The following is a 144,179-nucleotide window of genomic DNA, read 5'->3' on the forward strand; positions in this document are numbered from 1 at the left end:
CAAACAAGATGAAATTGCATTTTATAGCACATATTCAACCGTTTTCTGTCAAGTTCCCCATACTACTCTTGAGAGATCAGTGATCCTGACCCCTTCTGCTCTCTGCACCTGCCTGATCATCCTGATGCCCTACTACTGATTGGAGTTCTTATCATTTGGAGGTCATTGCTGCTGAGCATGGCCCCACAAGAACAGCCAAACGATACAGAGGATTGCTGTGGTTCCACTTAAAAACAATAGAGACTTTGGATTGCAATTGCCCCAAAACAGTGTTGCACTGAAATCTCCTTCAGATCCCAGTTGCTAATTTCAACAAGATCAGGTTAATGAATGAATTTCCTTGTTACACAATTGCTCTATTTGACCATATAGCACACAGTTATTGAAAGAAGTTATTTATCACACTATCCAGTGTCACCTAGATGATAATAGGATGCCTTTTCAGTCAAGGTTTCCTCCTACTATCACACCAGGGAGTTTTTCCTTGCAAAGGTTGCATCTGATTTGCTCATTAGGAATGCATTTATATTTAAAATTTATCATTTATATCCTTAATTTATATACAGTATATATGAAGTGCTTTATGGACAAGATGCATTGCTAAAAGTGCTATACAAACAAAAATGTATTGAAATTCATTGAATTTCAGCTGCAGATCTTGAAGCTTACTCATTCAGAGATTCATTTAGCAGCCGGGTTAAGAATAATAGTTGGGGTTTATTTTCTATCTCTTAATTTGATTGGCAAGTTCATTAGATTAACATCCATCTGCCACAAAGAAACTAGTGAGCAGCCATTTTAATATAGAGCACATATTCAGCACATGGGTTGATTTGAAGCTTCGTAATGTCAATGCGTAATTAAAATAATGATATGGTTTTCTTTAATTAATTAGATACTTGAACACTAATCAGTGGTGACTTGCCCATAGGGGCAGGTAGGGTCCCACCATATACATCAGCCATTCAACAAAATATCATCTTCATAAAGTTTTCGTTCATAATTAAATCTTTTAAGTTCTAACAAAATACTAATCACCTCCTTTAAGTGACCAATCACTGCGTCTGTTAATATTGCTGCTACGTATCAAAAACAAGAACTGCAACAAGTAATACTAAGTCCATTGGGACAGTGATCATGCTCAGGGGAGGAGCAAGGGACAGGTAGGTTCATAACAATGTGGGGTTCATTTAAAAAGTGGCAGGCAAGATCTTGTTTAGTACTGTAGCAAAAAAGCAGGCTAATTACATTTGCAAACACCGTATCTATGATGTACAGAATCATTGTTGGAAGATATAGCATATGTAGTGAAAACTGGGGAAAGGGAACAAATTCAACTAGGTAGTAGCTTCCTAATTCACTATATGTAATACATTCCTCTCAATGTAAATAAGCAACACAGACACTTCTACCGCCACAGGACTTTGAATATATGTCTTTATGTTACGTCGCACACCATGCACTTTATACAGACAATACTTTATGTCAGTACTTTGTCATTCTAAATTGGTAATTCACACTTTGTATATTGTTTCGACCTTAACTTATGTGTTAGGATTCACAGAGTAAGAATTTCATTGTAGCGAAATAACATTGACCTATATCTGACAACTTTTTTTCTTCTCTGTGACTTAAAAACATCAGAATGTGCTTGATGTGTACTTAAAGAATAAGAAAGGTCAAAAATCCAAAAACATTTCTATTGTTTTGCTAGTCCACCTGTCACATCCTTAATAGTTCCACTTTGGAGTTCATTCGTGATTATTCATCTCAACTGTTTCCCATCACATTCACTGGACATATACCTGTATACATTCATCTATGTATATACCTCTGCAGACTATACAGTATCCACCTTACCTTTGTTTAGAATCCTGCTGTAGCGACTGATTCAGCTTTTTTTAATAAAACTGTTTGCAAATGCATCCAACCATCTCTGCTTCCTTTTCTCGCTGACACAAATTTTAATTATATGCCACTCATTACATTACATGGTCAAATTCGAAGGATTTATAGCTAGGTTGCGTAGTTTGGAGCATAGATAACTATAAAAAGCCTGACTTAATGTGACAGGAAATGCATATGAACTGAATATTTCGAAGAATTCTAATTGGATAATGCCGTTGCTAATTCTTTGGCAAGCAAGGACATGAAAAAAGTAGGAAGATGAAAATCCTTGAATACTAGCTAAGGCTGGCTCTCCAGTTTATCTATATAAGGAAAGCTCCTGCTGTGTCTGTTCCTCTTATTTTTTCCTATTATGAGCCTTTGGACTATAATGCAGCTTACTCCTCCTTCTCCCTCCTTCTATCATGTATATCTATCTATCTGTCTAGATTCTTTTTCAATTTATTCAATGTATATAACAATATAAATATTATCAACAATATCTTAAGTGCAGTGTAGAGTCATGAAGAAATATTTTCATGAATTTCAGAGTTTCTTAATGTTTAGTATTAGTATTAGTATTAGTTTTGCTTCACCAGAAGGGCTAAGATTTGTGAGAACTCTGTACAGAGGAGTTAACATCCTCTCACAAGTCTCACAAGTCTTAGCCCTTCTGTTCAATATATATATATATATATATATATATATACACACACACATATATTTTCTTTCTACAAAATATTTTGTTACGTACATTGGAAGCAGTTATGAAATGGAGACATCCTTGATTACACTGGTTTGTCGTGTGTGTGTGTGTGTGTGTGTGTGTTCAAAGGAGGCGGATTGGCTCTGCTGACTGCACCACTCTCCCCTGTGACTCAGTAGCAGAATGCGTCACATTTTTCAGCCATTTCTCCATCACCTCCCTCTGGCATGAGCAGAAACACAGCAGCATTAAGCTAGCCTGGAGCTCACACACTGCTCTGGACTTTAACCTTTAATACACACACATCCCATAAAAATGCTGTCTTATTTTATAACTTGTAAGACTGACGTTATTATCTTTTCTGCACCATTATCCAATGTTCACAACATATTCTCTGTCATTCACTTGTTATCTCGAGATATGCACGTTCTAAAGATAAATCAAATGAGGCTTCAGAATGCCAAGGGTGCAGATCAACACATTTAATTCAGTTCCTTTTGAAACCCTGGCATATCATTTGGAACGCTAACCGAAAGAGGGCTTAAAGTAATGGCTTGATAATCGAGATCAGAGACATAAAGAATTGCTGCTGAAGAATCGTTTGTTGTTGCCATAGATAAATAAAATACCCCCAAAAAAATATTAGTCAGTAGTTGTCAATAGCACTTTAAGGCTTATACATCTACTCTGAATGCAATGGAGAGTTGTGATAATGAGATGCAATGAGGATAATAGGACAGATATAACAACTATATGATGATTCATGGCCCCTCTGCTCTGTACCATGTAGCAATTATATACTGGTGAAAGAAAAACACTAGCTAAAAATACATTGTGTGTGTGTGTGTGCTAAAACTTCTTTCTTAAACTGCAATAATTTTCAGGTATAATGTACCTATATTATACTTGCAAGAAAACTAGAATTCACCTACCATTACACAATGTCTTTCTGCAGGGTTATAAACTTATTACATAGACTTTTCGTGCTTTTCCATTAGTTAAAACCTTTGCATTTCCCGTGTTAATATAACCCTTATATAGCATGAATATTGCTTCCTATAAGGGCTCAGAGTTAGATGAAGTACACAGACTCAATATTGTTTAAGAAAGATTTTTATAAGATGATAAACATATTATAAGGGTTTGGCCAAAAATACAGACAGTGATGGAGCGGCACTTCTTAATGAATTAAAGATAAAGACAGCCATCCACATTCATTTGATCAGAGGTGGGATAAGAAAAGCAAAGATATAAACACGCAGAGCTCATCAAAACCGAGAAGAAGGCCACTTTCATCAATAATCATTAAATCCTTAAAAGCAATCGTGACTGTGGACAGCAGCCTGTGAAATCAAATGTGATTACTATTGTGTGAAAGATATAGGAGCTGACAGAGGCATAAGGTCTGTTGGTTTGGTTACACAGCACTGGGAGAATACTAAAACTCACCTTTGCCTGCATGCGATAACGCTCAATATCTCTATCTCTCTTTCTCTCTCTCTATCTCTTCCCATGTGATTTTCTAGTCACGGGAACAGCCTTGGTCAAGCAGAGGCAAAAGGTTCAGCAAGCTGTCTGTTCAATTTAGCACTAGACACCTCCTCCCTTCCTCCCTCCCTTACTCCATCTCTCCCTCCATTCCTCCCTCCCTCTATGGAGGCAATTGTTTTCCCATCTGTGAGCCTGTTCTAGTTGGTGCATCTGAATAAGTATAATCAAATGTGCTCTTTTAGCTTGAAGAGCTATTATAAATAGATGACTTTAATTATTTTCATATTTGGCAGTAAAGGGCTTTTACGGGTTGTTGGCGTATGTGCGTCTGACAGAAACTGGTGACACACTCATTATTGGCCACTGTCAGCTACAGCCTGGCTGTCACCTGGCAGCTAATGAACTCAGGGTCTGGAAATAGGGCACTTGTAAAGGTGGCCCAAGGAGCCTGAGATGAGTAACAATTCTAATACACTGCCGCAGATTCCTCTGGACTTGCTTTCATATTAAATGAGCCATCTCCTTTACTGAGAGAAAGGCAGAAAAAATTAAGCAAGGCTAGAATCTGGAAGCTCATGCTGATATATCAGTCAAGAATGAAATGTATAAAATTTTCCATTACCAAAAGTGTAAAACTGAATTCCTTCATTCCTTCATTCATTCATTCCTTCATTCATTCCTTCATTCATTCATTCCTTCATTCCTTCATTCATTCATTCATTCATTCATTCATCTAGAGAATGCAAGTTATCCGGTACACTCTTTCAGGGGATCCATTGTTTTGCACATTTTTGGTCAGAAAAACGATTGAGTACAGTAAAAGTGTAGAGGCATGTAATATGATACAATGCACAGTGCATTTTCACGCTGTGATTCAGTATTGTGCAGCCACTGCAGAAATTTTTGAGGAATGGACGATATACAGCTCTCACTCCAACATGCAGTCAGAAGAAAAAGGGCATGCCTGCATCACCAGGACAGAGACAGTGAAGCCACACCTCCTTCACTGGTATAGACACAGAAAACACACCTCCTTCAGTGGGAGGTCACACCTTCTTCACTGGGATAGACACAGAAACTACACCTCCTTCCCCGGGATAAATACAAAAACCACACCTTCTTCACTGAGAGGCCACACCTCCTTGACTGGGAGGTCACACCTCCTTCACTATAATAGACACAGAAAATAAACCTCCTTCACTGGGATAAACACAGAAGCCAAACCTCCTTCACTGGGATAGACAGAGAAGCCACACCTTCTTTATTGGGATAGACACAGAAACCACACCTCCTTCACTGGGATAGACACAGAAACCAAACCTCCTTCACTGGGATAGACACAGAAGCCACACCTCCTTCCCTGGGATCGACACAGAAACCACACCTCCTTCACTGGGATAGACACAGAAACCAAATCTCCTTCACTGGGATAGACACAGAAACCAAATCTCCTTCACTGGGATAGACACAGAAGCCACACCTCCTTTATTGGGATAGACACAGAAACCACACCTCCTTCCCTGGGATCGACACAGAAACCACACCTCCTTCCCTGGGATAGACACAGAAACCAAACCTCTTTCACTGGGATAGACACAGAAGCCACACCTCCTTCCCTGGGATCGACACAGAAACCACACCTCCTTCACTGGGATAGACACAGAAACCAAATCTCCTTCACTGGGATAGACACAGAAGCCACACCTCCTTTATTGGGATAGACACAAAAACCACACTTCCTTCACTGGGATCGACACAGAAACCACACCTCCTTCCCTGGGATCGAAACAGAAACCACACCTCCTTCCCTGGGATCGAAACAGAAACCACACCTCCTTCACTGGGATCAACACAGAAACCAAATCTCCTTCACTGGGATAGACACAGAAGCCATACCTCTTTTATTGGGATAGACACAGAAGCCACACCTCCTTCACTGGGATAGACACCGAATCCACATCTACTTGACTGGAATAGACAGAGAAGCCACACTTCCTTAACTGGGAAAGACACAGAAGCCACACCCCCTACTGGGAAAGACACAGAAGCTACACCTCCTTCACTGGGATAGACAAACATGCCACCTCTCCTTCAATAATAAAAAAAAAAGAGACAGAAAGTCCATACTTCTTACAATGGAACAGAGACAGAGAGGAGACATCTACTTCACTAGGACAGAGACAGAAGACGCTATGCCTTCCTCAATGGGAAAGTGACAGTGAGGATACACATACTTCACTACAATAGGAGGATAGGAGGCTACACCTCCTTCACTGGCACAGAGATAGATAGAGAAGCTATACCTCCTCCACTGGGACAGACACACCTTCTCCAGAGAGAGAGAGAGAGAGAGAGAGAGAAAGGTCACGCCTCCTGCACTTGGACAGACACTGATCAATTTAGCTACTCTCTCCTTCTAGGTTTTACCTGACACTTATTGCTTTGATTTATTGGAGCCATATCAAATATTGATTCAAATAAATCCATTCTTCCTATTTTTCAAAACAATTTGTGCTCCCAAATGATCTTTTCAAATTGTATATTAGAAATGATATTTCTATCTCGAGTTGTTTTGTTTTTTTTAATGTAGAAGTGTGAAGCATCTGGAGAAAATTTAATCTGATACTTTTTTTTTTTGAACACAGCACATTAGGAGAAACAGTAAGGTAGTGCATATCTGAATTTTTAATAGCTCTGCCCATAGCACATTCTTTGCATTACTTTTGCTGAGGAGTAATTGTTGGAGGCATGAATAATTGACAGTGCAGGGGCGAAGTGTCAATGTGCGGTGGTGAGAAATGGATGGAAAAAGGCTGAGAGAGCAGGCTAAACAGGATGTAGAATGTGACTGCTGAAATGGGTTTTCCATTTGAGTCATAATGCTATGAAGTGCTTCCTACTTTCTTATGAGCAAACAAACTTGAAGCGAGGATTGAGGGAGAAAAACACAGGGCTATATAAGTTAAAGATGAAATTACCATAGCGGTCTGAAATTATATAAACTGTAATAAAGCGGAGAGCATTTTATCTGGCATTACATACAAAAATAAACGCATACACTCCTTGTCCTTAGTCTCGGTTCTCTCACATTGAGATTCAGCTTTCTATCCCCCTGGGATATACAAAGATCTGCATACATAGAAATAGATATGCATAGAAATAGATATAGAGGTGGCAAAAGGGTGTAAAAGAGATTGGCCAGGTTGTGTGTGTGTGTGTGTGTGTGTGTGTGTTGATAGCTGTACAAGTTTGTTATATAATAATCTTATGTGTTATGTCTAAGATAATGTACTATATAGTATCCACATATGTACAATGGCTTGTTTGTGCATTTGTCACATAAGTAGTTTACCATCAGTTTAGCATCGTGGTCATGCTATCAATGCATAAATAAATCTAACATACTTTCACTGCCTGTTTATATATATTGTATGTATAAACACAGTTGCAGCTACGTCTGCACCGTCCTCAATTTTCTTTTTAAAAATACCCTCAAACGCATCTTTTCAAGTGCTGTGACTCAAGTGTTAAGTGAAGTGCTATATTTTTGTACCAAGGCTCAAGTGATATTAGAGGAATAACAAAGCGGTGTAATATCAGATGTTTGAGGTCATGCATTGTCTAATAAAGAAACTGAGCGGCCACAAGTCTCACAGCCTTTACCCATCCTCTGTATCCAATGAGGAAATTGTATTATTGCTGTGTTCCTTCTGGTGACATGTACTGTGTATCAAATATGGCCTCGGATCCACTGCCTCCCCTGCAGAGCAAATCCATTTCCTTCCATGATTAATTTCATTGTTGCTGTGGATATTATTATTCCCCTATTCTGCACAGCATGTTGCTCCGGTCCTGTTTGTAATTCTGGTGAGGTTGAGCTGTTAGGAAGCATTCAGCGGGCCAGCGCTGTAATAAGATTCAGGGAAGTCGCTTCTCTAGTCAGCAACCAGAACACATTTCTAGAGTTGGCTTGTTCGGTCCTGCTGTACAATGCATGAGAGTGAATCATTTTCATAATAATTACTATGAAATATATCAGAATCAGGGCCATTACTGCCCAATGCTCAGGTGTAACAATCATTCAAGCTAATGATTACACCTGGTCATGCTGAATAACTCTTTCCGAAAAAAAAGGTGTTAAGTTAATTTCCTTCACTCATCTGTGAACAAGTAGGAAATGTACATCGATTTTATACCACACAGCCAAATCAGTCAGGTACCACCATTGACATTCAAAATTAGTGTGGGTGAGTGAGAGACGGTGTGGGAGTGAGACGGTGAGAATGACTGCGTCAGTAAGAGAAACAATGAGTGGAAATGAATATGAGTCAAAGTGAGACAGTGAGTGAGCAGGAACGTGAAGCTACATGATTTTATTGCTGCAAGTCACCATTCGCTGTACTATGAAGTCATCTCTGGGTGTTTTTAACTAAAGGTTGCCACAACAATAACATCATAACTAGCAGTGCAATTCTGGAGGATATTATATTCACCAGTGTACATATGCATCATATCATCAAGATGATGGAGAAGCAGTGTGTGCTCTTTGCCAATGATCACATGTGCTCTGCTGTCTTCACTCTCATTGGTAGTTTCTGTACCAAGTAACTCCATCTTGGCATAAAGTTAAACTTTTTTTCAACTTTGATGGGTTACTGGTACTGCAAGCTGCTGTATGTGTGAACACTGTAATAGAGAAATAACTGAAGTGAGGAGAGACAGTGATTGAGAGACAGCATGTGGAGGGAGGGAGTTAGTGAGAGACAGCAAGTGGAGGGAGGGAGGGAGGTAGAGGTGGATTGAGAGGGACAAGGTGAGTGAAGACAGTGAGTGAGAAGAGAGTGAGGGAGACTGTAAGATATTGTGTGAGTGAAAGAGGGAGTGTGGAAGAGGGAGACAGTGAGTGAGAGAGAAAGGAGAGACACAGCAACTGAGACAATGAGCGTGAGGGAGACAGTAAGAGAGTGAAAGAGAACGGGACTGATTGAGAACAAGAGTGTGAGTAAGACAAGACCGGGAATGAGAGACTGTGAGTGAGTAAGTGAGACAGTGTGTAAGAGTGAGACAGTTAGTGAGATACTGAGTGAGAGAGAGAGAGACCCTAAATTAGAAGGAGAAGGAGATGATTAGTGAGTGATATTTCAGTTTTTTGACCTTGCTCCTGCTAAGAGTGCCAAGCAAATTTTCATTTAGTCCACTGTTTGCAGCACTAATGTTTGCCGTTGGGAAAGGAGAAGGTAACCAACACCACCAATTCTGAAGTCTAAATCAATAAATACAGAGGTTTCTTTCGGTCATCCCTAAAGCAGGCTTGTTAGTGCTCAGATCGAAGAAGCTTGAAGAGATCCTGTTTTCAATTTCCTGCTCCAGTAACCCTTCTGCCTTCCCCAGTAGCCCCAGCTCTTACCTCTAAGGGGTTTTGCTTTAACTGAGTGCACTACCATTTAGCACGGCATACATGTATGCCAGGGTGAATCTTAAAAAGAAAAAAAAAAACATGAACTATTTCAGTGAATATGAGGGGTAGCACTAGCCTGATAGTGGATCATCTCAATAATAGCTACATGTATAAACAAACCTTTAACCTTCAGAGTCTCATTTTGTGTGGATGATTGTTTCGCCATCCATCATCTAGAGTCTCTAAAGGAATGCTGCTTTATTACATGAAGGAATCTGGGGCTAGGTTTTATCTATGGGAGTCTAATATTTAGTTTGGTGTCTGTAGCTGTGCGAAGCTCTTGTACCTATGTGTTGCATCAGAGCCACCAGACAAAAGCTGACTTCCTTATAGCTGAATTTGTTATAACTTACAGAACTGTTACAGAGGTTTACATCACTGGCTGCTTGTTGCAATTCACACACTACTAACAACTGAGTTGAAAAGTGTGAAGAAGTAATATTTTGACCGGGGCGATTTTGCATGTGTGGGTTGCCTGTAAGTGCAAAACACAGTACCAAACCAAAAAATGCAACAGCTGGTGCTTTTTTCGTGACTATTTTTACGTGATGCTCTTTTTTTTTAGATATTTAGACATCAGTCAACTTTGCATGGTATTAATGTTTGTAGGCAAACCTGTCTAAAGAAATCCTGTTTATTCAAAGGAAAGTATTACTCCTTACTATATTAACATATATAACTTTGCATTTGATCTCTTTCACTAAGTTAAATAGATCACAGACTGAAAAAGTGCTATTCTTTCCCTGTTATCGTCATACATGGTGTCCATTGAGCAACAAACATGTGACATTAAATAACGAAACACACTTTTTTTTCCTTTTCAGTTAACATTGATGTGTTTGCCAGTTTGCTGATGTCTTTTCTGATCAGCTCAATTGTGTATTTGTATTTATGCATTCATAAAGGTCTAGTTTCTAATGTAACAAATGGTAAAAAGAATATATTTGCTAAACATAAATAAAATAGTTTAATAGGGATAAAATAAAATAAAATTGTTTAATAATTTAATTTAATAATTTATTCTTATTTCTAGGTATTTAGTTATTTTATATTTTTGTTATTTTTATATATATATATATATATATATTTAATTTTCATTTTTTCTCCTCCCCTTTCTCCGTTTCTCTTCTTTTGTAAAGCTGCTTTGAGACAATATTCATTGTAAAAGGCACTATACAAAATAAATTGAATTGAATTGAATTGAATTGAAAACAGAGTGAAATCATGGTCCTCAGGCTGTCCCATCATGCACCACAGAATAGAAGGGACGAGGCTCATAGCAGATAATGCAGACAATCAGCATGGGGGTACCAATGTTGGCATTGGACTCATCTGTGGTGGCATTTCTATCTCGCTCACTGTTAATGAAGTGACAATTAAAATGAAAATCAGACAAGGCCAGCCAATGTGAGGAAGCACTAATTGCATTATTGCATGACTGTTTACAATACATACTGTATATTTTAAACTTAATTTCTTTAGCATTTACAGTAAAATGTGTAGTATTTGAATTGAAAAACCCAAAAGGCGTCAGTCCTCTACAATAGTACATAAATAATACCCTCGTAAAAAATGTGATCTCAAATACAGCAACTGTGAAGTCTATGTTGTTGAAGACAGCATTCAGAAGGTCTCCAAATGAAGCAAATCTTAGGAAGACTATGAATTTGGTAACAAACAATATGTTTTGTCCTTGTGAGGGCAGAAAAATGGAAGTTATCATCTGTATTCATTTCTATTACTCTAAAGGTCAAAAATGAAAAGTCATTGAAGTCTAATCCTGGTCATGGCACCAATGTGAAAGATTTGGAATTCAAACTCGGTATTTATTGGATGCATCGTCATATCTAGCATCACTAGTCATATTAGCTTTATTAATATAATCAGCAATGTACTGTAATTCCCTTAATGCTGATTATGTACTCAGTAGCTCTAATGTAATGGAACAGTAATGGAGCAGAAGACCATGCGACTCCCTTATGACATAAATCAGCCTCACTATAACACAGAGCCTTAGGTGAATGTGTGCTTTTCTCAGGTGCTGGTTTTACAGGCTTGCTCACACTTTATATACTAACAAAGCTGAACCACCTGAGACCTGGCAGTCTGATCAGATTATTTACATATACATATATATGCCTATCATCTATAAAATATTTGTGTAAAATAAACACCTCTGTTGTGATTGTCAGACGACGTCACATCCACATCCAGATGAGGTCCACACCTACACATGTTCACTATGATATATTGCTTTAATCTGTTCCCCCATGTTACCACCTCAAACAGGTGCTGCCTGAAATCCATAAAAACCTCATGCTAGTTAACTAACACATCCATACACGTCAAATGGAAAAGAAAAATGAACAGTCAGGAACATTATCTGTCAACTCAACTCTACGCAATTTACTTTCTCTATAAAAAGGTTTGTTATTACTGTGTTTACCTGTGAGTGGTCCGAGGCCTTGAGAGAAATGGGAGATGTGAACTAAAGATAACAATGCCTGCTTCAGATGGAGAGGGCTGAACTCACTTTATAAATGTGTCTTCTCCTCTAAGGAAACAGAAATAGTTTGCTGGGGTTCCCTTACTGAATAATGTCAAGATATCATGTCAGGATGATATATACCTCGGTGTGTTTGAGGCTACGGCCTCACTGCGTGGATATTCCAAGGGCAAGTGAAGCTTCCGCATCCAAACTCTGCTGAACAGGGAAGCCCAGTTGGCGGCCTGCATGCTGCCACCCGACTCTCCACGGACCCGCAAGTTTGCCCTGCAGATGCCGACAGGCTGGGAGACAAAGATGAATTCTGCCATGCTGTAATCATCCGCTCAGCATGGCTCCCAGGCAAAATCCTCCCACACACTTACTCTTTCAATTCCTCACTCTTTTCCCTAGGGTGCCACAGTTGCTCCTCAGACAGCATGAATGGGGCCGTGGCAGGTCCGCTGGGGCTCTGGAGAGCAAGGACACTTTACCCCAAAATGGAAGTGGGTCAGTGCTCCAGGTCTACATGGTCCATCCTCCACATAGGAAGTGACATACAGAGTACTCCTTAATACTCGTCAATATTGGAATTATAAATCAGGCCTAGTTGTTTCAGCCTTGGAACAGACCCTGATCCACCGAAGCCTGATTCAAGGTGAGGCATTGGAAAGGTGTTTAGGGATGAGCTAGCGGGGGAATAACTAATGTGGTACACCTGAGCCCTGTTGGCCCACATATATTTATTTGATCTAGATCTCTCTCTCTCTCTGTCTGTCTGTCTGTGCATCTGAAATCACATACCGTGACAGTACTTACTGCTTGGCCATTAATAGAGTACATACTCATCAGTATATGTGTGTACAATCCGGACATACTACATTCATGTTGGCATTTTCATTTGTCCTTGTCACCTACAGTTTTATGAATTCTGAGAATCCAGACATACTATTGCTGTGGTGTACTGCCTATTACCTACTGTATAGTAGGGTAGTAGTGACAGTCAGATGAAGATTCTCTCTTTCTCTGTCTCTCTCTCTCTAATAAAAACATGTTACTGTTTACATACCAAGCCAAGCACACAAATACAGCTAGAAAAGTTTCATTTCACTTTTGCACTTCTATATATTTATATTTCACTCTGTTCTTGAAATTGGTAGTCCAGTAGTCCTGATAAATTCAAGCATTTCCATAGAAAAAAATGTGTATATATACAGTATATATATATTGTGTTGTTCCCCCTTCTGTTGCCAAAACAGCCCTGACCCATCATGCACTGTGTATTCTGACATCTTTCTATCAGAACCAGCATTAACGTCTTCAGCAATTTGAGCAACAGTAGCTCATCTGTTGGATCGGATCTCACGGGCCAGCCTCCACTCCCTATATCCATCATGAGCCTTGGCCGCCCATGACCCTGTCGCTGGTTCACCACTGTTCCTTGCCTGGACCACTTTTGATAGATACTGACCACTGCAGACCGGGAACACCCCACAAGATCTGCAGTTTTGGAGATGCTCTGATCCAGTCGTCTAGCCATCACAATTTGGCCCTTGTCAAACTCACTCAAATCCTTACACTTGCCCATTTTTCCTGCTTCTAACACGTCAACTTTGAGGACAAAATGTTCACTTGCTGCCTGATATATCCCACCCACTAACAGGTGCCATGATGAGGAGATAATCAGTCTTATTCACTTCACCTCTCACTGCTCATAATGTTATGCCTAATATATATAGATAGATAGATAGATAGATAGATAGATAGATAGATAGATAGATAGATAGATAGATAGATAGATAGATAGATAGATAGATAGATAGATAGAGCAAACTTACTATATATTTAACTACTTTGTAGAGATTTGTAGGAACATCAGTTTATCTAATAGACATAATGGGCACTCCCACACAAAGCATCATGTTTCACACATCCACATTGCTCTGTTTCAAAAGGGCAATCAACAGACTTTTCCCTGAGAAGGTTGCATTCTAAGATATGCAAACTGATGCTAAGCTTGTGCGGGCGGAGAAACGCTTTTCACATCAGTAAGAGTTCAGTTGTCACATCCGTAACACTGAAATGGCCCTACTGTATTGACTTACTGTATTGACTACAGTCTGGGAAAGTGAGATTATCTAGCAGTGTTTCAGTTTCTGATCCATTCACCACTGTCAGATACACAGCTCGCCAAAGCAGTGCAATGTTTGTGCTCTTTAATGTACATCCATAGTTCTTTCATTCCCAATTGCACCTGAAATCACCCCAGTACTAAATGTTAAAATGTTTTTAACGTAGGCCTCATTGTAACTGTCAATAGGTTTTCTTTATGATGAGTTCACTGAAAGGCTGGTGAGGGAGTGCAACTGATACCAGGATCTGAACTTTGGTCTTGTGGTCGTATGCTAAAAAAAAGCATGACATGTCATTCATTACTGCTGAGGTCTAAGAGCTACTGAATGTAACTTGGAAATTATTCCACTTCATGGTGGTAACAGTAACTGTTTCACACTGGGTCCCTTCAACTCACCATAGTATTGATTATTTTCCTTAATACCACAGTGCGGTTGATTTCTTAACTCAGAATAGATGAATTAATTTACAATAACATCATGGCTGAGAGTTGTTCCGGCTGTAACATACTTGATTACTTAATTAATACAATAGAACATCAGGATAAGGAGTCAGTGCGTTCTGGTTTCTCAGTCTCGTGACAAGCCATGCTTGTCCTGTTAATTCCAATAAAAGAGGAGAGGCTGGTGAGTGAATGATTGGTTAATATATCTACTATACAGTAGTTTAAGTGAACCAACCTGCCTCATGGACATTCTATAACATTAAATGTAACCATAAAAAGTTGAAAAGTGATAAGACGTTCATCATTAAGGTTTAACTAGTCCTAATCATTGGCAAGTATAAGCTGTAGTGTAATTATAATCATTGCTGTAATATAAGCAGAGCAACAAAATAATACACTCTTTTTTGTGTCTTTCTATAACGCACCAGCCTGCATGTATTATTTTCTTATAGCACTGTCTGTTGTGTTACAAATAACAGCAAGCCTTATCATGTTTGATTATTACATAAGTCAGATAAGAAACTCCAGGATCCCAAACAGCTCTCTAAACAAATACATGAGATAATCAATATCACAGTACTTAGGTTTATTGACATGCACAGTGCATTATGCCTTATCATGACAGCGTTGTCTTCGTCATTATCACTGCAGTGATCTCGAATACAAGCTTAATGCGACATTTTCCACTTTATCAGACTTTTCTCTTTTTTAAAAAAACAACAACATTTTATTTATTTCATTTATTTATTTTTCTGTTATTTCCATACTGCACTAAGGTTTGGCTCGTAGTGTCCCGCCTCCTGCGCTGTGATTGGCTACGTCACCATTTGGAGTTTGCCGATTGGACAAGCGAACTCAGTCGTTATACTGAGGCAAGCAAAACTGAAACGAAGTGAATTAATCGTTTCCCGTCACTCGCCCATTTTATTTAATTGTTTATTTACTTTGCCAGCATAATAAAATAATATAAATATATATATATATATATATAATAACCATGCGTTCACAGTGAGACTGCATAATTCAGTCTTAGCCTGCTAGCTGGCACCGGGAGACAGCTGGTTATGCAGACTAGCATGCTAACTCAGTAGGTTAATGATTCACAAGTTCCTAATCATTCCCTTTAAAAGTTAGTTTAGATACAGGCTCGATAGCGCAAACAGCCAGGCAGACCAGAGAGCATGGCGTCGCTTAGATTCTGCGCCAATATCTCCTGGCTGTTCACGGAGCTGCCCGAGTTCAGCGAGAGACTGCGAGCAGCTGCGCGTGCAGGTTTCCAGGCTGTGGAGGCGGCGTGGCTGTACGGCTCTGAGCCGAGAGAGCTGCAGAAGGTCCGAGAGGAGATTGGACTCCAGGTGGCTCTTATTAACACTCCCCCGGGTAAGAGCACACAAACATGTCAGACACCAGCTCAACTCAACTAAACTCACTGACCTTCAGAGCACACCGTCATGGCGGAGGTCTTAACGGGGTGTCATAGCATTGCTGCTTATGTGCGAGACAGATTTTCAGCTTCCCTCAATAATACTGACCTTTTATATTAAGTGTCATCAGGATCCACAAGGCTGGTTGCCCTGATGTTTAATCTTTTACTGTGTCACTTACACCAAGGTGCCAAGACGCTTCAATCACTGAGCTGTCACTTCACTTGTTGCTTAATGGACATGCTCTCAGAGTCAGAGCTTTTCACCCTTAGAGATGTACTATATTGCCAGTGTTTGGGACACCCCTACAAATCATTGAATTCAGGGGTTGGACTTGGTCCCTTAGTTCCAGTGAAAGGAACTCTTAATGCTTCAGCATACCAAGACATTTTGGACAATTTCATGCTCCCAACTTTGTGGGAACAGTTTGGGGATGACCCCTTCCTGTTCCAACATGACTGCGCACCAGTGCACAAAGCAAGGGCCATAAAGACATGGATGAGAGAGTTTAACTTGACTGGCCTGAACAGAGTCCTGACCTCAACCCAATAGAACACCTTTGGGATGAATTAGAGCGGAGACTGCGAGCCAGGCCAAAACTGAGACGTCTGCCTTTACATGCACATGAATGAAATATGGAGTTGGCCCAGCTATAACAGCTTCAACTTTTCTGGGAAGGCTTTCCACAAGGTTTAGGAGTGTGTTTATGGGAATTCTTGACCTCTAGAAGTGTATTTGTGAGGTCAGGCACTGATGCTGTACGAGAAGTGTTCACTCAAATTCATCTCAAAGGTGTTCTATCAGGTTGAGGTCAGGACCAGTCAAGTTCCTCCACACCAAACTCGCTTAGCATTAAGAGTTCCTTTCACTGGAACTAAGGGGCCAAGCCTGAACTGAAGTCAGTGATTTGCAGGGGTGCCCCAATACTTTTGGCAAGTCTCTCTCCAGGCCTTTTCTGTCCAGACAGAGCTTTCTGACACTGTGGAATGGGTTTGTTAGAGCAGGGAAATCTTGAACCATTGCCTTTTATAAAATGCCCCATCCTGAACCAGATTCTTAGACCATTGTGGGAATGCCACAGAGAGCCTTGATTATACTGGTTATGCTGGATTAAGTTTAGAATTAAATCTTGGGCAGCTGATCTGCATGAAATGGAATTGGTCTGCTATTATACTATGATGGAACAAAAAAATAAAAATCACGGTGTCTTGCTGTCTGCTGATTGGGAATGATAAAGCAGTCACGCTGGCTCTTTTTGCAATAAGCTCCTGACTCCTCTGGATCCTGCGTCTGTCATCACGAGACACATAAACTCCTGCTCCATTCCTGCATCCTATTCCTTCCTGTACCACTCTATAGTTTCCTTCACTAGAATATAAATATTCGTTAAAACTAATCCTGTTTAGACCAACAACAAAAAAAAAGAAGAAAAAACCCTTGAGGATAGTGCACTGACTCTGCTGAGTCTTCGGTTTCCTCCTAAGGTTTCTTCTTCCTTGGTGCTATTCCAGAGTATTGTCTTTGTCTCTGCTGTTATTGGCTTGCTCACTGGGAATTTAGCCCTAGTCTATACTTGGAAGAAAAAGCTGCACTATGAGATCAGACATTCTGTTGCGATCTTAAAGAGGTGATGATTGAAGTGACAGAAAAATGCTTACTGTGCCGTGCAGGCAGCTTAATTACACGCATGATCTAATTCTAACTTATAGTCGCTTTAAAAATCAGACACAACAGCAATAAAGTGTGTGTGTGTGTGTGTTTTCAGGTGATGTAAAGAATGGGGAGCTGGGTCTGGGTGCTGTGCCAGGGAGGGAGCAGGATTTCAGAGAGGGTTTGGCTCAGGCTGTACAGTATGCTAAAGCACTGGACTGCAAGAGGTATTGTTGATTTGTTAGTCAGATGTTTTGTCACATATTTACTGAACTGTATTACTCTCTTCTTTAGCAGATGCTGAGAGAACACACAGTTTTCATATTACCGAATAATTCTTGTATTACCCTACTTATGCCACTTTTCCTGTTTACTAAATAAAAGCATATATTAAATGAATTGAAAGCGAAACGTTTGGACACAGAAGAATATATTTTTCGTAGTCTTAAAGACTTAAATAAATAAATAGTTGCATATATAATTTGAGTCAAATGTAAGTAGTGTAGTTATTGGCCATGTAAACATTTATCTCTGGATTACAATGTCTTTTTCTAAAATAATTAGTATGTTAGTATTTACTTAGGACGTGTAGATTTTACTTAAAATTAGTTTCCACAAACACGTAGATTTCATTTAGAGCTTAGGGAGAAGCCGTGAGAGGCTTATTTGGGAATTGTAAAAAGCCTCCCGAGTGACGTTCCGTCATGTGCAAATGAATACTGTTAAGAATTTAAACATATAGTTTTGATTAGTTTTACACGTTTCTTAGTCGCTGCATAAATTCCTAAAGTGCTATTTTATAGTGTTAATGCACTCTACACTCTACAGACAAATTCACACTGCGTGTTTCCAAAAACATCTCCCTGGTGTGCAGCATTTACACTTCCTTATTAACAAGTATTTCAATCCACATCTGCACTGTAGATAAAACCTGAGTACACGCATCGCACTGCTCGTGTTTTATCTACATTAATCCGCTTTTGTTTTCTCACTTGCGTAAGTGAAACGTTAACTGCAAAAGTTAATTGAGATCATGCAGTTACACATTCTATACACAGTGAACTTGTAAAATCCTAATGATATGAAAATATGTAAAATTCTAATGAGCAGATTAGGTGACACTTTAAGACAGGGGTCCACAACTTTTCGTGTACCATGGACCATTTTACCGTGGCCCGTGGTTGGGGGGGATAGGGGGTGACATTTGCTTTTAGGTCATTTTAGCGTGGGTTAGCATGCGGATTTACTGATGTATGGAAAAACCCGCGAGTCAAATGTGGAAGTGTTGGAAGTGGCAATAAATGCATATACTTTTAAGTTATAGTTTTTATATATATATATATATATATATATATATATATATATATATATATATATATATATATATATATATATATATATAATATATATATTACTATAAGTTTATTGTTTCTTTGCAGCCCGGTACCAAATGATCAACGGCCCGGTACTGGTCCGCGGCCCAGTGGTTCTGCTTTATTGGATAAACAGAACAAAAAGATGCATATGCTTCCTATTTACTGCCCCACACATTTTTACAGAGCTGTGCTGTAATTGCAGCAGTCCCAACTTCATCAGTAATTAACACGTTTGTACATTTGGGCGATGGACTTCTTTGATTAAAATGGAGCATGTGTGCTGGGAATGTCAGCGATACACGGCTGTGGTGAGATAGTCCTAGTGGGAATTTTGGGATTACAGTTACAGGACCTTAAAATTTGTTGAGCTGTCCTGTAACTAGTAAAATCACTAAGCCTTAGACTAGCTGAATTACCTTATACTCTTTGAGTGAAATTGAAGTTGATGTTTCTCTGCAGGATCCATGTAATGGCAGGGCGGGTACCTGCAGGGGCGAAGCTGTCTGAGGTTGGTGTGGAAATGGAAGCCACTTTTGTGCAGAACCTGAAACATGCTGCTGATGTTCTATCAAAGGTAAAACAACCCTTATAGTCTGCATCTACCAAGGCTTAGAGTATTTTTAGAAAAAGTATATTGAGTTTTTAGTGGCAGGTGCTAAATATCTGTGTTGTGTCTAATGTCAGGACTCCATAATATCCTTTAGTAAGCAAAGCTGCATTATAGGGCTTGAAAATCCTAAAGATATCTGTTACACACTAAACCTGATCTCAAGGGTAATTTTGTCTATTGTTATGAGTCCAAAATGGAGGCAGACTCTGAAACCAAAAAGCAGCAGAACATGACTTGGACAGCTTGTACACAAGATTGGGGAAAAAACGTAGAGTAGAAAATTGTGAATAACAATGAATACAGAAAAAAATACTGGGGCTAGAGTCAGCTCTATCTTTCCTTTAGTAGTTCAGGGTTAAAGACCTTGCTCAAGTGCCCAACAGTGGCAGTGCTGGAACTGTAATGCTGAATCTACTGATCAGTAGTCATTAACCTTAACCATGGAGTCCACTCTGGAAAGGGCAGTGGTAATCAGGAAGAACACAAGAAACATCTGTGGCAGTTATTTATTTATTTTAATGAAGGATTAATGCAGTTGCTCTGATAAATGGAGGCTTTTTATTGTACTGGCACTTTTCAGTGTTTGCATTGCTTGTTTTATTTTCAGGAGGGCATTATGGGATTGATTGAGCCCATCAACACAAGGATAACTGACCCTCAATACTTCCTGAACTCGCCACATCAGGGTAACTCTGAATTTCATCTCGAGTCACTGTGGCAAGCTTATTTAAAATGTCTGAAAGCCATAGCAAACCTTAGGTAGTACATATTTTAATTGTGAAATGCTGTTTTGCTTCTCTGATGCTTGATGCGTCTTACAGCGGCTGCAATCCTTGAGAAAGTTGACCATCCAAACATCAAACTGCAGATGGTGAGTGCTCTAAAAATGTTTCATGTGAAATGTTTTGTGTTAATAATAAAAAGAAATGTGTAAACTCATCGACTACAAGTATTTCAGTGTACGGCTGTTTGTATATTCATCAAAACTGTGTTTTGTATACACTCTGTAATCAGGAATTCAAAATAAATGACTGAACCATTTCAGTAGAAAGGGTGTACCGGAATCCCACTCTATACTACACCAATCAGGCATTACATTATGACCACCTGCCTAATATCGTGCAGACCGGGAACACCCCATAAGAGCTGCAGTTTTGGAGATGCTCTGATCCAGTGGTCCAGCCATCACAATTTGGCCCTTGTCAAACTCGCTCAAATCCTTACGCTTGTCCATTTCTCCTGCATCTAACACATCAACTTCGAGGACAAAATGTTCACTTGCTGCTTAATATATCCCACCCACTAACAGGTGCCACGATGAGGAGATCATCAGTGATTTTCCCGGCACCTGTCAGTGTTCATAATGTTATGCCTGATCGGTGTATACTCAATATTTATCCACAAATGACACAATTTGCAGGTGAGGCACATTTCTCATATTCTGCAAGAAGGAAAATTGTATTTCCTGCATTAATAATCTAATTAACAATAAAAATATATATATATTCTAACCACATGTGGAAAAGTACTCCGTCTGCATTGCACTGTTGTTATTGCATATGTCATCCCACAATTATCAATACTATCCCAAAATAAATTGGTGAACATGACTGATGCTCCCAGACGTACAATTACAGTGATTACAGTGTACAGACCTGCCTAATCCATCAGGATACTGAACAGAAGAGTGCCTCAGATATATAGAGCATGTTCTTGATTATAGCCATACCTTTTTTTGGTCCTTTAGAAAAGCAACTGTCAAAGTCAAGGCCGTCTGTCTCGTTTCCTACAGCCAGTATTACCTTGTAAAATAATATTGAATGGCCCATAGTGTTTAACCCTTTTTAACAATTCACAGCAGAGCTGTAGTGTAGCAACCATTCACACTCCTATAGATTATCACATCTGTGTTAATCTATATACAGGTAAGGAGGTTAAAAATGGATAGACCTGCAATTATGGCTTTTCAAATGATCACAAAATTGCATATGTGGCACAGGCAAGAATTTCAGTCCCTGAATATGAATCGAGTTCGACTCCTTTGCTCTAAACAGTTTCAACTTTTGACTATTGTATGGTAGCATTATATAAAGTTGATAATGGCAAAGTATGCTCAGTCAGGATAGACCAGGTTATATGATTAGCCTAATATAGATGCAAGTGAACTTTTCTGAATGCAAAGAAACCACATCCCAGTATTTCTTCACCTAAATAAATCATATCCGGTGACACTGTTGTGTAGCCTGAAGGCACACATTTAGGCAGCAGACAAGTGGCTTTAATGCTTCTCAGTTCACTCTCTATTGTCAGCTTTTACTCCGAAGAGACATTAGAGCGAGAGGGATACAGCCAGATGTGATTAAGGACAGTGGAGATAAAATACCGGTTGAGAAGCATGAGCATTCCTCTGAATCACAGCACTCTCTTGAGGTTTCTGCATGCTCTCGACATCAACCATCATGTTTCTCCTTTCCTGCAGGACATTTTCCACTGGCAGATAATGGACGGGAACCTGACGCAGAATATCCGGAGATACTTTCCCTTAATAGGCAAGCACTTAACATCTAGGTTTGAAATTGCCAGGGGAAATGTATTTGTTGTAAAGTAAAGCAAAAGACACATTTGTAAGAAGGTGAACTGTAAAAGCAACACCATGTGTCGCTGTATGTGTTGTCAGTTTTGACCACACCTTTGAAGCCTTCGGAAGGTTGGGAAATCACGATCTGAACCAGAAACCTCTAAATGCATCACGAATCTGTGCAGTGATTGGTCCAGGAGTGAGAGATGAAGTGGAGGGGAAATGGTAGGAGCTTTGATGAAAAGTGCAGAGATTCTACATAGCATTGTTCAGGTTATATATTACCCAAACACAGATGCAGTAAAATATTAGCGAAGGTTAGACTCATCACTGTATCATTCCCGATTTGATTAGGAAGTGATTCATTTAATATCGTTAATTATATCTAGAAATTTTACACCGTCAGTGGCAAGATAATAGGACAGATGTTTATTTTTATTATAAAGGGGCAGTGTTATGAAAATTAGTATTTCCACCCTGTATTTTTGAGCAGTTGAAACGATGAAGAGTTGACCATAACAGACAAAACAGGAAATTAGTGCAAGATTATTCCATGAATCATTGACAGGAACACTGCTTATTTTTTACATCACTGCCCTGAAGCACAGTCTGTCATTTGCATGTTTTGGCTAAGAATCAGTAATGGACCACAAAAACAACAACAACAACAACAAAAATAAATGCTGTCCTTCAGTATGCATTAAAAATGTTCCTCTTCTGTATCAAGTCCAGTTGAGTAATGTACGTTGTTTCAGGATTATTTCATTTTGAGTGTTTTCCTACTTGATCGTCTCATTAATTTATTACCACGTGTAATTTGTTCTTTTATGAAAAGCACTTAACTTGACTGGAAATTTAATGCTCTATGTCTCTGTGCTATAAATCTGTTTAAATAATCATAGTCTCATTAGATTACAAATCAAGTTTATTACTATAATAGCTGCTGTGTTTGTGTCATGCAGGTCACATCCAGGTTGCTCAAGTTCCTGATCGCCACGAACCTGATAGTCCAGGAGAGATCGACTTCCCTTACATCTTTAAGCTGTTGGAGGAACTGGGCTACCAGGGATATGTAGGCTGTGAATACAAACCTCAGAGTGAGTGCTTGACTGGCTCTGATTAAAGAGGTGTGTGTGTGTGTGTGTCTGGCAAAATGCTTTATATTGCCACACACACAAACGTATAATATTTCAACAACAATAAAAAAAACCCCACTTCATCTGTTGCTTAAGTAATCTAATGCCTCAGGTAATCCTACTATAGCAAGTAAGACACAAGACTCTGCAGTGCACCGGTATCCTCAGGCTGTTAGCCATGAATTCACACAAGGAAGCACATTTTCACATTTTTATGTAATTTATATAATTTGTATTAGGTATGATGTAGCGAAGAATCTGTCGAAATTATTTGGCACAAGTAGATTTCTTGAGGCTAGTAATACTATCTGAATTGTCAGGCTTCCTCCGGTTCTAATGCATAGTTCCTATAAAGCTCACTTTCATCCAATATTACAGAAAAAAAACATTTGTCTATGAATGCAGTCCCAAATTAATCGATTTAAAACATACAGTTGGCCGTAATAACTCCGATTTATTGGTGAAAACTGATAGAGCATATTTATTCCAGACAGCCAACTTGGCATAAAAAGAACTGTAAGAAAATTGTAATCTAACATCAAGGATGCGAAGATCGAAGGTAGTAATGTGGTTTTTGCACGTCATAAGGTAACCCTCACCTCATAGTGTTTGTGTGTGATTACTTCTGACAGGTCATTGTAGTCTAGCCAGCCTCTCCGCTCTGATCGAAACACGCATATCTGCTGCTTAGCTAGTTCTAGCTCGCTGTGTGATTTTAAAGCAAGGGCACAGAGCCAAATAATCGAGCACGAGTATTATTTATATTGAATTGAAGTATGCAGAAATCAAAAGAAATACAAAACTAATATCTGAGATGTGTATAAAGTATTGACTAGCCTAAATACAGTATGTTCTACCATTTTATTATTGAAACTATTCAAAAACCTGCACGATACATGAACACGAGACAGCCGGAGGAGAGACGAATGATTTTTTAAAGATTAAACAAGAATCGCGAGACAAATGGTGAAGTATGTAGATTAAAGTGGATAATTATATACAATTAGTCACAAAGTCTGTAATGAATTTCAAAAGGCATTGTGGAAATGGTTGAAATGGTTCTCTACTCTTTGCAGGTTCCACAGAAGAAGGCCTGGCTTGGGTGAAGAAATACTGGGAGAGTAAACACTGCCAAGTCTAAAACCACATTGTATTTGGGTTTAACCTGCGTGATTTTTGTACATTTCTGTAAGCACCACAACTGGATCACACGCTTTTATCTGACACATCCATACTGTGGATATTCTGACGACAGCAGCTATATAGATACGGGTCCATTAATAATAACGGTGTGCATTCGGACACCTCCACGATGGTCTTTGAAGATACGGTGACACTAGAGCTCCAGACAGAATTATATATGATTGACCTGCTTTAATAAAAAAATCATAGTCACTGCACACCATTAAGGAGTCGTCTCGCATCAACTTCCTGACATGCTGACGCTACAGCAAGCACTGTGCTAAATTAGAACTCCAGTTTTGTAGTCCACCGTGTGGCCTATATAGTTTATAGAGAGTGTGGTTTGGGACCAGTCCCAGGTTTCAGTGTTATTAGAATCTAATGGAGCTGTTTCTGTCAGCTGCCTGCTGTCAGCAACATTTAATCTAGGAGGAAATCTCTTACTCATGTACACGCGGAGATTTAGTACGTCTCGCATGCTTTGCAGAGACTTAAGGATAGAAAAAGTAGGCACATTTTCTAAAATTGGGGGGCAGTAATTATGCATAGATTTACTGATAGGACCGTTTAGAAGGGAGCCTTTAGAGTGCTTTGTCGAGGACTTGCCTGAACGTCAATCCATACTCCAGAGTAATTCAGGGAAATTGCTATGATGCTGTGAATTTCACCGTGTAATATTTTACGTTAGAAAAAGGACAATAAGGTTTTTTTTTGGTGTAGCGCTGGTATGATTAAATCAGTGTTGTGGATTTAAAAAAAAACATCATGTGCACTTTATTAAACCCACTTGCTTTCTTTGTGTATAAACCCTACTCAAACCATTCATTCGTGTGATTTTCCAACCATAGGATGCTGCGGAGTTGAAACTCTCTTACTCATATATATATATATATATATATATACACTACTCACAAAAAGTTAAGGATATTCGGCTTTCGGGTAGAGGCTCGTAACCCTGCTCCCCAGAACCTCAATGACCTGAGGGCCGCCCTTCAAGCGGAGTGGAATGCCACGCCTCAGCAGACAATAAGTCGACTCATGAACAGCATGAGACGTCGTCGTCAAGCTGTAATCGATGGTCGAGGGCACATGACAAATTATTGAGACACTGACATTTTTTGTTGTGGTAAACCCACCACTGTTGTTGGCTTTTGTTTCAGTAAATTGTTTGAGATGAGGAAATCACCATTGCATGCTTCTACTTAAATGCCCTGCTTTCATGATATAATATCACTGTAGTGTGAACTTTTTACATTTTCCATAAATTTCACTCAAAAGCCAAATATCCTTAACTTTTTGTGAGCAGTGTATATATTAACAGGAGGTCAACGTATCAGTAGGTAATGTAGTATTTGAATTAGGAATAAAATTTGGAGAGTATGATTTAGCATCTTGTAATTGCAAATGATGTTTTGAGATTTGATTCTGGTATCTTTCAGTTCTCTCTGTTTTTACACACCTAATGCTGGGTTCACTTAACATTTGCGTAACTTTGAATAAGGAGCCGTTTTTTAATCTGCTGCAGCGAGGCCGTCGTCGTCACTACATTGGAGAGAATCCTCCACCACCCTCTCTTTCTGCTGAGACAATAAACTACAGTAACTGACCACCGGCAAACAGATAGCCCAAATAGCTAACTCAGTGTAATTTTCATCCAGGACCAACAACTCGGGTATCAACTTCTCTTTTATTGTTACATTGCATACTTACAAATGATTTAGTATGTACAATATGTACAAGTCATTTCACTCTGATTATAATATTGCCTAAATGAGTCAGTGTCCAGTGTCCTTCATTTAAAAGAACGAATTAAAAGAATGCATGAACATAGTAACACAGTCTTATCCAACAGAGTTCAGTCACTGTTAATCAGAAGCACTTGAAAATGCTCCCTAATATTTGGCTTACACACACACACACACACCACATGGCCATCACTGAGCTCTAAGGTACAGTAGATGTGGAATGTGTGTGTTGCTAGACATCTCCCTGCTGCTTTGTCTGTAAACTGAGACACAGAACTCTTCATCACACAACAATAACTGAATTAAGCCACGACCAAAATTTCATTTCCATGGATCCTCCTCGCTACGGTGAGACGGTGTAGCAATTTCCTCATGAAAGAAAAACTAGGCACTTTTTGGGTCGACAGTAACGGCAGTAAGGGAATTTTGCGCATTTCGATGGAAGAAAAAGTGACCACTTAGCACCGCTAACAATAACTTTAGCTAGCATGCGCACAGGAGTCATCGGGTGGTCAAACGTAACATGCTTCCACGTTCAGTCATTAATGTGCACGTGTGTCATACACACTGGACCTGAATGACCAAATAAATGGCAATGTTAAGTCTAAGGTGCTCAATCATTGTCTCACCAGTCAACCATCTTACTCTTATGCTCTCACTCTTTTTTTTTTTAGTGGGACCAGTAAAGAAAAAAATTACCCATTATCAACTATCAGGGAACTACAGAGTGCAAAACAAAAGCAGCCTAATGAAGAAAAAAGAAGAAGAAGATGATTATGACTTTGGCAAACCATCATAATGCCATTGGACTGTTCTACTCACCAGTGGCATTTGATGACCAGTAAAGTCCTGAAGGCTAAACGCCTTGATAAACAAGGAACACTTCACATTTAGGCGTTAGTCTGAGTCTTCCAGTGTGAGGTAGTTCTCCTCTCATTTCAGCAGCACTGGATCCAATCACAGCTCATCCCTCACCCATTCACACGCGTTCATCTGCGTTGTTTTTCAGTAGTTTTCTGAAAGCCAGATGCTAAGATTAAAATGGTTATGTTCTGGTAGGTTCTTTTATCTCCAACCCACAGCTAAACACTCGTCTTCAGATTATAGCGCGTTTGTGAAACATAACACACACACAGACAGACAGACAGACAGACAGCAGGCTTGTGCATACATCCTCGGTAAAAGTTCACAGTGCTTTCTCCTTGGTAAAGTGTGCACACCTTCATCAGCAGCCTACAGCAGGCCTGTCCACAGGTTGTAGCAGGCCGTGTTGATCACAGACTCGAGGTGATGGTACATGGAGACGAGTTGCGGTGGAGGACTGCTGCTCGGCTGCGCCTGGGATGGCAACGGCTCCCTGAAAACCACCTTCAAGCTCTGTAGGATGCAGGGGCAGGAGGAAGGAGAATGTGAATTCATATGTCAATTCTGCTCACAAAATGGACAGTGATTGAATAGCTCACCGTTTTTCCTGCCTGGGAATCCAGGAAGACGAGCACAAAGCAATCGGTGAACTTCTGGTTAAGCACAGCCTGGAAAAATCAACATTCAAAACAGTAATGTTCAAAATTTCCCATGACTTCCTGCTTTCTATTCAGTTAAATTTGCACTCTGATGTGCCTGACCCATTTAGTGTCCACTCACATAATGCACTGCTTTAGCGCACACACACACACACACACACACACACACTAACAGCAGCAATCTTTGTTTTGGAAAGTATGAGAGAGAAAAAAAATTCCCAGCGTTTCCAGAAGTCGCTCCTTTTGATCCGGAGTCTCTCATTTAGGGAATTATGCAGAAACCAACCTCCTGACAGTCCAGAGACGCCGACAATTATTCCATGTTAAATTCACTTAATCCCTTCTGAGACTTTAATTTAACGTTTTAAAGGCACGCAAGTGTCACTGCAAACCACAAAGGTCTGAAAATGTGAAACGGATGAACCTCCGTCTCCCAGAAAGTAAGCGTAACAAGCTCAGTTTAATTTCGAAAACTTCAAGGTGACAAGGCTTCATGCTGATGAATGATTTCATGCTAATTTGTTGCATAAATTTAAAATAAAATAAAAAATATCAGACGAAGAGAAAATCCCAGGATATAATTAAAACACAAAAGGTAATCAGGGAATATAATGTGGATATGTAATTGAAGAGACGTGGATATAATAAGAGTTTCTGTGGCCTAAATGCTCAAATCCAAAGCTATTTGAATGGAAATGGTGCTTTTTGAAGAGCAAGGGCACCAGACTTCTGGCAGGTGACACAGACAGCTGGAGTTTATAATTGGAGGATTAAAAAAAAAAAAAAAATTATGATGCATTTTTAAAAGTTATGTGTACTTTGGTACTGTGTTTGTAGAAAGATTTCCTCAGATGTGCTTTTCATACACGATATTGCCAAAAGTTTTGGGACACCCCTCCAAATCACCGAATTCAGGTGTTGTTATTCAGGGGTTGGACTCGGCCCCTTAGTTCCAGTGAAAGGAACTCTTAATGCTTCAGCTTCATACCAAGACATTTTGGACAATTTCATGCTCCCAACTTTGTGGGAACAGTTTGGGGATGACCCCTTCCTGTTCCAACATGACTGCACACCAGTGCACAAAGCAAGGTCCATAAAGACATGGATGAGCGAGTTTGGTGTGGAGGAACTTGAGTCCTGATCTCAACCTTTGGGATGAATTAGAGTGGAGACTGTGAGGCAGACCTTCTCGTCCAACATCAGGGCCTGACCTCACAAACGCGCTTCTAGTGGACTGGTGAAAAATTCCCATAAACACACAAATAAACCTTGTGGAAAGCCTTCCCAAAAGAGTTGAAGCTGTTATAGCTGCAAAGGGCGAGGCAACTCCATATTACATTCATGTGCATGTAAAGGCAGACGTCCTGAAACCTTTTGGCAATATAGTGTATCTTAGGCAGTTTTTTAAAAATATTTAAGCTCAAATTTAATGTTTCTCTGAAGCCGAGGGAGTGAGGAAAATGTCATTTTTGTATTTATTTATTACTTTTCCATTTATAATAATAATAATAATAATAATAGAAGAAAAAAGGCAAACTAAATAAATAAAATATAGCCATAAACTAGTTATTAAAAAGAGAAAGAAGACTAGCCCATGTTCAAATGCTGCTTAAAATAGGCAAAATTGTATTTCCAGTAGCTTTCCAATGTGCCTTAACATCATCCATATTACAGAACTGGCTGCACAGCTGTATGCTAGCTAGCTAAATGGTGAGCTTCATTGCCAGGAAAATAACTGGGTGAAGTATTTCAGCATTCCTAATGACCTGCTGCTTAGCAGTATATTTCTTAAACCACTTAAATGACAGGCATATTATTCGAAGGCATGAAACTGCCAGTTCCATTTGAACCCAGCATTAAACTGCTGAACTCTTACCAGGTACTGAATGCCGCAGTCATCCACAAAGTGCCTGCAGCTCTGTGGGAAACGTGAGAGCAGCACCTTGATCAGACTCTGATACCAGGCAGGATTCATTGTCAGAAAACATTCCTGTCAACACACAGAGAGTCACATCAGCAATCAGAACAAGTACTGTCAGAAAAATAAAGGAATAGAACTGATCTGGATTCTGTATAACAAGTGAATATTAGATACACCGATCTATCTATCTATCTGTCTGTCTGTCTGTCTGTCTGTCTGTCTGTCTGTCTGTGTATAAAAAATTTATAATTTTTTATATAAGTAAGACTTGTTTTTAAGGCAAATCTTACCCATTGCAAGGTCAGAACAAAAACACTGGCGAAAAATATATACTTAAATTAAATACACCAGAGGAAAAATATGCATGTGATGTGAAATATAATTTAAAATCATACATAAAAAATGAACATTCAAAGACTTTATAAGGTTCCGAGGTTCATACAAGCTAGACAGCACAATGGTGGAGTGGTTACTAGGGAAGATTTGTAGAACAAGCATTCTTTCATTGCCTTTATCTGAACTGTTCTCAATTATCTGGCAGTTAAAAGTTATTCACATCGTGTTTTTGGGACCAACTTTCCTAAAGATAAAGGTGAAATCAACGCACTGAATCTTTAATGTATCTACAAGCCTCATTGTTTAGTGTGTTATCTTAACATAAGTTGGTTCTGCTCCTAACATCAGAGCACAGAATGAAAATGATGATGTATTTCCTCTCTAGACTTCTGCGTAATCCACACAGGAAAAAAAAAAAATTCACTTCAGCAAGAAACGGGACCATCGGGAAGTTTTGCACACTTTAACCGCAACCCGAATTTCATTTTTAAAGGAAATCTAATTCTTGGCATCGTTCCTCTCAATGCCTTATCAGCGTGTGCAGAAACACCTCCTCAGGCTCCATCCATCCTGCCATTGTGAGCCTGCCCACGCCTGACAGCCGCGTACATCATCCAAACCAACGTATTAGAGACGGCGTATCTGAGCAACATCGACTTCTCGCTTAATTTTGTGAGGGGGAAAAAACAGCAGCGGAGATGACGTGTGCTTGGTAGTGCAGGCTGCTGGGGGAATAATCAAGAGGGATTTTTACTCGGGTGCTGAGAGACGACAGAGAGGGGAATCAAAGCCGGGTAATAATAATCTGCTGAGTAACCTTTCAATCAAAATACCTGTTTATAACCTGCAATGTAAAGCACCTTAGACAAATGTGGTACTTACACAACCAGTCAGAAGTTTGGACACACCTTTTAATTCAATGTTTTTTGTTTAGGGATTTATTTTCTACATTCTAGAACAATACTGGAGATTTCAAAACTATGAAATAACACACATGGACTTAAGTAATCCATATGTAATGACAACAAACAACAGTCAGTTGTTATTTTAAGACATGAAGGTCAGGTGTTCTGGAATAGTTCTTGCAAGAACAGTATTGTCAAGTGCATTTGCAAAACCCATCAAGCACCATGATGAAACTGGCTCACATGAAGACCATCCCAGTAAAGCAAGACCAAAACTGACCTCTGCTGCAGAGGAGAAGTTCATTTAGAGTGACCAGCCTCAGAAATCACCAATTAACAGCACCTCAGATTAGAGCCGTTATGAAGGCTTTACAGAGCATCAGTAGCAGACATATCTCAATATCAACTGTTCAAAGGACATTATTGTGTATTTCGGCCGCCTTCAGCATTGTTTTACAATGTAGAAAGAAATAAACATCAGGAAAGACCATGGAATTAGAAGATGTGTCCGAACTTTTGACTGGTAGTGTATGCCACCTTCTGACAGCGACAGTGTCCAAACATGCTACCTACCTAGGCTGCTTTCTTCTAGTGATGTGACTGTATTTGTTTTCTTTTATATGAATGTGCTATGTTCTGAATATTACAATAGATCATGATGGCAGAGATCAACACATGCCTTTACTTTGAGTGTCTCCACATGTGTTGGCAGGCAGGGCTGGGGGTTCATATATACAGCTCTGGAAAAAAATAAGAGACCACTGCCCAATCTCCAGATTTGAACCCTATTGAAAACCTCTGGAATGTCATCAAGAGGAAGATGGATGGTCACAAACCATCAAGCAAAGCTGAGCTGTTTGCTTTTTTGCAAAAAGAGTGGTATAAAGTTCCCCAACAGCAATGTGAAACACTGGTGGAGAGCATGGAGCCAAAACACATGAAAATCAGGGTTATTCCACCAAATACTGATTTCTTAATGTTATTTAGCCAAAGCATTAACACAATTTGTTTACAAACTATTTGCATTTTGTTTTATTTGAGTTATTAAAGCTCTGCATGATCTTGGGTTATTTTGATGTGTTGTCATTTCCTTTAAATTTACACTCGAAATAACAATAGTGATGATATGAATTTAGGAGAAATATTGTCAGCAGTTCACAAAAAATGAACCAAAACTGTTCAACTCACCAATACATGCACCTGGAAGGAAAAAACATAAGAAACTGATTATTTTGCAGTGGGCTCTTATTTTTTCCCCAGAGCTGTATACACACTTCCACACACTCTCATGGACGTATACATGCTCTCACACTTGCAAACTGACACACACCAGACAGGCCAAATCTGTGTGTAAGTGGGAATAAATCAGCCAGTTGGCATAGCAATCTGAGCTCACACACAGTTCATGGGAAGTGCCACTATGATGCACTAGATTCTGCCAACATGGCTAGGAGATTTTTCTGTATTATGTTGTTGCCAAGTTAATGTTAGTAATGTTAATTTGGCATGGCACTCTTCTGGAGTAACACACTTGCTGTAAAACTAACCAAAAAAAAAAATAAATTAAATAAAAAACAGGTTATGTAGAGTGGGGGTGTTTGCCGTGTAAGCATGAGCTGTGTGACGATAAACAAGGGACCTGCTGTGAGATTATAGGAATATTAAAGGTTCGTGCTGCTGACTCTAGTTAGCCGTTCGTGCGCTGCTGTGTGCTACTGCGGCTGTCAGCTACCCATCAAAACCTGCTGAGCCGCCCCTAACACATCAACATGTAGTGCGAGAGCCGTGTAATGTTCTAGCGGTTTCTAAAGACCGACTACCTCAAACACATCAGATGCATTGTGCGTGTAGGTAGGAGAGAGGGAGTTCAGTGAGAAGGAGGAAATAAAAACGGGAAGGTTGGGTTGAACAATGAATCGAGGAAAATGAAAGAGTGTGCATGTGTCTGAATGTTTTCAGTCGTCCGTGTCATTTTAAATACACACTCGCCCTCCACTTTAATAGCAACACCTGCTCATTTATGCACTTATCCAATCAGCCAATCATGTGGCAGCAGCACCATGCATGAAATCATGCAGATTCAGGTCAAGAGCTTCAGATGATGTCTGTGACTTTAACTCTGCCATGGCAGTTTGTTGGCTGGTTCTGTTGATCTCGTGGAGTTTTTATTTTATTTTTCACACACAATAGTCTCTTGAGTTTCCACAGAATGGTGTGAAAAACAAACAAACAAAAAAAAAAAACATTAAGTGAGCAGCAGTTCTGCGGATGAAAATGCCTCGTTGTTGAACGTTCAGAGGAAAATGACCAGATTGGTTCGAGCCGCTAGGAAAGAAAAATGGTCGCTCTTTACAACCGTGGTGAGCAGAAAAGCATCTCGGCATACATCGAACCTTGAGGTGGATGAAGAACAGCAGAAGACCACATTAGGTTCCACTCCTAGTTGTTCAGTTTAGGTGAGTCTGTACCCTTGATCGTCTCAGATTCCTGTTCTTAGGTGACAGAAGTGGAACATGATCTTCTGCTGTTCTACCTCATTTCATCCACCTCAAGGTTTAATAATGTGTTGTTTGACCTGAGATGCTTTTTTTTTTAGTTTCTATAGACTTCCTGTCAGCTCAGACTAGTCTGGTTTTTCTCCACTGATCTCTCTCATCAGCAAGGTGATTCAGCCTGCAGACCCTCCACACACAGGATGTTTTATTTTTCACACCATTCTGTGCTGTGTGTGAAAATCCCAGATGATCAGCAATTTCTGAAATACTCAAACCAGTCCATCAGCCACCAACAATCATGACAGGGTTAAACTTGCACAGATCACACGGTTTCCCCGTTCTGGTGTTTGATGTGGACAGATTTTATGAATTGTTCTGCTGCCACATGATTGATTAGATCATTTCATGAAGTTAAGTAGCCTTAATTTGTCACATATACATTACTGCACAGTGAAATTCTTTCTTCACATATCCCATCCTTGGGGAGTTGGGGTCAGAGTGCAGGAAGGGGGGTGTGTGTTTGAGGGCTTCGCTCAAGGGCACAAACGGTAACAGCTTGGCGGTGCAGGGGCTTGAACACCCGAGCTTCTGATCAACAACCCAGAGCCTTAACCACTTGAGATACCGCCTCCCCGTGTGTAGGTGTTCCTATAAAAGTAGACGAGTGTGTATGCTCTTCCGTTATCTCCTGTCCTTCACATCACATTATGCTTTTTTTTTTTGCTTTAGCTTAACATATGCCGTTTTTGACGTGCTAAATATACTCGACTGCTCTGAGGATAAATGCAATCACAATGACATCTTTATATTTATTCTGGCATTTTTATGACAGATCATTAAAAGGCATTATTATGTATCAAGAGATACACAGCACCTCATTGTCTCTCTCTATTTAAGAAGCTTTTTGGACGTCAATGTTAAAAGAGAAGAAAGTGCACAACCGCGCACCAGCGTGATCCGACGGTAAAACAATATATAAAGAGACTCATTAAGGTGATCCGCTTTTGAAAGGCTTCGAACTGACGAACAAGCACGAGTTACTGCGAGGACCGATTACGCTGTCAATTTTAAATGGCATATTGATTTTAATTACAAAATGATTTAATGACAATTTTGTAAAACTCAGAAGGAGCAATAAAAAAAATCTATATACCAAGACAAATAAGACTAGCTTCAATTAGGACAAGCAGTAGCAGACCGGCTATAGTGGCTGAGCTGCGTTACTGAATGATTTAGGACATGCCATGTTTTAGGAGGCACACTTATACTATTCAGGTGTCATCGTGCCATTTTTTTTTTTTTTTTTTACAGCGCTCAGAAAGTGTTGCCCTTTATAAAGTTTTATGATTAATGTAAATCTGCTGTGCCGTGAACACGAATAGGTAATTTCCGGGTGACTGGCATTCATCAGTATGCGCACCAGTGAGAATCATCAGTGCCAAAACATTTGTGAATCTGGCAGGACTTTCTGTTTGATGTAGCTGATCAAAAACATTTACGCACAATTTTACTAAAATACTGATAAGCGAGGTCCACTCTGCATATATGTGTGTATATATATATGAGGATGATGCTTACATATGGTCTGAAAAAAACGTATTAAACACCACATGTTTTCTGTGATGCAAGTGACATTAATTTAATTTAATGTACTGTGCTGTCAAATTCACTGTCCTCACTAACTAAAGACATGCAGCGAGGACGGTTTCTCACATTACAGCTAATGAGAGACAGTCAAACAGCTGTGTATAGAAATATATAACAGCATCTACTGCTTCACTTTCATTATAACTTTACCAAACAACTTCCACATATGAATGAGGACACGGTTCAATAAGCTTGCCTAAAATATTCAGGTCAGCTACCTCAGCATTCAGACCAGACTTGCAGACTTCAGCTGGTTTGTGGAGAGGAGCAGTGGCCCCAGGGTTCTGCTTAACATCAATATCTCTGTGTGTCCTTGTGTATTAAGTAATATTATATAATTTGACTTGTCTGTCCACCAGGGAAAGGTTTAGAAAATGATTTCAGTGTGTGTGTGCACATTTACCAGCTGAGGGTCGATCTCTCCGATAGATTGGCTCTGCACTGAGTCCAGCAGCTCCTCCAGCTCAGCGAAGGCCAGCTTGCTGAGTTTGAGTTTGTCGTGGGCGGCGTGCTCCCCGTGGAAGAGTCTTCTCCACAAGTTATCCCTCCGGCAGTGAGCCATGGCTTCTGTCACACTGCTCTGGATCTGCTTCCGTGCTGAAATCACCTCGCTGTTCAGGAGTGGGAAGAGAGGGGACGATGAGTCAGGGAAGTCTGAAGAATCCTCCTCGCTCTCAGGTCCTGATGGGTGTTCTCCTGGTTCAGGGTCAAGCTCAAGCTCAGGCTCAGAGGTCAAGGCTGAGGCTGTTTCCTCCCAGAGGTCATGTTCGGTTTCCCTGCCCCCCATGTTGCCTGGATCTGTTCTCTCGATATGACCACGTGTACTGAGGTCACTGGGGTCTCGGTAGATCTGAGGGAGCTTCTTAAAACGGCGCATGTCGGCTGTGAGCCGAGGGAACAGCTCTCTCTGACTGGTCATGATCACATAGTAGCGTAACCTGGAACACACACACGAAAAGAGACCCATTCAACATAAAGAGAGAGAGAGAGAGAGAGAGAGAGAGACAACACAAACTGCAACAAGTCGTGATATAACAGATATACTGCAGATATAGAAAGTGATTGATATATATATATATATATATATATATATATATATATATATATATATATATATATATATATATATATATATATGCATATATATAAAATGGATGTAAATGGGCTAAATAAATATATATACACTACCAGTCAAAAGTTTGGACACATCTTCTAATTCCATGGTCTTTCCTGATGTTTATTTCTTACTACATTGTAAAACAATGCTGAAGGCGGCCGAAATACACAATAATGTCCTTTGAACAGTTGATATTGAGAAATGTCTGCTACTGATGCTCTGTAAAGCCTTCATAACGCCTCTAATCTGAGGTGCTGTTAATTGGTGATTTCTGAGGCTGGTCACTCTAAATGAACTTCTCCTCTGCAGCAGAGGTCAGTTTTGGTCTTGCTTTACTGGGATGGTCTTCATGTGAGCCAGTTTCATCATGGTGCTTGATGGGTTTTGCAAATGCACTTGACAATACTGTTCTTGCAAGAACTATTCCAGAACACCTGACCTTCATGTCTTAAAATAACAACTGACTATTTTTTGTTGTCATTACATATGGATTACTTAAGTCCATGTGTGTTATTTCATAGTTTTGAAATCTCCAGTATTGTTCTAGAATGTAGAAAATAAATCCCTAAACAAAAAACACTGAATTAAAAGGTGGTAGTGTATATATATATATATATATATGTATATGAAATAATGTTCAATATGTGTGTGTGTGTGTATAAATACACAAAAACAAAACTGCTTTCATTTGCTACATATACACAAAATCTATAATCTCGTCTGCTATACAGAATAATACTTGTCCCTCCCTTCTGTTCAGTTTTCTCAGCTCCCTCTCTCCGCTGTGTTTACCTCAGCAGGTGTCTTTCCCCCTCGGACTGTTCCTCGAATGGAGCGGCGTCGTGACACACGAGCAGAGAAACATCAAAGTCGTCGTGGTGTCGCAGCCCCTCCAGGTCCTTATAGGTGCCAGAGCTGAAACAAGAGAGAACAAACATACAGCTGTTATTCAATTACACAGGACACTGACAAAACACCAAACACAGGACGTTTCTACTGCGTACGCTCAGTTCCAACACCGAGATTTAACAAGTGGTTTTGATCGTGCAGACGTTGGCTTTCAAATAACCAGTGGGTTAAAAAGCGATTCTGAAAAAACAAACATTTTTATTTACTCATTTGATTCCACCAGGGCCAGTACAGGAGCCTTCTACAGAAAGCTTTAGAGACTGCTAGCTGACATTGTGGTAGATTAGTGGTTAACGCACTGGACTACTGATCAGAAGGTTGTGAGTTTGAATCCCAGGTCCACCAAGCTGCCATTGCTGAGCCTCTTTAACCCTCAGTTGTGTAAAATGAGATAAATTGTAAGTTGCTCTGGATAAGGGGGTCTGCCAAAAACCATAAATGAATACTATCTTTTGGCCACAGAGAAACCTATATTTTGGTGTAATTAATAACGTCTTTAATTTAACCCTTTTTACCAGTACCCTGGCTTTCTGTTCCACCTACAAAATGGAAATCAGCGTATCTCTTAAGAGAGCAGAAATGGGATTGATAAAACCATTTACCTTGAAGATATAAACATTTGTATGAAAAAACAATTTTGTTTTTTTTTATACCTCTTCTATGAATATATTGCCCCTAGTAAACTTGATAAAAACAGAAATGCTTATGAAAAACTACAAATTCTTCAATTCAATTCAGTGTCTACTTTTATACCAGTCATTAATCACCACTGTGGAGTGTGACATGACGAAGAAATTCAATGTTGAACATGTGCACAAGAAAACTGTCTCAAATGAAGCTCATTTCTGGCCTCTGGGAAGCAGAGCTTCGATATGAAAAGGTTTTCTGGTCCTTGCATTTTAGAAAGCCAAATTCAAGCACCTTGAATCCTGAATAAAAAACAATGACATAAAAGCCTAAACTAACTCGAGCTAGTCAAATCGGCTTTTTTTTTTTTACCGTTCACAAGCAACAGATTTTGTTTTCATATGATTCAACACTTGGCAGTTAACGAGATAAAATATACTGGCATCTGTATTAGCAGCCAATCAGCTCCAAGCCAAGCAGCTTTATCAGACCCTCACAGCTGCCTCTGGACCAGTTTAAACTGTCTGTCAGTCATCGCCACGATCCAGCCAGAATTTCAGTCCACTTTAACCTGGCTCTGACCGGAACAGAGACGCCAGACTGAAGGCAAAATTATTTTAATAGCTAATTTTTTTACTAATCTTAGGAAATGTGCACTTACTGCCCAGAGCATTACATATATTTAAAAGATGAGGAATAAGTGGACACTCAGACTGAACTCTCGTTAGCTGACATTTTTTTCAACCTTAGGATTTATTCATTCTTTTAACACTCTTTAGGTATATTGTCATTTCCATATTGTTACTCTGCCAGTTTGCATTGCTGAAGTAAGTTCTTCACTGAAATTCCACACTGTTTTTGGGCGAAACAGAGTCGTACCTGTTCCACAGAGCCACTAGTGCGTACTCGTGTAAATCTGCACTTGGCCCTCCCTTCTTGTTCTCGATGTTCGCTGCAGTCTTGGACATGCGGAGGGGCTTCATGCCGTATGTCCCGGCGTGATCAGTGATGTAATTATACAGCTGATGAGCAGTTATCATTCCCGTGGACATGGAGAAATTCCCTGCACACACAAATACCAAATCAAGCTGAACATCATGACCCGAGCCTTGATGCCCGATGACGCCTGAGTATAGATCGAATAAGCGGTACAGACGATGAAATCAACACTGCATGTTATACTAGGGAAAATGAAATGAATGCATCGGTGAAAAATGTTTCCCCTTTATTTCTGTAATAGGGATAATCAACCAAGCCATGTTTGGTTTAGTTTTCCCTCATATGACAAGGATTGTATTGTATATCTGTCTCAGGAGGTGCAAAAATGTTCATTACCTTTTTTACTCAAATTTACAAACACCAGCCATTTATTACTTCACTGTTCTACAATCACAATTAACTTTAATGTACCTTAGTGGTAATGGGACCTTTAAATATGGCTTTTCATACTCATTAGGCATTTTAAAATTTAATGAGGATTTTAATTTTTTTAATTAGGATATTTTTTAAGTCTTAAACACAGTACAAGAGAGTTACACACTCACCCTGGAAGACGTGGTTGCGACCGAACTTAGGGATGTCGGGATGATGGGAAATGAACTCCTCCAGGAAACTGTTTAGTTGATAGCCTTGCCTCAGGGTCATGTGACAGCCTAGCAGGTACTGGTGCACCACGCGCAGGTGGAAATCATAGCTGAACGAGTGCACATGCATCAGGTCCCGCACCTTATCACACTCCTCGGTGAACAGCATCGACAGCTATAAGGCACACACACACACACACACGCAAACCCATTCCATTCAGGGCTTTATAAATATGTTTATAATCAATTATTCTGCTGACTGGTGCTCTGATTATTCGATTAACCAGATTTCTTAAAAAATAAAATAAAATTAAAAATCTCTTCAGCACTGTTACCAACTTAAGCAAAGCACATTAAGGAGAACACACTGATGAATGAAAGCCTTGTTCAGCCTTCTACCAATTTGCAGTTTCTATTCAAAGTTGTACCTCTTGTCCTGCCAGCACGAGACTGCAGGCCTTTTCTATGCCCCAGAGACCAAACAGCAGAAGAAGAAATTCTACATTGGACACGCCACGCATTGCACACATGCACATGCATTATGATTGTGAAAAAACTCATAACATGGCCTTTAAAATAAAGATTCATGTATAAACAGATCTAAACATCATCATCACTATAAAATGTCACGGTACTGTCACTGATTACTCAGACTAGACTTGCTGGAGCTTTGAACATCGTCCTGGGTGGTAATTTTTAGGGCAATCTAGAAAAAGTTCCCACCTATTTATTAAATATAACATTTTTGTACTGGCAATAAATTTAGAAGTAGACATCTTTATTCCTGAGCCGGTCTGAGGGACTTGTGGGATGAGTAATTGATCAAGTGACGGAATAAATAAGCAGAGTATTTTTTCTTGTATCCAACAAACCAGAGAAAAATACTACTTCCTATATTATCTTAATAAGGGCCTTAGGCAAAACTAACTAACTACGGAGGGGATTAAAAAAAAAAAGACAGAAAATAAAACTTTCATATAATAAATATTATAAATAATTCTAAAAATCAGTCTGCATTATGTAGAAAATTTTTCCTTTTTTAAAAAAAATAAAATTCTACACCACGATAAATATGAAGAACGATCAATGTTAGTAACGACATCTTTTACCAACATCACCCGGCTGAACTGACAGGCACCTTTACTCTAAAATTATTTCCATAGGCAGTACATTGTCATTCACTAGCATGTCTATCCTACTTGCACCGTTTCTTGAACTGTCAAAAAGAAATAAATAAAACAATAAAAGAACTTTTAGCAACCCAAATATTGTTATGTTTCACATTTACCACCAGCCCTTACCTTATAACCCTATTGTTTATACAATGACTCAGAAAGCCTCTGACTGACTCTAAATTGCTCTCACCACACTAAAACACACAGTTTTCCTCCAATATCCAGCACGCTACATTTTGCATGCTAACAGCCTCGGCACTGCTGCCAAACCGGCCTGTGTGAAACTCTTTTGTAAGCCTTTGTGATATCAGCTCAATAATCGCGCCTTATTTAATTAAACCCACCATCAAAGACTGGCTTACAAAGGCATTAATCGCAAATGCAAATGACTGCAGAGAGGAAACAACCGGGAGTAGTTAAAGCACGGTGGAAAGGTATAAGGGGGGGGCTAAGCACGGTTTCTGACTCCTCTTTCATCTTGACCGTTAGCTGGGAAAAAATGCAAATAGGTCTTATCAAATCAAAAAGCCAGAGAAACAGCTATTATGTTAACACAGCTGAACCTTTCAACTCTTGTTTGTGTGTGTGTGTGTGTATGTGTGTGTGTATACTTGAAAGCGGTTTGCGCAATCCAACTGGTGGTCTTCTTACCCACTTCAAATCGAATACTAATGAAGGATAACAAATGTTCCTCATCTGCCTGTGTAGGTAAGCATTTAAAGTTAATCAGAACGCTTGAATGGCTGAGACTGTTCAACTTTCATTTAGCATTTTGGAAGCCAGTTAAACTGGATCACCCAGACACACGCTTCACGGGTGGCACTTTCATAGGAAACAGCAATAGCTTGAAGAGGTTTCTTTTTTTTTGTTGGTATTTTCACTTCCTGAACATGATTCGTCTATGGCCAGATAGAATAGTTCTTAATGTCGTGCCATTAAGCCAAAAATTACAAAATGAGAAAAGTGGTAGCTCTTAGGGTCAGTGAGCGGAAAAAAAGAGGGGAAAAAACACACACACATTCTTCTGTATCCCCAATCCGGATAAATGCTATCTTTCTTGTATTTATCCCATATCTGTAACATAAAGCTAGCCCAGTTAACAAGCTAGCAAATCTAAACTCTAGTTACTGCACTAAACTGATACTTTATTTGTTTACAGCAGAGCTGCTATAGATACAAACTGTGTTCAAACTCATTTTAAGCCATCAGTTTCAGCAGAGAAACTTCATGATGATCTGTAGTATTTGCCAAATACACAAGATCCATCCAGCTATTTTGTGTACCACTATGCAGGAAGCAGGGAGCAACAAGGCAGAGGACACTCGATGGGGTGCCAGTCCATTTCAGGGCACAGTCACATACACATTCAAATTATGGACAATTTAAAGAGGCCAATCAGACTACAACATGTTTCTGAGCTGAGGGATGGAATGTGGAGTACCTGTAGGACACCCCCATAGCACAGTGATAACATAACAGGGCAGAAATCGAACCCACATATCCTGAGGTGTTATGCTAACCACTAAACTACCATGCACTCTAATGCTCTCTCACTCCCGTCAGAGTGAAATTAGTCAATGGTGGGCATCTAAATCCAGTGGTGGGCATCTGAGCCCAATGGTGGGCCTTATGTTTCCATAAGAAAGAAGAAAGCGCTTTCCTCCAAATATGCAAACCATTACTGCACTGATGTTGCCAACACTGATGGCACACCAACAACTAAGCTACTCTCCAGTTTTCCTAAATAATGTTATGCTCAGGAAAAAAACCCCACAAACTGCATAAATAACTGATGTGATATATGCTAGCTTTTACATTAACATCCGACTGATATATATGTTAGCCTTTACATTAACATCCCACTAGTATATACATGTTAGCCTTTACATTAACATCCCACTGATATATATGTTAGCCTTTACATTAACATCCCACTAGTATATACATGTTAGCCTTTACATTAACATCCCACTGATATATGTTAGCCTTTACAGTAACATCCCACTCAACCTTGAGCCTATTTCAAGCTTTCATGCTGTGTCAGTTGCCACACTTTACGGTAAACGATTTGCTAAGATCTGTAGATATATCCTCCTCCTCATCATCGTCATCACTGTCATCATATCCCCCTCCCTACACTACAGTGTATTGCTGAGCACCTGATCATCAGAACCATATGTGATTAATGAACAGCCCATTCTTGATTTAGTTCTCCTTTGCTGTTATAAACTTGGGTCAGATCTTGGAGCTTGGCTGTGGGGTTTTGCTCATTCTGCCACAAGGACAAGCACTGATGTTAGGTGAGGAGGCCTGGGATTCATTCGGCATTCCAGTTCCTTTCATAGGTGTGCAGTGAGGTTCCAGTGAAGGGAAACCTTAATGCCACAATATACAAAGACATCATAGACAGCCAAGTTTGTGACAACATTTTGGGGAAAAACCACATATGGGTGTAATGGTCAGGTGTCTTATACTTTTGACCATAAAGCTCCAACTCCTTCACAAGGCTATAAACAGATATCATTATTAATTAGCCCTTTCTGTTTAATGAAACAACAATAGTAACATCTGAATCGAGACAAAGCAGCATTTATATATATATATATATGCAAGCTGTCATACTTAATCATTTTAGCAGGAAACAGAAGTGTTGGTTAGGACATTTCATTGGTTTGTCTGCAGAAAAAAAGCCCACTGTCCCCTAGGAGAATCCCACCCCATCTCCCACATGGCATTGATGAAGAAAATGAGCGAAGTGAAACCTGAAATGGCAAAGACGTGCAACAGACAGTCGCAGAAAATGAACAGAAGTCATCCCATTCTCTATGAAAATCGCAAATAGGGGGAAAGGGGCGAGGCTGCAGGCGCAAGGAGAATGAGGGGGGGGAAAGAACTAAAGCCTGATTGGTGTGAAGGCACAAGCCTGAGGATTCTGGGACATACCACAAAGTCTGAGTCTGAGGAGGCCTTTGGGAACGGCTTGCTACGAGGGGATGGCTCCTGATGGAGAGAGTGGATGAGATGACACACACACACACACACACATATACACTCACACACACACTCACGCACACTCACACAGATACCCTCAGTGTACAGAAACAATCAAGAGAAAGGGCACAGAGTACACAAAGACCAACAAGAAGTAATGAAACATGCGAAGAAGTTACATTTCACATTCATAGACCCACACACACACACACACACACACACACTCCACATAGATGCTGTCACAGTGTCTTCTACACTACTTTGACGGTACAAGAGCTCAGATCTTCTAACAGGAAGCATGTTGTGAAATTTGCTCACGATATACACCAGCTTTAACAGATAGAATATTTCATTAGAGCAGTAAAAATGACATCCACACTTTAAATGTGCTACAAGAAAAGCCCTTTTTTAAAGACAAGAAAATCTATGAAAAGATATTTCTATATCCAGGTCGATACTAAAGGGCAAAAGTGAGTCTCTTCGAAGGACCGTCATTAATGATATTCTCTAGCTGAATAACTGAATCCAAGACTTTTTCAGTACGTACTAAACTGAAGCAATACACAGCTTCTATTTATCAATGCACAAGATTTCCTGAACTATTTCAAATGACCTTATCACATAGAAAACTCTCGGAGAGATTTTCCTGCCATGATATTTTCAAGTCAGTGATCATTATTGCTGCTGAATCACTGAAAGGTGATAGGCCTAACAGTAAAACGTGCCAAACCTTTTTAGATTTTCGCAACTCAATCAGCTCCCAATCTTCATATTTATTCAGACTGCAACATTAAACTAATGCAAATGCTTCCCTTAATGTCACAGTACATGCCAGGATCATGTTTCAAGACCAGAAAATAAATGAAACTTAATCTCAGCCTCAATACGGAAAATACACTTTTTTGTGGTATAAAATAACGGATATCATGTGTAATTACTGCTGACACTGTCATTTGCTGAATGTGGGTTTTTTTCTTTTTGAGCACATTGATATAAATGACACAGAATTAACAAAGCATATATTCTAAATGACAGACGATCCTGGTAATTATTATTAATACTGATAATTATTGCCCCATTAACTCATTTCAGCATCTGGTTCATCGCTGCAATAACCCATTAGACCTGAATAAACTGACCCGAAACTTACAGAGGCTTTTTGCTTTTTCTTTCGTTGCTCCAGTTCTGGAGAAAAGAAAAACGCAAAACAATCACATACTGTAACGACTTAATTGTTTGCTTTGAGCAGCTGTGATTGTATGGCACCTCCCACTGAGTGACATCTGGAGACTCTCGGTAAACACGACACCCATTTACAAACACTTACACTTAATTAGTCCTCATCTAGAGTCGAGCTGGACGCACTCCAAAGCTAACACACCGTAGAAGGATGAGGGAGGTAGAGACAGAATGAGAGAGAGAGAGAGAGAGAGAGTTTGTGTGTGTGTGTGTGTGATGACTACTGACCCATAGCTAGCAGAGCTACTAAGGCCTGATCTTGAGCAATTAAAAAAGAAGGCAGGAAGAATAGATACACACACACAGACAATACATAGACACTCTGTCTCTTCCACAACAATGCAGAATTACCTGGGAATTAACTGTCTGGCCCATGGGTATCCGTGAGCACTCTAAGGCATACTGTTTCACACAGAAGTAAAATCCCTGTAAGACAGAGAGACAGATTTATGTCACACTATGCCGACACTGTTCACCACGACTCTGTAAAAAAATTCATTATTTTCTTCCATAAAACATGTTGAGGCATCAAGCTCTGTTTTATGACAACTAGGTGGAAGTGTGTGAAGAACATACCTGAAAGGCCAGTTCCATCAGCATGATGCCACCAGGTAGTGCTCTCTGCAGGTGGTATGTCGTGGTGCCTGATCCACTGCTCTGCTGAAACACACACACACACACACACACACACAATTCAATTCAATTTATTTGTATAGCGCTTTTAACAATAGACATTGTCTCAAAGCAGCTTTACAGAAGTATATAAACAGAGAAGGGGGAAAAAATGATAAAGTTTATAGTAAAGTTACTATTTTATCCCTAATGAACAAGCCAGCGGGGAAGGTGGCCTAAATATGAAATAAACATAACTAAATGTAGTCTAAAAATGAATAATATTTAAATAATACATAATATACTGTACAATAAAAGCAGAAAGACAGAATTTAGTAAGTGTAGATTATCAAGTAGAGGAAATGTTTTATAGTGCTGTCATAGTGCAAAGACCCAGCATTGTACTACAGTGAACCGACATTTCATAGACATGGACAGAACTGACTAGCGGCTAGCTGTTTTTTTTTTTTTAGACGGATTAGTCTTTAGTGGACAATCCACAAACATCTGCCACTTGGCAGTATGTTTGTAAAAGTGATTAGACAGATGTGTTTAATGCTAGAGGCCTGTGTGCTGCTACAGGTGTGTGTGTGTGTGTACCTTCGGACTTTCTTCACTCTTCTGTTTGTTGTAGGAAAAAGAAGAAAATGAGGACCTTCCCTCTGTGGACAGAGAGCTCAGCAAGGCCGCACGTGCACGAGCAATACTGCAAAGAGGGTGAGACAGAGAGAAAGACAAAGAGTGGAAGAGAGAGATGACTGTGTGTGTGTGTGTGTGTGTGTGTATATGTGTGTGTGTAGTCCCTTGCTGACCCTGTGACCAATAAAACCCTCATGCTGTTGTTCAGAGTAAATCACACAGGCACCATCTGCACTGTGGCCACCTTCACTATACTTCAGAGACAGGCACAAGCGTGCGCACACACACACACACACACACACCATTCACAGTCACATGGATACACTCATACTCACACACTTATTATACCTGTTGGAAAAGTCACTGAGCTCAGAGGGAAAACACAGGGCAAAAAAGATTTACACTGCGCTAAACCACAGCTTCATTCTAACGATTGAATCAAATTGATATTAAGAGAGAGCCTCTCTGCAGGGCGTCTGAGGGAAGAAGTCATGGCCTCAGTGCTATCAAACTAAGGGAAGGAGACATGGTCTCTGTGGTATCAGTCTGATGAAATCTCATGGTGTGTGAGATACGAGCGTCTAAACTACATGAGCCTCAGGATTTAACTTTCTGAAGGCTATGATGATCTGCTAAAAAAAAAAAGCTAAGCTATCTCTTAGGAAGCACAGCAGACTGATATATTAAGCCTTTGGGTATCATGCATTATTGTTTGCAAATAAAATCTACTTACTTGTGCTGTTGTGGAAAGGTTTGATCTAACCTCTTAACATGATTTAATCCTAATTAACAGTTTTAGCTTTTTTATGCAACCTGCTCACTCAAATTCATTCCCCTAAAATGCTATATCCATAGAAAAACACTTATAGATTAGAGTGTTTTTTAAAGCTCATTGAGTACAGGAATTAAGCTGCTAACTATCTGAGTGAGTGTGGTGTGTGAGGTGATGAACATTGGAGTGAGTTCTTGATCAGAACTAAAGTGTTCAGCTCAGCTGCTGTTTATAGTAGAAAAGTATAAAGTGTGTGATATTGAGATCATAATGAGAGTACTGTGTTTCGTTATGGTGTGTGTGTGTGTGTGTGTGTACCTGCGTGCAGGTGATGGGGGTCGGACCTGCACCAGGATGAAGCCCAGGCTCTGCAGGTACTGCACATATTGCTGCATGAAAGCGCTGCAGATTTCCTGCTCCTCTTTACAGCGGACAGGAAGCAGCTCGGCCGAGTCCGTACTGTGACTGCGGTCTCGACCTGAAGCTGCTGAGTCATTGGAGCGATGGCGCTTCTGAGAGACACAACAAAATTTATGTTATCATAAATGTTGCTAGTGATATGTATTACCACAATAATAGAAAGAAAAAAAAACACTCAGGCTATTAAAACAAAAGTTATGAGACGGACAAACGGAGGAGAGTGAGTGTGAAGGATAATGAGCATGAGAAAGGAGAGAAAGGGATCAAGGGAGCAAGTTGAGAAAGCAAGTATTGAAGAATTACAAAGAAAAAAATAAGTTTAAGAAAGGTAGCATGGTAGGATTAAAGCAAACGTAGATAAGGGGAAAAAGATAAAAATTGATAAGGGGAAAGAGGGAGAAGATGAGAGAAGAAAAGAAAAGAAAAGAAAAGAAAAGAAACAGGTCTAGCCAGAAAGATGACAGAGGTCATAAAGTAAGAGGTACAACATGACGGCAGCCAGAAGAAATCAAAACTAATTATCCGACCCTGCTGAAGTACATGGAAAAAAGTAACACAGTATGAGAAGGAGAAAATGAGAGAAAGACCTTCATTTGTGGCTGTACTCTGAGCTCATCTTGAATCTGTTTTCTGAAGATCGGGTCAAAAAGCAGAGGAGTAGCGCAGTAATGAACCAACCGAGACGACTGCTTCAGAGTATCCAGATCTGTAGCCTACACACACACACACACACACACACACACACACACACAGAGCTGGGAAAAGTATTGAGGAAGGAAAAACTCCTGTGTCTTAAATCACACATGATGCACTTATTTGTAGCGCTATAACATCCCCAATTATAAAATGAAGATTTTGAAGTGAGAAATGACAGTGTAGTGTGCCACATCCTTGACTGACATCACTATAGCCTCCACAGGAACAAACACTGATTTTACTAGAATGTCTAAATATCACAAATTAATGACACCCATTTTATATTAAAAAAGATAGAGAGCTAGGGGCGGTGGTAGCTCGAGTGGTCTTTGGGTCGTTGAACGGATGATCAAGCCCCAGCACATCCAAGCTGCCACCATTGCTCACACTGCTCCAGGGGCACTGCATCATGGCTGACCCTGCGCTCTGACCCCAACCCCCAAGGATTTCACGGTGCAGTAATGTATATGGGACAAATAAAGACAACTTAACTTAAAACAAACCAAAAACATACAGTAACATTCGCTATAACTTACCCAGCAGGATTTCTGAAAATATTTTCCAAAATGTTAGTCTACACTGCTAACAATAGCCAGCTCACTAACAAAAGCTAACCTGGCAGAATTTCTTAAAGCACTTAGTTAAAAATGCTAATATTCTCCACTGCTAATGACTAAGCTAGAGGACTATTAAAAATTAACCTTTCCAAAATAAAATACAACTTTAAAATCCTAATAAGCTTCACTGCTGATGCTAACTTCCTAATATAAGCTAATATGATAATCTGACAGAAGTTCTGAAGAGTTTTTAGATCAAATTTATAAGGTTTCTAATCTTCACTGCTAATGCTAAGGGTCTGGCTAATAAGAGCTAATCTGACAGAAGTTCTGAGGAGATTTTAAAACAAATTTCTAAATGTTTACTGCTGATGCTATCCAGCTGGTCAGCATAAGCTGATAGGATTCATGAGGAGCCTTTAAATATTTAATAATGTTAAGAGCCTTCACTGCTAATGCTAGCCAAATGGCAGTCATTTTCAAATGTTAGCTAGTTGGCTAACAATAACTTGACAGGATTTTAAAGTCATAGTAAATGGGATTCTCTACTAATGCAGCTAAAATAAGCTGAAAATAAGAAAACACTCTTTGAATTCGACCATAAAACTGCTGTTGAAGGTCAAGTGTCTGCTTAGTGTGTGTCTTTGTCCTTCATTTTGTCTGAAAAACATCTATCAGACTCCAAATACAGATGTTACTCGAAAATAGGAGAGAAGAGAGATAAACTCCGGCATTCCTACTGGGAAGTGGTGAAATATAAAGGCACAGAATTTATAAAAATGATCTAGAAATTGTGGCTCTTCGATTCCAGTCACTCTCAGAGCTGCTAGTCAGATGGATACTGGGTACATCGCTAACACACCAAGCTGAGTGCAAGAGCTTCTGAGTATCCCCTTGATATTATAATTTTGGCTATATGTTAAAATTTGATGTGGCCTGCTGAAATATGGAGCGTTATGAGTAAAACTAATGATCAAGCCTGAGACATGAGTGGTTTCTTCTCTATCAAAAGTCCCTAAGGGGTTTTGTACCTTTTCCTGTGGAGACAGGAAATGTCTGGCTGCCAACTAAAGTGAACAGGTCCAGTGTTACTTAATTACACACTACAGGGAATTAAGTATTTTGAGCCCTGCCAATTGGCTAAGCGTAAATGTGAGCCGGTGCGGACCAAATTGGCGCTGGGTTTAATTAATACATCAAGGTGCCAGTTTATTATGAGTTACTTGGGATTTGCTGAATATATTATTTAGGGGGTTTTATCCTTATAAAATTGTGATCGCTCCAAAGTGACACTGATTGATTGAGGGTGAAAATCTCCTGGGCTCCTTTTCAAAGCTTTCTAACATTTTACAGGGAGTCTTTAGAATCAGAAAAGTGCACATTTTGGGTTTTTATGCCAATCGCTTTCTGAAATCATGACGTGGAAGTAGTCCAGGTTTTAAAAAAAGAAAAACAACCTGACATAACGGACATGCCTTAGAGCTCTGGAACCATTCCACCGCGAAAGAATCAGTTTTCAGCCAGCAAACTCTTTTTGTTTTCGTGCCATGCATTATGGAACTCCCATATCTGATTGCATAATGGGTCGGCTCTTAAACCAGACAAAATGAGGGATGGCTATTAAAGAAGGCTTGCTGGTTCCCTTAAGCCACACCAGCTTGGCAAATAGTTTAAAAAAGAAAGATCTGGATCTTTTTTTTTTTTTTACAGTTAGAGAAAACACCACCTTTATCAATCTTTGCTCTAAACAGGCTCGGGCAATGTAGTGGCATCTAAATACAATGTGCTCTGAAAGAAATCAAAGTAAATCTTCTTATCATTTCCCAGAGCTGTAAGATGAGTTGCAGCAGAGGTTCTCAGTTCCAGTTCAGGAGACCCCAGACACATTTTTGTATTTTATCCGCTTGAACACCCACGACTTGACTCAAAAATTGAAAGTTGATATGCTGACTCGAGTAAAAACTAGAAAGTGGAGAGCGTGACCAGGGCGGATGAGACAGTTCCTTCCTGTGTCGATCAGATGTAGTAAAAAGCTGCTAGCCTCAGGAATAATGGACATTTTTAGTCCATCATTGGTACTGTTCCAGTATACAGCTACATGAAATAACAACACTGGGAGAAATGTCACTGTTTAGTGGCCATCTACTGCCCAGCCAAAAAAAAAAAAAACCCTCTACATGTTACATAAACAGGAAAGTCTGAGTAGGCTAAAAGGCAGTAGCTTTGGCAGTTCTGCTGAAACTTTCTACCGCCTCGCAGTGTGTGGTGTGCATGTTAATGCCTTCATTTACAGCTCAGAATTCTGATTTTATAAAAGAAAAAGACCTGGCAGTATGTCAAACACAATTCCCGTTTCCAAATGGACGAGCTGAATTCATTTCTGTGGTTTTCTTTGTCTAGGAAATGTTCAGTGGCATCATTCAGTTTTCATCTATTGCACCCCAGTCTGAGAGACACGGACAGGTGAAAATAGTATTATGTACTTTTCAAGGTTCATTCCTACACTTTGCCTTTTTTTCCCCCCTCTTAATACAGATCCTGCACTTCCACAGAAGCAAGTTTGGGCTTCGGTCTGATGCGCAATCCCAGCGTCAACCCTGGATGAAGGTGCAGACTTGTCAGTCGTGTTAATGAGACGTGGCAGAAGTGAGTGTGTGTAAGAGTCAGGTGGTGATGGATAGTGTTCCAGAGCTTGATTCCGTATGTCAGTGTCACTGCTCTGACAGAGGTATGTAATAATGCAAGATCTGTTTCCGTAACGCTACCGCTCATGACCCACGGGCACAGAAAAAGGGAACGGATAATGACTGAATGACAGGAACCCTGGGGCCAACAAGCCTAGAGTGTAGTGTGTCGAAGCCCAGCTGTCACTGCTGTACTGATCCTACAGAAAAGCACAGCACATGCGCGCACACATATACGCCATGAGAAACTCTGCCCATAATGCTGTGGCATGCCCTGACAGACTGCTGCCACCGCTGTCCCATTAAACTGTCACACAGATGACTGTGCATGTATGGCTGTTTATGTGTTACCGAACGAGCGGAGAGAAGTGTATGTGTCTGGGCACAATGAGACACTGCACAAGGATCAGTGCAAATCGCAAATGCTTCACGCATGCACAGGCATACACACACATACAGACGCTGCTCTTCCAGCTTTTCAGTCTTGTTTCTCTTGACAACGTGAAGTGTGTAAAGTGCATTTTACTACATGATGGATTGACAGGTGATGGTTTGGAGACCTGAAGTCCACAGTCAACCAAACAGAAAGAGTGAGTGATCTCAGAAGTGCACTTACAGAAATGGGCATGTTGGACTGAGCCGATCTCTGCTGCCATGTCACAAACAGGTTCTCAATCTTCATCTGCTTCTCCAGCTCTGAAATAACAATAATAATAATGATAATAATAATAATAATAATAATAATAAGAAGAAGAAGAAGAAGAAGAAGAAGAGGAAGAAGAAGTAGTGATGTGGAAGAGTAGAAGGAGGAGGATCATTTTAGATGTATGTTTCTTTACATAATGTCTTATATTTATATATATGCTGAAAGTGACTTGCATAGGCACCAAAACAGGGCAGAATAGAACCTGCATTATATAATTTTGTGGTCATCGACAATCATTTGGACTGTTGTTTCAAATTCATAAAAGAGTTGCATGAAATTATAAAATAGAAGCCTTTTTTTTAACTCCCACAGAAAATATATGTGTGTGAACATTGCTGAGCTCTGCATCAATATACATCTTATAAGAGGTAATGTATTGTTCGGTGTCACATCAGTGTGTCACCTCTGCGCTCTGCTGCCTTCACTTCGAGCAGCTGTGCCCCATAGCGTGCCACAATGTCAGCTCCATCCTGATTCGGCAAGCGGCCGGTGCTCACGTCTCTGAGAGCTTCGTCAAAGGGCACGAGCTCAGCAGGAAAGGGCAGATGAGGCAGGCCACGTCCCGAATTACTCAAACGTCCTGCATCCTTGCTGGTCACTGGCGGTACAGGACTTCGCAGCAGGGCGTCTGCCTCCATCGTGGAGCTGAGGAACGGGTTTGGCTCCTGCTGAGAGTGAGGAAAAGGAAGGGAGCAGCAAGGTATGATGTGTGAAAGCTCACTTTTCACTGTCTGTACAAATACAACGGCAGCACTCCCACTATGAGGACTTTGCCTTTTTTTTTTTCCCTTCGTCCTTACCCGAAGAAAAGATTATGCAGAATGGATTATACAGAACATTAACAAACCACAGACTTCAGCATTAATTAATGCTGCTGTTCATGCTTTGTTAAGTAAAGAATAAACACATACCCAGTCAAGTTTTATGTGTTTTTTTATTTGCCAAATATCTGTTCGTTTATTTAAGTGTGAATTATGTGGAGCATCCGCACTACATGACCATGTAAATGAGCTTTTACTGTAGAAACAATAACATAAGAATTAATAAAAAAAAAATTAATGGAACAATAATGAACACATTCTCGCCAATCAGATTAGAGGATTTCTCAGCACTTTAGTATCATGTTAAACAATGCAGTAAATATTGCTAGTTTGTGGTATCTAAGTAAGTGTGATTGTCTTAGATACATTGTTAAGTTGGGTAACCAGAACTGCAATCATAGTACAATACAGTCGTTTCGGTATAACGCTTATATTTACACTTTTCCTGCCAAGTAAACATCTAGTATTTTTAGCTACTGGTCCAAGTACAAAACACAGACATGCTGAATGAGTGCTGTTCCAGATCTGCAGATTTAATTCTTATTTGTACAGCATCATCTCTGTGCAAAGCACTATTTATTCTGTCAAACTAGCCAGCCAAGTATAGTGAGGGACGAATAAATACATTTAAATAAAGAAATCTGATCACAAGAGTCACCCAACAGAAGGAATTATATAAGAAATGCAAATTGAGCCGAGTATTTTAAAAGTGCAGCTGTCCTCTTAATGGAAAGCCCGGAGAAACCCCGAGGAATATTTGCTTCAGTCTTCCCATACTGCTTCTCCCTTTCATGTCCATGATTGAAGTCTCTCTTTCAAAGAGCATCAGTGAAACCCATGGCTTTTCTCTGTTAACCCTTCAGCAGCCGTAGTGTAGGGAAGTTTTTGATCTCCTTTGAACGTTTTGCAATTCGAGAGTGAGACAGAGAGAGACGCACAGAGAGAGAGAGAGAGAGAGAGAGAGAGAGAGAGGGTGCTTGGTTGTTGTAGGTATACATACAACTAATGTCGTCTATCAGCGTACAGGTTTTAGTTAAATAATTTGGAGAGTATATGCTAATCAGGAACAGACTGCACATCATTCACTCTTATGTACAGGAACAATATGTTGAAGGGTACACACACAAACACACACACACACAAACACACACACCTACATATACACAAACACACACACAAACACACACACATACATATACACACACAAACACACACACACACACACAAACACACACACACAAACACACACACACACAAACACACAAACAAACACATACACAAACACACACACAAACACACACACACATACATATACACACACAAACACAAACACACACATACACACAAACACACACACACACACAAACAAACACATACACACAAACACACACACACACACACACACACACAAACAAACACATACACACAAACACACACAAACACACACACACACACACACAAACACACACACACACAAAATACATACCCACCCCCCTAGGAGCAATTTACATAGATAGAACCAGGACTGACAAATCGAAAATAAATAAGTAAGTAAGTAAGTAAATAAATAAATAAATAATAAAATAATAATAAAAAAATAAAATAATAAAAAAATAATAAAATAATAAAATAAAAAAATAAGAACCATAAAATATTCAACTAAAATTTGTAAGTAACATGCTTACAATGGTCTGAATAAGTAACTAGCCTGATTTTTTTTTTAACACTTATTAATTAGCGAGACGTATCATTTGTCTTATTTGTAGCTATGAACTAACATATCTCACCACTACTGTCCAATGCCACTGGACAACACAGTGATGCGGGGGGAATAAACTGCTCTCACTCTCACTTCTATCAGTTCACTAGCTCTGGAGATAATACAGCTTTAATCTGGCACTGTATTGATATTCTGATATCTGTCATGTAGTGATCAGCCAAAAAAGATGCCACACTGCGAACTCATGTCTAGTGTTGCAGATAATGCAAAATAAGTGAAGAATTCACCATTGGTTTCCTTCAATTATTAGTCAGTGAGAGACATCACATGACTGGTGTCAAATGAAGACACAGAAGCTTTAGGAAGGAGATTACACACTTCAGGCTGAAATGAAACATGGAACACAGAGAGCTCCAAGCTCTTACTGCTAATAGGATGCCTTGCCACTTTTTTAAGAAACTTTTGGGCAATTTAGTGTTCGGGACAGTTGCTAAAGCACTGCAGGGTGACTTAAAGGCTTCCGAGGGGGTCGGGGTTTGAAGGAGAGTTGGATGGGGGCACCACAGATGCCCCAGAGTGCCCATGTGTCGATGTAATGGGCTAATTAGGGGCACTGGTGCCTAAACGCTTCCTCCTGGGAGTTTGACAGATGATTGGCGATGAGGGTAAATTTTCCGCAGCTCTGGCTCTGCCTTCTGTCGCCACTCGTTAGCGGAAGAACGATTAAACAAGTGGAACTACTGGCAAGGAAAAAAAAATCATAATTCAAAAAGTTCTGTGCTTTTCCTACTTTGCTGAAAGGTCCAACGTTCGCTCAGTTTCTCTTTTAGAGGCAGTTCACCAGAGCTGATTAGAGAAGGGTGACATACGAAAATCAATACAACAGCCTCAAGACTAAGAGCAGACATTTATTCAGTATTTATTTTTCCCGTTGAGAAAACTGGATGGTAAAGTTTAAATATACAGTCACAGTGCTGCTGTAGTGACTTCACAGACATGTAATTTAAACATGAAATACATACTGCATCTAATCCCAAATTGTATTATATATTTACACTGATCAGGCATAACATTATGACCACGTGCCTAATATTGTGTTGGTTCCCCTTTTGCTGCCATAACAACCCTGACCCATCATGCACTGTGTATTCTGACTATCAGAACCAGCATTAACTTCTTCAGCAATTTAAGCAACAGTAGTCTGTTGGATTAGATCACACGGACCAGCCTTCACTCTTCACGTGTATCAGTGAGTCTTGGCCGTCCATGACCCTGTCGCCGGTTCACCACTGTTCCTTCTTTGGGTCACTTTTGATAGATACTGACAACTGCAGACCGGGAACACCCCACAAGAGCTGCAGTTTTGGAGATGCTCTGATCCAGTGGTCTAGCCATCACAATTTGGACCTTGTCAAACTCGCTCAAATCCTTACGCTTGTCCATTTTTCCTGCTTCTAACACATCAACTTTGAGGACAAAATGTTCACTTGCTGCCTAATATAATATACATAACTCCTTTAGGCCACACCAAATTAAATGAAGAAAGTGCTGAAATACTGAAATATGTTTAACCAAGTCGTCACTAACTGAACTGAACATTATAGCATGACTTGGCTAAATACTCGATTCTGATTGGCTGGAAGGTGTGTGTTCAGTATTCACCATTCTAAATGAATACATGTATAAACAACTGTACCATAGTAGCATACAGTTACAGTAAACATTTCCCAATTAACTTACTTAGCTGAATGGATGACTTTTATGCATCATTTAACTTGTGTGGTGAATATTTAGATAAATGACATTTTTTAAAGCAGTTAAACTCACAGCTTCAATAACAGTATGCATTTCTATTTTAATCCCTGTCTGTCTCTCTCTCCCTCTCATAACTATTAATTAAAATTTATTCAAATAAACGTAATCTTATGGCACTAATTTATCTCTGTGTTTGATTTTTAGAGTGAAATTATAGATCTAACGACCCATACATCAAATGAATAATGAAAATGAACCATTATTTTTCACTCCTTCAGTCACATTTTTTTACTGGACACGTCAATGACAGTTTTAAGTGGCCGATGCTCCGTGGCTAGGTGTGCGCTATATGATTTTATTGCACTCTGCGGAGGCTTTGAGGCTTTCGGGTCATTAAAATAGTGTTATGCACACCAAGTCGTGGATTATCCCTTACATAAACCTTGTGGACAGCTACTTCAAATGCAATTTCAATTTCAATGTCCTCCTGGCATGGACACGCCCCCTGACACTGGCACAATCCCATTAAGACCCTCCACCCCGAGGCTGATGACATGTTACTGCGGTTGTCATATAATCATACAGAATAATTATAACTCTTGAATGTGTCTGAGGCAAATAATCAAAACCATGTCCACCACGTCCGGCTATAATCCAGCCATAATTACAGGGCAAGGGGTGGACCTAGGGACCACAGAGTTCACATATTTAACTGTTCTCAGTTCCTGCATTACATCAAGTGCGCACAGGATAATGAATAAACAAACGAGAAGGTACGCTGAGAACCAGATAAAGAACAGAAAGAAATTGTCGCGTGTAAGGAGGCGGTGTGATCCTATCTGAAATGCAGAGACACACAAAGGCCTAGCAAACAAAGCAGAATCAACAGGAAGCTGACTAGGACCGGTTACAAAAAGAAGGCATAAAAAGAGGAGTGAAGAACAGAAGATGCGGTACAGGAAGTGCAGTGAAGGATGACAAACAGAGATAAGAGCGCTAAACTAGGTCAGCATTCCCTATCAAAGGCCACAGAGTAGTATATCAGACGCTACACTACATCCAATTCACACGCTCCAATACACACAGCACATCAAACACATTCAAGGTGAAAAAGCTTCACCTTCTGATAGAACAGATCCAGAGTCTGGTAAAAAAAAATAGTCTCTTGGCATCCAGGTTAAGTGTGTATCTTCCATCTGACATGACTAAGCTTAACAACTTCCCCAATAAGACCTGATAGAGAGTTACAGGAATGTTTGTGGCTTTTGGTAGGTTGAGGGTTGGACTTGTCTGGGCTAGAACAAATTCAGTCCTAATCTCGCACAGGGTCACTGGGGGGACCTGGAGCCAATGCCACATGGCAGGAAACACCTTGGATGGGAAACTAGCCCATCGCATTGCACAACACCACCACACACACACCCATTCTGGACAATTTAGAGACATAATCAGCCCACATGTCTTTGGACCATGTCTTAGGAATACAGAGTACCCAGAGTAAACCCCTGTGCCCCTGCATCAGCACTGTAAAATAAAGTGTGACTCAGCATGCTGCAATCAAAGCAAGTGTTATGCCTGGATTATAATTTACTTCTGTCTTCACTATTTTTGCACATGACAAGAACGTGTTACACGAGGGGTCAGAAACTGAAACCTTAAATGAAAGGCTTACGTTTCACTGCAAAATCAATGGAGACGAGGCAAAGTAGTGGACGTAATAACCCCGCGGATCAGTACTAACTTCTGGGTTCTAAATCATTGATACGATTAGATATTAAAAGACAGGGAAACAGTTGCAGATTTTCAAATCTTCTCCAGAGAGGAAGACAAATCCGAGTCAAGCATGACGATCTCATATAATACATAAAAGAGAATATATAACCCTGTCCATACTGCAGGCCATCTCTGAAATGTATTATTTATTTATTTTTTCACCTTTCAGTTTTTAGTTCTATACACACTCCCAGAAAAAGCTTGGACACACTAGCTTGAGTATAGAATTTCCACTGTCTTAAAGACATTGGGGGGGGGGATAATACAGGCGGCTGAGTTCGCATGACTCAGAAGAAGTTAGACTTCAAGTGTTCGACTTCAGCCTTCAGCCGGATCTACAATACAGTGTTAATGTACAGTAAAAAAAAATGAACCCACTTAACCAGCTAATCATATTGTAGATTGTACACATGCACAAAAATAGCACTGATATGTTCCAGTTGCTGTAGCTGACTGCGTGTATGAGTGTGTTAGAGAGAGAGAGAGAGAGAGAGAGAGAGAGCAAGGAAGGGACTTCAGCATGAAACTCCCAGCAAAAACTTAAAACCATAACAACTATCTGGTTCCAAGCTTAAAAATACACCATGCCATCTGAAGCACAATCTTCAGAAAGACCCGACATCTCAATCGATAAAAAAATAAAATCTGAATAAAAAAAGGACACAGTGACAGATGCCACCAGGTCTATTCCTGCACAGCCTTCCTGCGTCATGTAAACAAGTTCAAGGCATATTTATAAAGAAGTAAACAACACGCCTTGGTACAACACTCCACTGGGTGAGGATGTGGTGTTAAAGGTAAGCTCCTGGTGTGTGACGCTTTTGAGTCTTGAAACTCCCGCAGAGGTGACAGCTGTCCAATACGCTCATGTCAGCTAGCCTCAGGCAGTGCCAGAGTTCAGTATCAGGACACACTAACGTTGCTTCATATGCAATGTCACACACACACAGACAGACACAGACACACACCAATATTTATGTGTATAGCTCTTCTTTGATCATCACGGTTGAAGAGCTACAGCGGACAAGATACAAGAGCAGAGATTTAATGAGTTCTAACAGAAACGCCATTAAGTCCATTCTACTTTTTTTGAAGCACAAAGAATCATTTCATGACACTTAAACAAGTTGTCAGATAAAAGGACAACTAAACCGTACAAAGATTTTAATAGTCCAAGGATTTAACATATAGTGCCCTGGTTGTGCGGTGGTGTAACCGCACATTGTTTTCAATTTTTTGATGGAGATGAAGTTCTTTTTTTTAATTAATATCATTTATCAGTGTGAAGAACACCAACCTGTTTCAGGTCCTCGTGTGTAGGTGTGTCAGCAAAGCAGTAATGGTGAAAGAGGCCCATTTTCTGGCTAAGGAGGCAGTTTATGGTGTGAGCTCGAGCGTTCTGCCACTGCACCAGTCTCACCAGGTCACGACTCAGAGATGCACCGACGTCCACTGACCAGTTATAGACGTACACGCTCAACTACAGGCAGCCACAGAGAGAGAGAGAGAGAGAGAGAGAGAGAATGAGAAAGAAAGGGAGAGAGAGAACACAGTGTATGAAGTATACAGAGTAACATATAATAGTATTAACACAAATGTAGCCCTTTTAACACAGACATGTTTGATAAAGCATGTATTACGCATTTATTACATCCATCCATCCATTCACTATGTTGGGTCAAGGTTATATTTAATTACATATTTTATATTAATATATAAGATCATCCATGAGTTCCGGTTATCATTGGTCTCACATTTATCTCACATGATACGCATGTTATCACAGCAGGGGTTAAGAGTCATTCCTTACCCGGACTTCTTTTCTGACTCTCTTAAAGACAAGTAAGACAAAAAAAAAAAAAGTAAGACACCTTGTCATGTTACTCATCAACCTGAAACAACAATGTCCCTTGTCCTGTTGACTGTTTATGTCCTTACAGTAATTATTCACATTATATAGATATTATGATTATGATTAGACTGTGAGTTAGTTGTTACCATAGAAATAACAATGGCTTTGACTTGCCTTGCAGCAGGCATTACTGTCAAGAGTTACTATAGAAAACACAATCTGAAGAGTTTCAAGAATTCAGCAGTGCTGTGGTATGATATTGCTGTTTAACATGGACTGTACAGCACCTTAAACAGTAGCTCCAGGCTACAAGTACTGAGAAAAGTGACCTCCTTTTTCACTTATCCCTCACCTTCTTATCTACTATGCACATGTGCAGGAACCTCTGGCGGGGAGCCACGCCCTTCCAGGCCTGACCGGGGTTCAGCCAATCACTGTGCTCCAATGCCTCAAACCTCTGTAGACCTTTATGAGCTAGAGAGAGAGAGAGAGAGAGAGAGAGAGAGAGAGAAGGTGAGAAAGGGACAATACATTAAAACAATCATATGCCCCGAGTGTGTGTGATTAAAAGAGCAGTGTGCTGAGGTAAAGGAAGATATGTAGAGCTTATTACTGCTGAGATTAAATCAGAAATAATCTTCAAATTGTCCACATAAAGAAGGAGCTCTGCGGTCCTGCCTAAGCCCACACACACCGCTGTTTAAAGAGTGTGTTTGAGGAAACACAGCCCTGATCTCACAGGTACACTTCAGCTCAAGAGCTTCACCTCTTACCACCTTTCCACCATTACTTTTTATAGCTAAACACTAAAGGCCAAGTCTGCACAATATACTTAAAACATCATACTGTAATTACTCTATATTTTTTTGTGCTATATCTGAGTCCACTACACACAACTGGTTAACTCGGGGAAACCCTGATTATTCTTTTTAAAGATTCATCAAATATTTCATCCAAATGGCATTCAGTACACTGCTTTTTAATATGCGGTCTCATTGGTTGACATCATCTTTAATTTGGGTTCTTACACCCATCTGTACCCACATACTGCTGCTGCATCATTACAACCTGTACGTTCATTTCTGTGGACGTTTAGCACATGATTTCATCCTAGAATCTCATGTCCATGGTCACATAGTACACAGGTTATCAGTACAATCACTTCATTAAATAAATTCTTGTATTCATGACACTTTCCATCCTCTTTTAAATCGCTCTCTGTATGTTTTTAACTGTCACTTTTGCATTTTGATGGAAGATTACGCAAATATTACGATGTATTTTATCTCCATTTTCTCCTATTAGCAACGTTTAACGAACTTGGAAATGTCACTATGTCATGTCAGGACCCTTTTATTAGTGAGAAATAGTGCTGGAGAAATAAGATTGGAGAAGTGAGTGTTTGATAAATGATAGAATAAACACAGCTCTTGATAGCAGACCATATGTACAGTGTATAAAGACATATATCTTGATTGTACCCAAGAGCTACTTCCTTGTATGTATTATTGTAGGCTATGTGTATGATTGGTTGTGTGTGTGTGTGTGTGTGTGTGTGTGTGTTGCCAGGCATGGCGTCAGTACTGATGCCTGCACTGGCTCTACACATGTGCCAGACTTACGTGTGAACCTACTAAGCACTGCAGGGTTTTCCTCATCTGAACTCTCTTCTGTGGGCAAACAGAAATAAGCACACACACTGCATGGCAACTCTACACACACTGCTAACGTTATATATACACAAACACACACAAACACACACGCATGCATTCACTCAAGAGCCAACATTCTCACTCTTTTCTTTTTCACACAGTCATTCCTCACTTAGTAGCTTAGTATATGACAAACACATGGACACTGCACATAAAGAAACACGCATTCGGACAAACACACACACACACACACACACAAGAACCTTTTCCAGTTACACTGGGCCAGTGCTGGTTCCAGAAACCTGCACATTCCATTTTTTCCCTCAAAAATATTCCTGATGAGCAAATTTCTAAATCTCTATAAGGTCAACGAAAACATTATATGAAGTGATTATAATATAAAAAAATAAAGTTTATACATCTCTCCAAAAGGAGAACATATTCACAAGACCCTCTTTAACCCTTAGGGAAAGGGATCATAGGTGTGAATTGTTAGGGATGGTGTGAAAGGAGTCATAATATCACGAAATCGTCCTAATCATCGAATATTCCTGAACCTGATGAACTTGTAGTCTTGGACCCCGTTTCTACGACCACACCTTCAAAGCCAATACTACAACAGTTCCCTAAATATAACTGGATAAAAGTTTGCTATTATTGAAAGGATAGCAATTATACAAAACTGTGAGCTACTGCATTTTCAAACCAGAGCCGATCCAAGTATGCTTACTGAGAAATGGCAGTAAAATGGATAAAAAACAAATCCCAGCGCTGACACAGTGCTGCTGGAAAGTGAAGGCTCCTGTAAAACGTAATGCATACATACTCACAGAGGACACACTTAGCAAGAAAACAAGATGCGAAAACCACACAAGCAGATAGTGAATAGGGAAAGCAGTATTAAATAAAGTATAAAGGCAAGTTCAAATCTGACAGCAGAGCAAATAAAGTGCAGTTAAGCAAAGGCAGGCAAGCTAGAAGCTCAACAGCAACTGAACTGATAACTGTCTGAGATCTGTCTGTCACACTGAGTAGTCAGTTAACACGTTCGTTATTTACTAATCACCCATTGAAAGAGAGAGAGAGAGCATGATCACTTGATTACCGCAGCAAAGCCTGTCATCATACAGCCAGCTGGAGGATTACAAGATCCCATATATACCACATACATGCCTTACTTATTTGCATTAGGCGGAAATTAAATGTAATCATTCCTCATTTGAGAAATGAGGAATTATATAGTTGGAGAAGCCAGAGCTGAGGGAAATCCCTCATATTTTGAGTGACAAGCTGGATGTTTATTCGTACCTTGTTCCATGCTGTAGTGCCACTGCTGGAAGCTCCGGCCGGCGATGATGAAGTTTCTGGTGGTGGATGGAGGATGACTGACAGGTTGGACTTGTGACAGAGGGATATAGAGGTCTCCCTGAGGAGAACTGCATGAGACAGAGAGAAATAGGACACCTTACTCCTTAGTTTATGAAGGAAAACGGCTACTAAACATGAGAATTAATAGAATAGTTATAATACTAGAACAGAAATGCTGAAGTAACACGTCTTTCCTTTAAATCAGCTATGCCGTATATACACAAGTATTTACTAGAGATCAATTAACACGCAGACATATTAGCTGGTTAAATCTATAACACTGATGAAACTGTTCTGAGAAGGAAAATTCAGGTCCGATATCAAGCTTGAATAAGATATCAAAATTTTGCTAACAAAAAACAAACACGGAGACTTCCAGGCTTTTTTCTTTTTCCATATATTTGAAGCCCAGTGACATAACTCCAACATCCCCTGTGTTTGTGACATATACTCTCAGTGACCTCAACACGTTGCCCACTTGGAAAACACAGATGCAGAAATGGCAGAAATGATCACCGCGATCTGTGAACCATGACAGTTCCTCAACCTCAGCTACATCACTCAAGTCTCAACTAAAGATGTGCACAGGACTGGTTAAATCCTGCTCATGTGGTTATTGTTTTTGTTTACACCTGCCAGTGAAATTCTAATGAATTTTGTTTAATTCCCAAAATAACCTCCTAATCTGACAGCTCCCTTGTGTTCACACGAAAGATGGAAACCTCCCTCTTGTGCAAGTTGTTTTTGCTGTGTCCCATGGGATGCCAGATCAAATGCACAGCTCTAGCCTCAATTAAGATGCCACCCGATCTGTTAAAAACCATCCAATCCTTATGAATAACATATTTGCTTACATGCCTTCTAAAAGACGACAACATCGGTCTTCTATTGTTCTTTAATAATACAAGCCAAAAATCTGAGTTTATGTTTAAATTTACTTTGACGGCATACAGAAGATGTCCTTATCCAGAGCAACTTACAGAAATGCTTTTAAAGTCTCCATCAATGAATATGTCAATACTAGTCCACTAGGTTCACCCAGACTAAATAATATGGTTTAATGTAAGCACTCGGAGAACAGAAGAAAGGTTTTTCTCGCAGTACCTGGTCCTTTCAAAAACCTTCACAGCAGTATCTGGGGCTAGAGATGACACCAGATTCGCCACCTCCATTATGATGGAAGGAAGGAGAAAGAGAGATGAGATCTCAGCTGTGCAGTGCTGGATAGAAGGACAACCTGAAAGTGATAATGAGAGAGCAAGATATATATATATATATATATATATATATATATATATATATATATATATATATATATATATATATATATACACAAATATATGTAATTATTGCTGTTAGTAAGGCTATAGCAGCAACAACTACAGTAACAGCTTCTGATAGACTGAACCTCACCTAGTTTGGCCATATAGGTGACCCACGGCTGGAAGGAGGATTGATAGACTGGGTGAAGAGTGCCAATGTCTCCCTCCTCTAACTTAGTCACATGACGTCTAGACACGAGACAGAAAGGCGAGAGAGAGAGAGAGAGAGAGAGAGAGAGAGAGAGCAGGGTCTTTAGTGTTATTTTTGCTGTGCCTGTGCCTTTTTCTTCTATATGGAAAAAAAATGGCCATAATACAGGAGCAAAGTGGAAATTTTCTGAACTCTTTGACAACTTCAGCGAAATGACAGGGGTGTGGCCGGTTTGTAAATGTAAGTCAGAGTGAGGAAAAGAGAGTGGTAAGGATTTGACCTGTGTTTCACTGAGCTGCAGAAATATAAAGTCTGGACAGATGAGTGCCGAGAGAGAAAGCTAAGCTGCACAAAGACATAAAGTGTAACAAAAACTGAAGTAATAATGGCCAGTAAAGTGCCCCTTTGAGCCGTCCCAAGCCTTCCTTCCATCTCCTTGATTCCCTCAAACTGCTGCTTGATGTAGAAAAGGGTCTCTTTATATATGCATGTATTTAATAGTATAACTCAGTTATTATATGTTATAAATTAGGTATTTGAAAAATATTTGTTGTTAAGGTTATATTAAAAGAGGTCACTGGTTTCTGTGCAATAATAAGTTAAGGACAGATTTTTTGCAAAAATCCCAGCTAAATATCAGCAACATGTCTGTGAATGAATGAATGAATGAATGAATGAATGAATAAATAAATAAATAAATAAATAAATAAATAAATAAATAAATAAATAAAAACTCTATAGGATACAATACAGTTATACTTTCTATCTTTTCTATTATTGACTGTAGTCCATCTCTTTCTATACACACAGTTCATCAAGCTCCTTATTTCCAGTCCATTAGTGGATCAGGGATCCTCACCAGTTCACGTCTCAGCAGATATTATTAAGGTGTTAATTATTCTCAGCAAGTCAGTGACACTGTCAGGGCGAGAAAGTGCACCACATTCACAGCAGCACTGCTGGAGCCTTAAATATTGTGTACTGACAGTTTTGTCAGTGTACCATTACATGAGACTGGAGCTCATCAGGGTCAGTTTCTCACCACGGCGCTAATGGCGGCTGGATATTTAAGCTGTGGTTTGCTGTACCTGATATACTCATTGCAGCAATGTACACATTAACTTGCCATCACTATAGCAGTGTCATGCTGTCATGAGAATAGTTCTATAAAGGGCGGTCCCTTTCTATTGACCTGCTGTACACCTACAAAGTGTCTTTATAAAGGCGGGGTAACTGATAAAGTGGCCGGTGAGTGAGCGTAGATACGAGGTGGATGTACCTGACAAACAGTTCATGGAAAGTGTGTACCTTTGAGCCTGCTCCCTCTCTACTGCCACAGCTCTCTCATGACTCCACTGCTGTTTGACACTTTCTGTTTTGTGTCTCCGCCGTGACACACGGCTGTCCTCCGCCTTCTCCTGCACAATGTCATCAGTTGTCTTTGGACTGCCCAGTTCTGATGAGTCCGGTTTACTCTAAAACACACACACACACACACACACACACAAATATTGAAATCTATCTATTGATTTCTGCCTCTTTTTTATATCTCTGTGTTATATACTCCACCATCTCTGAACTGCTGGAAGATTAAAGCATTAAATAAAATAATCAGAAATCTGTGTTTGTCTGACAAATTTTGCTATCAGGATCTGTCTGGCCATCTGTCTGTTGAGCCATTTACTCATTCCTTTCTATCTATATCGACTTGTCTGTTTGGCTGCCTGTCTGTTTTTCTCCCTTGGCTATTCACTGAAGCCTCTTTAATTACATTAAAGCTGTGTGTGTGTGTGTGTGTTATTAATGACACTCCTATGATGCTCATAAAGACACGTGTGCACATGGAACACCCACCAGAATTTCCCAGAAGCTCCGGCGCATGTTTTTTCCAGTGGGAGTGGTCGACTCAGGAGTATTGGCTCCGGTTGTGGGGGTGGAACTCGGGGCAGAGCTGAGTGTTATTGGGACAGGGCCGCTCTTAACTGTGGAGGCTCGTCGAGGGCTTTCCTTCACCTCTTTACTCTCAGACTGAGGACTGATGCCTGGAAGAGACAGCACTTTAAAATAAAGACTGAGAAATTTGTAATAAGAAATTCACAAAGAGGACGTGATGCAATGATCTCTCCACACAATGATCTCTCCAGATGTGTATGTAATGTAAACACACTCCCAAGCAATGTATATAAAGGAAAAATGGCTGTACATTGTTGTCCTGTGACACCAATTAATTTGTATTGTTCAAGGAAAAGGTTATTTCCTTAATTACAAGTGCCCAGCTATTGTATAATAGCTAAAAAAACATGAGAATGCTTGCTAAAATTCTCTGCAGACACGAAATACCAACATTAGCCTATTTATTTAAAATTAGCTAACCAAAAGAAGTGACTAAGCCTAAGCTAGATCAGTAAAAATAAACTGTATCCCAATGCCCAACACCTGATATTGTGTATTCTCTGTGTTCTCAACCCTACAGATGAACACAATTCCTGACTTATATAAAGATAAATATAACATGACTCGAAGAACATTAGTGTGTGATGACAAAGTGAATAAAATCAATTCTTAATTGACTTCTGAGGATAAAAAAATGATTGAGAGTAAATTGATCAGGTCAGTGGTTTCTCACTGTTATTACTGTCTTTTTGTCCAGCTTCGGGGATGCAGAATGTCTCCAGACACAGCGGGTTTGGCAGGACCTTCATCTCCATGATGAGATCACACAGTGCGTGACGCAGTGCTGAGCGGAGCTTCTCTGTCAGCTGCAGAGGACTCACATTCCCCTGCTCCCAGATATCGAACCGCACCCGTACTGTGCCACCTGAAAACACACACACACATACACACACACACAGTTAAAAACACATACACAGCCAGAGTGCCAGCCAGACAGCCAGACACACATACACACACACACACAGTTAAAAAGGCACATACACAGCCAGACAGACAACCAGACACACACACACACAGTTAAAAAGGCACATACACAGCCAGACAGACAACCAGACACACACACACACAGTTAAAAAGGCACATACACAGCCAGACAGACAACCAGACACACACACACACAGTTAAAAAGGCACATACACAGCCAGAGAGACAGCCAGACACACACACACACAGTTAAGAAGGCACATACACAGCCAGAGAGACAGCCAGACACACACACACACAGTTAAAAAGGCACATACACAGCCAGACAGACAACCAGACACACACACACACAGTTAAAAAGGCACATACACAGCCAGACAGACAACCAGACACACACACACACAGTTAAAAAGGCACATACACAGCCAGACAGACAACCAGACACACACACACACAGTTAAAAAGGCACATACACAGCCAGAGAGACAGCCAGACACACACACACACAGTTAAGAAGGCACATACACAGCCAGAGAGACAGCCAGACACACACACACACACAGTTAAAAAGGCACATACACAGCCAGAGAGACAGCCAGACACACACACACACACACACAGTTAAAAAGGCACATACACAGCCAGACAGACAGCCAGACACACACACAGTTAAAAAGGCACATACACAGCCAGACAGACAGCCAGACATACACACACACACACACAGACACACACACACACACACAGTTAAAAAGGCACATACACAGCCATACAGACAGCCAGACATACACAGTTAAAAAGGCACATACACAGCCATACAGACAGCCAGACATACACACACACAGACACAGACACACACACAGACAGTTAAAAAGGCACATACACAGCCAGACAGACAGCCAGACATACACACACACACACACAGACACAGACACACACACAGTTAAAAAGGCACATACACAGCCAGACACACACAAACACACACACACACAAACACACACACACAAAGGGACGGTGAACACTGAATATATACACGATGATGGGCAGGTCTAATATGATGGAAAGAAGGAACAGTTACTTGGTTCAATTTTGGTTAATTATATTATGATTAAGATCTGTTTTTGAAAGTAGGTACAGTCTGAAAGGCACACAATGACAAAAATAATTACAGAAAGTAAAAGTAAACAGTAAAATAAATACACATTGCAGTATCAAAAAATTAGAATAATGTTTCTCTTCACTATTATTATAAATTAGTAGCTTCACTACTGCGACCTTCCTAAAAGACGTAGGACGGTGAATTTTTTTAAGCAAAAAAGCTCAAAAAATGTTTTTCTTACAGAAATGCAAATAACTCAAACTGTATACATCTGTGCTATATAGATTATCTTATCAGGATGCTTAATTTTGGCCAAGTTGAATTCAGACGTCCTGCATAAAAACCTTCAGTGGCCAACTTAGGCACTTAACAGTACAGGCATCCTATACTATATAAAATCAAATAAAGTAGCATTTCATATTTTGTCATTTTCTTTTTGTAATATAATGCCTCATTCACAAATGGCGTCATTGTACATAATTTAAAAAGAAGACTGACACCAGATTATAAACAGAACTTATAGGGCTTGATCTACACTACCAGTCAAAAGTTCGGACACATCTTCTACTTCCATGGTCTTTCCTGATGTTTATTTCTTTCTACATTGTAAAACAATGCTGAAGGCGGCCGAAATACACAATAATGTCCTTTGAACAGTTGATATTGAGATATGTCTGCTACTGATGCTCTGTAAAGCCTTCATAACGCCTCTAATCTGAGGTGCTGTTAATTGGTGATTTCTGAGGCTGGTAACTCTAAATAAACTTCTCCTCTGCAGCAGAGGTCAGTTTTGGTCTTGCTTTACTGGGATGGTCTTCATGTGAGCCAGTTTCATCATGGTGCTTGATGGGTTTTGCAAATGCACTTGACAATACTGTTCTTGCAAGAACTATTCCAGAACACCTGACCTTCGTGTCTTAAAATAACAACTGACTGTTTTTTGTTGTCATTACATATGGATTACTTAAGTCCATGTGTGTTATTTCATAGTTTTGAAATCTCCAGTATTGTTCTAGAATGTAGAAAATAAATCCCTAAACAAAAAACGTTGAATTAAAAGGTGTGTCCAAACTTTTGACTGGTTGTGTAAATCAAGCAGCTTTAGAGTTAAAAAGCCAAATACAAATAAAACTAAACTGAATGTAAATAGTTACCTGTGCTGTGTTTGTCTGAATCCAGTTTCAGCACAGATGTGAGTCTCTCGAACTGCTCAGGCTGAAGCGAGATGGAGGCGGCGTCTCCTCTTGCTGTGCCACAGTCCTGAGCACAGACATGTAGAGGCCGATCCTGAGCATCCACGAAGGACAGTGCAATGCATGCAATACCTGCGAACACACACACACACACACACACACACCTGTTAGAACTGGACTGTAGCGTCTGATGGAGTCTAGTGCAAGTATAGTAGGAGGTATTTTCTTAAATGCAATGAGCCAGCCAAGACTTTCTATGCACAAGACAAAGATTAATGCTTATTATGCGTATGTAAGCACGATGGCTCGTACACACATAGTGGGATCTAAAAATGCCTTAAACACAACACAGACACGGTGCTTTTCTGGTCCGCTGTAGATTCCCAGAATTCCAAACAGACGATTTTCTTTATTGTGAATAAAATTCAAAGCCAGTTAAGTTATTTAACAGGATATTTCCCCCGGTTGTTTTATTCCATTTGTTTTGTTTCTCTTTTTTAGAATCACAATTGACTCTACGGTTTAACCAGATCCGAGTTGAGTGTGGGCATCCGGTAGTGTGAGAGGGCAAATGAGTGAATACAAAGCCTTCTGCTTTCACCCTGGGAATGACTGAAAGCCGCCAGAGATTCTCAAACACTTTTCCAGTAAGTGTGAGACAGTGAGGGATGTGATTGGCCAGATAAAACAAGCAGCAGCCATTTACAGAGCGAGGAGGAAGGTTAAAAAAAAAAATGGCAAAAGGGAAAGTGTTACAGCAGGATACAAATAATATTGATAACGGATAACAGATATCAGAATGTAAGAATAAAAAAATAAAAAAAAGATTAAGCACAGATAAATACAGACTAACAAAATGGCTCAAATCCACTGCTAATAACGTAAAAAGAAGTATCTTTGTCATTATTAAAAAGTTAGTATAGTGCACTGAATAAATATTAAGAATAAATTGGTAGAAATTATTGTAGAAAATTTGAGGAAACAGAAAATTTCACGTATTAAAGTCAGGTAGCTGAAATAATGATGGTGTTGTATGGCCTAATGGCTGAAAGGAGAAAGGCTCTTTAAAAAGTGCTCCTTTCTGCAGTGAGGCAAAAGTAGCCTGCTGCTCTGTGAGTCCACTTGTGCTGCACTTAGCTGATCACCCCACAGCCTTGGCAGGAGGGTGTTAAAAGCACTTGAGAAGTCAAACAACATGACTCTCACAGTGCAACGGGCAGATCACAGCGTCCTCCACACCCACTCACGGTCAGTATGCAAACTGTAAGTGGTCCACTGCTGGACCCTTAACCTAGGAAAAGCCGTTCAAGGAACTTTATCAGACAGGTAAGTCAGCACCGCTGGCTTGTAGTTGATGCAGCTGCTGGTATGCTGTGATCTCGAGATGAAAATAATGTAATTTGTCACATATACATTACATCTTTCTTCATATATCCCAGCTTTTGGAAGCTGGGGTCAGAGCGCATGGTCAGAGCCAAGATTCAATGCCCCTGGAGCAGAGAGGTTTTAAGGGCCTTGCTCAGGGGCCCAACGCTGGCAGGTTGGCAGTGCTGGTGCTTGAACCCTGATCAACAACCCAGTGTCTTAACCACTTGAGCCACCACTGCCCACTGCCCTTTTTCATACAGTACCAATAAATTGTGCATGTGGACTGAAATAATTGTAAAAAAAAAAAAAAATGTTATGCCACCTTTTTTTTTGTTTGTACACGAACACTCCCTACATTTCAGGATGACTGTCAGTATAAATCTGTGTGACACTCGGACAAAATCTACGCAACCAGACCATATTATTAGGAATAGAAGAAGAAACACCAATACAGCAAAGTAAATAGATGCTGTTATCATGGTGAGCAAAATCATTAATCAAAAAAAATTACACACCTCAGAAAATTTGCCCAGTTAGAGTGGCTGAGAGACCAAGAATGAAAAATTGGCAATGCGAGAGGTGTCTCTGAGTTCATGTATGCAGACGAGGGTGAATAGTGCTTTCTTCTGAAGGTGTTAAGCTGCCCTGCGGTGCAGCATGAGTAGCAGTTCAAAGATGTGGCTGGCTTGCTGCTGTGCTTAGAAGAAGCACCCTAGCTGTCATATGATAGGGGACAGTTAGCTAGTGAGTGAGAACTGGCCAAAAAAAAAAAAAAATGAAGAAGAAGAAATGGCACGTTACTACTCTTTTGTCTGGAGAGCTTATATAAAAAACAGTTGAGTATAAAGGCGGAGGGCGAGCTAATGATAAAGAAGAGCCTTTTAATGTATTGTGTTGAAATGTCAGTATTGGAGATGTTGGAGAATGTATGTGAAGTAACATCTGTGCTGATTCCTTGCAGCAAAATGAAACTTCAATCCATACAAACCCCATGTTTGTACAGTGTCCTTATAACATGAAAATCTGCACAAATATGTTCTGCGCACTTTCCATTTTCCAAATGTTTTAGGATTGTATAAGTCGTGTAGTGCATGCTCAGCTTTCCACACACCAGGCCTGGAGGATGTGAGTGACGTGCCTGTAGTGGAGAGAGAGAGAGAGAGTGAGGTTTCTCTTACTCTGCAACAAACAGCTGCATTGCAACAGCAGTCACGTTCAGTCTCGCTCTATCCCTCTGTGTGCGAGTGTGTGTGTGTTTATCTGGCTGCTGTTATTAGTGCACACCATTAGCACTGTGAGTCATGCTCCTTATATGATGGATGAGTGAGAGGGTCACGCACACCACCTGCAGTCCTCACTCTATCTCTCCTCTTCATCTCATCTCTCTTTCTCACCCTTTCCGTCCTTTTCTCTCTTGTTCTCGGTCTCTGCCTCACTCGATCACTGTCTGGCTTTCCTTCTTACTCTTTCTAGCACGCTCTATCTCTCTTGCAGTAAGACATGTGTTGCTCACATCCCACACAACCAATAACTGGCCACTTCTCCTTCTTCAACCACGGCAATGTGTGTGTGTGTGTGTGTGTTAGAGGCAAAGAGAGAGACAGCAAAATAAAGAGAAAGAGTGGAGCAAGCGAGAGAGAGGTCCTGTGTGTTGTACAATCACTGTAATGATGGAGTGTTCACCCAAGCTGTGTGTCTTCGCCCTTTATTTGGTGAAAGCTCTATTTACCACACAACATTACTAGAGGCTTGATGAGGCCTGACTGGCTCCTCTGTATCTTGTGTGCCCTCCAGACAATAGTGGGTGTTCCTTTATGATCCATAAGGGCTGTAAATCTAATCTAATCAGCAATCACTGCAATAATCTCACAGTTATCTTATTTCAGCAGGCATTACTTTATTCTCTGTGAAAACATGACCTCTTAGTAAGTGGAAAATTTTAAAAAATCTTGAATTTATCTAGTACCTCTAATTTGAAGATCCCACTAGGACCCAATGTAGGATCATACATTTAAGACTTGCTTGAAGTAGTAGTCCTATATTGGCCTACTTCCTAGACAACATATTACTACACCACGCCTGGTTGTTATCCAGGAAGGCTATAAGCCAAACGTACATTCGTGTCACAGAAAGAGAGCTGAAGTTATGCCAGCTGTAACTCTATCACAGCTCAATAAAAATGTGGCATGAGACAGTGGGACAGTGCGTAAAAAATTCTATTAGTCTTTTTTATGGTTATTCGGGAGCGTCACTATCACCATGCATCACCGTGACACAAACACTTTTCGATGAAACTACGGTTAAAGAGAGTTAACCGTCAATCTAAACTAAATACAGTTACACTAAAAACAGCTGGAGTTAACAGCGTAGAGAAAAGCAGACACAGAAACGTGATTTCAGTCAATCTTTTTTTTACGTGTCACGTTCACGTAAGGACAAAACTAACATGCCTCTGGCACAATCAGCATGAACTTAAACACTGAACTATAAATGATATGCTTCAGAAATGCATCCAGGGTGAACTGGCTCTTTTAATTACAGTTAAGAAACCTGATAAGGATTTTAATAATCAGGTTCTTCATCATATATATATATATATATATACTGGTTAATCTGATGGGTTTGTCAGTGTCAGCACATGGGTGCAAACATAACTAGGTCTATATACAGAGAGAGCATGAAGAAATACAGCAAAGTAAACTCCCACGAGAGCCGAAAAAACAAATGTACAGATGCCAGCATCGTGTCAAGGCTGGTGCACACTGAACTAGTAGAGAAGTTCGACTTCCGAAGTCACGACTCTTCAGAAAATTCTTGTAAAAAAAAAACAAAATATATATATATATATATTCCAATGGGGAATTTTATAGTAAACATCCCATAATAATCCATCTATTATGCTACATGTTAAATATGTATAATATCAAGATTGATCTTCGTATGATTCTTGAGTTCAGTAAAAAAAAAAAAAAAAAAGCAGCAAAATAAAATTTTGAAAGAGAAGCTCTGGAAAGCTTGAAATAAATGTTCATATTTGACATAAAGAAAAATTCTGTTGAACTACAGAAATAAATAAAGAACTGCATGCAGTCTAAGTCATGCAGGCCCAAGCGTGGCTTTGAGGATTTTAGAATAAATAAGGCACCACAAACGACACACACACACACACACACACAGAGCCAGGAGGAGTGCCAGCGCAAGGAAAGACTGATGGGAAATGGAGCTGTGGTACCTTGGAACTGCGAGGGTGGGAAGAGGTTCTGAACAAGCTCCGACATGGTACCTGAGTCACAACAGAAAACACCCACAACAAGAGTGAACACAGGAAAGAGCACACAAAGACGCCGAGACTCAACCGCAGACAGAGGGACAGAGACAAGAAGTGAGGGAATAGTGAAAGAGACAAAGATGTTTCGAAGATGGAAAATGGATGCGGAACCTCGGATCAAATGTTTTCAGATTTCTGGTTTGTAAGTACAACTAGCTCCAAAATGATTTACACCTCTCAAAATTCATAAAATTCATGTACTATATATATATATATATATATATATATATATATATATATATATATATATATATATATATATATATATATAAAGCCACAATAGGCACAGGGTTTTGCAGAGTAGCTCGAAAGCAGTGCAATAATCACTCCTTGAAGAGTCACATATGTTTAATGCTGTAAACAAAAAAGACTTTTGGTTAGCTAACCCCGACCAGCTGCAATGGCAAAAGTGTGACAGAACCATTAAATACGAGGATAGAAAAGCTCATTTTATTCACAAAGCATCAACTGTGCCACGTCCGTACTGTTGCACTATCACTGTTAAAGCAGCCTGAGACAAATCCACAGCCATCCCAGAGAACACAAGCAGCCCTGCTGTGTGGGTGAGAAGATGACATTTCTCTCTCCTCTGTAACTCTGAATAAACTGGTGTTTGTTAGATAATGAATGCACAATAGATCTTCAGTAATCACGGTCTGAGACGCAGAGGATTTGGACGAACATTTGGTGTGAGGCAGGAATATATCCTGGATTGGATGCAAACACCTCTCACACTCTGAGTTAAGGTTACTTAAATTAACTCTCGCACTCACACACTCTCTTACACAAACACACACACACTCTCTTATACAAACACACACACTCTACCGCACACACACACACACCCTCTCTCTCACACACACACACTTGCACACAGACACTCTTGCACGCACACACACACAATTTCTCACACACAGACAATATCTCTCTCTCTCACTCAAACACACTCTCACACTCTGAGTTAAGTTAAGGTTACTTAACTCTCGTGCGCACACACTCTCTCCCGCACACACACACACACTCTTGTGTGCGCACACACACACTTGCACACAGACACTCTTGCACGCACACACACACACAATTTCTCACACATAGACAATATCTCTCTCTCTCACTCAAACACACACTCTCACACTCTGAGTTAAGTTAAGGTTACTTAACTCTTGTGCGCACACACTTTCTCATGCACACACACACACACCTCTCACCAATTCACTACTTGAGGTAGAAGGAAACCAGAGACCCCAGAGGAAACCCATGCATCCACAGAGAGAACATACACATACAGTACTCTGCACAGGCAGGATGGAACTCTCCTGGAGCTCCCAGTGCGCCACTCATACTTCAGTTCAGTTTACAAAGTGTGGTGAGCAACTCGAAACTCTCATCACACACTCCTTCCACTCATGAAATCTTTATCAGAATTCTTTTTGCTTTCTAAGCTCTAACACTAACTAGACTGATCTATTATAACATTTCCCAAAAACACTATAAAATGTCAGGAAAACACACACCTATTAATCCAGAGTCTGAATAACAGCACAATTCATACTTTTAAGTTTGTTCTCACTGCACTTTATTAAACAAATCAAATAACAGCAAAAATAAATAAATAAAATAAAATAGTTGAGTGAAGGGTGTGTAGGGCCTAAAACACACGAATGCTGCATTTTTGATTGATTGATGAATGAAAGAAATATGAAGGGAAAAAAAAGTAAACAAACTTTTGCTAAGTACACACAAAAATCCTAAAGTAAGTAGTGCTATTTATTATCTATTTAGTATTTTAGTAGATCATTAGGAATGTGAAATAACAACTTGTGCATCTTATTCGTTGTGTATTTGAATCTGTTCAAATCTCCCAGAAAACATCGCATTTTTGCAGCACTTAGCTCTGACCTTTGGCTCGGTTTGTGCCACACGGCTAGTTTTAGCATCTCAAATCTACAGAAAGAAATAGCATCTGCAACCCAAAACACAGCATGTTTCTTGTGTTTGGGTCAATTCAGGATTGAATGGCCGCAATCAAAGCACACAAGAGTTCAATTGGAACCTTCACCACCATGCTGAGCTGGTCTTGGCCTGGTTGTTTCGGGCTGCGTCTGAGTGACCGTTGTGTTGTCAGCTTTACAAATGAACCAAAGGGGAAACTTCGCTGGAGTCAGATGGATTAAACGCTGTATACGTCAAAGCACCCTTAATGTCTCCGGCCTAACTGTGACTATTAAAAGTAAATTGCATTTTAGAGTAATTAAACCTCACTATTGACCACTGAAACCGTCATTTCCCCAGTTATGATTAAAGTGTAAAGGTCAGTAAATCAGGCAAACTTGGAATTGAAGCTCCCCATAATTACTACTTGGAGTGACATTTAGCATGTTTAATAAATTTGACGGCACATGAAGGCAGTATTATCTCCAGCCTTGCCAGGTAGATAACAGACTTAGCTAGTGAGTGGGATATCAGTTTGGTGTGTATATATATATATATATATATATAAAATGAGCTCCAGGTAAAGTGGAAAATGAACAGAAAAGTAAATAAGAACTAGGTAAAAGGACGACAGGTTAAAAAGTGAGGGACTGGCTCACTGATAAAACTAGAGCAGAGCGCAGCATCAAAGAGGATTTCTGTCTGTCTAGGAGTCTTTAGAATGCGAACACACAGTGCAGTGGAATACGTGAAGGATGCTGCTGGACTTCAAAGTCCTGTCAGCATCAGATATCACACCTGTGCTGCACGTATAGAGTATAAAACGCTGCCCACGCTGGTTAATCCGTGACTGCAGCTGAACAAGATTAAACCCCACACATCCTGGAACCAAGGCCAAAAACCTCACACTGTCCTTATTATCCAAACCCACAGTTCCGCTAAAATTAATCCTGCTTAATTTTAAGACCCGAGGCACAAAATCAGTACCTGAACGACTCACGATTCGCTTGGCCAGTATTTTAAAGAGTCATCATTTAATTAGCAGACAGCCGCTCTAGGCTGGATACACCAAGCCTCCCTGTTTCTACCTGCCAATTATCCCTCGCCAGCCAGACATATTATTATTAGCCAGACATATTATCATATTAAATTACTGAGTCACTTCTCAGTTATGAGCTGGACTCGGGTCTTCTCTTCACAGCCATTACAGAGCACTTAGACGTTTATACAAGGTATAAAAGCATCAGTAACAGCAAGAGCTGGGCATCGCCAAAGATTAACACAAAAATATCAGAGTTAAAGGAATTTTTATAAATATATCAGTGATGCAGAGAATGTGTTTAACATCTGTGTGTTAACCTGCAGACCTGAGCATAAAGATTCACTGACGCAGCTGATGACAACAAATGAGCAGCGATGTTCAATTTAAAGGGGCAGTTTGTAATTTTTACAGTCCTCTGAAGCCTCAGATTCGAAATGCCTCACTCTCTTAAACAGCAACGCATCAAATTCCTCATTTGAGGAGTTCTCTTTTAAGAGAGAAGTATAACAGACCAAGCTTTAGTGCCTGGGGGTGGAGCTAATCCTGTACGGTTAAAATGTATACAAAAAGCCAGAGCAAACATACAAGCAAATTCTTGTATTTTGCAAATTACAGCTTTTGATAGAACTTGTCAGTGATACTGTTATTATAGATCAGTTAGCAATTTTGCAAGTAGAATATTCGTACACTGTAAATCCATAATAAACCTTCAGACAAGTCAAGGCAGTGCAACTCTTCCTATACTTTTGAAAACAAGAAACCTGTGTGAGGAATTTAGTATAAATTATAAATAATTGCTGTCTTTTCAGTTTCTACTCACCTGAATTTCTCCAATAATAGAAAAAGCAGGTGGTAAAACTGACCCTTGCCTTGTTTATGTAGAATTAAGAATATAGGGAACATGAATAATGCTACGTAACAAACTTTTACTTTTTTCTTGTTCCTGGGAAATAAGTGTTATTTCCCCATTCTTTGTAACCGAAATAAAGAGAAAAAACCCATCTTAGCCATGAAAGTTTGGGTTTGAACCCTGGGCAATGGGATTCTCAAATTCTCATATTTCTCTAAACGTGAAAAAGAGCTAAATTATACTAATTTTGAATTGCAGTGAAATTTTGAAAATGTACTATAACTACCTTTAAAAATGAGGTAGATCTCTCTGGAATGTTTCTGATAGCCACACGTTTTTCTAGAATCATCCAGAAATTCTTGGAAAAAAAAATACAAGGAATTTGGAGAAAATCAAGGTCTCTTTTTCTGGAATATTCTAGAACTTATTTAGATTATTTGGAATTTTCTGGATAGAATATTCCAGAATGTTCTATTAATTTCTGTAACTGGGCTAATTTTCAGGTTTTCGTTCTCTTAAAAGCCCAAACCCAAACTTCCAGGGGCTTAATGGCTATTTTTTTGTATCATTTTCCATGAAGAGTAATTGGAAAATGCCATTCACTACCCAGGAACAAAAATCGCGTTACATAGTGTAATGAGATCAGCCCCATGGACATAGGGTTAGGGTCAGCATTCAAAGCATGGAACAGTAACCAAAGTCTTGTCTATTTCTATGGAACTGATAACATAAATATATTTAAAGCTTACCAAGTGCATGTGCCGGGGGTGGAGCTGCACCCAAACACTAAACTGTGAGCATCAATGAGCATCACACTGCTCTTCAGCTGGCAACTCACTGATTAGAGAAAGCATGCCAAATGAACAGAAGGCCTATGAAACTGTGCAGTGACTCGTTTCCCTTTTCTTTGCAACAGATTCACCTTTGTCCTCAGTCTCGGCACTAGAGAATAAATGCGTGTGTTCTCTTGCTTTGACTGTTGATTTACTGCTCATAGGTGTTCATTCGTTATCGGTGCCCTCCATGTCCAATTAAAAGAAAATACAGGGTGGTTTGCTGCTAGGGGGAATAGAATAGTCAAGGAAAGGAGAGTCGTCGCTGGATTTCCTCTTTAGTTCGCACTTTTCCTATACTTGTCTCTCTAAATAGATCATTTATTCAGCATAGGACTCGCCTGTTCACTTTCTCCATGGCTTTCACTGTAAAAAGTCTTCTACTCTCCAGCCAATTATAACCAAACGGTGCACAAAACAGATCTGCTGCTCGGTTTCCATACAGCATGCCCTCCTTTTGTACTTCTCCCTGTATTGTCTCAGTGTAGGAACTGCTATACGTTTTGATGTTGTACTCCTGGATATGGATTTAAAACACTCTTGAACGATTTGCACGCTGTAACTGGTTGCAGTCTATCAAAATGGCAGTCGTGTCAGAACACCAAGGAAGAGTTGATGACATTGCACAGATTTAAAATGTTTCCGGTGTTTAGCTGTGCTCTGGTCTGCCTGACATGAAGCGCTGATGTGAGCTGAGAATAATTTTGTGCCAACAGACATCTATCTATCTATCTATATATATATATATATATATATATATATATATATATATATATATATATATATATACACACACATACACTCCTATAACACAAAAACAGGTCTAAAGCATCCTTTCCTGACTCTTGTAACTGTGCAGCATTAATAAGGGTTTTGCTGGAGATACTGAATAATATGTTTTTAGATAAAATAACTGAATAATGAGCCTGAGGTTAAAAATCCAGGCCAGGAATCTTTGCCAGGAAAATATGAAATGACTATCCTAGACATTCTGGGTAAAGCTTACGATTACATAAGATTTACCCAAGATTAGGACAGCTTACTTTATATCAGAAGAGGAGAAAGTCTGTCACTTAGTATTCATACATTCATGTACAAGTAATTACAGTTTCAGGTTTCTATAAGAATTATTGCTGATAAAGCAAAGGAAGTAAGGAGGGCAAGGCTTACTGATCAGCATCACTCAATCAATTGCTATTGTTAATAAAACATTTTAACAATTTCCTCAAACATACTCCATTTAAAATCCCACAGATCTTTTTTTCCCCCATTCCTACAGTATGTTTGATGCATTATCTGTAGTTCCTCAAGTCTACATGCATGATTTTGGGCATTTTGCTGCGGGAACATGATTGGCTAACTGCATTAATGTGCAGGTGTTCCTATTAAAGTGGACAGTAAGTGTATGTAAATATGTTTTTGCAATTAAAAATTACAGTCCTTTTTCATGTCAGTAAAGTATTCTGAAAAATAAAATACAAATACTGAGAAAAGGAAGACAAATAGAAAGAGATCGAAGCAGAAAGTAAGAGTGTGTGGTGGAGCTGAGAGAATGTACCTTTGCCACCTGTTCCTTGGCCTCCAGGCTTGTTGTAGAGGTAGATATCTGAATCAGGCAGATCAGTGCTCACATGGAAGTAGTGCTGAGAGAGAGAGAGAGAGAGAGAGAGAGGGGTGGGTGGATTGATTGCAGAACACACTGAAGGACTGTGCATTGAGGAAAAAAATAGCAAGTTGCCAGTTTTCAGGTCGAAACTTCTCCAGCACTTCTCAAATTTTTTGGATGCTGAATAGCTAGGATTTGAAAAGCACAGCCCTTCATTAACGCACCCTGACCTAAACCTATTAAACCACGCAACATTTTAAAAATTCTGTTTATTCTTTGAAATTCACTGTGGAACGGTGATGCATTTGTGAACAAGCAGTGAGTCCAGAGTTCATAAAAACCAGCATGTCAGTGGTGTCAAAGCTGAAGCAGGGAAGGGCACGCAGAGTTTAAAAGTTACCTTGAAGTGGTGCTCCATGTTACTGTCTGTGTATTTGGGGATGTGCAGGAAGATGAGCAGATTCTGGCGGAGATAAAGGGCCAAGGCTCGGATCCATGGGACACTGTACTGAGGCAGGCTGAACTCCATCACCTCAGTAGGAGCAGAACCAGGAGGCTGAATAAACTGGAGAGAGAGAGAGAAAGAGAGAGAGAAACTGCAATAAGATAAAACATTTTCAAAAATGTGAAAAAAGAGATCCTGTTATCTCACTATATGCATGTTATAGATACTGAAGTACACTAAACTTTTGTACTGTGCATAACCTTCAGTCACTAAACTTGAAAAGGTCTGAATCCCAGACAAAAACCTCAGATAAGACTACACTCAAATAAATAACACAACACTGTTAATGTGCATTGCTGCAGTGTGTGTGTGTGTGTGTGTGTGTGTCAGCAATGAAACCAGATCTATTATTCAAAATGATCATGTGTTCAGAACTAATAGAAACACAGATACAAATGTGTCTAAGAGCCACACAAGTTGTGCTAATTATTATTTTTTGTTTGTTTATCAACTGTGGTTTGTCCAGTAGCTCGAAATCATACTTTTAACATATTCCTAGACCAAAAAATGCTTGTACATTCACATACATTGTACATAATATCAGCTTGTACATTCATTCCATGTTTTTTTATTTATTTATTTATTTATTTATTTATTTATATTTTCACAAACATTTGTCATCATTCATTTCCTTATGCTAGGAAGGTGTGTTGGTCTTGTTTAGACCAATTATTATTTTCCATGTTTGTGTTTATGTATTGTTGTATGTTGTTTAAAAAACACAGTTTTTAGGCTGATATCCTGTGACCTATTGAACCAGTGTTAATGTATTCATTGATAGAGACTCTGGATAAGAGCTCTGGATAGGAGTGTCCGCCAAATGCCAGAAATGTAAATGTAAAATAAGGAATTTGTGGTTTTTCCAGCACATACACAGTATAAACAACAAAAACAATGCAGTCTAGGCCACACCCACTCCCAGTTCAACTCTGAATGCAGATACAGCTACCTGGAGCAATTAACAGGCATATTTACACTTATGAAACACAGATATTTTAGATGAGATCTTGTGAATTATAATGCTACACTGACACATTCAGCGACGCACAGCAACAAAGTGACTGGAGATCGTTCATTTTCAATGGAGAGCTGGTGACATTAATGACAGATGTGGGCGTGTCCAGGGACGTGACAAAGGTGTGAAAAGTTTATGCAAATACTGAGTGACTTGGTGCCGCAAATAATGAGAGCGAAGACAGTAGAACGCACGTAAATAGCAAATAGTACACACTGCTTCTCCTTCATCTCAAATGATATGATGCATATATACCAGTGGCGGGCCGTGCATTTCACACCTAGGCCTTCACTGGTGTCCTTCCTGAATTAATCCACCTCTATACCATCATTATGACGCCACGGCAACAGATACTAATCAACCGTTAAATAGCAAAGTAAAAAAGAAATTAGGCTACAGTATTTCACACCTCACAAGGAATAGTCCATTTTATTACAGTCCGCCTTGAAAATGCATTTGTAAGGATTTCTGCGTCCAAATCGATTTCTTCTCCCGTCAGCCATTGTGAGTTAATATATATATTTTATTTAGTTTGTGTGGTTCGCAGCCTCTGACTACTCCAATTATCCAATCAAAAGACAGGACACTGCTGACGTAATCGTATGCCTGCTAGACGGCCCCAGTGACGCCAACTCCAAATCTGATTGGTTAATGTAACAATTTCATTGCCACTTATTTTAAGCTCCGGGCGCCTGCACTGTTGATTCTGAAGGCCTTAAGGCAGATTTCTTTCACTTTGGCAACACATGATGTCAGCCACTGGCTGAAATATGATTGGATAAACACTCTTATCATAAATATTCACTACTGGAAGCAGCGCAACCAAGAGAAAAGCTATGAAATGTAGAGAATAGACTACTGGGAATAATTTAATACACATTCATGGAAAAATATATTAAATATATTAAAATGCAAGTCAGTGATTCAGATCACTGCTGTGAGAAGGTCTTGCTGGCCCACCACTGATAGATACACTGGTGAAACATCCAGAATGTTTCATTTTAGCAGCAAGAAAACAGATTTGTCAAAAGCCTCTGATAAACATTAATATGGTAACCAGTAGTAGGAACATATATACTGGCGACTTAGTAGTACAGCAACTGGCAGCAATAAAACTTTCATACAATCAGCTGACAGTTCCTGCCTTATTTATTTATTTATTTTTTTTAGACTTAAACAAAACAGCCTCCAATTTTATGAGCATAATTTCTAGCCACAGCCTATATATCTTTTTTTTTTTGTTGTTTCCCCATCTCATTCACTCCTCTGCATTATTAATTCTCCTCAAAATACAGAGATGTTTCCGTCAAAACCCTCGTGTTGGCCTGTAAATTATTCACAAACGAATAATCTCATTGTTGCATTTATTTATTATTACTCTCGACAGGAACATAATTCCGCATGCAGCACTATCTTTAGAGACAAAGAAGATTTTGAAAAACTACTGATAGATGATGGAAGAAGTTGTGAGTACCTCTACATCTGCAGGGGTCAGTTTGCAGTTTCTGACCAGCATCACAGTGATGATGTCAAGTGTGGCCTCATCCAGTCGCTTTCTAAGAACCTTTACCAACTCGTCTGTGATCTCCGGACCTGCCAGAAAGAGCACAGACAGGCAAAAGATCATCTTAAAGACAGAGATTCAGCTTTTCAGAACAATCATGGCTGTACTGCTGATAATCACTGAAATTCTAATACACATTAGAGTGTATAACATACACACACACGTCAAATTAATTACATTTTATTTGTATAGCGCCTTTTAACAATGGATATTGTCTCAAAGCAGCTTTACAGACATATAAAACTATAGAATAAAAAAAAATAAAAATTAAGTATAAATTATAAATTGATATAAAATGAAATTAATTTTTAACAATGGATATTGTCTCAAAGCAGTTTTACAGAAATATAAAACTATAGAATAAAAAATAAAATAAAAATTAAGTATAAACTATAAATTGATATAAAATGAAATTAATTTTTAATAATGGATATTGTCTGAAAGCAGCTTTACAGAAATATAAAACTATAGAATAAAAAATAAAATAAAAATTAAGTATAAACTATAAATTGATATAAAATGAAATTAATATTTAATCATTTATATATAAAATAAATTATTATAATTATAATTATAAATTTATCCCTAACGGGAAAGTCTGAGGCAATAGTGACCAGGAAAATCTCCCTGAGATGATATGAGGAGGACTCAAAAAGGAACTCATCCTCATTCGGGTGCACTTTTGTTACATAATGACAGCAGCAATATTTATGAAAGTACAAAAGGTTTTTATTGGATCCATGATATATGCACAGGCTAAATTTTAGCTTAAGGAGAGAATAATTTGTTCGTGCCTGCTGTCTGGTCCTGTTAGATCACTTGTGAGCCAGCTTGCAGGTGCACTCAAGTCTTAGGCCCAAGAGCACATAAATAAATCATCACCTTCCTTTTAAACTCCTACTACATGATTTGTAATTAGCCGCACATTAGCTTAACCACTAACTCCTGTGTCACATTCAAACATGGACTGAACGTATATGGGGAGAATATTCGTGTAGTTTTGAAGGTAGCAAGGAAACTTCCATAAGGGTTAAAGACATGGCATAAGTCAATACATGTATACCCTGATGAGGTCTCTCTTGCTGTACTGAATAATCTCATCTGGATACTGTACATTTTTTTTCCCTAAGAACTGAAGCTGGAATCATAATTATAATGCTATACATAGTACATTGTTTCAATAACTGTTTGACAGTATAGGTTTTTATAATCACACCCAGATGAGGAAGGTTTCTTCCTCATATTATCTCAGGGAGTTTTCTTTACCACCATCACCTCTGGGTTGCTCATTAGAGTTTGAAGTGGGTTTCACACTGGCAGTTTAGTCTGACAATATTCATTTCTGTGTATCATGAGTGGCAGGTAAATGTTATGGGATACAGAAGAAGAAGTAAAGTGTCCTGCTGTACATAATAGCATCAAAATAATAATAATAATAATAATAATAATAAAAAACAAAAAACTATATAGTGAGTCGCATGCATTGTGATGAGTATTTTTACAATTTTTCCATGTTTCTGTACTTCTGTAAAGCTGCTTTGAGACAAAGTCCATTGTTAAAAGTGCTATACAAATAAATTGAGTTGAACTGATGATATAAGACGAATGCACATGCACCAGGGTTTGATAGAATCTGAAACTAGACCAACGCTGCACTGGTAGCACTGGGAACAATCACACTCCGATTCGGACCACAGCAAATGGGCCCAGTGCGAAATCTACATCCAGATTTATGTGAAGTTGCTTTCTGATGATATCTGCTGTACAAATATCTTTTCATCCTGAAACATGTTGAGACTTTTTGAGGCGAGCGATTTAACCCCATTAAACTCCCAAAGCTGTTACTCATTTATGATGTTAAAGCAGTCTGTAACAAGAGTTAGTGATAGGAAAATGTGTAATTATGAGTTAAGAACGCAAATCTGATCCCACAAGCAAGTTGCTTGGGGTTAAGGGATTAAAACACTAACGCCAATGCAAATGTCAATGTTGGAGAAAAACACGAAATGGTACTGTATAAAAAGAAGGTGCTGGCCATGTGTCAAGAAGTAATTCTAGCACTCAGAGAACCATACCGAGGCCAGACGCAGAAATGTTTCAGACATGAAGTCTTTAATCAGGCAGATCATGTGTGATATTGACTACTGACAGTTTCTAATATCTGCACCATTAGTACCCCAGGTTTTGATAGTCAAAACACTAAGAAACTTAGAGTCACCTGCTGAGAGATGGTGCAACTTCTACAACACATTCCTATAGTTAGGAGGGTAGCAGGTGGGGTATTTTCCTGATATTACCCTCACTGCTATTTGTTAAGTTAAGATAAGTCACATTACTGCACAGTGAAATTCTTCGCATATCCCATCCTTGGGGGTTGGGGTCAGAGTGCCATGATGTAATGCCCCTGGCGCAGGATGGGTTAAAGGTCTTGCTCAAGGGCCCAACGGTGGCAGCTTGTGGAGCTACCACTGCCCTGTACAGTAATTGTTCTCTTGGTATTACCATAATCATGACTCTCACTACCTTAAGTAGTTATTAGAGCTATTTTCGCTATTATTATTATTATTATTATTATTATTATTATTATTATTATTATTATAATTGACATTAGTTTCACACTGCATTCCTAAAACTTGGCAAATAATATACCAATCAAGTCTGGGATCATATTAAAGTGAGAGATAATAATAATTATTATCATTATTATTATAATTATAATAATAATAATAATTATTATTATTATACTACTACTACTACTACTAATAATAATAATAATAATAAGTGATGGGATAGATGAGAGGAGAAATAGTGAGTAGAGAAAGAGACAAAGTGGTGACATCATGCCTTTGACTGCTGTATAAAGAGCGACAGCGTTCCCTAGCAGGATGTGTGTGGTACTGCGCATTCACACGCATTATCACTGCATAATGCAACACATAGTGACACTTCCTTCACATCTCTACCACTTTACAAAAAAAAGGGGGGGGGTGAAAGGGACTGAGCACTACACCCATACTGAATTTTATTTTATTTTTTTTAAATCTGTTTTCATAGATTTATCAACTCCCATGCTAACTTCTGTCTGATAAGGTTTTAGCTTAATAGTATGCTTAGACACTGGTACATTGGTTATAGTGTGAGAATATGTCTTACCACGAAGATTAGACACACACATACACACACACAGGCTCTCTCTCTCTCTCTCTCTCTCACCTGCACGTCCGACTCCGTGCACTAACAGCAGAATGTGTTTGTCCACCTGTCCAACTGGCCTTGAGCCCTCCAGAGATGACCGAGAGCCCTGGAAACAAGACATATATCTAACACACTCATACACGATATACACACATGAATTCAATTCTCTCTCTCTCTCTCTCTCTCTCTCTCTCTCTTGCACACACCCACACACAACCTTGTAGTCAATTTTTCAGTTTATGTAGTGCCAGCTCCTCATAGCTTGCTCTGCGGTTCATTCCTCCTTAAGGAGGACTCTCCGACTCTGAGCGACTCATCAAGCTACTAAACTGAAGGATGTGTTCCTGTTTTATACACCGCAGTGTAAATAAATCACCCAGCAGTGACTCTGCTTGCAACCAGAGCCGTAATGACTTCTGTAAGGCTGCAGTTTCCTGATGCTTAATGTGTGTATATTAAGGAAGGCTAAACACACCACATATGAAAGCATGTTCAGTGTAATGGATAAGACAAGGATACCTGCAACTGCTGCCAAGAAAAAGAAATAAAAATGCCCAGCTTCCCCATTAACATAAAACACCGAAAAGACTGAAATAGTCATCATGCTGGCAAACTGTCTTTACGTCAGAAGGATGTGGGAGTTAGTCGATCATGCAAAGGCATGAAAATAGAAGTAAGCCCTGTAATTAAAATTAAAAAATATATACATCTTAAACAGAACTAGATGCAGTGCGTGACTTGTTTGCGGCTTTTATACTCAGAGAAGATGTGTATAAAGGAATATATCCATTTTCTGTTCTTTTTCATTTTACATATGGCTGATGACTTACAATTGAGCAGCTTAGGGATTACACACATTGTTCTGGGGCTAAACAGAGGCATCTGGGGATCTGAACTCAGCCCTGCATCTTAGCTACCACACTGCCATACGTATATATTGCATTTTTTCCATCCATTCACTCATCTCTTACCATCTCAACCACCAAGAATTTATTTAGCTGTGGAAAAAAAAATAAAGAAAACTTCAATTCTTCTGGAGAAGACTTCTGAAAGTTTCTCCTTCTCCAAACACCTGCTCACACATAGCACTCAGCTCTCATCTAATTGAGCTTTTGACATGTTTAGAATTTCTGAGTGTAAAAAACGTTAGTTATTGCATTTACATATTAGATTAGTCCAAATCTTTTAGATTTTTAAATGGAACTGCATCGCTGGAGTGATTGGATTGGAAATTCATTGGAGTGGAGTGAAACTTGGAGTACAAAATACAAACAGATGGTGAGCAACAAAGCTGCCCGATTTCTTTCAAGAATTATTTTACTTACAAAAGCAATATTAAATCCTACTCCACTCTGCAGAAATTTTGGTTATGGCAGACTTATCAAATTGCTTGCCAATATCAACATGAAATAAATAATTCATGATTAATAAATAAACAGAATCTTATTCTTGGTTATACATTTAACTTAGAATAGGAAACCCATTACATCATTGGGATGCTTGAACAGTGTGTGTGGACAGTACCGTAAGATCTTCAGATCCCAGAGGCTCCTGACTGCGAGCCAAACCCAAGGAGCGTGAAACATGGAGATTCATATCCAGATCACTGTAAGGGCCTGTCTGAGAAGTTTCTGAAAGTCTGATGAGAGAGGATTGGATTCAAACCGGTTGAGAGAGACAATAAGACATTCAAAGAAAATCGCACATCAGAAAGATCAGGAGCCAGCATGAATAAGTGATGAGTGATGAGGAGTGGTGAGAGGGTAGAAGCCGGACTTAATGGACGTTATTAAGACCACCACACTGACCTGAGGTAGAAGACAGATTTGGTGGTGCGTTCTTGATACACAAACATGTTCTTGCGGTTGACCACACAGAAGGCACTCAACACTGAACGCAGAGCCTGGATTGCTGATACAGAACAAAGCAGGAAGGGTTTGAGAGCCTCAATTAGCACTTAACGATATCACAAAATTTTTAACAATAACGCCAAATTCAACTGTTGTACACAAACAAAGCAAATAAATAATCTGCATCGTGTTATTTGCAATGTGTACAACATTTTCTGCTTTCTTTTGTGTAGAATAATGTCTTATTTAGAACTCTATTTAGCACTCTGTATTGCTAATTTATTTAAATGGGACAATTTGGATGAGATGGGTGCCTGTGGATTTTAACTGCTAACCATTCTTAACACATTCTGTAGACTCAAACTGAATTACTCCATATGATGCATCACAACTAAAAAAAATTCATTTCACATCAAAAACCTCAAAATTGCATGAACCACCAAAACCACCACAGACTATCAAACACCAGCATTTACCACCAAAACCACCACAGACTATCAAACACCAGCATTTACCACCAAAACCACCACAGACTATCAAACACCTGCACTTACCACCAAAACCACCACAGACTATCAAACACCAGCATTTACCACCAAAACCACCACAGACTATCAAACACCAGCATTAACCACCAAAAACCACCACAGACTATCAAACACCAGCATTTACCACCAAAACCACCACAGACTATCAAACACCAGCATTAACCACCAAAAACCACCAGACTATCAAACACCAGCATTTACCACCAAAACCACCACAGACTATCAAACACCAGCATTTACCACCAAAACCACCACAGACTATCAAACACCAGCATTTACCACCAAAACCACCACAGACTATCAAACACCAGCATTTACCACCAAAACCACCACAGACTATCAAACACCAGCATTAACCACCAAAACCACCACAGACTATCAAACACCTGCACTTACCACCAAAACCACCACAGACTATCAAACACCTGCACTTACCACCAAAACCACCACAGACTATCAAACACCAGCATTTACCACCAAAACCACCACAGACTATCAAACACCAGCATTTACCACCAAAACCACCACAGACTATCAAACACCAGCACTTACCACCAAAACCACCACAGACTATCAAACACCTGCACTTACCACCAAAACCACCACAGACTATCAAACACCAGCACTTACCACCAAAACCACCACAGACTATCAAACACCTGCACTTACCACCAAAACCACCACAGACTATCAAACACCTGCACTTACCACCAAAACCACCACAGACTATCAAACACCTGCACTTACCACCAAAACCACCACAGACTATCAAACACCTGCACTTACCACCAAAACCACCACAGACTATCAAACACCTGCACTTACCACCAAAACCACCACAGACTATCAAACACCTGCACTTACAAATCATTAACACTAACATTCACCATTGATCACCAGCATTTAGTATTAACCATTATCATATACCCACATTCACTACAACGTACAGTCACCAACATGCACCACCAAACACCAATATTCACCATCAAAAATGATCACACTCCAACATTAACATTAAACACTCTCTCACACACACACACCACCATTCTCCAACACATGCTTAAACACCAACAAACATCAAAAACCAATATTGAGCCAATTAAAAAAAGACTTCCAGTCACTCACTAGCACATACTCACATATACAAATACTGCTGCCATTGTTCGACAGAATATTTCAGGAAAAACAAAGTAATATAATGAATGTAAATAAATGAAAAAGGTGTGAATGGTGGTGAATTCTGGGTTGGTTTAGATTTGATTTAATTCAGCTGAATTGAAATAAATAAAGGGGGAAATAAAAACACCACGATAGTAATAATGTGAGGTTGAGACAGTCGGTCCCCATAGGGTTTATATAGAACATGATCTGAATTACTGGGGTTTTGAATGTGTGTGTGTGTGTGTGTGTGTGTGTGTCTCACCTCGTGCCACTCCCATGTTGGGCCCCATCTTTAGTCTCGGGTGGATTTGGATGATGGTGTTCCAGACTACGTCACACGCGAAGTGACCCGGCATGAAGTGCATAGTGGCAGCCAGGTAATCTCTCGGCTGGTAGCTTTCATCCGCATTATAGTCTGCAACAGATGGAGAGAGGTGGAGGGGTGTAAAAGAAAGCAAGAAAGAAGGAGAGAGGTGCAAGAAAATAAAAGAAAGGGAAAAAAAGAAAGAGAGACGCAAAAATAACAGTGAGACAGAGAGAAGCAGAGGAATAAGCACGATGAAACAGAAGGAAGAAGAGTGAAAGAAAACAAGAGAGAGAGAGAGAGAGAGAGAGAGAGAGAGAGAGAGAGAGAGAGTTGTAGTGTCTTCAGTATAATAAGGCTATAATAGCGTGTCACTATCAGTACTTGCGCCTGACGCTGCCCTGGAGAGCCACTGAAGTTTCACAGCACAATTACTCTCTGGATTCAATTCATTTGCACACAGTGGAGCGGAACGATCTGCTCTGTTAGGAAATGAGAGTGCTAATTCAGACCCAACAGCCGCCTCAAAAAAAAAAAAAAAAAAAGACAACAAGGGAGGAAAAAGGGCATCTTCGGAACAATACTATGAAATATGTGGGTTTGTGTGCGTTAGCTTTTGTAACTCTACCTACCAGTGTTTCACTGTAGATCCACTATGCATAACTGACTAAAATGTAAAAAATTTGCTCCTGGGAAATTAAGTAGAATGTAAACAATTCATTATTAAAAACTTGACTTGGTTACTTGAATTCTGTATGTCATGCTCCTCAGACCATTCCTGAACCATGTTTGCAGAGTTTGGCAGTGTGCAGAGGTCACTGCCATTAGGTTACCATGAAAGGGTGTACTTGCTCCGCAAAAATGTTTAGGTAGGTGTCAAAGTAACATCCAAGATGAATGCTTGGATTCATAATAGGTTTCATAACAGAACATTGCCCAGAGCATCACGCTGCCTTCACCGGCTTGCCTTCATCCCGTACTGCATCCTGGTGTCATCTCTTCCCCGGGTAAGTGGGAACATCCCACAAGACCTGCTGTTTTAGACATGCTCAGACCCAGTCATCTAGCCATCACAGTTGTCAAACCCCTATCTCCCCTTGTCAAAGTGGCTCAGATCCGTATACTTGCAATTACACTTACGTTTTGTCTTGCTTCCAAAACATCGACTTCGAGAACTGACTGTTCACTTGCGGCTTAATATATCCCTCTTCTTGACAGGTGCCATTGTAACAAGATAATCAATGTTATTCACATCACCTATTGTGTTATGTATTATTTCTGGAAAGTGTGACAAATGCAAGCAACGAGTGACATTTCGAGCGCATCTCTCTAAAAGCTTCACCATTTCAGTAGTGTCATTAGAGCTAAGGAGCCTCATGGGGTTACGTCTTAAATTTTATTTTAAAAAAAACAACAAAAGGAAAAGGAAAAATAGCTGTTTTTAGAGGTTGCTTTAAAATAGCTTGTTTTGGAAGATATGGAGGCAGATCACTAGTGCTGCTCCAGAGTCCTGCCTTATGGACAGCTGATGGCCTCCACTGAATGTTTTTACCCCCATTACACTCATACAACAGTTATCATCTTTACCATCTGAGGTGGCCGTTCTCTGCCTGTACAGAGGCTCATTTTTCCAGATGTCTTCCTCACTTTCAGCCACCAGGAGTGAATTACACACATGACTGTCATGCAGGTCTTGTAGCAAGAGGCGCTGTCAAAACAAACATTATATTAATGTAATAATCATAATAGTATGTTTCATTTATATAGCTCAATGAAAAACCAAAGGTTGAAAGATAAGGATAAAAACAAACAATCAAACAGATACAAAATATAAAAAAGAAAAAGCTCCATAATAAACAAATATCCATGCATTAAAATTTCCAACCCAATAATACACATTAAAAACAAACTTTCACAAGCACACCATCACAATACTGTAAAGGACAATACTGCAATGCCTATAATAATAAATCATATGATAGCTCCTAAATGGAAGCTCAGGTACAAATTTACCTGATTGACTTTTCTGCAGATTTTCCCGATCTCTTCCACTATAAGCCGATGAAGACGCAGGTACTCTGGGATCTCCTCCTCTTCTTCTTCTCCAGACGTTGTCTCTTTTCCAGCATTAAAACTCCTAAAACACACAAAAAAAGTGCAATGTACAAAACAGTGGAGAAGAAAAAGCATTCACATCACACTGCAGTCTTGAATTAAGACAATAATTATGATAATAATAAAGCGAGGCAATATACACACAAGCCCAAATCACAATGGTTTAATATTCCTGCACTCTCGGTTATGACGACTGTCATGTCATGGCTAATGACTAGCGTTGCTTTATTCTAGACATTACATAACAAAAAATGTTGTTTAAGCAAATTACCCACTCTCTAATACTAAGCATCCATCACTTACACTCTACAAGATACTTTTACATTTCAAAACGATATGTACAAGAGCCACAAGTGGGCCATAAGCACAAGTACTGGGCTCTTCAGCTGGCACACATTAGAGAGCATATCAGTAATAATGTGTATGCTTGTGGTTAGAATCTTGGAAATAAAAGTGACAAACTGGACATTTCCTTGTGGCTGGGGTGGAGTAATGTACTGTTAAAATATTTATAAATACTTTATAAATAATTAGACCTTAAGGATCACTTCAAGGTCCAATTTATTTTTACTAAAATATTTAAAAAGATTTTTTTTTTTTAAATAATTGGATCTTAAGGACCATTTCAAGAACCACCCGCACCTTCTAAGGTAAAGGATGCATAAAAGGTCAACAACTTGTCCGCAACAGTCCGCTACAGGCTTTTTACTTCCGAGCGTGAATAGTGTGTGAAATGGGAAGCTGTAGCGTGTCATGTGAGCTTGGCAAACCTGGAGTGTGAGAAAACCTCCAGTCTGTCCTTTTGGATTTGTACAATGAGCCAGAAATCTGGCATGAGAGGACTGTGGATCTCGTGCTCGTCCATGGTGGGTCCATCACACTCGGAGTCACTGCTTCCACCATCATAACCTAACACACGTATAAATATAAGCACATTACTATATTTCTAATATGAAATAACCCTGAATCAATCCTAACAGTCATAAAGTCATAACTTATTCAAGTAGTTAGTGATAAACAGTGTTACCGAGCATGTCTGAGTCCACGCTCCCCTGGCTGGAGACGACACTCTGGACTCGGCTCGGTCTGATCCTCCCACTGCCTGAGAACACAAACCAATAGACAACTAAGCTTTAGGCTTAAACAGAAAGAATAGAACAGAAAGAAAAGAAAGAATCGAAGTGCTAAAAGAATAACACTTTACACACTAGGGCTTTTCACCCTGAGCTTAACCCTGGGTTTCTGTTGTTCTAAACTTTGCTTTTAAGCCAGGGTAGAGGAACGTTTCACACTAGTAATTTAGAGGTGGGGTAATCACTGCTTTTTACCTGAGTTTCTGAAATCCTGATCAGAAGTACCATTAGCAACATCTATGTGTGTTAACTGCCAAACATGTACAATGTGAAACAATGCAATGTTAGAATGTTACAGCTAAATGAACAGCGTGTGCCTCATATAACATGCAGTTATGGAAACTCTGTGCATGTTGCACACAGTATAGAACTGAAGTATCCCTGCACTAGCTGAAGCATTTACGGGGAAAATGTAAAAAATAAAAAATACAAATGGTGACAGAAAACGCATCAGTTGGCACGTAAAGGAGACAGTTATATTTTTACAGTTATGGTACAGAAAGTCTGTCCGGTACGACTGGATGGCACAAGAACCGACTGAACAAATAGTGGAAGCTGCACAGGAATGAATACCTGATACAACATCCAAGAAGAATTAAACATAAGGCTGCAAGGAGTGAGGAAATAATAAACAAACAAAAAAACCTGCCTGATAAATGAGGTGCATTATGTTTTTGGAAATACTTACCATGTGTAATGGACTGCACTGACTCCAGACTGTTCCCAGAATGAGTCTTCGGAGGGGGATTGTGCTCCATGCTGCTGCCTGTCTGCTGACTGGTGCTCTGTGAATGACCGTCATCTGTAGCAGCTGCTCTGATTTGTTCAGAGAGAGTGTCACTGGCTGAATCTGAAGCTACTGGCTTCACTTCTTCGTCCTCCTCTGTGATCTCTTCTTGCTCCTCTGTTTGGTGTTGAATCTGAGTTGCCTCACCTCCTTCAACCTGCTGGATTATAGCATCGTCAGTACAAATCAGTGGACCGCAATCAAGGTTATTTTTGCAAATATAGGATGTGTAGGAGTTTTGAAACCTCTGAGGTAAATATACCTCTGACTCCACCTCCTTTTCCTGAGGCTCTGCTTCACTGTCTAACCCCTTTGTAAATGGGGATTGACTGGCTGCTGTTTTCAAGCTGCTATCGACCTCAGGAAGGTGAGGGGATGGTTGAGAGACGGATCCGTCTCCCTGAGAAAAGGCGGATTTCTGATTTAACTCCCGGGCTGTCTGTAGTCTGTGTGAATGCTGCCGACTCCGAGAGATGTAGTAGGAATTTTGCTTCTCCGCATTTAGCAAGTAACCAGGAAAAGAAAAACGTCTGAACTCCTGTAGATAAAGAACAGCCACAGAATACATCATCAGTCCCTACCTTGAGGAAAATCTGAGATATTTTAAAAGCACACAGACTCAACACAATTTTAACAATAATAGTCATTTATGTATTTATTATTATGTAAGTACACCATATCAGAACATATAAAAGAAATAAATAACTCATCAAACCTCTTTAAACTTCTCCAGCGATTGTTCTGGGCCAAAGACAAATTGCAGAGGGACAAGCTCATGATGACAGCCAGGCCTCCCGCTGGAGCGAAAGACGTGATCGGCCACCTTCTGCAGAGTGGAGCAGTCCACCACAGACGAGTGACGAAGTGCTGAGACAATCTCGTCTTCCAGCAGCCAGCGGATCTATAGCAGAGAGAGAGAGAAGAAGAAACACATGGAAGAGAAAGAAAAAGGGATAAGGATAAAACATATAAGAAGGTAGAACAAGATAAGTGAGGGGGGTTTGAGAAAGCTCATCAGGTCACAAATGGTCCTAGAAGTCTCCATATTTTAGTCTCTCTATGTTTTTATTACTGGCATCAGCAGAATATTTTTCAGTGATAACTAACTCTGTTTTTGTTGTTTTTTGTAGCACCAGGGTCCTGGAGAAATGTTGTTTCATTTCACTATTTACTGCGTCAGCTATATGTGGTTGAAATGACAATAAAAGCTTCTTGAATCTTGAATGAATCTTGAATCTGTTTGTGGTTCCACGCGGCTGTATGATTACTTGTGGATGATGCCACTTAGTAAACCACGACAACGACTTTGGACAAACAGTTTTTCTGGCAACAATTTCTTTGATAGCTTAAGAAATGCAATTCCCACAAACAGTCTTCTCCATCAGTGAACAATAAACCTACACGTTAAAAGCACTGGTTACACAACTGCACTTTCGGACCATATAGTGTAGTTATAAAAAGCTAATTATTTATAATCACACTATCCAGCGTCACCCAGATGAGGATGGGTTCCCTTGTGAGTCTGGCTCCTCTCGTATATAAACACAAATGAATTGAACTGTATGTCAGTAGCTATAAACTGGTGGCTATAAGCTCCTCTACTTTTTAACAACCTTTCTCATATGGCACAAAGCACAAAGCTGCATTTTTCAGACAACAGTTACTTTCGCTACTGATTATATTCAATAGAAATTGTTCACATATCATTTTCGGGTGAACTCCGCCTCCATCTGTGTAACTGCTCTGTCTACATACAGTATGCTGCACACATACTGCTTTATAGGTATAATAACAATTAGATTGAATTAAATTCTACAAGAACTGATGCTAATTTATTGACTGGTTAGGGTTCTAGAAGAATAATGTTTTATTTTTTGATATCATTTTGGTTTTATAAGCAGACAGCAGAGGTAACACAGCCGGCAAGACAGAGTAACTCACCTCATCCATGGTAGCTAGAACTGCCTGTTTGTGAAGCACTGGGAGTTTGGACAGAGGATCACCTGTCATACTGAGAGAAAAGCCAAGCTTCAATATCACACTGTGTGCTGATAAGATAGAAATATGACAGGGCACAAAAAACAACAATGTCTTCCACATATTTTTCTAGATTACAAAAACATTTTTTAAAATCCCAAATCTGCACTAGAATAAGTAATGTCATAGCGCCTGTTTTGTTGTTGTTGTTCTTTCAGCTGCTCCCTGTTTGGGGTCGCCACAGCGGATCATTTGGTCTGCATGTTTCGATTGGCACAGGTTTTACGCCAGATGCCCTTCCTGACGCAACCCCCCATTTAATCAGGGCTCTGGACTGGCACCGAGAGTTAACTCTTTAGTGCCAGGGTTAGCGCCCTGCCCGGGAATCGTACCCGGGCCACAGCAATGAGGCCACTGGACCACCAGGAGGCTAATGTCATAGGGCCCGTGACTGGACAAAATGAAAGCTGCTTATGAAGCAAATATTTCACCATTGAATGTGTAAGATCAATAAAGCATAAGATCAGAATTGCACAAAGGTTAGGGAACAATACATTACTGAACTCCAGGGACAGAAACTAAAACCTTAAATGTTCTGATAGAGGAGCTCTATCAGCCATGTGTTTGAAACGTTCATGTTCACTTTCTCTGTGATAGAAACACGCAATGCTCCTGCAAACTAGTCATTCAATAAGTACCAAATATAGTCCAAAATAGAATATAGTAAAATGCCTACATTTTGAATGACAATATTGTGAGGTGTAAATATCAGCACACACCTAGTCCCATAACTGTATTATAAACAAAGTGAACACACTGACCCGTCCATTCCAACCCCACGCAGACTGTCCAGATTCTCCATGAGCTCCTCGTCAGAGCGGTAGGAGGACGGCTGGCCAGGGGAGCGGTTCATAGACACACTGCTCTCAGAAGTGTACCTATGGATGTTCACACAATCACACACACACACGCACATACGCACATACACACATGCACAAAGAAATAAAAACAAGCAGTCAGGGTCATTAAATAGGGTCCACTGGACATTTTCTGAATTGATGCACTTGGTATTTCAATGGCTCACAATACCAAAACGAACACAACATCAGCAAATACAGTTGAAGTTCTTACCTTATATGATTGATGCCAGTTGCCAAGACCTCTATTTCCAGAGGTAATGTCAACACGAAGATGTCCAGAGTGACAGAGAGCTCGTTCAGATCCATCGCCTGAAGAGACTCTGCATTATCCAGACAACTGATCAGCTCACCTGCAACGACACAACAATTTAATCACTGAGAATTAAAGGAATTATCTATCTATCTATCTATCTATCTATCTATCTATCTATCTATCTATCTATCTATCTATCTATCTATCTATCGCACAAAAAAGATTCCCAAATATTCTCTAACTCTTCTGTTCATTAACAGTTTTTCTGAGTCAGACAGTGGTTTTACATACCCAGGCAGGTGGGCAGTGTCCTAATTGGCATAGAGCCATGGCAGCCTTTTGTGCTAAGTGAGCAGACGAGGTGGACAAACAAAGGAGGCATCTCAGGTTCAGGAGCTTCTAGCACCGAGTCTCCATCCAGGATGCTGAAAGAGTCTTCGTCCTGGTTTACAGTGTTTGACTCACTCCCAGAGTCGTTTCCTGCTCCCTCTTCCGTGTCTCCTTCCTCAGCTCTCCCGTTCCCTTGGTCCTGATACTCCACCTCCAGATCCGTGTCGCTCTCTGTCACCATGCAGCAGCCGGACACATTCTCTGAGAATTCGGTTTAATGACGTTAATACAAAGTACTAAAGCGAGCAGCAATAGTATTTGTTGCTTTTAATAATCAATGTGGGAAATATTTTATTGCATTTAATAATAGTGCTTTCACACAAGCAAGAAAGAAGTGCGTCACATCACTTGTGGGCGTGGCCTGTTCTGCCTTTTTCTTTATTTTCTAGGCTACAATTTACATTTCTATGTGTTATTTTTGTTTAGTTACTGCATTGTAATAAAACTTTATCTAATGATAAGTATACGGAGAATATTTGTGTGTGTGTGTGTTGTCTGTGTGTTTTTTGTACTTTATTATCTCCCAGAGAAACCTTTTTAGACTTTCTGTCTGTGGCCCAGTATCAGGATATATTTACTGATAGACTGATTAAATGAGCCTTAAAAACACTTCGGTAACTCACCCTGGATAAGACTCCTGTCTGCCAAACACCATAAATGTAAAAAGTAAATGTAAAACTCCAGAGCCGGTAGGAGATAAATGTGTAGTTCAAGTAGATTTCTCACCATCCTCTGTGGCCAGCTCAGCCTCCGAGACATCACAGTCCTCACTAGGCCTCCTTTCTCTCTCTTCATCCGAATCCTCCTGCAGATTAAAAAGAAAGTAAAAGCTCATGATCTACTGTACAAAGGTTCCAGGATTTAACAACAAAAAAAAAATTATGACACAAAAATAAAGCTCACATCTTTCTTTGAGGACTGGGGGCAGTAGAAGAAATAGTGTGGATTGGAGGGAACGGCTTTAAAATGTTGAGCACCGATCTCCATGAATTTGTCCTATACAAGAGAAATGAAGATATTAGGGGGGTTTACACAGCAGATATATCAGTCGCTTGATTAATGTCAGTCGATTTTGATGTACAACCTGTATGATTTTGTGCAGGTCGGGGTACACCTCACACTTCTGCTGAGAATGGAGCAGAGACAGAGGGAATTCCGGGATTCTGAGGGAACGGGATTCGTCTGGGGCCTCAGGAGAAGTGGGAGTCGACACTTTCCCTTTAGACTCCATCTCACTTACATCATCCAGCTCGACACTAAACAGAGGGCATTTTAACATATTTGAACATATCTAGCTGTTTAAGAATAAGGTTGCAAGAAAACAAAACATTACAGAGACATCTCCCCAATCAGTCCTGATCTCAGGGTGATGTCTGTGCGGAGTTTCACATGTTTTACACAAATATGAGTTTTACAGCTTCTCCACTTTCCTCCCACCTTCCAAAACATGGCTGTAGATGGATTAGCTAATCTAAATTGTCCCTAGGTGTGATTGTGTGTGTGAATGTGTGGGTGCATGGAGCGCTGTGACAGACTGGCAAGCCACACAGGGTGTTTTCAATTAAAAATCCTGTAGGGTAGTACAATTTGTATTGTCCTCTGCTTGATATGTTGCTTTGCTTGTATTTCCTCATTTGCAAGTCACTATGGAGAAAAGTGTCTGCTAAATGGATAAATGTAAATATCAAAGTTTTCCCAGGCAAGATTCTGGATTCTGACCACTATAAAGTGGTTATATACATCATATATATATATATATATATATATATATATATATATATATATATATATATATATACATCATATATATATATATATATATATACATCATATATATATATATATATATATATATATATATATATATATATATATATATATATATATATATATATATATGTACACATATATACATCCAACAAACCATCAATTGGTTCATTAATTAAACATTTATTTATTGAGCATTGCTGTCATATGCAAGTATTCATATCCATTCCTACTCCCTCACACTGCCACTAAAGTTAAAGGTTAAAACCTCCTCTAATATAATAAATGTGTCTTCACACACATAAAACAATTCTCCTTTTGTAAATAACATTCTTATAATCCACATACTACAACAGAATAAACTGATTTCCGTAGGCAGATAAAAGTTTCCCATCGCTGCCTATAAAGTGCAAAAAAGTACATTATGTGATGCAGTGACTCATCACATCTATCAAGCTGTTACCTGGATGAAGAAACTAACATCGCTCTCCCTGGTCTCTCATCCTCCTCCTCTCCAATAGTGAAGGTGGCCCCCCTCCTCAGAGCTTTCCTCGTGCTCTCGGCTCTATGGGGTTCGTGTTGCTCACGGAATGAGCGTATATGACCACACAGCGTCTGAAGGAAGGAAGTGATGTCAATCTCCTGCAGAGATTCCTCACAGTAGTCCATTGCTGTCAGGACGTCCTGGGAGGAGATACTGTACGCCAGCTGCAAGCTGCGAAACACACCTGTGAAACACAGCGTGCACGCACACACACACACACACTTTGTGAAACACTTGCACCGACCTTAAATAATGCAATGCCTACATATATAATTTCCTCAAAAACGTCCTCAAAATTCCCACTTATTTTTATTACGTAAACATTTGCAGCCCAACATAAATAGATACACATGCCTATACACACACACAGACACAGAGAATGACACTGAGAGACAGATCAACACAAGTAAATACACACAGTTACACACATGCAGCACATGACCAGACAAATACACCTATATAAATACAAACAAAAATGACACCATGTGTGTAAGATGATGCTGAGTTATCTATGTGACCACAACAGGATGTAAACACAGAAGATTGTATGTATAAGTGCGTGCATGTGCGTGTACCCCGGACGTAGCTCTGGTAGTAGTGCTCTTGAAGTAGGCTACAGTAGTTAGCCAGCTCTTTCTGTTTGTGGGGATGAGTGATGAGCTCTGACCAAGAGGAGGCACTGCTGCGCTCCTGAGAGAGAGACCTGAACCGAGCACACCGACACACACACCATCAGTAATGACACAACACACACATGCAGTCAAGCTGGAACAAGAAGAGGACCAGAAAACCACACACATATGCAGTTAAATCTGCTAATAACACAGTACACTTTAAAGTGGACATTAAACTAGTGTCCTCAGGCTGACTGCTAAAAACAAGCAATCATAAACCCACACTAGGTAGCAGTATTTGATCATTTAATGTGTGTATTTGTTCTGGGGCACAACCGATATGTCATTTCTGTGAAAAGATTCCATAGAATAAATATTTAAAGCCCCATGGACCTTTTACACTTCTTGGGACTTTTGTTGTTGTTGTTTTTTACCATGTGATTTACACAATATATCGTTTCTAATAAAAAAATAAACATTTTCTTTTGCTTTGTTTTATTGCTTTGCTTACGTTTTCACACCGGGGAAAAAATACGTAGTAGAATGACCTTTGACTACAATCAATTTATCTCTGTCAGCTTTGCATTAGGATCAGGATCCTGATCATTTTTCCCCCCATTCTTCTAGAAGCTCTGTTAGATTGGATTAGATATTTGGCAGCATGTCTGGCAACACCTTTAATAGATTCTCTAAGACTCTACCAGGTTTTCTTCCATGCTTTTCACTCCCCCTAAACTCTGACCATTTTCCTAGTCCCTGATGAAGAAGCACATCCTACAACAGGACGCTACTACCACCATGTTTCACTGTGTGGATGATGTCCGGAGGATGATGACCAGAACAACCCATTATGTTAGGTTTCCTCCAAAGTGTCTTGCCACTCTCCCAGGAAATCCCTAACACTGATTCATCTTTCTTCTCTCCATGACTCCATTTTAGTAATCTACTGTGCAAATGAAAACACCCAATTTCAAAGGTCTGTCTTACAAACACATAAACAATATCTGTGGATCCATATCATCCAACTAAACATAGAAAACCCTAAGGCATGTTTAATGAAACATATTAACGCCTGCCTAATTCCTGATCATATAACTAACATTATTGTTTATCAGGACTGATTTGTTTCATATCGGCCATGCCCCAATTTGTTCCCTGCAAGTGTCAATGATTGAAGCCCACCGCTGCGGACGACCTAATCAAAGAAAGCACAGGAAATACGGCAGGCTGCATCCAAAGCGTGCGCTACAGATCAGGAGGAAAAGCAGGGCAATAACACTTTTTGCAACGTGAAGACTTTGCAGAAATTGATTTCAGGTTTCAGACACTGGAAGGACAAACTGAAAAAAAATAAGCATTTCAGAGAACAGAAAAGAAGTATCTTTAGTCATATTGGGATGACGTCCATTTCTGAAGGTCATGTGTGGAATTAAATCTGCACCTTTGTTATAATAAAATAAACAAATAACTGACAACAGGTGAGCATCCAACAGGTTCCTTTTTGCTAAGAAATTCACATTATAACATTACTGGTTAAATGAGGGGCATCACGGTGGTTTAATGGTTAGTACTGTTGCCTCACAGCAAGAAGGTCCTGGGTCCGAATCCCGGGTTTGAACGGGAGGGGCCTTTCTGTGTGGAGTTTGCATGTTCTCCCCGTGCCTGTGTGGGTTTACTCCGGTTTCCTCCCACAATCCAAAACATGTACATTAGGTTGATTGGTAATTCCAATAAATTGCCAATAGGAATGAGTGTGTGTGGTTGTCCGTCTATATGTGGCCCTGTGATGGACTGGTGACCTGTCCATGGTGTACCCCTGACTTTCGCCCAGTGTGTGCTGGGATAGGCTCCAGCAGACCCTAATTAGGAATAAAGCGGGTATGGATGGATGGTTAAATGAGTGTGTTCTTAGTACACAATAAACATTATATTGTATCTGGAATGAGGACAAAATGAGGCTTTATATTTTGCTTTCCAAAGAGTTGGGGGGGGGCACCTGTAAAGGATGCCATTATCTCAACTCACCATATACTGAGAAAATTTAAGTCTTAACCCAACCAGAAACTAGAAGTTAATCACAAAACCTTCAAGCACCACTCATAAGTTTAGTCATTTCACTCTACAGTACCAAGCTGTACCCATCAGTATGTCCAAATTTGCCTGCTACACATACAGTGGCAAGCAAGCAAGCAGACAGATAGAAGAGACTGAATTCAGCAGGACAGGAGGTCTGCAGCAGGAGGTGCTAGAATTATAAACTGAACTAACATTCAGGTCCCAAATAATTCTGAGTCCACTGCCAAGCACAAAGCTTATTAAAAACAAATATTTTGGTAGAGCAGGTCTGGACGTGGGTAATTTCGGCTCTGTAGCAGCAGCTGGAAACAGTAAGCATTGCTACCTGGATTTCTGCTGCTGATTGAGCTCCCAGGACAGTGCATCTTGAGATCTATCCTCATCAAAAGGAAAAAGCAGAGATTAAATGCTAAGACCAGTACTTTAAAGAATACAATCACCTCCATCAGTCAAGGCTTAGCAGCTTTATCGTACTTATCTAAGTGGCTTATATCGCTAACAGGTCATAGAAGCTTAACTGATTTAACACTGTGTAAACTGCATGCAGATTCAAGGCACTAAACATGGCTTGGCTCAGTGACTATACTTGAGATAAAAAGGGAAACAGTAGTTTCTTTCCGCAGAAACAAATACATGTCATGGTCACTGAGGCATTTGTAAGGGTTCGTGTTTTCCTGCGTGTCTGTATTTCGTAATAAGGTCATTTCAGATAAAACAATGGATGGGCAGTTACATCATAATTATACAGTTTTATAGTTATACACACCTATAAAATCATACATCACTTCTAACATGAGCTGTGTTTGATTTGACTTGCTTGCTATCTTCTCAAACCTACATTACGTGTCGATTTAGTTAGAAGTAGGGCAAGAAGATGTAGTTAATTAGTAAAACCACTTTAGGTGAGAAATCAAATGCTTGTCTGTTCAAAAGAAAGTCTGCTCCTAAATGCATCTGTGTGTGTACCTGAGGAAGACATCTTTGGGTCGACGGTTGGAGTGCTGTTGGAGCAGCTGGTCTTTGAGTAAGTCCATGCAGCAGTTGTAGATGTATACGGGACAGCGAGGACGAGCCACATCTCCACCACTCTGCTGGGAAAGCTGCCAATGGTAATCAAGCTTCTGCGGCTCTGAAAACTGCACACTGTCCTTCTCTTCTACGGATGAGACTGAACACACACCAGCACCAGTGTGGGCATCAGTGTGAGAGCATATTCGGTGACAGGGAAGGAAAAATGGATAGAAGAATTGATTTTTCCGAAATTTGTTAGGCAAAAACTTAAGTTAATGTGGTTAGGCTTAAAGATGGGACTGAGCAGACATGATGTGTGCAGTACACACACACACACACACACACTCACACACACACGTGCCAACCTGCAGGAGTCTGGCTCTCCTTGTCCTCCAGGTTTCCCGAAAGCGTTTCAGCTGCCAACAGAAATTGTCCATCACTTGCTTCCACCACACACTCCGTCTCGGCTAAAGGGCCATTAATTGAGCTGCTGAGGGATCCACTCTGTGACTGGTTGTTCTCAAGACTCAGCGTCTCCTCCTCGTCCTCATCACAAGCACCATTGACTTGCGGTTCAAGTCCCAGACCGAAGGACATAAGGATCTGCACATCTGAGGCAACAACACAAAATTACAATTACATATTTACAAAGAGAGTGTTAATGATGGTTGTTAATGGGTTTCAAATGGACTCATTTGGTTTCTAACTAACTAACTTTCTCACCCACATGCTGGTGTGCTACTTCAGTCCCGGTTGGTTCCACATTTAACTGTGAAATATCTCATAATCTTTCAGAATTTTTTAAGTTGTATAGTATCTCCAAGGATTTAGCTGTTGCGCTGTGGTGTACGTGTTTCTGAATTTATTTCAATTTGTAAGCTGCCTCTGCGAATTCAGTTTACAGTTTGATATGCTGTAGATTATGCAGCAGACAATTAATCAGGTGATGAGACACACAATGTTCTCTTTGTGTGTGTGTGGTGTGTTTTGGTTGCATTACCGGTGTAGGTGGCTGGGAGGAAGATGAGTAGCACTTGCTGAGCGCTGATATGTTTAGCATAGCATTTCCACTGAGGAGAAAGTCTCTCTTTCTCTATCAGCACTGGCTCCTCATCCACCAGATCTGTGTTACTGAAACTCTGTTCACACACAGAGACAAACACATAAAAGGACCTCATACATCTATAGCCACTAACAGATACACTACTGGTGGCTTGGTACCATTATCAGAGCCAGAAGCGATACCATTCCGGCATGAACAGTATGAAGTCAGACGATGAAAGGAGATCGTAACAGAGGATCGGACGTGGTGTCGGCATGCTGATGCTGTGGTAATAAACAAAACTGCATGATATGAGAGTTTGTGTAATACCTGCAGAGTGCTGGTGGATCCCGTCACCTCTTTACTGCTCCCAGCCGTGTGGAAGGACAACGTTGTGTCTTGTCTCTCTGTAGGTTTCAGGCCCTCTTCTATAAACACAACCACACACAAAATATGAGGGGCTTTTGTTTATCATGTGGATATTTGCCAGTCCCTCCAGTCCCAACAATGCTTGATATTGCTGTAGCTATTTTGAAAACTTTATTTGTTTGTAAAACTACTTGAATTGGTGAAATAACTAGCACAGGATTCTTCTTTTAAACTACTATCAGTGAAGATGCATATGTAATCACTTTCTATGGTAGCTGTACTCATCATGCTTGACTAACGTGAATCAGAGAGGTCTTTGGTTGAATGTGTGTTGCGATAGCGCCACACACCTTGGCTCAAATCTGCAGAAACTTGAAAAACTGAAAGCTTCTCCAAGTATTGTAGAGTTTGCTTAACATCCACACAATAAAGCCTACTCAAAAATGACCAATGTTGTCCGAATAGCCAATATACACATTATATATAACTATCTATACGTTAAAAAAAGATACTGAATGAATAACACACCCACATCTGTCCACAGACAACCACATCTCTGCTAAACAAGCAGTGATTACATTCTGGTGCTGCATTTCTGTGCATGGTCTTGCTCTACACTGTCATACTCTGTGCACCACTTCAGCTGTTCCAAGTTTTGTGTGTTGCATCATGATCCTGAAAACTCAACATCACAGCCCACAATAGATTGTGGGAACACTACTGTCAAACATACAACACAAAACAGCTTCACGTGGAAGGAAAAACATCGCTAACAGCTTATATTTATAAACCCGAAAAACATCTTGTATTTTGATGCCAGGCTAATACATCACCGAAGTCCCTCGGCTCAGTTAGAGTTAGAACAGAAACTGAGTTATTACATTGTGAATAAACTCACAAGGACAATGGCAGCTATCCCAGGTCATCATGTTCCATCAAGATACATACAATTTCCTGGAGCCAAATGTATTTGATTCAATACTGAACTACATCACAGAAAATGTGAATAAAATTAAGAAGATCTGTGGATTTGTTTATTACAAAGTCTCACATTGCAACAGGAAGTATCTTGAGGATCTGTATCCTGCTGTGTGGAATGTGGTATAAAACTCCTGGACTCACATTTACAATTATTTACCAATTTGATCACTTTTGAACACTTCTCTGTGTCACGCTAATCCAGAAGCACTATAACATTTCATAAAACTCAATAGAATAATCTATTACTCATATGTATGGAGCAAATGGTGCGTTTGTGTGTGTTGCATGTCATGTGTTTACGAATTCGGATTCCTTTTTGTCACCTACAGATTAATTACCTTTAATCACAGGTAGTGAGAACGGGGCCACATGGCCGTCACGCTCCCTCTCTAGAATGTGATTCATGAAAGTCATGTGATCTCCATCGGCCAGTGTTATCTCCCGGTCGCTCAACTCGTTCTGTAGAGAGCTATGGAAAAGGCTGAGCAGCAGATCATTGGGGAGAGAGGGAGCATTCTGGAGAGTTTCTTCATTCTCCGCTATAGATGGCAATACAGAGAGAAAAAACAAAGCAACTTAATACACAATCACAATCTATTCGATTTAAATCCCAAATTCTGAACACAGTATATGTGTTATTCTGAAAAATAGAAAGAATACAGCACTAGGCAGAGAATCGACTGAAAGGCCAAAGGCCAACATGATGCAACCACCAGCACCACTGTGTATGTGGAAGGCACTGTATAAATGTTTAAAGGAGTGTATGTAAAGATGGATTTGTTTGGATAGCACCACTGGCTATTGTCAAGGTAGGCAAAGTGAGATATTTCAGCAGTATTACAACAATACAGTCCTATAGTATTTCAGCTGTATCAACACCAGCAGCTAGATGAGGTCTTTCACATTAATACTCAATAAAAACTCCTGGGTGAGACATTTCTGGAGACTCCTAAATACATATTTTCTGAGGAAAAGCTTCACCTAGTGTCATTAAAAGCATAACAGTATGTAAAGATGTAAAGACATAGCAGCAGTACCTTTGCTGAAAGTATAGAAGAAAAGCTCTATCTGCTGACATCTAGGCAGCAGCTTCATCAGGTCAAACTGAAAAGGCACCATATGTATGCTCTCAGCTGGAGTAGCACCTGGGGTCTCCCCTGTAGTCACAAAAGCAGATATACATGCACATGCAAAGTATTAGTGAATAGATATGACCAAATGCACAATTTCAAAAAAGGAACATGTCATTTTCCGACCTGTAGCATCTTTGCTGTTGCTAAGAGGCTGGGGCTGATCTTTGTTTTTACACAGCTGTATGAGGTACTCAAACGTCAATAAGGTGGACATGCACGATTGATCACGGGGAAAAATCTACAAGAAACAATATGGCAGTCAACACATTTCCGCACACATGAGCTCATCAGATCACTCAGTTTAGTTTGGCATGCTGTGTATATTAGAAGATACTGACAGCCTGAGGGATGTCTTGGTAGCTGAGGTTGTGAAAGTGGCGCTGCTGCTCCGAGTGGCTCAAAACACTCCCGCTCTGAGGCTCCACCCAGCACTCGGTCACCAGGTTCAGTTCCGTCTCAACGTCTATGGCCTCCACCTCTGTGTCATTGTCATCATCTGTGGAGAAACTGTCAAGACAAGAGGCAAAAAAACTAACAAAAGTAGAATAAAGAAAGGAGGTCAGAAAGCAGCAAAGCAAAGTTTAGTGATTTTGTTGCCTCATAAACTCTGATTATTAATTCTGCAGTTTATAATCAGGTTTAATAAACAGCGTGCAAAAACAGTTCAATAGAGCTTTAGCTTCCAGCACTCCACAGTCATACGTTCATAACTAATCACTTCAGTTCAAAGTACGATGAGACTTCATGACATCTATAATAAATAACGATATTTAAATTGAGTAAATAAAAATAACACTGTAATAAAACGTAATAAAAAACAAGAACCTGGTGTGAACGCTCTTACCTGTCCTTAGTGGAGGTAGAGTGAGGAGGAAACAGAACATATTGGACGATGCATGTGTGTTGCTGTGTGTCCTGCAGAGCTGGAGTCCCCTACAGACACGTTTAAACAACAGGCCAGATTAATGAGACACAGTGAGAAACACGGACAAAGGTACAAAGACCCTGAAGGTCCTTTACTGTCAAATACAATTGGGACACAACTGATAAGTCTACAGCAGTGCACCTCAAGCATATGGGAAGAATTGCAAATGGAAAAAAAACCCTGTTTTTGTGACTTAAGTCGAACCTTTGGTGTTTTGACAGCAATGGGTAGTTCCATCACCATGTTGACGATTCCCTCACCACTGGCTGCAAAGTGGAAGCCCTCAGATAGACGGATCCTGCAAAGACACACCAAACACAAGAACATACACAGAATGCATTAGGCCTCAACACCCATCAATTTAGTAAACCTTTACATACCAAGAGGAAAGAGCCGAGACTCTAAAAATGTAAAGGTGTATTAGACTCTCTGAGAGTAAAGAAAGTGTATTGAACTCACTCTGCAAGTGTGGAAAGGATGTGTGCAACAGCGTGCAGTGAAACCACACCCCCTGGGCCGCTCTGCATTGTCCATACCCAGCGCTGCTGAAGGAAATAACGTGAGAGAAACGCCATTGTGGAGGAGGAGGTGCGGCCCGTGGCCACAGACAGCGGCTGACCCAGAGCCTCCAGGTTCAACATGAAGGGTGTCCGGAAGTCTGTAGGAAGCTTCTCATACCTACAATATAAGTGCAAAAGATCGCTTAAAATCCGTAATAGAGGGCAAACCCGAAACCTAACCTAACTCTAACCCTAATCAGCTTGTGTCCATTGTAGCCTCAGATTCCTGTTCTTGGCTGAGAGCAGTGGAACCCAGTGAGGTCTTCTGATGTTGTACATCCATCTACCTCGAGTTCAATGTGTTGTGCGTGCTTTCTGCTCAGCATGGTTGAGTTACTACAGTCCGTCTACTCAAATCAGTCTGGTCATTCTCCTCTGACTTCTCTAATCAAGAAGGATGTGACAAGGGGTCTACTGCTGACCTGATCAGTAGTTTTTCCAGAGGTTTGTTGAAGATGACTACACATGGCCGGTCGGATAGAGCAGGCTTCGGTGCTGGAAGAGGCGGGGACTTGGAGGGAGAAGCATTACCCAGATTCTTCCGTTTGGTTTTTGGCGTGGCTTCTTTATTTTGCACCCGGTGGGGGAAACGAAGTTTGAGAATCTGCTCTCGCAGCTCATCCACAATCTGCCAGCAGAATAATAAAGACATTAAAGACAGTGTCTCTTCCAAAGCACATACTTTGCATAGTATAGCTTGTACAATTTTCATATCAAAATCATTAAAAAAACAGCTTCCATGTAACATGGCCTTAAGCTCTAGAATCAGAGAGAAAAATGGTAAAAGTAAATGCTTTTGTAAACTTTCCTCAAAGAGAAAAATCCATAGCTTAAGGCCAAAGAAATCAGAAGTTAATAAACTTGGACTTTTGCTTAAACCATTGCACAGGTTTTAGAGCGCTAAACATCTGAGTGTAAGATGTTTAAGGTCTGATGTCAGACACTGTGCTCCTCTGGAGGGCTTTCAAAAGGACTTTAGCATGTGTGCTTTAATGTACCTTGTTCCTGGTGTGGGCAGGAGTTCCAATGGGAAAGCCCAAACGAAGCACCATGCATGGAGCTTTAGAGATGAGACGCACCAGATAGAAGGAGATGGGCAGGTGGGCAGGAGTGCTGATAGATAGATAGATAGATAGATAGATAGATAGATAGATAGATAGATAGATAGATAGATAGATAGATAGATAGATAGATAGATAGATAGATAGGTTTAATTTAGACAGTTTTCATTTTAATAGTTTCACTTCAACTGAGGAAGTTTTTGTTCAGAAAATGGGAATTGTTATTTTTACAAGGAATGGCCAATTATTAGTTAATTAATAATAGCTGAATAATTATGCAAGCAGCATTTTTGTATCTTTACAAATCTTTTACAGGTTATAGTTAGATTTAATCTTGTGGAACATTATTTCCTAGTCTCACTTCCATTATAGCTATGATAGCCCATTGTGCACCAATAACTGCAACTATCACTGCTGCACATCAGATCAGCTTGGAGGAATTTTAGCCCATTCCTCATTATAGAATATCTTCAACTCTGGGAGGTTGGTAGGTTTTCTCACATGTTTGTTTCAGGGCCTTCCACAACATTTCTATTGGATTAACTTCCACAAACATGTGTTGGTTCATTAAATAAAACAGGGCGCTCACTCACAGCTGATTGAAAACACCAGACATCAGTTTAACAGCTAATCCTTCAGGTTCCCGTACTTTTGCCACTCACATATGTAATATGGAATAGTTTTTCAGAATAAATAAACAAATGAAACAAAAATATTGTATTTAGTCATTTGGACTTGGTTCTCTTTTTGGGTGAAGATCAGATTCACAAATTTTCAAGCACCACTGTGGATACTATTATTAATAATTATTGTTTAATATGTTCAGACTAAGGTAGTTAAAAACAGATCTAATTTTTAAATAATGTATTTTTGGAATAATGAGGATAACCCAAGTGCAATGTTTCAATCGATCATAAACTAAAAACAACTGAAAGTATCAGACTCAGATCTCCATTACACGAACATAACCATTTCTACTTAAAGGCTATCTTGAGGTGTTTAATCATACCTGTAGATGAATTTGACGTAGGAGTAGCTCTCCACCAGGACGAAGCTGCTCCAGTCCCTCAGCAGTGAAGTGAGGGCTGAGTGGGCTATTCGGCACTGGATGGTGCTGAACCGGCCGTTACTGCCTGCGCTGTGGATGTGCTTTGGAACGGGACTGTAATTGAGACACAGGCACAAATATAGTTTTAATGCTTTGCTCTGATCAGCTTAGTTAATAAATTTTACTATGTTTTTAGTAGTTAGAAGTTCTTAATTGTGTCCCAGGACAATGGGATACAACATATGAGGGGGAAAAAAGGTAACTCACACATCGTGCTCCAGGATGATGGCGATACGGTGCATGTGTAACCAGCGCTGCCAGACGTTGGCATCCATGGACAGGATGGGCTTCCAGTAGGAGGCAAACTGTGAATGGCTGGAGTCTTTGGAGCCACTGTGCTGTAAGGAGAGGACCTGAAGAGGAGAGAAGAGCAGGCTTGTATTATAAACCGGGATAGCTTTTTCACAATGCTTCTCCACACTAATCACCTGCTTAAACTGACCCGGAAATCACATACAGCCTGTTGTTCCACTGGTTTATTTGTTCGGTAATCAAATTTGAGAGTTTCTTAACAAACAGTGTAAAGATAAGAACTGTGGGAGGTTTTTGGGGTCATTCTGACTTCAAGCAGAGACACTGTAACAGATGCTACTGTAATAGACACCACTTAAATACGCAATTATTTCCAAATTATATACCGATACCTATTTTACTCGGCAATAATATGGTTAAGGGTCCCCAGTTGTGCTATTGTTTTACATTACTTTCCATATCTCCCCGTCCCATCCTCAGCTTTCTTTTAATGACTCTTTCCTTCCAAAATGACTCCAAATTTTTTAGCCCATGAACTGTCTGTGTTGAGGTAGAAAGGTTCAAGATTTGGTACCACCAAATGTACACAACTAACAATTGTGAGTCAAAGTCACAGGAATTGTGTTTGACTTGAAGATGTTTCTCTGCTCATATGAGGTTTATTTTATCAGGTCTGTTGAGTGGTGACCTCATATTATATTCTGGGATACCATTACAATAGGTGGATGATAAGTGGTGTATCGGAGAGATTACTGCTCTTACTGGTGTGGTGGATCCAGGTGGGATGTAGAAGAGAGGCACGCCATTTTTAGTGCTTTCAGGAATGGTGTAGTGTTCTGGGATGGAGTTAAAGGACTGCAGGTGAACCAGCATTTGGTCTGTCTGGTTGATGCTGCAGGGAAAAAGCATAATTACTGAAGGTCGTAAAAACCTTAGCGTCCAAAATCTGAATCCAGTCCGAAGAATAAATTTATGATAGCAGTACTTAATTATTTATGTCAAAGTAAAACTCATGTTGAAGCGTGTTTCCATGCATTTGTTTCTGCTACAAAATACAACAAAATACATGATTTATTACAACAGATTTCAGTTTTGTTTGAGGATTTCTCCTACACCTGATGGCTGTCTTAACACTGTGGACTCCTAAATAAAAGCCATCCCCGGAATAACAATCAGGAATTGGGCTTCAGAAATGAATACAATTGTTCTAGTTCTTTAATTAAGTAAAACTCAGATTTGACTGTATCCAGAAATATGTTCACTGAGCTTGGATATCTGAGTTACTGTAGCCTTTCGGTCAGCTCATCGACAAGCCTTGTCTGTCCACTGAACTACCTCTCACTGGATGTTTTTTATTGCACCATTCTGAGTTAACTCTAGAAAATGTTGTAGGTGAAAATCCCAGGAGATCAGCAGTAATAGATATAAAAACCATCCCATCTGACACCAACAAACAGTTCAACAATGAGATCACCTTTTTTTTTTCCCCTTCCTGCATTCTGATAACTTATGTGAATATCATCCAAAGTTGCAGGCCTGACTTTATGCACTGCACTTTAACCACACGTTTGACTGATTAAATAACTGCATGAATGAATAGGTGTACAGGGGTTCCTAAAATGTGTGTATTACCCATGCAGAGTGTTCCAGAAGCGCCGGATGACAGCGGTGCGGTATGGGCTGGTGATGGGTTTGCGCAGTGTACAGCTGAGGTCATGCAAGATGTCATAGCTGCCTTCCATGGTCACCTCCATCCACGTGCTGTGCTCAGGATGGAGCAGAGGCCATGACGCCGCCGCCACATACTCAATGCGCATGTTGTGCTTCCATAGTAACACCAACTTCACCTCCAAATGTGTGCCTCCTGAAGATAGAGGGAGGGAGGTTGTGTGAAGCAAAGTGAGTGAGCGGGTCCCACCAGCAAACCTACACATGGACCAATTCTGCAGATCTCACAAACGTCTATTCTTAACATTAATCATGTCTCACTGGATTATTACTGCTGTTATAGCATTGTTACTGATGTCATAGCCTTAGTAATATAATACAGTATAAGTAAACCTTTCCTGTTATCTGTATATTTCCACTTATGCATACAAAAGCAAAGCTTTGGGTGTTGAACAAGACAAATTTGATACTATTTCAATACAGTGGTGTCTCAGTATAACGATATAGACTCATAAATACTGTTATGATGCAGAAGCTACATTATTTTATAGAATATTAAATATACTGTTTAAATCGAGAGCCTTGTACTGCCCACTATGATATGCTGTATTGTTACACCCTTAATGTGTTTTCAATATAACCTTAAAAGCCATAAAAAAGTGACAGAAAGAGAGCGAGAGAGAGAGAGAGGAAGAGAGAGAGCAATACAAATAACGTGTATTTACCCTTAGTGAAGCTGATGTCACGGATGGTGTACCCCTCCCTCAGCCTGACTGATAGCACACTGATCAAATCTGCATGTACCTCCTTCTCTGTATGCTTCTTCCTGCGTAACCCCAGAGCTGGATTCCCGCTCGCTGATACTAGGTGCTCATTAAATAGCCTGTGCTGGGAGACTACACACATATAAACACACACACACACAAGAAGTCACATTTGAACACCTGAACCTTAAGCAGTTTAATATCCATCACATCAGTGCGTAGAGCGAACACACGTGCTTATACCACTGAAGCTCAGGGGGTTCAAATTAAAGCGGGAAAAAAGTTGGAAGTGATGGACAAGTTGGAGCACAACTTCACATATGAAGCTCAGGAGACTAAGAAAGGGCATGTTGTGCTCCTGACCAGAGTCACATTATTCATTTGTTTTTTCAGTAGTGCCTTTTTCATCAGAAAAAGACAAGTAACAGCTGAGGCAGTGGGTGGTATTGATCAGACCTGTGTGCAGGAAGGAGACAGGTAGGATTCCATCAGGAGCAGGTGGTAATGAGGAATTAATTCATTTATTTATTTACTTTTATTTATTAAATCTGCATGTTTTTCGAGAGATTCTTCAAAAGCATCTACTACTCAGCCAAGAACACATTACTATTATGAAAGGGTTAATAGGAGTTATGTGAATAGCAGAGCTGGAAATGGGAATGATACGGAGATTTTAAGTGTTTATCATGATCGTTGTCTCAAATATGTCAACAGGTGAGATATGAAAGTGGAAGAAACCGCTGGATAGATACACACACACACACACACACACCTAGTTCCTGTTGCGCAGTTTCACATGCTAGATGAAATAGATGTCAAAAGAGGTTAGTTCTCAGGCTGTGGAAAACAGAATGGTAGCACTTCTCCAAAATGGTTATATTTTTATCATCAGCACATTTACATAAACTGATAGACCCAAGCAATTGAGTTTGTATTATGGGAATTTTGCTGTACTGGCATGTAAAACAGTAGATATTGGAAAAAATAAATAAGAGTAGAGGTAGCATTTCTGTTTAATAATTAAATAAGAGTAAAACTGCTAAAGAAAAAAAAAAGACACATTGAAAGAAATGAAAACCCTCATTAGCATGGCTGCATGAAGAATTTTTCTAGCAGACTCCAGACACTTATTAAAAGTAGGAACAGTCAAATTAATTGAAATGTAGATATATATATATATATATATATATATATATATATATATATATATATATATATATATATATATATATATACCTTCAAACCTCCTTTACTTCATGAAAGAACCCAAATGCAGTGAAATCGTGTTTGTGCTAAAACTCAAACCTACACTTTTCCTGCAGTTCCATGTCCTCAGCATGCTATGGGGTACTTACAGCAGTAGTAGTCGGGGTTGATGGACTCGTTTGTGCGGATAAAAGAGTACGTGAGGAACGAGCGATGATAAGAGTTCATCTCTTGCTCCACCTGCACTGGGTCAGGACACAAGGACAGGTACGAGCCGAAAGTTGCCATAGAGATGAACTTCATCAGCTCCACGTTTGGGACGTAACCGAAGCTGCAGTCATAGGAGTAAGCTCCGCCCACCTGATGGGCATCAGGCCCAGTACAAAGATGAATAATAATAAAACTAATAAGAAGAATAATTTTCACTGGTGTAATGTGCTGTTGTTATAACAATAATAATTAGTTCAACAACAATTATTATTATTATTACTAGTAGGGGTATTAGTCATGGTGTGACTGACCTGAACAAAAGAACAGGCAACGGTTCCACTCCTCAGCTGGTTCAGCAGAGTCTCACACACGGCCACGTCTGGCACACTCATCACTCCATCCGTGATGATTATTATACCTGCACACATTTAGTTTAACAAGAGCTTCTATTTTTAGGTCTGATCCCTCTTCTCTAATGGTCACTTAATCAAGAAGCATTCAATTAAACATATACACGGCACACATGCCATCAAGTACCTAAGCACATTAAGGAAATTTACATAATCAGCTAGAGCGTCCCAGTGACATTCATTCATAATATATTTTGACTTGAAGATGTACTCATTGGACAAAAGAATACCACAATATTAACTACTGACCTGCACTAGAGTTCGAAGGGAGGAGCTGAAGTGCCAGGATACCCTGACGCACCATACTGACCAGCCCCACATCTGCAGAACCCATGGAAATGCTCTGCTTCCACTGGGTCAGGTCTTCTGTTGTATCAGCAGGGATGGAGCCATTACACTGTACAGAGTAAAACTCTAGTGTTATGTATTTGACATTTGAAGTGCTGACATAGTCGCAACAAAAGCCTGAACCCATGTTCAAAACCACAGGAGATATTCTATATCTCTTAGAACAGCATTATATATAAACAAGGACGTCTCGGGAGACCCGCATGGGACACACAGAACACATTCACACACCACGGACGATGTAGACGATGCTACAATGAGAAGAGCAGTAACTATTCAGCAGTGTCTAAGACAAACTTCTTAAACTGGTTTCTCTTGCCTGCTTTTGCTGCTGCTGTAAAACCTCAGCGATGTTGTTCTCCAGAGCACGGAGCTGCTGGTAGATCTGATGCAGGAACTGGTCCAGGTCTGCACAATCCAGTTGGCATCCCTGCACTAACACCTGCAAACCACAGTAAATTATTACTATAATAATTACAGTATTAATTATACCAACAACATCAAAGTGCAACCTTTTCTATTGCTTTAAAATGTGTGTTACGTTAGTTTTTATTATTATTATTTTATTTATAGATTAATTTTTTATTAGACTGGGTCAACAACAGTTTGAATAGTTGTATGATTCCCGCCCACATTTATGAAGCCCCGCCCACCTCCTGTCAGGCACATGGAAACGCAAGCAAGCACTCCGAACTGAATGTCAGTTTTCCAAGCAGGTTATGGCTTTTACTCTTTACTCGTTGCTTTTTATCATGTTCTACATATCTTCCAGGTAGAGAAAAAAAAATTAATTGCAGCTTTTAGTCCATTTTGGTAAAGCACCAAAGTGATATGTAATTGAGGAACTTATTGAATCAAAGAAATCTTTCTACAAATACACAGAAAAAGTACTGAGTCTTTGTGAAACAGCCATCAATACGCACTAGATATATATATATATTACAGTAGAAAATGTCACTTTTAAGGCATGTGCAATCGATTACATTTGTCAAACCTGTAAAGACACGAAAATCATTCATTACTATTTACTTTCTGGCTGTTTTAAAAAAATTATTCCATATTTTTCTATCCATATAATGCTGAATATTTTCAATTCAATTTACTTGTATAGCGCCTTTTACAATGGACATAGCTTTACAAAAGAGGAGAAACAGAGAAAGGAGAAAAAAATTATTAAATTAAATTATTAATTATTTTTTCCCTATCCCTAATGAGAAGCCTGAGGCGACAATGGCAAGGAAAAACTCCCTGAGATGATATGAGGAAGAAACCTTGAGAGGAACCAGGCTCAGAAGGGAACCTCATCCTCATTTGGGGGACACTGGACAGTAAATACACAGAAAACATAGTGCCCAAGAGAAACTATTACAGTAGGTCACTATAGTTCCTGAGTTCATTATAGACCCAAATATCCAAAATATTGAATTTAATTTCATGTCAGTATTATAATAACCTGGTGCGAGCTCAGGCCAACAATGGATGAATAAGCGAGGATGGTGATGAAGATCTCTGGTTGAAACAAGAAATCCGTGCCTGGCACTTTAAACTGTGCAGCCAGGCCGGCTAGACATCGACTCAGAGCGTGGAAAACCTCGTCAAAGATCACCTCTCCTGTACTATCATCCTGTGGACAGAAAGAGAAACATTTCATCCGTTTCAGTCAATAAAAATATCTAAAAAATAGTACGAGATATGGTCTATACATTTAACCATTTCTAACAGTGAGTGTGTGAATAACAACAATAGCAGCAGTATCTAATCCCTACAAGTACCAGGGGATTCAGAGGATTGTTGGTAACTTTCAGATGAAGTTGAGTGGGTTTTATTAAGTGGGTTATTCCTCTATACAGCTTGTATACATTGAAAGAAAACTATGTTTATCCAGGACCATGGTGCAACACATAGTAGTACACAGGACACATAATGAAGTGTGAGACACTCAGAACAATATAAAAGAAACAATAAATGCACATAACAGTAAATATACTAGTCGTGGGCTCTAAACCATAAACTGTTGTGTAGTGTAACAGCAATAAGTTTAGCAGCAATAGTGACAACAAAATGAGTCTCATAAATGATCTGATGCCAGCATGAAAGCCCTCTTATGCACACTACTATTAGGGAATCCACCAAAATAAGCAGTAGAGGCTCTTACCACAATCCCGGTGGAGGGGCTGAGGTCCAGCTCGATGACGAAGCGGTACCTGCGGGCCAGGAAGGTGACTCGTGTGGATGGCACCAGCAGGTACGGCGACGAGGAAGGAGGTGAATCGGGCTGCCATCCTTTGGGAAGGATGCTCAGGACATCCAGCTCTTTATGTGATTTAAGCTGCAAAACAAAACAACCAAGGACAATTCACCAAACTGTATCATACCAATAACAGCTGAATGATGTACTTAAACGAGAGGTGGAATGCTGGACAGGCTTTTTTTTCTTCTTTCAACTCAGTGGTCAGAGTCAGCTTGTAATGAAACAGGAGGAACCATGAGAGGGCACTAGAACTGAGCAATTTTATAAAAATTTAGACGCACCAGGCAAAAACACCAGATAAAAATGAAAAAGTTAACTAAAGGCACGTTAGCAGCTATCCGAAGACACACTCATATGTGGTTCCGACTTCCTGTTAGTGTCATAGCGAGGATCAAAGTTTTCCGCCATGTGCCTGGGAATCATGTGGCTAGTAACACATACTTACGCGGCTTGTTGCTGTAATTTATAAATAACTAAACAAACAAACAAATACGGCAACTGATTGCTTAGTTACAACTTCAAATAACCTTATAGCAGTCACCCTAACTGAATAAATCAACGTGAGGACCGATACCACAGAATTACAGGCATATCTTTAAAAACCTGAATCGAACGTTTAACCTACTGGAGATATTTCTAATCTTAAGCCTTATTCTGAAGTCAGAAACATAAAATAGATCAGCAGTGAACAGTCTCACACACCAGTTCGAACTTGGGCGAGGGCCTGATGACCTGGTTGAGTCTGTTGAGGAACCAGGACAGACGCACATTGCGTGATATGTGGTAGTTCTCATTCATCAGCAAGTACACCTGATCAGCCTCCTCCACCTGCGGAAGTAATACAAAACGCACACAGATATACATTACATCCAAATTCACACTGACCCTTGACCATGATACAGTTTATGACCACAAGCCCTGCACTGCAGCACGAGACTCGTATGTGATACCGGGATGATCTGTGACACTCGTACAAAAACAGCAAGAAGGTGAAAATGTGTAGAAACGAGCACGTGTGTGTAAACATGCAGAAGATCAGCCTCGGCAGTACGATGTCTCTCTGCGTTTGTATCTTAATCTAGTCCATTAAGTGATCTCCTGTGTACAGAGATCGGTGCTGAGGCTCTGCACAAACTGCTTTCTTGGATACATACAGTGAATGCTGTTGTGAACAGACTGAGCCAGGCATATCAGGGAGGGGCAGATCAACAGCATGCAGATGACAGCACTGCTTTTGTCTCAACAATATACAACTGATGATGTCTTAATAAACAGAGGAAACACTTCTGTCATGTCCTACAAAACTGGAAGCATGGGTCTGATGTGTCATTTAGCCGGATTATTAAACATCACTCAGGAGACTTATACGATCATACACAATATATAACTGTTTGTCCATGGGAGTGTGCACTCTTACAGCAAAATATTAAGCCTGGATTTCTTAAGACATAACCAGTAACTGTCCAAAACACACACACACACACACAAATTCAAGTGAGTAAACAAGTTCCATAAATGGGCCAGTTTCCAGAGCAGAGCAGGGATTATAAACGCAGGTTATTGATATAACATCTACAACATTATATTCATTACACTGACCTCATTGTCCTGTTTTTCTGCCATGCCGTGTTTACCATCACTAGCTAATTCGCTCTTTGCACAATACTAACAAAATATAGATTTATTTTAATTTCGTAGCCTCTGCTGACTGTAGGTAAATGGTTGGATCCCAAAAACCGGCTTGTCAAGAATATAGTGCACTACGTAGGGTGCAAAAGACCGTTATTATACATATCCTACGGAGTGCACTTATGTAGGCATAGAAAGCAATTTGGCACGCGATAGTTTCCGACGGAAGACAAGCGAGAGAACACAAACTTCCGCTTTAGCGTTCAATAACAATGTCAAATGAAAGGTTCATCTACATGAATCGTTCGGTCTTATTTGTTCCAAACAAAAAGTTGCTACTTATATAAAATAGAAACAAAACCTAACCATTCGAAATGTACAATTATTAAATTATTCCAGTTCTGAATAGAAGTACGATTCTTTTAACGTGATGAGTCTTTCAAACTTCCCCTTACTGTTCCCGATGTCAAAATAAAAGTATGGAGTCTTCAGGAGTAACGCATAAACATTTTTAATAACAATGCTGTTTTTAGCAAAGATCTTCTTCAGACATATAATCACAGTTATCCTGGTCAAAGCTGGTTCATCCTAGGAAGCCTAATCTGGAAATCCTAGGCATGATGCAGGAATACAGCCTGGAAAGGAAAGGGATGCCAATTGCACCATGCACAAATACATAACATTACATAATGAATTATTATTAAATATGAATACATAATTAGTTATCACATATTAATTATGTGCTCGTCACAGTTTCTCCAATTAACAATGCTGTTTATATCTAAAATCTAATAATGAGAACATATATTATATACAATATAAACTGAAATTTCAGAGACCATATGGACAAATAGTCCATATGTTTATTTTTTTTACTCCATCAGTGAAAATGGTTCCCAAAGAAGTTACAGCTAGGTAAAGTGCTGGTTTCAAAAACTAGTCAGAGTTAAAACTGAGTTAGACAGAGCTGGTTAAGAAGTTATTATAACTGGAGTACTGCATGGCATTATTATCATTTCTAAAACTAATCTCCAGGTATAGAAATGTACAGGAATCTTTGCCAAAAAATACAAAGTGATTGTAGAATATTTACTTGAAGGCCTGGCTTGTGCAACTGTCTGAGTTTTGGGACTAATTAACCCACAACCCCACGCAATCATCCCAACATGAACAACTAAGTAACCTTCGTACTATATATATATGTATATACACTATATTGCCAAAAGTATTCGCTCACCTGCCTTGACTCGCATATGAACTTAAGTGACATCCCATTCCTAATCCATAGGGTTCAATATGACGTCGGTCCACCCTTTGCAGCTATAACAGCTTCAACTCTTCTGGGAAGACTGTCCACAAGGTTTAGGAGTGTGTTTATGGGAATTTTTGACCATTCTTCTAGAAGCGCATTTGTGAGGTCACACACTGATGTTGGACGAGAAGGCCTGGCTCTCAGTCTCCGCTCTAATTCATCCCAATGGTGTTCTATCGGGTTGAGGTCAGGACTCTGTGCAGGCCAGTCAAGTTCATCCACACCAGACTCTGTCATCCATGTCTTTATGGACCTTGCTTTGGTCACTGGTGCACAGTCATGTTGGAAGAGGAAGGGGCCAGCTCCAAACTGTTCCCACAAAGTTGGGAGCATGGAATTGTCCAAAATGTCTTGGTATGCTGAAGCATTCAGAGTTCCTTTCACTGGAACTAAGGGGCCAAGCCCAGCTCCTGAAAAACAACCCCACACCATAATCCCCCCTCCACCAAACTTTACACTTGGCACAATGCAGTCAGACAAGTACCGTTCTCCTGGCAACCGCCAAACCCAGACTCGTCCATCAGATTGCCAGATGGAGAAGCGTGATTCGTCACTCCAGAGAACGCGTCTCCACTGCTCTAGAGTCCAGTGGCGGCGTGCTTTACACCACTGCATCCGACGCTTTGCATTGCACTTGGTGATGTATGGCTTGGATGCAGCTGCTCGGCCATGGAAACCCATTCCATGAAGCTCTCTGCGCACTGTTCTTGAGCTAATCTGAAGGCCACATGAAGTTTGGAGGTCTGTAGCGATTGACTCTGCAGAAAGTTGGCGACCTCTTCGCACTATGCGCCTCAGCGCTGACCCCGCTCCGTCAGTTTACGTGGCCTACCACTTCGTGGCTGAGTTGCTGTCGTTCCCAAACACTTCCACGTTCTTATAATACAGCTGACAGTTGACTGTGGAATATTTAGGAGCGAGGAAATTTCACGACTGGATTTGTTGCACAGGTGGCATCCTATCACAGTTCCACGCTGGAATTCACTGAGCTCCTGAGAGCGACCCATTCTTTCACAAATGTTTGTAAAAACAGTCTGCATGCCTAGGTGCTTGATTTTATTACCTGTGGCCATGGAAGTGATTGGAACACCTGATTCTGATTATTTGGATGGGTGAGCGAATACTTTTGGCAATATAGTGTATATTGCACGTATACACCATCTACAGGTAAGAATAACTATATATATATATATATATATATATATATATATATAGATGCACTGCTCCAGTGCATCATCACCTGCTCCTTCTCCTGTAAATGAGGAAAGAATTGTATTGTACTTTTGTTTTGTTTTTTTTTGTTTTTTTTACAAAGGTTTATACAGCTTCACATTTACATAAAGTAAAAGAGCAAAAAAAAAAAAAAAGCTTTACTCTCACCTAAAAGTTGAATAGCTAAATGCTAACACTTTCTGTTTTTATTACTGTTCATTTGTGTGATATTTGCTAAACACATTAACCTGCCTAGATTATATAAGTAAACCCATTTGGCATAAGCAAAAGCACTTATCATATTACATTATTACCTTTAATTAAATAATAAGATACAGAGGCAAATTATGAGGCAAAACATGGAGCAACGGTACTGCTTTACCACATGACTTGCACACCCACAGAGAGGCTCACAAACTCAAAAAAATGTAAAATCTTTATTTGACCAGGCACAACATTATGACCACCTGCCTAATATTGTGTTGGTCCCCCTTTTGCCTCCAAAACAGCCCTGACCCGTCATGCACTGTGTATTCTGACAACTTTCTATCAGAACCAACATTAACTTCTTCAGCAATTTGAACAGCAGTAGCTCGTGTGTTGGATCGGATCACATGGTCCAGCCTTCGCTCCCCACATGCATCAGTGAGCTTTGGCCACCCATGACCCTGTCGGCGGTTCACCACTGTTCCTTCCTTGGACCACTTTTAATAGATACTGACCACTGCAGACCGGGAACATCCCACAAGAGCTGCAGTTTTGGAGATGCTCTGATCCAGTCGACTAGCCATCACAATCTGGCCCTTGTCAAACTCGCTCAAATCCTTACGCTTGCCCATTTTTCCTGGTTCTAACACATCAACTTTGAGGGCAAAATGTTCACTTGCTGCCTGATATATCCCACCCACTAACAGGTGCCATGATGAGGAGATCATCAGTGTTACTCACTTCACCTCTCACTGCTCATAATGTTATGCCTGATCCGTGTGTATATGTATAAATAATAAAGCATATGTTTGGCAATATAAGAAGGTCATAAAATATAATCTAGGTATAGGAGACTGTTACTATTGTAAATGTTCCCAATACTCAGAGAAATGTCTTGATACACCAGTATGATGTTAATTCTGAGACGTACACACACACACAAATCCACAAAAGTGTTTTTGTCTTTATTATTCTTTCGTTCACATTTGAAGCATGAGGTTCATCTGCAAAGCCATAAATGTCTTTGCCTTTTGAAGGGGAGTTGGAATAACACCGTGTTAATGTTCACAGCCTGGACAAACCCACAGAATATAAAAATCTGCCAAGAAAAAGGAGGAGAAAGAGAGCTCACGCAGTAACACCTCATACTGTAGCCTCTGGTAGGGATAGTCAAATTAAGAATAATATTGGATGACCAGCTTTCAAATATATCTTATTTATTTTGGATCTCTTTATTTTCCAGATGCTATTAGAGGTGGGGGAAAAAACCCAAAATTAATGAAAAGATTAGCATTATTGTTACTGGTATCAGACATTATCTTTGGCTTTTCGTGGTATAAGATTGGAAGGTAAACACTGGTAATTACCTGTTAAGACTTCCTCCTCTGATTAAATTAGTGACACTTATAGTCATGGATAGTGAATGGACTCTGGTTGCAGTGGCCCTGCTTTGTGGTATTTTTTGCTGGTGCTTTTTCCAGCTGAAGTGGAGTAGACAAAAAGAGAATCTGGAGAGGAAATTACAGACAGCGAGAAAAAGGAGAGAAGCGTGCCTCAAGCAGGCAGAGGAAGCCGTGGGCCGTTTTAAGGCAGAGGTAACACATTACATTCTATTACTTACACACGCTACACAGTACACGTTTTCTTTCTCAGCACTTCCTCAGTGTAACAAAAGTCAAAAAAGAAAACAGAGGCAAGGCAGACTTTTGTTTCTTTTCATCAAATAAAATAGAATGATTTAACAGATGCTTCGGCAGACAAGTTTTCTCATTCCACTTTCTTCTTACTTCCTGTTCTTTTATTATATTCTACTTCTAATTCGCTTATTTTTCATAGAATTTTTTGTTTCTTCTTTAGTTTTATTCTATATTATGGTCTTACTTGTTCAATATTTGCATCCTAAACATTATTTTCTATTCTCTGACCCCTGTGGACTATTTGAACTACATTTATTATTATTATTATTATTATTATTATTATTACATACAGATTGCACCTAAATCTGATGTTACATGTCTCAAGAACTCACGCTTGTCTCTCTTCTTGTTTGTTTGTGTGTGTGAGTGACAGTATTGGCTCATAGGCTGTATGAGTTTGCCTTCTATCCTCAGTTCATGCACTTCTTGCTCTCACGATTGCTGATTGTTTGTTGTGCCTCACTTAATAAATAACGTGCAGTGGTGGGCAAAGTACACATCTCATGTACTTGAGTAAAAATAGTAGAGACACTCTAGTTATAATGTCACCCCAGTAAAAGTAGAAGTCCTCAATTTGAATTTCTCCTTGAGTTAAAGTACAAAAGTATTTGTAACCAAATGTACATAAGTAAAAACGTACTACAATTATCCTGGCTCTAAAGCTGGCATTTTTTTTGTAATTAACTATTCGTTTTATTTGAGAAGAATCTGTCACTCTGCCTGTTAATACCAGGTCAGATGATCACATGAGGGACCATCATGGTACATATGAGGCTGTAAAATAGCAGGACTTGAGAACAATTAGGTTTTCCAGTTAAGATTTATGTTATACTAACACATTAAAACTTGATACAGATGCTGAGACACCATACAGATGTTGCGATGACACATTTATTTGTTTGTGTGTGTATGCGTGTGTTCCAGTGTTTACAGAGCACAGGTATTTGTGCATGGACACTATACAAGAACAAGGACCCTTATGTAAAGACAGGGTCTGTGGCTTGTAAATTGTTTCCTACATAAAGTGCTTAAAAATGAAAATATATACATCACGGCAGAAGAAAATATTAAGTACTACAGCGGGACAGTCTGACTTGGTAACTCATACAGGATAAGTAATGTGTGCTGGACACTCCTGTGTCCAGTTTTAAACAAATGACTAGTGAGGATCTAAGCAGATTGACTGGAACAGAAACTTGCTGCTCTACAGAAAAAAAGTTCAAATTCAGCACAGTCAATATTTCAGTATTTAGTAGCTAATGCTTTGGTGTGTGATGGGCAATCAAGTATTTGTGCAGGAATCTTATTCTGCTTTACTTAAACCTATGAAAAAGAAGATTTACTTGGTCACATATCAACAATAAAAGGTGAGCTATTGGTTTATTGGGTTGCTGTATAACATCAGTACGGTTAATATAGACTGCTGCTCCAAAGAGTTACTAATTACGTTAGCTTACTTAAAGTAGGTGAAATGTGAAAAGCATAATGCATGACATAATTAAGATGACAGATTTATTCACATACACAATAAAATCCTTCATTGTTGCAAGCTAGATGCCATATTTAATTATCACAGGACATGCACATGTTTTCTCAAATATGATGCAGAATCCTTGTAAGAAGGAAAAAGATACTTAAGTACAGTAGCGAATTGCATTTATTTCATTACTGCCACCACTGGAAACAGGCTATCTTAAACTACTTTATGTAATGCTTTTGCATCAGAGTCTCTGCTGCAGTTTTGTGTTGGGAAAAATGTGTCAATAATGAATATGATTTATCAGAAAGTAATAGGGGTGTATTCCAAGTAAAGGTAAATATGTGTGGTGAAGAGGTAAAAACTCCACTGCAAGTTAAGACATATGCCATAAATCCATCAATTTGCACTTACAAAATCCAGATGACTCTCTGTGGAAATTCCCTATGCTTCTAAAGTGTGTGTGTGTGTGTGTGTGAGAGAGAGAGAGAGAGAGAGAGAGAGAGAGAGAGAGAGAGAGTGAGTAAGTGCATGTTTCTGGTGCCTACATGTTCTCTTATATATATAAGTAAATGATAAAGAATCCTTGACTTGTCTACATGGAAAATTTGTGCATATTTAAGGTAATCATCTGTTTTTACTGTGTATTAAAGAAGCTTGTAATCACTTAGATAATAAATAACAATCCTTCAAATAATTTTACACTTTAATTTTGTCTTCTACAGCATCCTGGTCTTGATTTGAGTCCCATAATGGATCTTCCTTTACCTGAACTCAGCCAGCAAATAAGAGATGGCTCTCTGCAGTCAGATGTTGTGCTCCATGCTTACATAGAAAAGGTCCAATCCACTTCCTGCTCATTTAAAACATCCGATCCTATATGCAATATATATAATTAATTTTAATATGATTTTAATACAATTTTAATCTTAGGAATAAATATCTTACTGTCATGTGTCATGAGCTGCAGGCTCTGGAGGTGAACAGTAAATTAAACTGTGGCACTGCCTTTCTCACGGAAAGTCTGAAACAGCTAGAGGACATTGAGACCCACAAAGACGGCCTTCTCTACGGGATTCCCATCAGCATTAAAGAGAATATTGATTATAAAGTACAGCAGTTTTTTGACTGTGTGCATGTTGGACTTATTTCCCTACTTAAGCATGCATTGTTAATAATGTAATGTATAAATGCTTACAGTCTGCAGTGACATGGTGGTATATGTCTTGTCTTATACTTCATCATTTTTGTGTGACCGGAGGGCTATGACTCTACGTGCGGAGTGTCTGGTATGGTGAACAGTCCTGCAGCTCAGGACAGTGTGGTGGTCAAAGTGCTGAAGAGACAAGGTGCAATTCCCTTCATCAAAACAAACGTTCCGCAGGCCCTTTACAAGTAAGGAAATCTAGCACAAATCACTGCAGATATACTCATTATAGCCAGTATAATTGTTAATATTCAATGTGCAAAGGATAATATCCACAAATCCTAATCATGAGTTTTCTGCTTTTTAGTTATGAATGTAGTAACCCCATCTACGGGACAACGGTAAACCCCCATAACCTTCAGAAGACATGTGGTGGCTCTACAGGAGGAGAAGCTGCTCTGATTGGAGGAGGCGGATCAATTTTGGGTTTGGGAAGCGACATTGGTGGAAGTCTTCGCATCCCAGCAGCCTTCTGTGGCGTTTGTGCTTTGAAGCCTACAGCCAATAGGATAAGGTTTTTCCACATGTTTATATATAGTTAACTTAAAAATTAATTCGGATTAATGTAAAAATCTGACATCAGTAAGTTAAAATTGCCGTGTAGAGTACATACACTAGTCAGGTCATGATATGTTTTTGATCAGTCTCCTTTCTGCCTAGTTTGCTTGGAATGAACAGTTGTGTTAAAGGCATGAAGTCAGGTAAAGTATAGCCACAACACAGTATCACAACATGTTTCTGAGAATTTGAGTCAAACATGCTCAACCAAATGGATTTTCAGGAGACAAAAAATGTGTTTGATTACAGTACTCTCCTCCGTTGGTCCCATGGCACGGGATGTGAACAGCCTTGCACTGTGTATGAGAGCTTTACTCAACAAAGATATGTTCACTCTGGACCCTACAATTCCCCCATTACCTTTCAAACAGGAGGTACTACACACAATCCACCTTAGTACTGCAGATTCTGCCATTCGATATGTCTCCTAACCTTACGCCTTGCCAACTTGAACAGGTATACGAGAGCTCTGAGCGTCTGAGGATTGGTTATTATGACAATGACGGATACATGCAGCCATCTCCAGGCATGAGCAGAGCTCTACAAGAAGCAAGGGCATTTCTGGAACAAGCAGGCCATAAGGTATTCATACTTCTGCACTGCAATCTAAAACTTTCTGCACTTGGCCTAGTGTGGATCGACGTGAAGATGAAATGCTTACAGAAATGCTGGGCTTTTTGCAAAAAATTGCACAGAATCAACTTGCAATTGCAGCAGCTTTGTTTTAATGAGGTCACACAGACAAAAGAGGAGGTAGTAGGAAAAAAAAAGAAATACATAATGTGTGTCTTCTCTTTTTATATTCATTATGAGGTGAAGTGAATAACACTGATTATCTCCTCATCATGGCATCTGTTAGTGGGTGAGATATATTAGGCAGCAATTGAATATTTTGTCCTCAAAGTTGATGTGTTAGAAGCAAGTTTGACAAGGGCCAAATTGTGATGGCTAGACCACTGGATCCGAGCATCTCCAAAACTGCAGCTCTTGTGGGGTGTTCCCGGTCTGCAGTGGTCAGTATCTATCAAAAGTGGTCCATGGAAGGAACAGTGGTGAACCGGCGACAGGGTCATGGTTGGCCAAGGCTCATTGATGCACGTGGGGAGTGAAGGCTGGACCATGTGATCCGATCCAACAGACGAGCTACTGTTGCTCAGATTGCTGAAGAAGTTGTTACTGATTCTGATAGAAAGGTGTCAGAATACACAGTGCATGACAGTTTGTTGTGTATGGGGCTGCATAGCAGTAGACCAGTCAGGGTGCCATGCTGACCCCTGTGCACCGCCGAAAGTGGCAACAATCGGCAAGTAAGCATCAGAATTGGACCACAGAGCAATGGAAGAAGGTGGTCTGGTCTGATTAATCACATTTTCTTAAACATCACATGGCTGGCCGGGTGTGTGTGCATTGGTTACCTGGGGAACATGGATGCACTCTGGGTAGAAGGCAAGACAGCCTTCCTGCCATCCATGTGGATGTTTCTTTGACATGTACCACCTATCTAAGCATTTTTGCAGACCATGCACACCATTTCATGGAAATGGTATTCCCTGATGGCTGTGGCCTCTTTCAGCAGGATAATGCATCATTCCACAAAGCAAAAATGGTTCAGGAATGGTTTGATGAGCACAACAACAAGTTGTTGTTGTTGACTTGGCCTCCAAATTCCCCAGATCTCAATCCAATCGAGCATCTGTGGGATGTGCTGGACAAACAAGATCCATGGAGGCCCCACCTCACAACTTAGAGGACTTAAAGGATATGCTCCTGGCATCTTGGTGCCAGATACCACAGCACACCTTCAGGGATCTAGTGGAGTCCGCATGCCTCGACGGGTCCGGGCTGTTTTGGCAGCAAAAAGGGGGAACAACACAATATTAGGCAGGTGGTCATAATGTTATGATCTGTGTATATTATATATTATTTTATAGATTATAAAAAATATTTCACAATAGGCTCTATGGGAATAATATATGTGTTTTCCTTCCTCTCTCTCTCTCTCAACTCGGCTAGCTGGTCCCCTTTAAGCCCCCCCGCGTACAAACTGCTATCCATGAGTACTTCCTGAAGATTTTGCTTGCTGATGGATGTGCCATCATTAATAGCCACCTGTGAGGCATACTTTTCTTTACCATTGTGTTTCACAGCAATTGTCTCTCAGCTGCAGATTTTCTGTAATCCTTATCCCCCCTATTGTTTATGATTTTAAGGAAGGAGGGCTCCATTAACCTATGTATGCAGATTGGGAGGCCTTATGGTCTTCCTCGCTTTCTTAAAAAGATGATGTCTCTAGTCCTAAACGTCACTGTGAGTTCTTCTGCTGTTCATATAAGGATCCTATTGTATCCCTGTCACATTTAATAAAGATGAACAAAAAAAGTCTGTTTAAACTTAGAACAAAGGTAATGTTTTGATAAAGCTCATTTGCCATGACACTTTTTTAAGGTATGGTTCTAAATTATTCTCTCAGAACATCTGGCCATTCATGACAAATGGAGCTGGATGCCTTACTTAACCATCAATATTATTTGAAGTATGTAGCCTGTGAGTTCTGAATATTTCATGGCTACGATAGACTACAGTTTACTTCATTTTATGAGTTATTGTTATGTAAAAGACCAGATGGAATTTATTTATTTATTTTTTGAAGATTCCTGCAAATGAGCGCGATCATTAAAGTGGCAGTCATACAATTTCACCATTATGTACATCTATTTGACTCTAAAGATATGATTAAAATAATGATATATTTCCGACAATAAGGTTCGAGATGAATTATGTGGTGCCAGAAAGATTGCATTGTTAATGCACCAATGTTTTTGCCTTTTCCTCCCAGCACCCACATATTGCATCAGTTCTTGACTGCACTTGTGGACTCAGGTAAGACAGAATGTGTTGCACAAACAACAGTGGAGCAATCTTTCAATCTTCCTTTCATAATTTGCTCATAGAGATATTAATTGATTTGCTCAGTCTTGAGCTGACATGGTTAGCCATGCAATCCTCCCTGGTGCTGCAACAACTTCTTAAATAGACAAACTGAGCACTCTGTTCCAATGCAATTGAGATGATCCAAAAATCTACAATTCTTCCACAAAAATATAAGCTTTGCTAAAGTTTGAGTTAAAAATACAGATTACAAATCTACAAATAGATATGAAGAACGTCGGGGTGGTGATCTAACACACACACACACACTCACACACACACACACACACTCACAATTCTTTTACACTTAGGGGAAATATAAAATAGACAGTCGGCCCGATGGTATGTGTTTGGGACGAACGTTCCAGGGACAAATCCAGGGGGAAAACCCAACATGAGCAGAAATTCTACAGAGACAGTAACCCAAGCTAAAAACCAGGATTCCTAGAGCTATGATGGACTGTACAGTAGAAAGCCTGGAATAACTGAATAGATTTTCAAGGACTGTTTTAAAGAGTATGAAATTGGACAAACGAAATATTCAGGTATCTTTAGTTTTAATTAAAAGCTCATTATCATTTTGTTTTGCTCTGTTCTGTTTACAGCTCTGTTGCAGACCTATGGAAACAACAGAATGTTGCTGAGGTACTTTGTCAATTCAGCCTGAATAAATGTTGGCACCGTATTAAGTTATTGGTAAAGTTTCTGTGGAATTCACTTTTCTGTTGTTTGTGCTTGTAGAATTATATCCATGAATTCATCGAGGAATGGGAGAAATTACAGCTGGATGTGGTGATCTGTCCCATTCTGGGGCCAGCCATAGACTTCACCTACTCCGGATTGACAAGTATCACAAGTAGAGCTTCACTTGACTTACTACTACTAACTTACTTTTCTTTAATTCTGTATTTTGCATTGCCCCATGCCATTCTCATTGAGCTGTGTGTCTGTTCAATAATTTCAACATGCCTTTTCTCCTATCCCTTGCACAATACAGTGTTTGAAACGCTTTACTGTTTGCCATTGTGATCAAATCAGAGCTCAGAACAAGGGTCAGGACACTTGCAGACATCCCTGACACAATCATATTCAAAACTAGTAGCACACAAGTTGGAAAACTAGTGAGATCTAGAATTCAGAATTCAGGGGACTGAATAAATAAAGTAATCCTTATTATAGAAAACTAGGCTAGACCAGTGGTGGTCCAGCGGCAGGATCCTGTGCTCTCATTACTGCGACCCGGGGTTCGATTCCCGGGCAGGATGCTAACCCTACCACTGAAGAGTTTACTTTCAGTGCCAGTCCCAAGCCTGGATTAAATGGGAGGGTTGCATCAGGAAGGGCATCCGGCATAGAACCTGTGCCAAATTAAAACATGAGGACCAAATGATCCACTGTGGCGACCCGAACAAGGAGCAACAAAAACATTACAGAAAATTAGGCTGGAAATAGAGTTAAAAATATACTTGTTTTTAAGCATATGCACAGGAATATGTATACACAAACAACAAGAACTATGTTTATGACAATCAGAGAGTTTTCATACATTTTTACTACAGGCAAGCATAGTTTTTAACATCCTTGGATGTTGTATACCTGACTATTTGTGCGTATTGCCGATGTAGGTGGTATGAGTTACGCAGCATTGTACAACCTGCTCAACTTCCCTGCGGGAGTTGTTCCTATCACTACAGTCACAGCAGAGGATGAAGATCAGCTCAGACACTACAAGGGGACCTTCGGAGGCTACGCAGATAAGCTCTTCATCAAGGTAAATGTGGCATCACTCTGAGTTTGTTATCTCAGATATTCCAACGTGTGTCAGAAGTTTAAAGAAACAGGGAAAAGCAGTGGAGCTAAAATGTCATAGCCTAGACATGAAAGTGTGCTTAAAATTCAATTACCCTCATAACCTTCAGGTTTCAAATAGGAAATAAGCCATAAGCAATCTAGTTTTATCCAGATTAATGACACTATATCATAGAATATATTTACCTTTCAACAACGTTCAATAAATTGGATTGAATAAATTCAGCAAATCAACAGGTTCATATTCATTTCAATTAAGAACTACTCAATGTTTCAGTAACAATCACATTATAATCACACGGTCCTCTAGGTGGTCGTTTCTTCACCTTTGTCATTAAAGTCAACAGAAACATCAAGACTCAGCTTGAGAAATGTATCAGTCTATGGGGTGGCTTAATGGTTAGCAGGATAGGACTAGGATTTAGGATTAGTATTGTGTATGTGAATAAATCTATAATTATCTTAATTATGTTGCGCATGGTTAGTTACACTTTAGTTAGCTTAGTAAGCTAACGTAATCAGTAATACTTGAGCAGCAGTCTCTATTAATGTTACTGATTTTATAGAACAACCATACCATATATATATATATATATATATATATAAAATATATATTTATTTTGTTAACGTAATGCAGGATAAAATTACTGCCCAAATACTGTCATTGTCCATCCCATACCAAAGCATTAGTTAAATAAATACTGAAATATTGACTGGGCTGAATATGAACGTTCTTTTGTCAGTTCAGAACAACTAATTAAGTGCAAAGATTATAAACGAATTGTCAAAAACCTGTTCATTAATCAACTGTTCAGACTTTCTTGTGGGTCCTTAAACCCATCTTATGAATTTTAATACTTTTTCTTAATGCATTATGACCTATTTGTTTGTGTTTGCAGATGTTGCAGGACGCTGTGGGTCTGCCGCTAGCAGTGCAGTGTGTGTCCCTGCCATGGCAGGATGAATTGTGCCTGCGTTTGATGAGAGAACTGGAGACTCTCTGTGCCAAGAACCAACAGTCTAACACACGACAGTAAACATCCTCACAAGAGAGTTCCGCCTTTGGGACTGTAAATGCAGTGTCTTTGGCCCAAGTTTAATTTACTTTGGTTGCTTCTTCATTTTTAAATGCAAAATTTTTTCAATACAGATTTATTGTTACTCTTGAGGGCCATTGATACTTATTTGCAATTCAGTTTGAGCTAGATGGTCTTAATGCATAGTTTATTTAATATATATACACAGATCAGCCATAACATTATGAGCAGTGAGAGGTGAAGTGAGTAACACTGATTATCTCCTCATCATGGCACCTGTTAGTGGGTGGGATATATTAGGCAGCAAGTGAACATTTTGTCCTCAAAGTTGATGTGTTAGAAGCAGGAAAAATGTGCAAGCGTAAGGATTTGAGCGAGTTTGACAAGGGCCAAATTGTGATGGCTAGACGACTGGATCAGAGCATCTCCAAAACTGCAGCTCTTGTGGGGTGTTCCCGGTCTGCAGTGGTCAATCAAAAGTGGCCCGCGGAATGAACAGTGGTAAGCCGGCGACAGGGTCATGGGCGGCCAAGGCTCACTGATGCGTGTGGGGAGCGAAGGCTGGCCCGTTTGATCCGATCCAACAGACGAGCTACTGTTGCTCAAATTGCTAAAAAATGCTAGATTTACTGGAGTCCATGCCACAATGGGTCAGAGCTGTTTTGGCAGCAAAAGGGGGACCAACACAACATTAGGCAGGTGGTCATAATGTTGTGGCTGATCAGTATTATATCATAACACAAGAGAGGAAGACATTTAATTTCTTCCTTAGTTGAATAGCAGGGCACTGTACAGCATGACAGCATATCAAAACGATTAGATTTCTAACTAACTTTGAAATATGATTCATTTTAACTCTGTCACTGTGATTTTAATAATGGTGTGTGACCACGTAGCACATTAGGTCTTAAACAGATGTGTAACCCAAAGCAATGTTTTTCATTGGGTTCATTTAGTATATAAAAAACGTTTTCAGTAGATAGATGTTAATAATCTGTAATGGTTGTTGAAAATGTGTCAACTTACACAAAAAAAAAAAAAATCAACTCCTAATATACCGGGATCTACATTCTCCTACTTGGTCTCACTGAATATTGGTCTGTTGTCTCCTAAAAGGTCACATGGCCAGGTCTCTCACAGCTTGGAGGTTCAAACCCTGAACAAAATCGTGCTGTGTTTCAGTCTGTGTCTTTGTCTGACCTTACACATGATAACATGCTAATAATAAGATCAATAAAAACCCTCACTACACAAACACACACTTAGTAAGTTGCTAGCAAAGTAAACACCGTTAATGTCAAACAGATGGAGTCGTTTGTTCCGTAAAGACAAATATGAAACAGCCAATCAAATAGTAATCTTATTGCTCTCTTATAAAAGGGGAAAAAGCATCATGCCCAACTAAATCAGCAGTAAAGAAATGTCAAATTCACACAGGATCCAAGTAGAAAAAACAAGTTATCTCACACTGTTTAATAAAAAAAAAAACAAAAAAAAAAAAACATACATATATAAATACATTAGAAACAAGCAAAATGTTGCTCTCCTTGATAGAGATGCTTCTGCATCTGCAGTTATCTGTTGTAAGGATGCATTGAAGCTGAGGCTGACTTGATATTTGTCTTTATACTGCTTGGCATTTTCCCTGAAAAATCAAAACAGAGCAGTATTAGGAACTCTGTGTATATGAGTGTGAGTGTGTGTGAGGGAGTGTATGTGAGAACAGATGAGTGTGTATGTGTGTATGTGTGAGTGAGTATTTTGGGCACCAGTCTCCTACCAGGCTGGCCAGGCTGCTGCTGTGCCACAGATGCTCCGATGCCTGTCTGATGTCCAGGAGCCCCAGCGATGGTCACCTGCTGCAGTGTGGGTCCCCCCGTCATCATGGTTTGTCCCGGATGTCCAGGAGCCACTGAAGAGGGCGGTCTGCACTTGGACAAGCCTTTCCCAAAGCCAACTGCTGCCACCAGAGCGTTGGTGTCGGTTGGGTTAAACCACTGTTTGTTTTGGCGCATAGCTGATGGACACAGAGACGGACGCACAATTACCAACTGAGACACATAACCTACTTACTTAATTATGCGTAATACATGATTACAAATCAGCTAATATCAAGGCTTTAGGGGTAGAAACAGCACACATAAAGCACTTATAATCTCCATAAAAGCTCTAAGTAATCAACTTTGATTAACATCAGAGAGGTCAAGAGATCCTGCTGACATTATCAAGGCAGGGAAAAAAAGTCCTAAATCCTGGTCTTCCTGAACTGCTTTGTGTTAGCCAGATGAGAGAGCGTAAGAGGTGATGGTAAATGGGGCAGCAGGCAATGCTTAACAAGACAACTACATTACTCAAGTCCTGCCCCTCAGTAAAAAGAAACAATGACTTTGTTGGTTAAGCCATTACTAGGAAATGCATGGAGAAATGTGCTGTAGATGGAGCAAGCCAGGGAGGTTCTGGTTCTGATTAAAGTTACAGCACAGTGCGTGATCAGGATAAATTATAAGCTGCTGGATAAATGTTGCTGGTTACTGACCAAGACAGTTTTACATTAGAATGCAAGCGAAATGTATTACACTTTCTAACTTTTATATAACAACTGTGACAAAGACAATAAAACATGAAGAAACACCTGAAGATTCGCCGTCTCTGTCGTCCCGAGGGCTGTTGAGCTTCTCCAAAAGGTTGGAACAGAGTTTGTTCAGAGTCTGGATCTGTTTCTGTTTACACAAACCGACATTCATCAATTATAAACAAATCCAAATATTATAATAGAAATGATTATCGCTAATATATATCCTTAACAAAGTTAGAAATCATGACACATATTGCTACTGACAATGATGTCCTAAAACGCTTCATATTTTGGAAGGAGAGCTCTGTGGTGAAATAGAGCTTTATACATTTAAACAGAAATTAAAACAGAATTCTTATATAGAAGGACCAATCATAATATTTGGTCAAAAGTATTGGACATCTGACCATCACAGCATCCCCAAAATGTTTCCACGAAATTGAAAGCCCAAGATAGTCAATACCTGAGCTACTTCCTGTCCGATCCTGGCAGCTTCTGTACTCAGTTGTTTCTCCTGCTCTTCTACTTCTGGGTCAGGTTTTGTCCTCAGATGGTCCGGTACGATCTCATGGCTGAACACAGGTACACGCTGCTCTGTCAGTTTCTGGATTAGAGAGAGAGAGACACTAGATGTTAGATGTAATTCAGATTAATTCTAATAATATAAAAACACACCTTTTGCAGTTTCACCTGTTCTGATTAGAGCAGAATAAAGGTTAATGATACTAACCGCCAGCTCCTCATCTCTGTCGGGGGACAGCAGCAGGGGAATGATGACCTGGTTCCGGTAAGACGGTGTTTTCTCATTACGTAACAGCTTGTTGATGGTGTTCAGCTGCCCAGACAAAAGTGCAAAGTTGTCCAGCACTGACGGCCTGCAAAAAATAACAGGCATAAATATTAGCATGATTTGTCTTCTACACCAAGCAATGCCGTTACATCAGCAGTAACATCAAATCAAGTGGTAGCTCAATGGTTAGGATGTTAAACTACTGATCAGAAGGTTATGAGTTCAAATCCCTGCTGGAGCTAGGCTCTCTCTTACATCAACAGTTAACATTTACTATCTTGCACATTCTTACCAAGTCAGTCGGTCATATTCATTTTCCAGCTTATAGATGAAACTCTGTAGAGAATTCTTCAAATGTGCCACTCGAGAAATCAGAGACTCAACAGATGCTTCCAACTGCTTCTCCTCTCGTTGCTGTGAATCAAAATAATAACAGATAACTGTGTGTAGATATCTAATTTTGTCAGCTTGATCATGCATTATGTTTATTCATTTCTCTCTCTTTTTTTTTTTTTATTCAGTCCTGTTTTACAGTGGTTCCCAGAAAGGACCACAGGATTTTCACTATATTGCCAAAAGTTTTGGGACAGCCCTCCAAATCATTGAATTCAGGTGTTGTGCTTGGTCCCTTAGTTCCAGTGAAAGGAACTCTTAATGCTTCAGCATACCAAGACATTTTGGACAATTTCATGCTCCTAAATTTGTGGGAACAGTTTGGGGATGACCCCTTCCTGTTCCAACATGACTGCACACCAGTGCACAAAGCAAGGTCCATAAAGACATGGATGAGAGAGTCTGGTGTGGAGGAACTTGACTGGCCTGCACAGAGTCCTGACCTCAACCTGATAGAACACCTTTGGGATGAATTAGAGCGGAGACTGTGAGACAGGCCTTCTCGTCCAACATCAGTGCCTGACCTCACTAATACACTTCTAGAGGAATGGTCAAGAATTCCTATAAACACACTCCTAAACCTTGTGGAAAGCCTTCCCAGAAAAGTTGAAGCTGTTATAGCTGGGCCAACTCCATATTACATTCATGTGCATGTAAAGGCAGATGTTCCAGTTTTGGCCTGGCTCAGGTTGAGGTCAGGACTCTGTGAAGTTCCTCCACACCAGATTCTCTCATCCATGTCTTTATGTACGTTGCTTGTGCACTGGTGTGCAGTCATGTTGGAACAGGAAGGGGTCATCCCCAAACTGTTCCCTACAAAGTTGGGAGCATGAAATTGTCCAAAATGTCTTAGTATGCTGAAGCATTAAGAGTTCCCTTCACTGGAACTAAGGGACCGAGTCCAACCCCTGAATTCAATGATTTGGAGGGGTGTCCCAAAACTTTTGGCAATATAGTGTATGGGTGAAGGATGTATATGATCTAGAACATGCGCGTGCGTGTTTTTCTTTCCTATAGTAAGTTTCATTAGAGAACAAAAGAAAGAGAAACTCATCCAGCAAACTTATACACGACAACATGGCAGACGTTATCGATGCAGACATCGTCGTGTGAATATTGGCATCAAGTAAAGTTTTCTAGGAAACCCAGAGAAACATTCGTCTATATTTACTTTACTTCAAAATCTCCATTAGACCACAACACTGCAGCTGAAAGACAACTAACGTAAAGGAAAACGATGTACATCGTCCAGAAATAAAGGGTGACGTGGTTTATGATTGACAGTCATGCTGTTGTGAGAATCCTGAAACATATTTTACATTAAATTATATTCTGCTTACCTGCATATTTATTACAACAGAAAGCACAAAAACCCGAAAAGCGCTAAGCGGAAGTGGACGACTTTGTCACCTGAAAATGGGTCCGAGTTACAACAAGCGCTAACTGCTTCTTCTTCATCTGTACTTCGTGTCTATAGACTAGCGCCCTCTGCCAGTTACAGAAGAAAATCGTGTGAAAGCAGCATTTGAGGGTTTGTGCAGAAACACTACATATACACCGATCAGCCATAACATTATGAGCACTGAGAGGTGAAGTGAATAACACTGATTATCTCCTCAGCACCTGTTAGTGGGTGGGATATATCAGGCAGAAAGTGAACATTTTGTCCTTAAAGTTGATGTGTTAGAAGCAGGAAAAATGGGCAAGCGTAAGGATTTGAGCGAGTTTGACAAGGGCCAAATTGTGATGGCTAGACCACTGGATCAGAGCATCTCCAAAACTGCAGCTCTTGTGGGGTGTTCCCGGTCTGCAGTGGTCAGTATCTATCAAAAGTGGTCCGAGGAAGGAACAGTGGTGAACCGGTGACAGGGTCATGGGTGGCCAAGGCTCATTGATGCATGTGGGGTGCGAAGGCTGGACCATGTGATCCGATCCAACAGACGAGCTACTGTTGCTCAGATTGCTGAAGAAGTTAATGTTGGTTCTGATAGAAAGGTGTCAGAATACACAGTGCGTGACTGGTCAGGGCTGTTTTGGCAGCCAAAGAGGGACCAACACAATATTAGGCAGGTGGTCATAATGTTATGCCTGGTGTAGGTATGTTTCTCAAAATACATAAAACTGTGGAAAGCTTCCGTCACTAAACCTAAATTTCACATTGTTTCCCTTTGCAGTTCCCCAAAGGTTTGAATAGTTTCTCTCTTTCTTTACTGTACTTCAGCTATCATGTCTCACTGTGTCTGCTACGTTACATATTTCACACAGGCCATCTAGACATTTACCCTTCATGTATGAATAAATGTCTGGCTTGTCCCTCATGTAATCTGGAGAAATGTACTACTTGTTCTTCCCTGTCCTATCTTTCTAATAAATTTACGCATCTTGAACATATGGATAATAGATTTCATGGGAAATAGATTTAGCTTCTTCCTTAAACCGTTGTAGTGTGACATCCTAACTCTATTATTTTATGTTGAGCGGCAGTCGACACTCATTCGCTCATTGTGGATACTGAGCTACTGAGTGCTGATAATGAATCCCAGCATGTAACTCTTCCTCCCGGTCTGACCACTTCTACCCAGTAAAGACTAAGGATTATTGCTGCTATTGCTTCAAAAGAATAGACAAAACCAGAAACCAGAAACTCTACCCTCTCTGTATCAAGCCATTCATCTTTTCTGTAGTATCTAGTTTCTAAATCTCCTGTGTTCCATAATATGTCCATTTGTGTCAGTGCTTGTGTAAGCTTATAAGCTTAAGCTAAAGTATCATCCATGCTATTTCATCAAATTCATCTATTCATAGTTATAGATATTAAATAATGAAAAGGTTTCATGTTGCCTTCCTTGGCAGTAAACGTCCACTGCTACACGTTTATTCAAATGGTGCTTGCAAATGTCTATATGCTAAGGTTATTTCACCATTCTGATCTTTAACATGAAAACTACTGTAACTGAAGCTCTTGATCTATAGATTTTATGCATTGTGCTGATAGGCTGATTGAAAAACTTAAAGTCCTTTGTGTAACTAGGACCAGAAGTATGCATTTTCTTTCTGTAAAGTAATTGCCACATTATTATGGCTTTTTAAAGCTTAGGGTTAGGGTTAGGGCTGTTTTGGTTGAAACGTGTGCTGGTGGTGTGTTTCTTCAAAATAAATTCCAATTGCTTTAAAATATTGTTTCCAATGCAGTGAAATTAATGTTTGTTGCTGATGATGACGTTTTGGGGTCACTGAATATCGCTATAGTAACCTGGTTGTCAGTCTGACCATTTAACCTTTAACACTGAAAAAAATAAAATGTCTCTAAATGCCAAACCATTTTTATTAGACCAATAGAGAGGACTCCTGTGTCATGAAACCTGAATCACACACAAACCTGTTCTTGTCATTTAAAGGTGCAATATAGAGTTATGTGTTTCATGCAGGCTATTTCTTCTCAGTGAGCATTTAATTAGAGTTGTTTTGATTGCATGCTTATTATTGATTGTGTGGGTTTGAATGTGGAGTGATTAAGAACACAGTCACTGCCTTGTACATGAAAGCACTGAAGCAGAGTGATAATAGACACTATGTTACACCAGAGAGCATAATGTCTGATAAATATAATGTCTTAGTGGGTAGGACAGTTGCTTTGCGCCTCCATGGTCTGTCCCTGCCTTGTGTCCTATGACCCTGTGTAGGGGAAATGGCACAGAAAACGAACTGATGAGTACATTTAATGATGCCGTTTCTCAGCATAAAATAAACAAACACAGCCATGTATGTATAATTGCTATTACTCACAAAAAGATTGTAACCAAGTCTTATACAATATATAGGGTTGCCAAACAGTATGACATGCAGAAACAGAAAAACTGCTACTGTTCTCCTGAAATATTACTACTATAATAGTTTATAATGATTAGGATGACGGGAGTGAGTTCAAACTATATTTCCTACCTGACCTGTACATGATTTTCACTCTTCTGACTTTCCTCGTACTCCTCAATCAATCTGTTGGAAATCTGCCTCGTATTCAGTCGTGACAATTCGAAGCAATTCTTTCACGTGCGTGTCGGTAAGAATGCAGTGGGAAGCTTTGATTGCACATGTTTCATGGTTGATAAAACTGATTCACACACACAGCTTGACCCAGTGATAGTAGCCTCAGTGCAGCTTGTTTTCCATTGCCATACTTCTCCACTGAGGTTCTCTCCCTCAGGACAGACTTGAGTCTTCAGAAACTTCAATTCGAGATGTAGCTTCATGAAAGATGACATCATCATAATTTGTGACCTTTTCAGTTGTGGAATCTGTTGGAGAAACAGAGAAGCAAAATGTCTTGGTTCTCCATATAGCTTAAATAGCTTGAGTTCGTTGACAGATACAAATATTGTTTGAACCTGGTGAATTTGCTGTCAAATTACCTTGTAGATGAAAGTTCAGTGAGTCCAAAAGTTGTCGTATGTCCAAATCAAAACTCCACAGAGGCTCTGGAAGTTCTGGATAGTCTTGCTTTTCTTCCAGGAACAGCTTTACTGGGTTTAAAAGTTCAAGAAAAGGAGATATTATATTGCCTCTGGAAAGCCAAGCAACAGTGTAGAGAAGTGGCAGATCACTGGGAAGGTTTTCTTCAAGAATTGTAATGGGATTTTTGAACTGTCTGAATATTTCCAGCACAGGTTTCCTGACATGTTCAGACACCTGGTGTCCCACCTTTAATTAGTAAAAAATATACATCTGTAGATTTGCAGTTGTATTTTTTCAGTAACATCTGTAATCATACAAGAATAATGATGGATTATTGGATGGATTATTGAACAGAGCAAAGATAGGCTGAACTTGTTTTTTAGTTTTTGCAATATATCATATTTGTGAATAATAATAATATCAAATAATCTGATGTGGTTCTTTATGTAAACTTTAAATCAAAGATTGATATAATTATAGTATTTAAATTATACATTTATAAAATCTTAAGAAAATAACATAGTCCCATTAAACCAGTTCCTGTTTCTATTGATTTCTATTGACTTCCACTAGCATATATATCTAATTATGTTAAGATTAATTAATTCATTATTTTTTTCTCCTTCTGGTTTTAGTATATTCAATCTTTATCAGTAAGTCAGATATCTAAAGAATAGTACATTAAAAAAAGAAAACCAGAAAAGGGCATATCATCAGGAGGGGAAGTCTGAGGTGATTCCTCTCTGTGACTTCTGCTCATTAGACCCTCAGATATTATCACCTCCCTCATGATATTTCAGCAGAGACAGTCAATTGTGGGGGACTAAAAAAGCTCGACTTGTCTTGTATTTATTGTCAGGGACAGGACCATGTCCCATCTCATCCTGATACCTGTACATCAACAGCCTTTCGTGTTTCTCGTGTAAATTTCTCATTGGTTTGATTTGTTCACTGTTATATTGTTCACACCACTGTGAACACTTAGAGTGTATGAAATTATGTGAACATAAATCCTGTCTTTACTGATTCAATAAGACAGTAAGCATTACATTACAGGATGAACAGGAATGTATCTGTGCTGTATTTTAACTGATGGTGGAATTGGGAAGTGCATTATGTCTGAGTGTGCTGTTAGCCTGTACCTTGATTCTACTCGACTGTCCCAGCATTTCCATCAGCAGTTTTCTCATGTCCTGCAGTTATGTCGTAGCCAGTGTTTGTTTTCTGTGGTGTGAGTGTAACGTGGCTGGACGCTGCTTTGTCCTCATAATGTCACTTTAGCTAAAGGAAGCAGGAGAGTGCTGACCGCAGGGAGGACGTCCACCCCTGCCTGGGCTCTGTCCAGTCTCATTCACGTCCCACGAGACAACAGTTACACACCTATTGACCTACATACCACCCTGCACACTTGGGGAGAATCAGTCTTAAGTGGACTACTGAGGTAAGAGCAGCCATAATCAGCCTGAGTAACTGTCTGAAAGAGTCTTGCTTATTTTTCTTGAAGTCTATTACCTATAATAAGCTTCACTTCGCATATTTTCTATTTTATGGGTGAGAAGAATTTCAATTTTAAAACTTGCCTTCACTTCACTTGCTTCACTTTTTGGAAAAACGCTATTTGTCACAAACATGGTGTGGAAATCCATCATGGATAAAGTGTTCACACTGGACACCCACTGCCTTCACCTGATTAAAGTAATCAATTTAGTCAATAAAATAATTAAGATGTGAAGTCCAATATGTTCATCTTTAAACATTTGCCTTAAATGTAGTAAAGTTGGTTTTTAACATCCCAACAATTTATACCAATGTGTGTGACGGGAAAGGATGGGGGGTCGAGAGAAAGACACACACACACACACACACACACACACACACACACAAACAAACCATTAGAGGTCGCCATTGTTTCACCTCAAAAACAGGTTTCATCTTACACAAAGCACAGTTTTTTCTGTTTCATAGTTAAAAAGATCATGTCCTAAATTGGAAATTACGTTTGTGACTGTTACACGAAATACTCATCTAATTGTAATTACAACAAAAATAATACAACAATAAAATACAATAAAAACAACAACAACAACAACAACAACAATAATAATAATAATAATAATAATAAAGTGTAAGTGTGCATGCTAATATTATTATTACTATTATTATTATTATTATTATTAGTAGTAGTAGTAGTAGTAGTAGTAATAGTAGTAATTGAAATTGTAGTAGTATTGCAGTTTTAAAATATTCGTAGATATTATGATCTTCTCTAACAGTGTCATAGAGTGAATGATGTTAACATCCTATTGTTTTCCTACTGTCCTGTCACATTTCTCCTTTACTGTGGCCTATTCCATCTTGCTTTTATTCCCATGACAGTAGTGAATGTACACATGTCAGTGTAATAAATGACCTCCCTTGTCAGTGGCTTGCTACATCTTGCTACTACTTTTCCATCTTCCACTTTGTTTTTGATACTG

The 144,179-nt window shown here is 39.7% G+C and overlaps 4 protein-coding genes across 27 annotated transcripts; 2 read left to right on the forward strand and 2 right to left on the reverse strand.

Moving 5' to 3' along the window:
* Positions 1–15,494: 15,494 nt before the first annotated feature.
* On the forward strand, positions 15,495–24,781 carry hyi (hydroxypyruvate isomerase). Of its 4 annotated transcripts, none has more exons than XM_058402112.1 (8): positions 15,501–15,985; positions 17,795–17,906; positions 19,515–19,629; positions 20,273–20,351; positions 20,487–20,536; positions 22,145–22,214; positions 23,206–23,370; positions 24,456–24,781. In XM_058402112.1, exons 1-7 carry the CDS (start codon positions 15,787–15,789, stop codon positions 23,364–23,366), a joined length of 786 nt encoding a protein of 261 aa, XP_058258095.1. In that variant the 5' UTR covers positions 15,501–15,786; the 3' UTR covers positions 23,367–23,370; positions 24,456–24,781. The 4 variants fall into 4 exon arrangements, 3 of the variants coding, with proteins under 3 accessions (XP_058258096.1, XP_058258095.1, XP_058258094.1); XM_058402111.1 differs by having other exon boundaries at positions 15,509–15,985; positions 23,206–23,340; XR_009205969.1 differs by lacking the exon at positions 22,145–22,214 and having other exon boundaries at positions 15,495–15,985.
* A 1,448-nt stretch (positions 24,782–26,229) lies between these two features.
* Positions 26,230–120,250, reverse strand: szt2 (SZT2 subunit of KICSTOR complex). Of its 20 annotated transcripts, XM_058402092.1 has the most exons (79): positions 120,019–120,249; positions 119,122–119,247; positions 118,324–118,497; positions 117,622–117,792; positions 116,488–116,610; positions 116,070–116,217; positions 115,722–115,828; positions 115,350–115,560; positions 113,956–114,126; positions 113,195–113,426; positions 112,325–112,454; positions 111,518–111,663; positions 111,212–111,364; positions 110,140–110,254; positions 109,564–109,769; positions 109,041–109,259; positions 108,786–108,879; positions 108,501–108,589; positions 107,995–108,163; positions 107,780–107,894; positions 107,561–107,680; positions 106,862–107,062; positions 105,504–105,601; positions 105,132–105,270; positions 104,497–104,742; positions 104,087–104,288; positions 103,446–103,493; positions 101,006–101,133; positions 100,350–100,614; positions 99,204–99,375; positions 99,023–99,115; positions 98,846–98,924; positions 98,021–98,320; positions 97,688–97,826; positions 97,378–97,494; positions 96,521–96,590; positions 95,295–95,480; positions 94,842–95,117; positions 94,481–94,739; positions 93,687–93,761; positions 93,430–93,568; positions 92,558–92,681; positions 92,132–92,252; positions 90,503–90,655; positions 88,490–88,592; positions 88,206–88,320; positions 87,653–87,679; positions 86,700–86,787; positions 83,397–83,515; positions 80,803–80,967; positions 80,355–80,439; positions 74,044–74,094; positions 69,405–69,575; positions 66,901–67,092; positions 66,129–66,316; positions 65,583–65,749; positions 64,215–64,312; positions 63,906–64,038; positions 62,742–62,869; positions 61,404–61,451; positions 60,134–60,255; positions 59,740–59,760; positions 59,227–59,409; positions 52,264–52,528; positions 51,771–51,850; positions 47,805–47,930; positions 47,116–47,309; positions 45,987–46,092; positions 45,351–45,434; positions 45,126–45,200; positions 43,488–43,544; positions 39,331–39,544; positions 38,666–38,849; positions 37,043–37,165; positions 35,537–36,071; positions 29,706–29,819; positions 27,770–27,838; positions 27,527–27,683; positions 26,230–27,322 (listed from the first exon to the last, which is right to left on the reverse strand). In XM_058402092.1, exons 1-78 carry the CDS (start codon positions 120,040–120,042, stop codon positions 27,540–27,542), a joined length of 11,247 nt encoding a protein of 3,748 aa, XP_058258075.1. In that variant the 5' UTR covers positions 120,043–120,249; the 3' UTR covers positions 26,230–27,322; positions 27,527–27,539. The 20 variants fall into 20 exon arrangements, with proteins under 20 accessions (XP_058258075.1, XP_058258078.1, XP_058258076.1 ...); XM_058402095.1 differs by having other exon boundaries at positions 26,230–27,683; positions 94,481–94,736; positions 120,019–120,250; XM_058402093.1 differs by having other exon boundaries at positions 26,230–27,683; positions 52,264–52,525; positions 120,019–120,250.
* Positions 120,251–123,890: 3,640 nt separating this feature from the next.
* LOC131362239 (vitamin D3 hydroxylase-associated protein) lies at positions 123,891–133,864 on the forward strand. Of its 2 annotated transcripts, XM_058404128.1 has the most exons (15): positions 123,891–124,374; positions 126,679–126,792; positions 126,924–127,064; positions 127,215–127,348; positions 127,468–127,674; positions 127,821–127,861; positions 127,968–128,092; positions 128,175–128,300; positions 129,732–129,829; positions 129,929–130,025; positions 130,555–130,598; positions 131,252–131,291; positions 131,388–131,502; positions 132,272–132,417; positions 133,355–133,863. In XM_058404128.1, exons 1-15 carry the CDS (start codon positions 124,192–124,194, stop codon positions 133,490–133,492), a joined length of 1,749 nt encoding a protein of 582 aa, XP_058260111.1. In that variant the 5' UTR covers positions 123,891–124,191; the 3' UTR covers positions 133,493–133,863. The 2 variants fall into 2 exon arrangements, with proteins under 2 accessions (XP_058260111.1, XP_058260112.1); XM_058404129.1 differs by lacking the exons at positions 129,732–129,829; positions 129,929–130,025 and having other exon boundaries at positions 133,355–133,864.
* Positions 133,865–133,872: 8 nt separating this feature from the next.
* Positions 133,873–138,731, reverse strand: med8 (mediator complex subunit 8). The gene is made up of 7 exons (XM_058404130.1): positions 138,591–138,731; positions 137,150–137,271; positions 136,798–136,942; positions 136,531–136,671; positions 136,125–136,212; positions 135,273–135,509; positions 133,873–135,137 (listed from the first exon to the last, which is right to left on the reverse strand). The coding sequence occupies exons 1-7, from the start codon at positions 138,594–138,596 to the stop codon at positions 135,067–135,069; spliced, it is 810 nt and encodes a 269-aa protein (XP_058260113.1). The 5' UTR covers positions 138,597–138,731; the 3' UTR covers positions 133,873–135,066.
* Positions 138,732–144,179: the final 5,448 nt, after the last annotated feature.

The sequence above is a fragment of the Hemibagrus wyckioides genome, linkage group LG11 (genome assembly GCF_019097595.1).
Source record: "Hemibagrus wyckioides isolate EC202008001 linkage group LG11, SWU_Hwy_1.0, whole genome shotgun sequence".
Classification (NCBI taxonomy): domain Eukaryota; kingdom Metazoa; phylum Chordata; class Actinopteri; order Siluriformes; family Bagridae; genus Hemibagrus; species Hemibagrus wyckioides.

Excerpts from the sequence above, each read along its gene's own strand:
- LOC131362239 (XM_058404128.1), top strand. The coding sequence starts at position 124,192 with ATGGATAGTGAATGGACTCTGGTTGCAGTGGCCCTGCTTTGTGGTATT. Across the intron at positions 130,599-131,251 it reads GACTGCACTTGTGGACTCAG|CTCTGTTGCAGACCTATGGA; the intron begins GTAAGACAGAAT and ends TTCTGTTTACAG. Across the intron at positions 131,292-131,387 it reads AACAACAGAATGTTGCTGAG|AATTATATCCATGAATTCAT; the intron begins GTACTTTGTCAA and ends TTGTGCTTGTAG.
- szt2 (XM_058402092.1), bottom strand. The coding sequence starts at position 120,042 with ATGGCAGAAAAACAGGACAATGAG. Across the intron at positions 113,427-113,955 it reads TGACATCAGCTTCACTAAGG|GAGGCACACATTTGGAGGTG; the intron begins GTAAATACACGT and ends CTCTATCTTCAG. Across the intron at positions 95,118-95,294 it reads CGCTGGAGAAGTTTAAAGAG|GAGTTCAGACGTTTTTCTTT; the intron begins GTTTGATGAGTT and ends CTTTATCTACAG.
- med8 (XM_058404130.1), bottom strand. Across the intron at positions 136,213-136,530 it reads TCGGACAGGAAGTAGCTCAG|AAACAGATCCAGACTCTGAA; the intron begins GTATTGACTATC and ends TTGTGTAAACAG. Across the intron at positions 135,138-135,272 it reads GCAGCAGCCTGGCCAGCCTG|GGAAAATGCCAAGCAGTATA; the intron begins GTAGGAGACTGG and ends TTGATTTTTCAG.
- hyi (XM_058402111.1), top strand. The coding sequence starts at position 15,787 with ATGGCGTCGCTTAGATTCTGCGCCAATATCTCCTGGCTGTTCACGGAG. Across the intron at positions 20,537-22,144 it reads CAAACATCAAACTGCAGATG|GACATTTTCCACTGGCAGAT; the intron begins GTGAGTGCTCTA and ends CCTTTCCTGCAG. Across the intron at positions 22,215-23,205 it reads GAGATACTTTCCCTTAATAG|GTCACATCCAGGTTGCTCAA; the intron begins GCAAGCACTTAA and ends TGTGTCATGCAG.